A 118,596-nucleotide genomic window follows, 5' to 3' on the forward strand; every position below is an offset into this window, starting at 1 on the left:
TGCTATTTATTGTTTTTCCACACGTAAAATCAATTTATAGATAAAGCATAGAACACTGAAGTATAGTGAAGGAAATTCAAAATATTTTACCCCAAAATATGGCATTTTGACATGCTGGATTGACTGAAGAAGCCTCAGAAGCCTCAAGCTCTCTTTGACCTCTCCACTACAACCATCTGCTCTCGTTGAAGTTTCTTTATCTGCCTAAGATCCAGACCCACATAGAAAACAATTGTTCTTTTATTTCCTTCCCTGCAAGACCAGGAATGTGACCATACCTGAACAAACTCTTTAAGAAGTTAATGTCCTGTATCTCAGACTCATTTAAATTTCAAAGGGAACTATTAAATATTTACCAGTTAATCTTCATTCCCCATCCCGTGATCCTCCCTAGTAATCCTTTATTGTCCCTCTACAGAATTCCTCTTTTCCCGCTTACAGTAACTCATATTACTAGGAAGGCATATGAACTTCTGAACCCCACTGGGGAGCTGAATCTTCATTTTGTAAGGGCTCCCGTGTATACACATTAACATACATTTGACAATTTTTCTCTTATTAATCTGCTTTATTGTGAGTTGATTTTTCAGCGAACCTTCCAAGGGCAAAGGGAAAGTTTTCTCTTTGCCCCAACAAAGTTACAGAAAATCAAATGACAATGTCAAAGGAACATGTTACTTTCAGAAGTTACAGGGTGGAAAAGAAGAGAAGATATAGAAGGAAGGACAGGAGAATTAATGTATTCTCTTATAATGCGGATTTCATACGCATTTACTATAAATAGTTGAACAAGATATTGGAACTTAAAAATATCATTCAATAATTTACAGGCAATGAGAATAAGAGCTGAAGACAATAACATGACTCAAAATTTTGGAGGAAGACAATGGCAAATAGTTTGAGAGCAGTGTAAGTGACACTTAAATACTCATTTTTTACAGTGATGTATCAACGAATTTTATTTATAGATGGGGGAAGAAAAGATACATATGTGTGTGTATGTATTTGGAGTATTTGATTAAATGCCACAAAAACTAAAGCCATAATTGATAGAAATGTTGCTTCTGGAAATGTTAATTGGAGTGAGGCAGGAGATCGTAGTTTTTCACAAAACATCTCTTTCAGCATTCGATTTTTTTGTTGTTGTTGTTGCCAAAAGCCAGTATTACTTTGATAATAATAACCAATTTTGAAGCCACTCTAATTTTACTTCTGTAATTTTGGGGGGGAGATTTAAAAACATAAAATTACTTTTCTTTTTTTTAAGGATTGCCAATGTCATTAAAAAAAGCCATACATGAAAATAAGAGTTACAGTGCTTTTAATAGACAACTTTATACTAATCAGGCCATTTCACAAGAAAATAAAATCTGTCGACATTACCAAAAAATAGTGGAAAGCAATTGTGATGTGTAACATGTACTTCCCAAATTACCTGTTAGCTAAGATGGTTGGGAGCTGCTTGATGAAGAATCTCATCATTTCCCATAAATATTTTCTTCCAGGTGGCTTCTTGATGGCTTTGATGCTCTATTTCCAGCTGCCCTTGGCTATGTTTTGATAGTTGTTGACTTATGTCTTCAGCCCCTGAGAATGATGAGATGGGAAAAGGCATTTACAAAACAGGCCTACCAATTTTCTCAGCATGCATTATATTACTCAAAATCTATTTTGTTAAGGTACAAGGAAGCATGCCATTGCTTTGAATATCAAATACTTTTATTTTCATAAACAACAACAAAATCCTGGTAAGGATCAGATGACAAATAATGATGTTAGTTTAACACACCTGCAGGGCAGTTCACATTTTTCCTTTCAGAATCGTTTCCCTCCTGTCACCCTTTCCACTCTGGGTTGTGAGCCCGCTATCTAGGACATGCTCTGAATAGAATAAAGTGAGCGGTAGCCTCTCTTTCCCGACTTAAGAGTTTTAGGGTTGTTCTTACTTTTTGCTGTTTTGCCTTTATTTATCTCATCTTAGAAGTCCATGGACACGAAAGTTCAGAAGAGTCATTGCATTTTCCTGAAAAGAAAGATAAATAGTGTCTCTATTTCAGAAGTTTCACCTAATTCTTTCCAGATACATAGAAAATAAATATCTCAACAAGAGAGATGATTTTCTGCATTTCAGATTTTCAAGCAGGCACTTGCTAAGTAGACAAAGACCTTACACTGCTAAAAACCTCAGTGAACATTTTTCAGTATAAAAAAATTTTTATCTTAAGTTTAGGAAAAGAAAAGAAATAGGCCAGACGCGGTGGCTCATGCCTGTAATCAATCCTAGCACTTGGGAGGCTGAGGCAGGTGGATTGTTTGAGCTCAGGAGTTTGAGACCAGCCTGAGCAAGAGCAAGACCCCGTCTCTACTAAAAAAAAAAAAAAAAGAAAGAAATTATATGGACAACTAAAAATAAATATATAGAAAAAACTAGCCGGGCATGGTGGCGCATGCCTGTAGTCCCAGCTACTGGGGAGGCTGAGGCAGCAGGATTGCTTGAGCCCAGGAGTTTGAGGTTGCTGTGAGCTAGGCTGACGCCATGGCACTGTAGCCCGGGCAACAGAGTGAGAGTCTGTCTCCAAAAAAAAAAAGAATGATGGGGGCTATTATGTTGAGATAGACATATTTTAACATGTTAAGAAATCATACATTTATTCTTATTTTAGTAAGATTTTTAAAATAATTAAGAATTAATATTGAATTTTATTCTTTTTTCAACATTTATGAACATTCTTATGTGATTCCTCTTAGTATTATTAATATGGAAAATTATATTGGTACATTTTCTAATATTAAACCATCTTTACTTTTATGGAATACACCTGTATTCTGGCTCTGTTTGCTAAGTTTTATTTAGTATTTTTGCATAAATACTGGTAGATAAGGTTGGTTTGCAGTTTTCTGAAAGACAATTTTTGTTAGGTTTTGCTATCTAAATTATATTTACTTCATAAAGCAAATTTTGAAACTTCTTTTGACTTTGATGCTGTGAAACAATTTACATAACCTTGAAATTATCTGCTTTTCAAAAGTTGATAGAATTCCCTTGTGAACAGCTGGTCCTAGAACTTTTTGGGAAATGGCTCTTGACAACTTGCTCTCTAGTTCAACTATGATGATTATTCTGCTTAGATTTTCTGAGAGTCAATTTTAGTAAATTTCATTTTTTCTAGGAACATCTATCTTATCTAGATTTTCAAGCTCATGCATAGAGTTGAATAAAATAGTTTCTTTTTTAAAATTTCTAAGTTTCTAAAATTTTACCTCCATTTCAATTTATATACATAACTTTTTTATTTCAGAGTATTATGGGGGTACAAATGCTTTGGTTACTGCAATTTCTCCAATTTGTGGTTATTTTTCCTTTCCACATGGTTAGCTAATTGTTTTTTATTTTGTGTATTTATGCCTTTTGTCTTTCTTCCCTGATTATATAAGCTAACAATACTAATTTTATTATATTTTTTCAAAGAACTAGTTTTTGTATTCATTTTAACTCTCTTTTTTGATCTTTATTAAATCAATATTTAATGAGTTGTGTTTTCCTTATATTTATTTTCTAATCTTCTAAATTTTTGGTTTAGATTTAGAACTTTTATTTTATTATTTTATTTTAATTAACATGTAATAATTACACATATTTATGGGGTATAGTGTGAAATTTTGATACATATACACAGTGTATAATGATCAAATCAGGGTAATTAGCATATCTATCACCTCAAACATTTATCATTTCTTTGTGTTGGGAACATTCAAAATCCTCTCTTCTAGCTATTTGAAAATATACAATAAGTTATTGCTAACTACAGTCACCCTACAGTGCTATAGAACTCTAGAACTTATTCCTTCCACCTAGATTTCTAATTTTTAAAATGATTTCTTCTTTAACTCTGATTTACTCATCCAGGCCCTTCCTGGTAGGTTGATCTAACACCACCACCATTATGTCCCATTTATCCCAGGTTTTATTATCTGTGCTTTCCCACTAAAGTAGAAGATCTGTGATGATAAGAGCACTGTTCATTGTATACATAGTGCCTAGAATAGTATCTGCCATATATCTGGTGTTCGGCCAATAATTGTTCAATTGATAAATGAATGATCCTCTAATTACACACAATACAAAAAAGAAAAAAAGGGACGAATTAGATAGAAGATAGACCTATAGATGGTTCCAACTGAAAATATTGTGGCACTATTTAACGAATTGGAGAAAACTGAAGGAGAAATGTAGATAGAAGGAAATGTAGCTTTGGGAAAATTAAAAATCTACCTTTGAATGTGCTGCTTTTGAGATGCCTCAAACATAGAGATTTCAGTATAATTTTTATATTCTAAGAGATTTAAAAAATTAATTTTTAACCTGTATAATCAGCTTCTTAGTGCTGACATTCAAGGATCACTAGATATTTAAGGAAAAAGCTTCAATCATGGAAGAGAAGAAACTAAAACAGAGACAAATGGAACTTGGAGGAAAGAGAAATATAGGAGGAGGAGCAAATAGAACATGTCTAATTTTTTTGTCAAGTGACCCTTTCTATTGAAATATTGGGGATGTAGGAGAAAACTGGTGCTTTAGTAGATTCGCTATTGGGACTATATGAAGGAATGTCCTTCTAATGGCATCTGTCAAGGAATTTAAGGGCAGCTTCATCAGTTGAAATGAGACAGGGAAGAGAGAAGTTGGAGGTTTGATGACCAAAAAAAAGATTTGAGATAGTCATTTTAGGTTGTTAGTGAGTGACTTCTCCAGGGAAATACAGGATAGGAATGCTAAATGAAGTTACTCATTTGAGGATGAAGAGCAGGAATTTGTAGGATCATAAGTTCATCTGGTTATGAAGTACTCACAAGTAGCACTCAGCTGCTTAGAAGCAAACAGGGGAGTGTTAAATAATCAGGTTCATCTAAATGTGGGATTATTCCACATTATGAGGTTGAAGAGGGAGATTAGAGTATTGTATGATTCATTTATGTAAAAATTATATTAAGGAAAATTTCAAACATATCTTGAAATAGAAAGAATAGTATAAAGAACCCCATGTATCTGAAACCTTGTCTGAAGAAAAAATCATCAACATATGACTAATACAAACCTCCCCACTCTTCACTCCTTTGCCCTCTGATGGATTATTTTAAAGCAAATCTTAGACATAGCTCATTTCATTCATAAATACTGAAAATATTTTTGAGGGGTAGGTATAACGATTGACTGGTAATCCCAACTGAAAATGAAAGGAAGTGAAGAGAGGAAAGGCCTGGTAGAGGGACAGAGAATGTAGAGGTGTCAAGGGACTGAAAGCCAGTGATGTTTCCATGGCAGCAAATAACATGGAAAAATAAGAGGTAGTGATAAAAGAGTGAAATGCTTAATTTGTGATTTTGAAGTTTGCACTTTTTAAAATAAAAGCCAACAGGGAGAGACTCAATCAACAAGTTAAGGTGCACAATCCTTTTCCTCAATTTTTTTTCTGTTTACCAATTTTCTTTCTAATTAAAAAATACAGACCTTTTAAAATTTTGAAATTAGTGCATACTAACATTCTAAGTAGTTCAAACAATGCAGAAAGTGTAAATACTTCATTTATTCCCCAGATAACTAATGTAACTACTCAGAAGTCCGCTGCTAATTGTTTTTGGTACATCCTTCCAGAAACTTCTTATACACACAAATATATGTATATTCTGTAAAAAAAAAAAGAGATAAATGGAATCATAAAATATCTCCTTTTTGCACTTAACAATGACATAGGAAATTTTTTCATCTCAGGATATATGCATCTATTTCACTTAAAAATGTTAATATTAATACAATATTCATTTCAGACATTCAAGTCCCCTTGTTAATGAACAATGCTGCAATAAAGATCCCCTTGGAATTTTTTTGCATGTATACACACACACACACACACACACACACACACACACACACACACAATAGAACCATATCTATAGAAAAAATTCTTAGACAGTAATAGTTAGGTTGAAAGTTGTTTTATATACTATAATTTTGATAGGTAGTTCCAAATTATTTAGATTATATCTTTGGAGGATGGAGACAAAATGCATTTCCAGCTGCTGCTCAGAAAGCTTCTCGAGTAATCTGAATCCGTTTAAAAGGCATGCAGAGGTGGAAAGAGAGAAGCTGTCAGGAACTCAAGTTTCAGAACCTTCTATTTTGGTGGCTATATCAACCTTTCTGTACATAGGAATCACCTGGAGAACTTGGCAAATTGTCTAAGTTCCAACACCAGAAATTCTGACTTAGTTGATCTGAGGTTGGGCCTGGACGTTGGTGTTTTCAAAAATCAACCCTAGACATTCCAACGCGTAGTCAGTGCCTAGAATCGCTGCTTTAGATAGAGAAAGGGGAGGTAGAAATAGAGGCCTCTGGTAAAGAATATGACAAACATCACTAAGATTGTGTCTATGAAGTAAATGAGAAATGAAGATCAATCTCCTACACAAAAAGTCACATCAGGTGAAAGGGTCAGGTCAGGTTTGGGGAAGAGAAGAGGAGGGAAGGGAGAGATCTAGGGGAGGGAACAGCAGAGCTGGTTGGGTCGGGTTCTGTGGCCACTTTGGGTGCCGGTCGCAGAGATTACTCTGTCACATAACGATGAACTTGAGGCTGAAGCCGTTTCCAGGCTCTTCTCAGCCCAGGATTGTCCTGAATCAGTAGAACTGAGTGGCCAGCAGGGTAGGCAGCTATGATGATTTTGCACAAAATAGTCCAGGAACTGTAGACATCAAAGATGTTGGACATATAGAGAAATAGAGCCACTGCATTGACAATGTAGAGAATGAGGAAATAGCTGGTGGCTCTGATGGCGCCCATGTGAGCCTCCATGCTGGGGTCCCTGGAGCCAGTGGCATTGCTTCCCATGTGTAGGGTGTGTCTCTTGAGAGAGAGGATCAGCAAGGTGGCTGCCAGGATGAACATGATCAGAGGAACCAAGATCCCCAGGTTATAGAAATAAGCCAGGTTGGCCACATTGGTCTCAGAGAAGTATTTTTTCTTGGTGGAGTTGGAGGAGGGGATAGGAAAAGAATTATTACGATACACGGTGTAAATGTCTTTGCAGAAGAGCAGGCTGTGGCTGAGGGAAATGAACATCGATAGCCACAGAAGCCAGGGCATCAGTGCAGAAATTCTCCACTTCAGCTGGAGAAAGAGTGGGTAGGAGAAATTGGCAATCTTCACAAAGTAGAAGAAACTGAGCCAGGCAGCAAACCATAGGCTACAAAAATTTAAGAACATGAAGCTTATTTTGAATGCATCATACACAGCATCTTCATAGTAAAAACTTAGAGAAGTTGAGCTGAGGGTAATTTCTAACATCATGAAGATTTGGAGAGCTATTCTGGATACACTTAGGAAAAACAGGATCCTGCCACTTGTGGAAACTACCTTATTCTGGACCCATTCAGCTGCATTTATAGCCGCGATGAACCCATTTGCAAGGATACCAATGATGCACTCAGTGCCTATAATTGTTAAAAGTAAGATGATGAGAAATGACGACCATTCCTCTTCTGAGGGACTGTAGGCTTCAGTCATCCTGAGCTATTGTCCTGTGGTGTCTGGGGGACAATGCCTCCCTAGCATTTGATGGACAGATCCTTGATAGCTCCCACTATGCATGTCATAGGAGGAAGCTGTTGATGCATCATTTCCAAATTTACTTCATTTGTTTATCTCAGAATTCTTAGCCCTAAATCTAGAGATGCAAATGATGGAAGGATTTGGTTCCTATTCTTCTCCCTATTTTCAGACATGTTGGTATCAGTTCAATATGTCTCTAGGGGGCCTGGAGAAGCACTTGAGTAGAATCCTTTATAAAGCACTAACCTGCCGTTGAGAGCCGTGTTCTTTGGTAGCTTCTATTAATTTGAATATTGGCCCACCGAGTCACCATTTAACTTAGTTTCACTTAATTTGTGACCTCAGGAAATGATTGAAAATAATGATAATAATAACTGCTACATAATACTGATATGTATACACACATATATGTATTTCTTATTTTGTGCTGAGCAGTGTTCAAACAATTTATGAATGTGCATTACCACATTTAAACCTCACAACAACCCTAAGAGGCATGTACTTTTATTATCTCCATTTTGCAGATCAGGAAACTGGGGCATACAGAGGTTAAATAACTTGGCCAAAGTCACACAACTAGAGAGTGATAAAGCTGGGATTCAAGTCCAACTCACCTGGTCCCAGAGCCCACATTCTTACCCACTACGCTGTACTGCCTAGACCTGTGGATTCTTTTGTGTGCTGAAGACTAAATGCAGGGTTGATTCAACTGTGACATTTTTTTCCTGGTATCCTTTTATGATGTCCTCGCCATTTAAGGAAAGAATAATAAAGCAAGGAGACACTAATTTTAAGAGATAGGAACTTCTTTGCAAATAAATTACTTGAGAAGTAATAAATTTCTTTATGCATAAATGATTATACATAAACACATTTACTTTTTATTTTAAGCAAAACACTAGGAAAGTAAGAGTTGAAGGAAAAGCTTTCCAGTTCCTTAGGCTGACCAACCTTAGGGTAAAAACAATGTCCCAATCCACCCGAATTTGGGATATTAAAACCAAAATAGGTAAAAGAAGAATCATGTTTCTCTTGTTTCTGATTTGAAAATGTAAGCATAGGGCACACGATACTAAATCAGACTTTTCATTTCAGAGTAAATTAACTTTTATGAATGTCTATAACTCTAAAAACAACGTTAATGAAGTAATTCTAGTAATGAGAAGGTTGGTGAGTAAGATGTCTCTGAATATCTTTATAACATTTGCTTTTTACTTTACTCAAAGCTTCTTTTAAACAACGCAAAAACTTATGAAGGTTTTCTGGCTTCACTAACTATTTTAGACAAGTTATTATGAATTTTACCATCTCATTTGAAAATCTCTGCGCCTGAGCTCCGAATATTTCCCTAGAACACCGTGTAATAAACTCTCTGGTTGTTCCCACCCGTGTGTACATTTAGGCCTGGAGTATGTTAGGTCCTCTGGTTTGATTTTAAAGAGACTTTTTCTTGCCACTGGCTTTCTCTGACTTCTGCTGATCCAGGCTTCCAAGAGTGTGAGGGGAAATGGGACACACTTGTCGTTATATCCCACTCCCAGCAGCCCAGGGCCTGCCACCCGGAAGGCAGCACATAGACACTTGCTGGGTGAATGAGTAACCTTCCCAATGACCCTCAGCTCAGAGAAACTCTTTATAATGAGAGGCATGAGGAGAGATGGCAGTTCCATCTCCTCCCAAATTTGAACTTAGGCAGGTTCTGTGTCTAAATTAAGTGTGGGATCATGGACAGTGCTTGTGAGTGAGGACATAGGAGACTTTGTGGAAAACACCTATGAAAGAAACACTGGTGGGAGACAGAGAAGACAGAGGAGAGGGTGCAGAGACAGAAAACAGGATGAGAAAGACCTCAGAGATGCCTGAGCTTCACAGTGCAGGGCGCTGCAGAGGGCAGGGGGCAGGAACAGGGACCACAGACATCACCGAAGGCATTTCGGACGAGACTCTGCTTGCCACAGACTATGCCAGAGTTGCTTCCTGCAATGGAAAGAGAAATACTGTGGATGGAAATTTCCAGGGGCAATCTGAGGTGGAATGAAATAACTTTTCTAGGTGAAGAGACAATCTCAAAGTGGAACTTGTGGACCAATACCTGTATGGCATGCCCAACTTCCTAAATTCATCTTGGATGTATTCAAGTGTATTTCCAACCAACGAAAGCTCATGAAGAAGACACTGACCCATAGAGGATATAGGGAATGGCTTTCAAATGTCCAATTTATTTGGTTATATTTTTAACTTATTATTGTGACATAGAGATGAGTTGTAAAGATAGTACAAAAAATTCCCATGTACTCTTCACCCAGCTTCCTTTAATGCTTAACATATAACCATGGTACAATGATCAAACCTACGAAATTAGTATTGTTACAATACTATTAGCTAAACTTTTGGTTTCATTTGGATTTTTCCAGTTTTTCCACTAATGTCCTTTTTCTATTCTAAGATCCAATCCAGGATACTGCATTACATTTAATCATTCTGTTTGTCCTACAAACTGTAACAGATTCTTGGTCTTTTCTTTCATGACCTTGACTGTTTTGTTTGTTTGATTTTTAGAGTCAGGGTCTCACTCTGTTGCCCAGGCTGGGCTCAAGAGATCCTCTCACCTCAGCCTCCCCAGTAGCTAAGACCACAGGTGCTCACCAGCATGCCTGGCTAATTTTTAAAAAAATTTTACTTATTTTTATTTTTTGTAGAGATAGGGTGACCTTGACAGTTTTGAAGAGTTCTGGTCAGAATATTTTGTAGGCTATTCCTAGGTTTGGGTTTGTCTTATATTTTCTTGTGATTAGACTAAGGTTATGGATTTGGGGAAAGAATGCCACAGAAGGGATGTGCCCTTCTCATTGCAGGGGCTCTAGGTATCAGTGTCTTACTGCTGGTGACGGTAATTTGATCACTTATTTCAGATGGTATCTACCAGTTTTCTTCACCATAAAGTTACTCTTTTTTTCCTTTTATACTTTATCCATTGGAAGTGAGTCACTAAGCTCACACTCAAGGGGAAACGAATTAAACTTCACCTCCTAGTGGCAGAACTCTCAAAGAATTTGCAGACATATTTCTGACTTGGGTGGTGCAAAGGCAATATATGTAACCAAAGTGTTTGTACTGCCGTAATATTCTGAAATAAAAAAAAAACCTAGTAATATTCTAGAGGAGATGCTTTGAAACTATGCAAATACCTTGTTTTTCCTAAAACTCTTATCCACTAATTTGAGTATTCATCAGTGGATGGTACCTGCAGCAAGGATTACATTACTCTGGTGTTCTAATGTTTTATTTCTCTCATTCGTTTTACCTTTATTAATTAGAATTACTCTTTAAAAATAATTGTTTCTTCTCTACCATTTACTTATTTAATCAAACATTTATTTCTGTTAGTATGCACTCTCAGATTTTTGTTTTATATGTTATTTTTTTGGTCACATTCCAATAATTTTTTCTTAAGTACTTGTTTACTCTTGGGCATTATAGGATGTTTGTAAGGTAATGATATATTTTTCCTACCCCAACCCTAGAATTAACTTCTTATCCAAGGAGTCTTGATTCTTTTATTGGAGGATGGTATTCAGACACCAAGATTTAAGTATTTAACTTTAGAAGAAACTGCCAAACTATTTTCTAGAGTAGTTCTACTGTTTTTGACAGAATAAAATTTTAAAGTTTAGTTAAGTTCAATTTATCAACTTTTCCTTTATGGATTGTGCTTTTTGTGTGAGATCAAAAAATTGTTTAGCTTTTATATTTAGGTTGATGATCTATTTAGAGTTAATTTTTGTATAAGGTATGAGAAATATGCTGAGGGGTTTTTTTGTTTGTTTGTTTGTTTTGGTATATGGATATTTAATTGTTCTAGAATCATTTGTTGTCAAAAGTATTCTTCCTCCATTGAATTGCCTTAGTACACTTGTCAAAATCAGTTGACTATCTTGTGGGTCTATTTCTTAACTGTCTCTTCTCTTCCATCTATCTATGTGTCTATCCTTTTGAGAATAACACACTGTTTAACAACTGTAACTTTATAATAAATCTTAAAGTCAGATAGTGTGCATCTTACAACTTTGTTCCTGTTTTTCAAAGTTGTTTTGATGTGAGTGGAGGCTCTGTAAAAAGGGTTGAAAAGATTCTTTTCAGTAGTAACTTTGGTTAATTTTAACATTGTCTATTTTTCTTTAATTTTCTGCAGTTTTTCTACCATGTGTCTAGTTTGAACTTTTATTATTGTTATTTTTAATCTGTCTTGCTTGGCATTCAGAAGGGACTCTAGATATGATATCTTATATATTTTTTAAAACTGGGAAACTTTCATCAGTTATATCTTTAGTGATGGCTTCTCAGACTTTTCCTCCATTCTCTTCACCTGGAATTACCATTAGACTCAGTTTCTCTTAACTTTTAATATTTTTGTCTCCTTATTCCATATTGCAAAGGTAACCATGTAATTTATCATGCAAATGAGATGCTTTTGAAAGTGAAAAATGTGCTATAATGATTAAAATTATGTAATCATTTGAAATACAAATTTATTGGCTAAAGCTTTTATATAGAAGAATATAACTTGAAAAAGTAGAAGTCATCCATGTCTTCATTCCTTCATCTCACAACAAACAGATGGTCACAGTAATTAATTCCTCACAAGTCCTTCCAGAATTTCCCATGTATCTTTTTTCTGGTTCTTGGCCATTGACTTTGGAATGAAGGTAATCAATAACTACCTCTTTTTATGAATCTATTTTTATACTATCAGTAATCATAGATATATTCACTATTCCTTGCTTCATCCCTATCATTTTTATATCTTGGATGAATAAAAATTAAAGTTTTCCCTCTCCTAATAAACTTCATATTTCAGTTTTTATTTGTTCTTATTTTCCCCTATATTCTTACATTGGTCTTTGTTGATCTTCAAACCCTCAGTTGACTTCTTTCCAGGCCTCTCAACATCCAAATGCTAGTTCATGTTGCCCACAGCAAATGTAAACATTTTATCACAGGAGTGGCTTTTTATTTTTTAATTTTAATTTATTTTTTATGGCAATATATGAAGGGAGTACAATTTTTTTTTTTTGAGACAGAGTCTCACTCTGTTGCCCTGAGTAGAGTGCCGTGGCATCAGCCTACCTCACAGCAACCTCAGACTCCTGGGCTCAAGCAATCCTTCTGCCTCAGCCTCCTGAGTAGCTGGGACTACAGGTATACACCACCATTCCCGGCTAATTTTTTCTCTATATATTTTTAGTTGTCCAGATAATTTCTTTCTATTTTTAGTAGAGATGGGGTATCGCTCTTGATCAGGCTGGTCTCAAACTCCTGACCTCGAGTGATCCTCCCACTTCGGCCTCCCAGAGTGCTAGGATTACAGGTGTGAGCTACCACACCAGGCCAATGTTTTTGCTACATGGATAGACTATATAATGCTGAAGTCAGGGCTTTCAGTGTGCCTGCAACCAGGACAGTGTTCACTGTACCCGATAGGTAAGTTTTTATCCCCTCCCTCCCTCCCTCCCTCCACTCTTCTTAGTTTCCAATGTCCTTTACATCTTTTTGTGCCTGGATGCACCCGCCATTTAGCTCCCACTTATTAATATTAGTGAGAACATGTGGTATTTGTTTTTTTATTCCTGAGATACTTCACTTAGGATAATGGAACTCCAGTTCCATTTGAGTTGTTGTAACTGACATTATTTCATTTGTTTTTATGGCTGCGTAGTACTCCAAAGCATATATATATACCACATTTTCTTTATCCACTCGTCAATTGATGGGCACTTAGGTTGATTCCATATCTTTGCAATTGTGAATTGTGTTGTGTTAAACCTTCAAGAGCAAGTGACTTTTTGATAAAATGATTTCTATTCCTTTGGGTAGATTGCTGGATTGAATGGTAGGTCTACTTTTAGCTCTTTGAGAAATCTCCATGCTGTTTTTCATAGAGGTTGTATTAGTTTGCAGTCCCACCAACAGTGTGTAAGCTTTCCTTTTTCCATGCATAGACACCAGCATCTCTTGTTTTTTTGCTTTTTAATAATGACCATTTTGACAGGGGTAAGATAGTATCTCATTGTGGTTTTAATTTGCATTTCCCTGATGATTAGTGATAATGAACAATTTTTTTGTATTTTTGCTGGCCATTTGTCTATCTTATTTTGCAAAAATTCTATTCATGTCTTTTGCACACTTTTTGATGGTTTTTTTTCTTGCTGTTTTGTTGAGTTCTTTGTAGATTCTGGATATTAGTCCTTTTTTGGATATATAGTTTGTGAATATTTTTTACTATTCTGTAAGTTGCCTGTATACTCTGTTAATTATTTCCTTTGCTGTGAAGAAGCTTGAGATGTTTTTGGCTTCTTTGTGTTGCTTTTCAACTTTCTCTTCAAGCCCATTCATCTTATTTGCCATCCATATTCTGAATTCCATTTCTGACATTTAGACAATTTCCCTGTGGCTGGGGTCAGTTGCTGTAGATCTATTGTGATCCTTTTGGGGTGTCAAACTTTCTCTCTCTTTTTTTTTTTTGATGTTACCAGAGTGCTTTTGCTGGTTTCTTACCTGAAACCTCTTCTCTCAGCTCAGGGTGGATAGGTTTGTAACGTACCTGTTCTCTGTTGGGAATTCTCCTAATTAGTGAGAAGAAGGAGTGGGCCCTAGATGGTGATTTTGTGTCCTATTCTGGAAGATTGATCTGGCAGGAAAGGGGTGGATGCACTGAGATTCTGTAATGTAGCTGTTCTGCATTGTCCTGTTCTCCTGTGGTTGTCACAGTTGAAGCTGGTGCTGAGGGATCTTTGTGTGGAGTGGTAGATTGGTCCCAGGCCACTATTGGAAACTTGGGTGGGGAGTTGGGTGAGTTTCTCTCCATGGAGGCAGGTGTCTTGGGATATTGCTCTGCCTGGGTCTTCTCACAGCAGTGGCAGTGGCTGCTGGGTGAGGCTATTTAGGCAGTGGCTGTGGGTATCAAGGTTGTGAGTGTTTGCTCCACCCAGGTCCTGGTGTAATGGTGGCATGCAGTGGGGAGTGGTTTGTGCCTAATGGGTCTATAGCAGAGTGCTGGACTCCAGGCATGGCATCATATGATGGCACAGGGGTGCGGCTTACTGGGTAGCACACAGGGCCATGGGGGCATGTTTCAGCAGGTGACATATGGGGCTGCAGGTACTGGGCTGCTGGATGGCTAGGGTTCTTTCTCCACAGAGGTCCCACAGAGGCTGTTACCATGGGAGCTCCTGAGTGGTATCAGTGCTCACTCCATTTGAATTCCCTAGGGTAGGTGCTTGGCTCCCAGTCATGAGGTCTGTGAGAGCATCTACTCTCCCTGTTCCCTCCCTAGCCTGACAGTGCCAGTGTGGAGGCAGTTGCAATGAAGCCAATCCCTGCGTAGACTGGGTGCTCCAGACTCAAGAGCTCAGAATGGCGTCAGTTGCTGTGACTCGGGACTACACTAGGGGTCACTCACTTCCTGTCCTGGAGCCTCTGTGCTGTTGAGGCGTGGTTGTCTATGGGAATGCACTCAGATTCACATGTGTAATTCGGAAGAGCATGGGAGTTAGTGCTTGTAGGGCTACTCTTGACCATTCCTTGGGCAATAAGAGCAAGTGAATGAATGTCTTCCTCTTTCATCCTTTGGGCAAACACTTTTGATACATATTTCATAAGGCATCTCAACCATTGCTTCCTAATTGAGCTACCAGTCTTCTGGAGTAGTAGCCAATTTGGTGAAGCTGACTTATGAATTTCCTCCTTCCCCTTTCTACTTTCTCAGCTTCTCATTCCTACTCCCTGGCATCACGTTGTCAAATAAGCTTCCTACGGTCCTGCCTTTGTCTTAGGTCCCGCTTTTATGGAACCCGTTCTGTGTTGGTTTCTACCCTCATGGCATCTATTTAGGTGACATAGTCCTACCTTTTCTTGAAAGTGTGAAAGACTCAAAGTTTGTCTTCTGATCCCAATTGAGATACAGGTTTTTCTGTGCTGGATTCTTCAGTTTTTCTACAGAGCTCTTGGAGGAGCATGGGGATCCTTGGCTGGCCTTGGCACACTATACTGGGATGTACGGACTCATTCCTTTCATCCATCTAGATGCCCCCTCAGCCATTAGTACTCTGGCCACAAGTAAGTTTTTCTGCAAGTTTTCTGCCCAGAACTGAGCCCTGATAAAGGGTACACAGGTCCCCTCTATTATGAGGGAGGAAAAAACAAGTCCTTTCCTAGAAATCCATATCAATAATCCCAACTCTATTGTTTTACTACTTATTTCTAATTTTCTCCTCTTCTCGTTCTTCCTCCTCCAGTAGTCAGTAGAGTTTATTTTCTCATATGGGCCAATTGGTTCTTACATTATCAGGTGTTTTTCTTGGGTTCTAATGTTTATAGTATTAACTTTATGCTATGAGTTCTTTGGGCTCAGTCTTTTGAAACAAAAAACATTTTCTATTTTCTAAAAAAGGCTTCACTCTTGTTGGCTTTTTGAGACATTTTCTTTGTTATGGAATTCAGGAATGTATTTTGGAAGTCATATGCCAAGTATTCATCTTTTTATGTTTTCTGTATTTGACTTTCTTGTGAAGCTATCAGCTTCAACTTCATCATCCAGTGTTAATAGTGAAAAGGCTTCAGGTTAAAAAAGTAATTACTAAGAATTAAAAGTGTGTTTATATTTCAAAATGTCACTAGGACCATCAACAAAGAGTGTATAGCCCAATGGAATTGATTAGAAAGGGAACAAAGAGCTATAACAAAAAGAATAGTATGGGGTTCCATGCCTTTCACAGCAAAATAAAATGGTGAGAAGATTTGGTTGAGGGAGAATGAAATGATGAGTTGAGTTTTTTGCATGTCAAATTTTGCTGCTTCTTGGACTTCTACAAAATCCAGCTAACAAAGGAAAGGCCATGTTTGCTAGAGGAAGAGATATAGGGGTCAGAAAGCTTGGCTGGTCCTGTACCTTTTTGTTTTTGCCTTGGTTTTGTTTGTTTTTCTTTTATGAGACATTTCATGCTTAAATTATTCCATTTGGAGAGTGAGAAATATGTGGTAACTTGATCTAATTCATCATGAGTGAGCACCTCGAGGCTTAACTTGAACTAGGTACAGCACAGTCAATTGCTTCATTCCCATATTTGTGCAGAAAGGGAAAAATGGACTTACATATTTGTGATATTTTGATGGACATAATGTCCACTTCTCTTAAGAGGAGAAAATCTGCCTGTTCTGACTCCTCCCCAACATTTGTTTTGATACGTATGCACATACATCTGCAATTGTACGAGAAAGTCTGGAAATATTCTAGGTTCTTTCCTGACTTCTGACTCCTGGAGAAGGGGTTAGGATGAGACTTGGCTGCTGCCTCATTCTGTCCTTCCTTCTGCCTGGTGGAACCTGATGTGGCTGCCTTTCGCTATAACTCCACTTTTATTCCTTTAGCATTTAATTCTCTTGTTTCAATAAGTAGTTCATGGAAACCCTAGATATCATGGTTTCAAGGCAAAATGCTATGCTTCTTTCTCTGGGGTTCAAGGACTGGCCCTAAGGGCTGGCATTCTTTAGAGCTAGGGCTAAATGAGGAGATTCTCAGGTACTGAACACATACCGAGGACCACAAATAAAGTGCCTAGATGTGCTTGCTTGATTTTACAGAAGGTTTCTGGATTTATATTCATGTCTGCTGGGCATTTGCTGTCAACCAAACTGCTCTTCCCAGACAGTCTGTCTACTTTTACAATTCTGGTTACTTCCTCTGAGAGACTTCCACAAGTACTCAGCAGGTTGTAAATTACTTTTCTGGGGTAAAATGATGTTTCAGCTAAATATTAAGAAATATCTATCCACAGAAGATAGAGCTAATCAAATCAAGAGCCAGTTTGCTGAAGGAATGGAAAGGAATGAGGCAGTTAGTAGCAAACTTAAGCAGAAAAGCTGTTCTCAGAGAGAGAGAGAGAGAGAGATATCTATCAATTTTTCCATAGTATTAGGATAGCAGTGGTAATTGTGGTTGTAGAGTTTGTGAGCTCCTTTATGATGAGGGTTGGCAGCAAGCCTTCTCTGCTAAGGCTCTAGGCCTGCTCTGTCCAATAGCATTTTTCTGAGATAGTGGGAATGTTTAATATCTGCACCATCTAATATGGCAGCCCCTGGGCACATGTAGCCATTGAGTTCTGGAAATGAGGCTAGTTAGTCCCTGATTCTGCTGCTTGCAGGGTGACTCCCATCCCCTGGGACCTGAGCAGCTCCTGGAGGGCAGTGGGGTGCAGAAGAGCCAAGTGGCAGGGAGGTGTGGGTGCCTGTGCTGGCTCTGCCATCCCTTTGCCATGAATTTTAGGGCCACTGCTTTTCCTCTCTGAGAGAACAGCTCCTTTCTTCCCTATTTCTGCTTATTCTCATACCTGTGGGCAGTGAGAACCCGTAGAATCTCCTTAGTAAGGCCACATATTCTAGAAATTTGGGGCACTCTGGGGCTGTTCAGGAGTAGATTTTGTAGAGAAGACATGACGGAACACGGAGAAAGCTTGCAAGAAGTTTATTTTACAGACCACAAAAGATATTCCAGCCAAGTCTCCTTAGAGGAAACCACCTGGGTGTGGTGAACAGACAAGGACTTCCATTATTGTACAGCTAGATTAGTAGAGTAAAAATACCGGTTTGCTCTGATGGGGATCACCGCTGCATCACCAGGGCAGATATTTAGTTCCCGAATGACGTCAACCACTGCTACAATTGCCATACTTCCTGAAAAAGATGCGGACAAAGATCATTTCTCAGACACTCCAGCCGTGTCCTGTCTTCTCGACTAGTATCAGGAACCTGCCCACAGGGGTTTGGTTTCCCCAATTCCTTTGCAAATCTGTCTCCCATATTAGCTTTTCGCATACAGTGCCTCCCTCTTGGAACCTGGGTACAGTCGCATCTTCCCTCCCACTCTCCTTCCCTCCCCTTCTGGCCACCCTTCCCCCACCGGGGTTCTGCTCTGGTTCTGGTTCCAGAGCCACATTTCTGTTTGTAGCTTTTCCTCCTTGACAGTGCTTCCCTAAGACAACTAACTCTTGCACTTACTGTTAGGCCGAAAGTCCCAGTAATGGTTTTTCTCATTATCTTCACAGAGGCAGGAAGTGTATGCATAGTTAAATGAACCATCTATGGTGACGTTGCTTCTGAGATAACTTTTACACTGATGAGGAAAAGGTGGGAGAAGAGCAAGGACAGGTGTCAGTCTGGGAAATGCGAAGGGAAGGGAGAGAGGAGAGGAAGAAGCTGGAGGGCACAGAGCTGGGACGGAGGTGGGTTGGAGGCCTGGAGGTGTCTGTTTCTGTAGTACCGTTTCAGCAGCTAAGTCTGGGTCACACTGTCAAGCTCCTGCCTTAGCAGTGTGGGCGTAAGGCCCAGGAGAGGAAAGGAAGATGCAAGGGAATCCACAGGGCAAGAGGGCTTGTCCCGTGGTGGCTGTCCATCTGGGAAGCAGGCTGGCCTTAGTCACCAGCCAGAGCTTTAGGCATTGACCTGCATTAACTTTTACTCTGTGAGCTAGTGAGATGGCAGCTTGGCCACTTGAGGGTAGGAGCAAAGGCCAGGCCTTGTAAGAACTGTGACCAAGCCCCAGCCATGCTCCTCAGTACTTTGTGACCTTTTGTGATTAAAGTTACACCTCTCACTGCCATTTTCCTCAATTGTGAGGTGGAAACAATGAGCTACAAAGCCTGGCTGTTAGGTAAGCACACAGAATCTTGAATGTAAATTTCTTTCTTTTTTTTTTTTTTTTTTTATCTTGAGAGAGCTTTGCAATTGAAGACCCCAGATTATTGTATATATAAATTTCAGTGGAGTCAGGAAGATTTTGTCTAGTTAATGTTAACACCGGGGGTTTTATCCTGGGGTCCATGGACCCAGAGGTATCTGTGGATAGAATTCAGTGAGTCTGTGAACTCAGGTGGGAAAAAAAAAATGCATCTTTATTTTATGCAACCTCTAATTGAAATTTAGCATTCTTTCAGTTACGAATGTCATCAAGGAGCCACAGTAGCATTAGCAGTATATGTGATTTTATCACAAGGAGAAACATAGATATGTTCCTACCACTTTACAGGTTTAGATTCTTGACATACTACCTGCACTCGTCACTACCTGGAACATATGGCAGTTATCAGAGAGGCTACGTGTTCATGGCTGAGGCCATCTGGCTGCCTGGCCACCTGCCCGTCTCCTGCAGCTAGCTCGGATACCTGGCAACTCTGCACGGAATAGCCCTTTGGCCCCAAACAGTAAATTCAAGCATTTTCACCATTGGAGTTTTACTCAGAATGCCTTGGAAAATTCTGGTATTTCTTTAGAGAAGCCTACCCTTGCTTTGTTTAGCTTTTTATTACATTCACAATATATCTTCATGAATCACAATTTTCACCACTTGTATAATCAAAACAAAAAATCAGAGACCAGCACACAGTTTAATGTACTTCTTCAAGCTAAGGAACAAAGGCCATCAAACAGATCAATGATGCCTTCATAAAATAAAACTTAACTTGTCTGCATTATCAACGTATTGCCTTTCCAGCTAATGCGTTGATAAAGAAACACATATATTGCTGTATCACATGTTTGTTTTTAATAATTGTATCATTATTATTCAATGTGGTATTTTTCCTATGTAATCCAATGCACTTTATGCATTCAGAAGCAATTTTCTGATAAGCATGCCGTAGACTTCCTGAAACCAGCAAAATTGCCCATAGTACTCAAATGCTAAGCATTGTGGTTTTACCACAAGTTTTCTTCAGCCTTAAAGGGCTGTATAATCTTTACATTCAAATACATGATGGTAGATATAATCTATTCTAATTGTAAAATAAATAAATGTGAGACTAAGACTTCCTTTGTTCAAAACTTCAGTCACAAAAGCATTACTAATAGACAATGAGGATAGGTGGTAGAAATTTTACACTTATATAAATAAACAAATTATATTTTACTAAAATTTTAAATATATAAAAGATATTTTTATAACTATATTTTATAATTGATAACTATAAATAAAAATTGACTGACTAGAACTAACAAATTTTCCTTTCCTATAAATTCTTTCTAGTTTGTAAAGTTACTTAGTCTAAAGAGTTCTTTAGACTTGTACTTGGGTAGTAGACCTGCTTGTACTTGGGTAGGTTTTGAGAAGATCACTTATTTTATTGTACTAGCATGATTCTTAAAAGCATACTTTTATTAATCACAATAGCACAAAATTATATCACATGTCATTCTATAGATTCAAACTCATTTTATTATACCTATCACATTTTCAGGAGTGAAAATGTACTTTCATTACCTATCACCACCAGAAACTACCACTATTCTCAAAATTTTATATACACATTATTTATACATTCTCATTCTCAACTGTAGTGATGATAAACAAAACTGAAAAATTATGATCCAGCCTCCCTTCCACCCCAAATTAGTACACATGGCTCAGATTCTTGAACTGCAAACAGAAACATTTGACAAGGCAGCTGTGGTAAGGAATCTTTCTCTTCCAGATATGGGATATTTCTAGAATGTATTTTAATGAATTGCAATCTTTATGCTCCCAAATATGTTTCCTTTTTAATCATTGTCCCGAAATCTCATTTGAATTAAGAAACTCATGCTGTGGGGAGAAGATACTCAACAGAGGGTGTCCTTCAAGAAGGGTCTGGGGCAGGAGGCAGGGAGAACAGGGGACACATAGGTTGTGGCCCTAGAACAAACATAGTTAACAAGGGGCAGGGGCAGGTTGCATGTCTGTGATGCCTGAGAAGACCACTGGCCAGGAGGAGACACATTGGACAGGCAAGAGTCTCTGTGGGTTAATACCTGCATAGGTGTCTTTTCTTTGTGGCCCCCGGCAGCTAGACAAGGGGAATAATGTTCTAATGCCAAGCTGCTCAAAGTATGGTCCTTTGGGCACAGCTTCAGTGTTCCCTGGGAGTTTGTTAGAAATCTAGAAGCTGTGGCCTCTCGCCAGACCTGCTGAATCAGACTCTGCATTTTAACAAGATCCCCAGGGAAATTTTATGTATATCGTTTGAAAATCTCTGTCTAGTTCAGAGATTGGAGTTCCCTCTAGGACTGAGCTGAACCAAGGGAAAAGGAGAGATGTGTGTGAGCTCCTTGTCAGGGAGAGGAGGCTGTAATAAAAGTCAACTGCTGGTGGCCCAGAGCAAAAGAGCAGAACAAGGGCAGAAAGCACAATCCCTCAGGGCTTATTGGAGAGGAAGAATCATATATTCTGCCCATCCTCTTCTTCTCACCTGCCTCAACCTACTGAATGGGGCTGCATTTTTTTTTTCTTCTGAGAACCTCCCTTCCACTTCCATCCCAAACCCATCATGCTCAAGACCTTGGAGGAACTTTTTCTATTCTCCATCCTTCTCATTTCTCATCTCTTCATTCTCTCTTTCTCTTCCTTCCTAGACCTCTCTGGATCAGGATTTCTTAATCTGTAAAATGAGAAGTCATCTGCCTCACTCCTACAGTTTTTCTGCGGCACAAGTAGCATGACATATAGAAGAATATTTTAAGTATAATGTACAATATTAAAGAGAGAGATTAATTAAACTGTATTCGTAATCAAGGAGCTGGATTTTTTTTGAAGTCATGCCCCCAAGCCTCTACTTACCACCAAACATTCATGCAATTCTGTTCGAAGGTTAAGACGCAAGGTGACCTCGTCATTTGCTCGTGCTTTCTGGGGCACTTGTACATTCATTATTATTGCCCTCCTGGATCTGGGAAGAGAGAAATGCAGACATCAGAGATCAGAGACAAATGCATGAGAGAGGGGCTGCCAAGAGCAGGGCAGGGTGCTCGGGGATCATGCGAGGGAAGGGGACGATGGGGGTCGGATCAATTGCTCAGTGTCAGAATCCCTGGAAGTTTTGTGTGTTGGTTGGTTTGGTTGCCTCATACAGATTTAGTTTTAGGACGCTTCATTGAAAACTGAGCATTTTCTTTCCTTCCGTTGACAAAAAACAAATTTAAAAAAAAGAAAAAAAGTACGATACCGCCTGTCATTTCCTAATAACACCCTGTGGGTTCTGCTGATTGTCTACTGAGTGGGACACTCAAGTCATCATTAGAAGAAAATTTCCTATCAACACAATCACGTTAACTCAGTAAACATCTCAGTGCCGTAAAGGAGTCTGTCGGGCCATCTTTGAAGGTACTCCTCCTTTTGTTCCTGGATAGGGTCTAGGAATTTGTGTCTATTTAGCTCTGTGGGGGATTTGGACACACAGCCCTGTTTGGGAACTTTAGATACCACTGTATGTTTGGACCTCACACCACAGTCTGATAGAAAAAGGAAATGGAGGCAGAGAAAATGGTTCAATATTCCTCTTCCCTCAGTGAGGGCTGGGTTCAGGGCCAGGAAAGTTACTTTCTCTTTCCCAGGAACTTCTGGCTACAGTGCTTTGGGGTTGGGTGGGACAGAGGGAATGTGGTTTCTTAGCCCGAGATGCTCACAGCCCCGTTTTCCTAGGGCAAAACATCTCAGCAATTACTCTAGTGCTCGGTGCACAGAAAAGGGGTGTGAAGACCTAAGCGTCTTCAAAATCTCTCCCCTTTGTGAATGAGTTTAGGACCAGCTGATAGAACTGAAGGATTTCCTGGAATGAGGGGCTTTCAGTGTTCAAACCAGGGAAGTCCTGGGCAAACAGGGATGGTTGGACAGTCTAATTAGCACAGCTTATTTCAACAACTTGCTCTCCTCAGGGATAAGTGGAGTGTCACCCAGGTCTGAACCTGTCTCCATGCAGGGTTTCTCAGGACACTTGTCTCCATGACACCAGCTTGTCAATACCCTGGACGGTTTCCTGCAGGACAGGACATCTGGCCATGCCACAGAGAGCACCTCCAGGGTCACATCCCAGAAACCCCGCACTCCAAATGCGGCTGCTGTAGAGAAAACTCCCTAGGTGTTTTGGGTATCCCTGCTTCTCCTCAGACCCTGGCTCCATTTTCTACTGAAGGAAATTAGAAATATTTTATCCCCAAATATGTTTCTTTGCCATATTTTAAGATGGCCACCAGAAGTCTCACAGATAGAAGTAACACTGCAAAGCTGTCTTTCCTGGGCGTAAATTTACATCTGTACAGAATACAGCCAAGTATATCCTCCCCTGGACCAGAAAAGATTAATTGAGAGTCCTGACACCTTTTAAGGTCTGAAAAGAAACATTTATAGTCTATTCTCTCTGAGGGCTGCTACATGTTTGTCATTTAAATAACAAAACCACCTTTGCAAGCTACTCAAGCCTCTTCCTCTCTCCCTCCCCCAAACTGTTTTTCTACTTCCAAGGCCCCATTCTTTAAAAACCTCTGTACCTCACAGAAGAGATGAATATTCATTTTCTGAGGGGTCCCCAGTACACATGTTAAAATAAATTTGCATAGCTTTTCTCTTATTAATCTGTTTTATTGTGAGTTGATTTTTCACTGAAACTTCCAAGGGTAAAGGGGAAGTTTTCCCTTCACCTTAACATTATTTTACTTGCCGCAATTTCCCTGCTTCTTTTAAATGTATACCCTCAGTAAGTTGGCTCCTGAACCTGTGCTCTCAAGTCCCAGGGCAGGTGGGGGCAAGAGGTGCTAGTGTTCATTGTCAGGCTTCAGGATAGGACAAATGTTGAAGCTGCCAGGCTAGCTCAACCTCATACCACAGGGCAGTGACCAGGGTCTCTCATCTTTCAGTGAATTCTGCCACAGGTGCTCAAAGATACTGTTGGAACTCACAGACCTGTTAACCCTTCTTTTCTAGTGGGCAAAGTATGAGAGGGTAAAGTATACTGAGTAGAAATCTGAATAAAGGTGTAGGTTATGAACAGGATGCAGATCAGAGTGTAGGAGGAAAACTAATTGTTAATTACAGTCCATATGTACACTGGGAGCCTCCGTGCCACAGGCAACCTAGAGAGAGGAGAGAGGTAGAACCTGGCAGGAGGTCTATGGGAGTTCCTGGGGCTAGAGTGCCAGGAAGTTGAAACAAATCTTTAGAGAGGGACAGGCAGATTTGCAGATTAGGAGAGAAGCATGCAAGGCTTTTCTGTGGGGAGGAGAAGGACATTGCTCACGTGTCTTCCTCAGCTTTGCTGGTCCCCAGCTGCAGACAGAGAACCAGGAGCAGGGTGCCGGTGCTGGCCTTGAACAGGAGCTGGAGACAGTACATGCTGGAGGAAACAGAAGGTGGCGTGTCCCAGAGAAGTGGTGTCCCAGGTGCCCAGCACACTTCTTATATGCAGATCCAGGAAGTGCAAGAGCTGCCAGGTAAATCCATGAGGTAGATCACTCTCCCCACTCATGATCTTTCCTTCTTGAGCCAAAGTTTGTTTTTCTATGGGGAAAAAAATCAACATTCAGCTAAAATGTCAGAGTCTAGAAAAGGAGTCAGATTGGCCTTCCTTATTTTCTTAGTGTCAGAGTTTCTCAAAATAGTCAGCACTTCAAAAGACACACCAGTCCTTCCCTAGCTTACAGAGATGGTTTTCTTTTCCCTAATTATACACCTGTCTGTCCTGCTGTATGTAGTCTTAACTCCAGCCACTTCTCCCCTAATCTCTGAAGGCAGAGAACCCCACTGTGGGGGCAGATTTCAGACCACAGCTCTAGAGCACATTTGCCTGATCACCTTATAGTAAGTTTAAGAGGCAATGCCGTTCAAAAAATTTCTTGGATCACTAGGACAATCAAGCCTTCCCAGCGGCCACCACTAGCCATGAGGTGGGAGAACTAGGGAAGAGATGGGCTGCTCTGAGTGATGAGGAAGTGAGGCCAAAGCACTGGTTGATGTGAAGATGTCTGTTATCGTCAACTACACCTTCTGACACCTTCTATAGTAGTGGTACGATACTACAGATGCCCAAGGGCTCCAGGGCCCCCATAGTCCCCAAGGCTAGGGTAGTATTTTAATTCTAGACAATTCCTTTAAATAGCTGACACTCCCAAATCAGACTTCTTGGCACCAAAGAGTCTACTCATTTTCTTATTGACACGGCCACTTTCTCATGTTACTGAAAGCTCGGCACTTCTGCTCTAGGCCACATCAGAAGAACAAGAACAAGTGGTTTGAGGAGAAGGAAAGAAAAGTTTATTACTTTGCTGGCAAAGGAGGAAAAATGGTAGACCTTCTTGTCTCAAAATCCAAATTTCCTGAACAGAAGCAGAAATACAGAGCTTTTAAAAGGAGTGCCCTTCAGTTCTAGGCTATTGTGGTTAAATATTCTATTCATCTCATTTCTGCCAAGGACAAAGCCCCACCTGGGCCTACCTTGGGGACTGGCCCTGGCCTGGGAAGGCTGAGTTATCTCTTGTAACAAAAGACTCAACCTGCCTCAGGGATGCAAGCCAGGCCAAAGTTCCCAAAAAGCGTAGGGGAAGTTTTAAAGAGACAGAAAATATTTTTATCTTTTTTTTTCAGGCCATTCCCTCTGTTACACTCACACTTGTCTTACATCATAAGGCACATGGGAAGACCCTTGAGAGGAAAGACTCCCTCCACTAGCACAGAACCACAGTTGTGTTCAGGAGATGGCCTGGCCCTGGAATTCCTCTTTCTGGGATGATGGGAGACTTGCTCTTGCTGACATTGGCCTTGTGTGTTTCTCTTTACTAAATTAAATCTGTTCCTTAACCTATGACTTATGACACTGTGGAATTTGTTCCTATCCTTTGCATGACAAATTGCAGCCCAGGAAGATCCTCTTTGGCAAGAGAGTGAAAATCAGAGTTCTAGGAGTTACTTACATATGTTGCTATAGCCAGGATTCAGAATTAAAGTCTAGGTGTATACTTCTAGTTTCTGGATGTATCTTTCAAAATTGTTCTACCTGCTTCTTCCACTCCTGTATCTGCCTCCTTGTTCCTTTGGATTGGACATCATTCATGTCATTCCTCACTTAAAACTTCAGCTATTGTTGGGATCACATGCTTTCTTCTCTGTTTTGGTCCCATGGACTCAGGAATAATGCTTTTGCTTTATCTTGCCCAGGTGATAATGATCCTCCTTCATAAGCACTCTCCCACATTTAACTTTTCTTTATAACTGGTCCTTCTCTTATGTACTTACTTGAATAATTTCCATCAGAGGGCCATACTAGCTAGACTGACCAAAGCATAAGGCCAAAGAATTTAGCAAGTGTCCATGTGGGAAAATCTAGGAAGAGCACTTTACTGGGATTTAGCTCCTTTGGAAGGCACAGCCCTGCCCTTGAGGATTTAGCTTTAGCACTCTTGGCAAGACAATGCTCAGTAAGGGGCAGATGACAATGGGTTGAGAGAACCTGTAAAGAGGCTGATTTCCTGAAAGCCAGCAGGACCCTTCAATGTACCTGGCAAATAAATCTTAAGTGCTGTGTAGGCTATGCTGGTGTAATGGTGAATTTTGTGTGTCAGCTTAGCAAGGCATGGTGCCCAGATTTTTGTAAAACAATAGTCTAGATGTTGCTGTGATTTTCTTTTTTAAATGTGAGTCCCATTTACATCTTAAATCAGTAAACTCTGAGTAAAGCAGATTATCTCCATAATATGGGTGAGCCTCATTGAATCAGTTGAAAATCTTAAGAGAAAACTCTGAGGTCCCTTGAGGAAGAAGAAATTAAGGGGAAAACAAACCAAAATTTTCATGCAGTAAATAATGAACAAGTCTAGTAGGTTTAAGAAGCCAAATAGAGGTTGATAAAATCAGATTGTAAACAATTTAGGAGGCTTATAGAAGAGACTGGAAAGGCACAAAGGGAAGGGATTGGGGATTAAGGAGAAGCTTGCCACAGGCTAAATTTGCAAAGAGAAAGGTGACCCTAGACTTCACAAGGCCCATGAAAGAGGAAAATAAGGAATAAACAAAAAAAGGAGTTATAGCAGCCAACACACGTGGAACACATACCATGTGGATAACATTGTTCTAAACACTTTATGTGTATTAACTCAAACTTCATAACAACCTTATGAAGTGGGATGCCATTTTTATTCCATTTTACAAGTGGGGAAACAGAGGAACAGAAGAGATAAAATATCTAGCCCAGGTCATAGAGTAGTAACTGGTAGGGTCCACTTTGGATCCAGGTTTTGTGGAATCTGAAAGTTTTGGTTTACAATATTGAAGAGCCTCTTTCAGAAATGGCATACAGACTTACAAATATAAACTACAGATACAGGACCTTGGAAGAGACACCTGTATGTAAGGAGCCCCAATGCTTCATGTCATTAACTTAATGGACACACCTTTGTATAAAGCCAGAATTTCAACACAGTCAGTCTGACTCTAGTATCTGAGATTTTAACCACTACACTGTCTACTGGTGAGAACAAGTTGCAAAGTTAGTAACAGGAAGAGCTGAGAGTCTATAATCAAGTAGTCTGTTACCAGAGTCTATGTCCTTAAACACTTGCCTTCCTGTTTCTTGATGTAATGTCATCCTAAAGTTGAGAAAAGGAAACTTAACTAAGGTTTTAATAACTTGTTCATGTCATATAGCCAACAAAGAACAAAGGTATTGCAGTTTGGTTTGGCCATATGACTAAGCCAAACCATTAGAACCCAGATAGAAGTGAAACCAAAGTTGACCCTTGGAATTACTGCTCTATTTCCTCTTGCTTAGTAAAAGCATGAGCACTATCTGACTTGTACAAGGACATTTAGTGTATACTCAGGATGTACTAGTTGTTTACTGGAGGAGATTACATCCAAGCAAAATCTCTCAGAGGTGAGAGAGGGGCTGGAGTATGACTCTATTCTTAGAAACTCTGTCCTGTTTAGTGTCATTTCTAAGGTCACTTGGGCATGTAGGGGCCAAGATAAAACTTCCGCTTCACCTTCTGAAGGTGTGCTGAAAAAACAACTTTCAAAAGGTGGATTTACAGGAGAAATGGCATATAAATTTATTAACAAACACGGGGGAGAACTAGAGAGTGATTACCACGAACACCCCAATGGGGTACAGAAGCTTATATACCATCTTGAGGTTACAGAAGGAATGCGGGCTCAGAGCACTGCCAAAACCAGGTTATGGTGGTAGATCAGGGTGTGGTGGCAAGACAGGTTATGGGAGGGAGAGAAGAGGAGGTCTGGCCGACAAAGGTGGTCTTGCTATGTAGACAAAACCTCACAGGTAGCAGCCCTCAGAGAGAACAGATGGTAAATGTTTCTTACGGACCTTTAAAAGTGTCAGACCGGCACTTAATCTTTCCTAGGTCCGGATAAGGGAGGACCTCAGAAAAAGCCTGGCTGCCTCAATGCAGATTCTCCACAGAGGCAAGTCTCGCCTACACAGACAGTTTGCAGAGCTACTTCTGTTGGTAGGACCTCCAAACAGCCATCCCAAAGTATGTCAAAGAAGCATATTTTAGGGCAAAATATTTTGGTTTCCTTCAGGCATTAGTATTCAGCTGTTAAAAGGTGAAAGACAGAATGGAGAATTATGGAGGTTTTTTTTTTTTAATGGGCAAGATTTAGAAATGGCTTCTGTCATTCATTGTGTGTCCCCATGGGCACGACATAGTCATATGGTCAAAGCAAACTACAAGTGAGATTGGGAAATGTAGACTAGTCCTCCCTGCCCAGGAGGAAAGGGAAGCAGATTTGGTGAAGTTGCTGTGTTACCATACACGTATGGTATGTGTATCCTCATTTTTAGTAGAGAATGTCAACAATAATCAAGAAGATGAGGTCTAGTTTAAAGTGTTTATTCAAGCACAAAGGTTGAGGATGGGCCCGCCCAGGGAGCACAGATGTCAAAGAATGGAAGTCAGTGTTCGAAAGTGGAAAAGTTTGGGATCGTTTATATAAACAAAGTTTATGGAAGGTTAACAGAATTTCAACAGCTTTCTAGGTAAGGCTTAGTGTATAGTTACCAACGATCTGATTAGTTTAGGTGGTCTTTTTCTTTCAAGAAAGGTATACTTAATATTCCACACTGACGATGTCCCTGCCATGAGGTCCCTGTTCTGGGTGCCATCTGGTCTGAGGTAGGTGCAGGACAATAGAGGAGGCAGTTAATCTATAACAGAGGCCAGTGCCTGGAAGCGGGTGGCCTGGTCTCTCATCTTTCCTCATCATTTACAGAACAAGAACAATGAGGAAAAAAGTTAAGCTATAATATAAGAAGCAGAACTGCAAACATGCTAGTGACTCAGATCACAGTGACATCTCTCTCAAGATTGACTTTAATAAAGTTAACCCCCGGCCAGCAGACAAAATGGACTCCCGGTGGCTGACTGAGTGCTCAAAGTTCCATAGAAGGAGACAGCATGGCTGGGTGAGGGAGTGGTCACATACTCTGTGTTCTTGGAAAGATGTTGTAAAAGTGTCACAGGACCTCCCTGTCTACAATCAAGCCAAACCAGATCCTGTTTCTGGTGGGGTGACAGACTGTAGCTGGGAATTCCCCTGCTGACCACCAGCCGACCATCCGGAACTAGCCAACTAAGACAGGCTGGTGACTTGGGGCTCAAAGGTCCTTAGTCAAGACCCTGCTCCTCAGTTCCCTGACTCTGCCCCCACCCTGCAGTTTTCACCTTTATTATCTCTGGTTCACACTGGAGGCTGGGACTCCACAATCTGCAGATTGTTTTTTATAGAAAATAAAGATTTCCCCTTTTCCTCCATAGATCTCATGGTCTTTTATTAACAACTTAAAGTGTTTGGGGGGTTCCAATGGCTTTTAAATTTTATTTCACAACAATACCAAAATATTTCTGAAAGTTGTGGTGCCCATTTACATACCATATGATGACTTTGCCAATATTTGATATTGTTAATTCTTTTAATTTTGGCTTTTCTAGTGGATATGTATTGGAGCTTATTGTGATTTTACTTTGAATTTTTGTGATCACTAATGGTCTTTAGCCTTTTCATATGTTTTCGGGATATCATATATTCCCTTTTGTGAAGTGCCTGTTCAAGGCTCTTGCCCATTTTTCAATTGGGTTGCTTGTCTTTTATTATTGATGGTAGGATTTCTGTGTATATTAATATTTCAGATATGAGCTTTTTTGCAGATTGCATCTTCCACCTTATCTTGCTTTGCATATCTTTTGATGAACAGAAGCTCTTAATTTTAATGTTTACATTTAGCAGCCTTTTCCTTTATAGTTAATTCTCTAATCCAGCTGATTTCAGCAGTCCTCTCCCCACCAGTATGCCAGCCTCTTTCTTTGAGCCTATACACCCACTCTCATGTCTGGAACTGCCAAGTATCTGAGAGACAACTGCAGTTATGGAACTCAGACTCAGACACAAAGGCATATGAGGATGGAAAGGCATGACATCTCTCGCTTATTCCTACAGCACCAGCAGCAACAACAAAACCCAGAGATCAATATCTCAGTAAATTATCCTGATGCACACACACACACAGACACACACAAAACAGGTATGATTCACAAATACATCCATAATACACATCTTATTTTGAATATAATTACTGTATTTTATTTATTTATTTACTTTTGGAGACAGAGTCTCGCTCTGTTGCCCGGGCTAGAGTGCCGTGGCATCAGTCTAGCTCATAGAAACCTCAAACTCCTGGGCTTAAGCAATCCTTCTGCCTCAGCCTCCCGAGTAGCTGGGACTACAGGCATGCGCCACCATGCTCGGCTAATATTTTTCTATATATGTTTTTAGTTGTCCCGCTAATTTCTTTGTATTTTTAGTAGAGACAGGGTCTCGCTCTTGCTCAGGCTGTTCTTGAACTCCTGAGCTCAAGCAATTTTCCCAGAGTGCTAGGATTACAGGCATGAGCCACTGCGCCCTGCCTGGCAGATTAATTTTAGTGGCCAACCTCTGCATGTAGAATTTGGGACTAAGCGCCAACACAGCAGCTCCACTAAGTACAAGAGGATGCATGAGTTGGCACTTCCCAGTGGGGTTTCTGGAGGAATCAGGAGGAAGAGGTGGTTTGTGAATCCCTTCAGGCTGGTTGGCTGGGTTTCCAACATGCCCTCTTACCTTTCCAGATGTCCTTTTAGACAGATTCTCCTTCTACAGGAAAAGTCAACAGTAGCTACACAATGGCAAATGTCATGAATATACCCTCAGGACAAGAGACAGGCTGTTCTTCCTGGTTTTGTGGATGAAATAAAGTCCTTGTGTGAGAGGCCAGTTTAATTCTCCTCCTTTCCTTGCTTGCCATTTTGCCCACTTTGATCCTGTGAAACAGTCATTGTTGAATTTTCACTTGCCAGCCTGGCACTGCCCTGAACCAAGTCTTCCACTCTCCCTCTCCAACCCTGTCTTCTGACTTGTAGCATCTGCAGGAGTGTGCCCCAGACACTGCCCTGGTAAGTCTTTGGGGATCCAGTTCAACTGGTGAGTGATTGCTGATAGAAATCCTCACATAAACCCAAACCTTCCTCTGTCTGGGTTGTGCACACAGAGATCTCACCCACACTTTCCTTATAAATGTCTACTTCACAGCCCTGGACACATTTTGAGATAATTTAATGAGATAATTGATATCAGAGCTCTGTCATTTCTGCCCACTTTCTGCATTCCACCCTTTTTAGGGTGATCAGCTCACCCTGGTTTGCCCAGAACTGAAAGGGGAGACTCCTTGATTCTGGACAAATCAAGGTGACAGATCACTCTAATTCCCCATCTCAGCTTCTAACTTGCAAAGTCCTCTAGCATCCAGGTTAATTTCCAGGGGTGTAGGTTGGGCTGAGAATGGGGTGGTGCCAGGGGAGTAATAATTCATTGCAGAACATTCCAGAATTACTCTCTTCCTTTAGATACAGTCCTTTAAATCTCTATCAGAGTCTTTGTTATTGTGGGCTTTCAGCTCAAGATGGGCAAAATTGGCCAACTGTGTGCTTTTCTTCCCTCTGTGAAATAAATGAGTAGAACAACAACAACAAAAAGATCAAAACAACAGTAACAATAACAAAAAAAAACACCACAGCAAAAAAGGAGGGGGATCACTTTATTACAAGGCCCCTCTCTTCTTATCAGTCCTATTTTTCCCAGTCCCATGAACAAAAAAGACTTCTAAAAATGATCATTTAGGGACTTCTCTGTTTATACCTCCCTCTGCTTCAAAGATCACTCTAGTGCTGGAATATCTTAGCGTCCCTTCCAACTGTCATTCACGTCCGTCACTTCTACTCAGTATTTTGCGTTCCTTTTTACAGAACCTGTTTCACTTTATCTCGCGTTGTAGTTACTTGCTTACCTTTGTTCATGCTCTAATGAAACATAAAGTTCCCAGAGGACTAACTTCTGCAGCACCCAACGCTGTTCTGCACATCACGGATCTGCAATAAAAAGTTAATCTGTTGAGTGGGGCAAGATGAGTAGCATTCAGGAAAATGGAGAGAGCAAAAGGATCTGGGTGGGGAGACACTTGGAAATGTGACCAAGTATAGTGAGGGTAGGGCAAATAGAACTTAAATAGAATATAGTGAGAAGACCAGTGTGGCTAGAACTGGGATTCCTGAATGAAGATACTGGGAGACAAATGTTGGAAAGGTACATCAGAGCCTATTGTAAAAGGCTAATTTGGGCTCAGCCCAAATCACTTGGCTCGAAGCCATGTACCATGATGTGCTGCTGGCCATTTCATCTAAACTCTGTAACAGTGTCCTGCTTGAAATGAAGCAAAACTGGATTTCTCAGGCCAATATACTAAGTGAGGAACAGGCAGTCTTTGGGTGTGGTTATTCTACCTTTGTTTTATGCTCTATCACTTGTAGGAGTAAAACACAATTACTGTATTTCCCCTTTCCTTGGTCTAGGGCTCTGTGATCAGGTACTAACGACTGACCAAGTTGCCCAAGCTCAGTATTGATAGCTCAGTTACTGACGCTTCCTACAATATCCTTAATAGAAGGACATTAACAGAATGTTAATTTTATTACTCTTTAATTGAATGTCCAGAGTCAAGCATGGTAAAATCGTAAAATGATTTCCTGAAGGGTAAGATAATTAAAAAAAGTTAAAAAGTAAAGCATACACATGTTTAAGAAAATCAAATAGTACTAAAAGGCCCGTACTGAAAAACAGTAGGCCAACCCCAACCCCTCCCACAAGTCCAGTACTGTTCCATGGAGAACACCACTGTTATCTTCCCCAGTGATTATGTGTCAAAATGTCTGAGCCCTGCGACCGGCCTTCGCTGTGTAGATTCCCTCCGGGCTTCTCCTACACCGGGTGGGGGCTCTCCCTTCCTACCTGGCAGACAGATGGGCTGCCAGAGCTCAGCTCCTAAGAGAAGCACAGTTCCTTCTCCAGGGGCAAAGGCACCACATTTCTGGTGTGCCATCTACAGGGTGGTATCTAAGGCGGGAGAGAAGAGGAGTAGAAAGCTTTAGTTGTGCATCATGGAAGTGAAGGCAGCAACAGGCAGTGGGCATTTATCCCCCTCTGGCACGGATATGTGTAGGTATTGCTAGTGAGTCACGGGGCGGTGGAATGCTGTGTGTCTACACGTGCGTGTGAACTCACGTGTTAACTGGGTGCTAGTGACCACAGTCTGGTGTGCCTGAGCACGTCTCTGTACTGGAGTTTGTAATGTAAGTCAGTGCCTTTCCGTACATGGGCCAGGGAGTTCCAACACGTGGATGCGGAACGTGAGGATCCTTGGAGCTGGTTGTTGGCCTCTTTGCCTCATTTACATATGATGCCTCTGGAAGTCCTGGCCCAGGGTAAATATCCGGCTGCAGGCCCGTGCTTTCAAACATTGAGCTAAATCGCTTATGAAATCAGGCTAGTTTCACAGTGTTGTTTTTGGATGATTCAGGAGACATGGATCTTTGGGACAGAAAATTAACCCTGTACTACTAGTCCTGGAATAGCCTGGGCAGGACTGGGCCACCCTCATGAGCAGCCGAAGAAGGAGCTGTTTCTCTAAACTCCTGCAGGAGCACCCCAAGAAACCCCCCAGTGATTTTCCAACCAGGCAGGTAAGCCAGATGAAGAGGGGACTACCTGTCTATTTCATCTTCTGAACACATTAGGAGCTGGGACAGAGTGAGGTAAAAAGATGCCTCTCACTGAGCATTGAACTGGCTCTGAACCAAAGGGGGAGACATCCCCATGGGGTGAGTGGGGAGGAGGGTGCTCTCCATCAAGGCCAGCTGCCCAGGATCACTGCACAGGCCACACAGCTAATGTCACCACCAGTTAATAGAACCCAGGAATTTCAGTGAGATTTAGCTCGTAATACACCATCCTACCTTCTCCATTTGCTCATTCCCTATTCTATTATCTGAAATGCCTGAATTTCTGAAAGGAGGGATATAGGTATGAAGAAATAAACTTATTACTTCCTTCCCCCCAAAAAAATTCCAAAACACACCTAAGGTATAGGCGGATTAGCTGAGTGTGGTGCCCTAGACTGCCTGGCTACGTGGCCAGTGCTATCGACCAAAGCTAGAAGGATTTCATTAGTCACTGGGCCCTGGTAAGCTGATGTTCTTTTCTCTGGCAATGCACTAAGAGAGAGTCTTCATGGTTCTTGATGTGTCTGTACATTATAATCACCTGGGAAGCCTCATCCTAAACCAATTAATTATATCAGAATCTCTGGGCATACTGCCTGAGTGTTTAAAAACCTACCAGAAGTGGTTATAGTATGCGGCCAGGGTTGCAAAACACTAAATTGAGGAACCCCCTCATCCTGAAAACATGAACCTAGAATATTCAACTGGGCACCTAAGATATTAAAAGTGGAATCGTCACTTTTTCAATGGTCGCTATGTCTCCTCTGTTCTTATGATGGGGTAGTAACTGCTCACCATGTGCAACCTTTCCTGATGTTCAGTGGACATGTCTGGAAACTGTGAGCTGAACCTATTAGGTTTCCTCTTTCAGGAATTTGAAGGGCAACCCAAAGGCAGTGGTGGCCATTTGACCTGAATGTTCAGGGTATGTTGGAGCAAGGCAGTCATAATGAATGCACCTATGACCATGCAGATTTAGCAGGTGGTGGGGACTCGGGGGAATTGGTCAAGAGAGGAGAGAGGAGGAAGGAGCAGCTGGAGAAACAAAGGAGTGACGGGGGTAGGGGGCACAGGTGGGAGGATGGCCAGTCCACACAAATGCTGTGGCCCCTGACCTTTTCCCAGATCACACTGCAACCAGAAAGACCCTGTCCAGAACTCTGATTCAGAACCATGAGTGAGCAAGTCAAAGATCCTTGCAGATACTGTTTCCTCTCACATTTTGAAGCCTAGCGTATACCTGTCTCCTTGTCTCAGATGCACTTCGCTCTCCTCTCTGTCACTCAAATGCCTACTCCTTTTTGAAGAATAGTGTGAATGTCACTCCCTCCTGGCTCCCCCAGAACAAGTGACAACCCACTTACCTTACTCTTTACTTACACAGGATTTTGCTCCATAACTTTATTTATTCTTTTCCATGTTAAATGGTAATTTTCTGTTTACTTGTCTTCTTTATTAGTTTTTGAGCTCCTTGAGGATAGAGATTATGCGTCATTTACATTTTTTTTTACCAGTATCTAATATAGATCCCGGCCTATAGCAGTTGTTGAATAGATGCTTCTTAAATGAATACATTCTTAAAGATCAAATGGGCCTGAGTTTGTTGAACTTTTCTGTTTACTCATATGCCCCCAAAATGTTGATAAACATGATAAAACCTTTCCAGAATTGGATCTGAAGGTTGGAAACAATTTTCCCCAGTAATTCCTTATTTAAAATTTCTACTGAAAATCCTTAGCACAAAATTCTCCTCTTCTATCTTTAAATATAATGCTATGAAAGCAAAAATTAATAGGAGAACTAAAAGACAAAAATAGTAAGACAATTAGTTTATTAGACTGAAATTGTATTGTTATTTGTTGGCAATGTGCCTTTACAAGTTAATTATCCAAATAATTAAAATGAGCCAGTTAGTATAACTGCCCAAAACATGGGATTTTGCAATGTAAACTTAACTGTTACCATAGTGACAGTGTTTTTCATAAACAATGACTCATCAGTGGATGTGTAAATACAGTTGCATCAGTTGATGTGTAAATACAGGACACCAGGACTAAAAATGAAACATATATATATATATATATTTTTTTTTTTTTTGAGACAGAGTCTCACTCTGGTGCCTGGGCTAGAGTGCTGTGGTGTCAGCCTAGCTCACAGCAACCTGAAACTCCTGGGCTCAAGTGATCCTCCTGCCTCAGCCTCCCCAGTAGATGAGACTACAGACACTCGCCACCATGCCCGGCTAATTTTTCTATTTTTAGTAGAGATGGTGTGTCACTCTTGCTCAGGCTGGTCTCAAACTCCTGACCTCAAGTGATCCTCTTGCCTCAGCCTCCCAGAGGGCTAGGATTACAGGTATGAACCACCTCACCTGGCCTGAAACTACATTTTGCGTACCTGAATCAATTATGTGATGCCTATGACTATATCTGGCATTCCATGGACATGATGTAAACTTCATATGATAGAGATGTTTTTTGCTTTTGTTTTTGTTTTGGCTATGACCCCCAATCTATGACTTTGCATCCATTCAGTAGGGAATCCCATTCCACAGTAAGGATCCTGTTCAACAATCTATTGCTGGCTCATTGGATAACCAGTAATGAGCTAAGAGTGAGTCAACTGCAGTGAGAGGGTTTCTTAAAAATAATTTAAGACTCTTTCTTTTTATTGACAACATATATCCTTTATCCTCATCCTCACTCCTGTTCCTCTCACGTTCCCTAACAGTACATAGTCACGCTAATCTGTTTAGTGCCTATTTTCTGCATATGTTCTTGGAAAACACATTTTTTGTGTGAATATTTTTATTTTAAAATAATAGTAAATTCACATGAATTTGTAAGAATGTTACAGAAAGATCCCATGTACCCTTAACACAGTTTCCCTCGATGGTAGCATCTTGAAAAACTGTAGTATGATATCACAACCAGGATATTGAAATTGATAGTTAAGACACTAAGTTCAACACTCATAAACTCTTTTTAACATCTACAGTGATAAGTTGAACAGCCTCTGTAATGACTTTTATTTGTTTGAACATCTGGAACAGGCGAGGATGATGAGAAAATCATCAATATAAACTGCACTGGATGGAGGCACTAGAGGATAGTGGGGAAGTTCAGTACAACAAATTGTTAGCTGGCCCCTTCCACACACCAGGTAACAGGAAAGCTCATAGTCTAGAGGAAATATAAACTAAAAGACACCACTTGGTATGTGGTACGGTAGAAACTTGAAGAGTGCTATGGAAACATTCAATAATTCACTTCCTACAATTGGTGGAGGCAGAGTCAGAGCAGGCTTCTTGGAAAAAGATGATATCTGAGCTGATTCTTTTAGATGTTGATGTAAAAATCTCTGCTACTTTGGTCCTCCCTTCATTGATTACATCCACTTCTCTCCCTGAAATCTATTGATCAATCCTCCTTACTCATTGAAAATTTTGGCATTTGGCTGAAAATTATCTTTTTCATCTTGAATTCTGCCATCATCCTACATAACTTCCACACAACCCTTTCAACTCCTCATCTTCTCTTGATTTTCTCAACTCCATTGACTTTTGCCTGAACTCCATTTCAACGACTTGCATCCTTGGATGTCATTAAGTAATCAGAACCGGTGACGTTCAACTTACTGATTCAAGTCTGTGGAATTTATACTTCTAGTCCTGCTGTCAATCTGCTGGGCCATTTAGATCATGTCTTTCTTTACCTCCACAATTTGTTATTTCCAAGCAGGCCCTTGAGGCACTGAAGGGACAGAAGAGGTTTGTGAGGAAGGCTGAAGCTTGCAGGCATGGCCCCCCCAGTAGATGCACAATTGAGGGACAGCAGCAAGAAAGATAAAGAAGGTGTTGGGAAATTTAGTCTGTGAACTGTAGGCGATGAGGCAGAGTTTTGACTCCACATCCTTATTGCAACACCTTCTAAGCTAGTGGAATAACAACTCTCTTGATCCTATCTTGATGGCCCTACCTTGATGTGTCACTGTGTTATAGAAAAGAAATAGTTCTTACTCTAGCTAAGTGAAATGTCAAAGGAATATGAAATAAATTAGCAAACAATGAGCAATGAGCAATAATATACAGGCAGTCCAAAGCTTAAGATTGGAAGAAGTTTGTTAAATTTCATTTTTTAAATTTATATCACATCTCCCCAAGGAAAATTGTGGTAAAGTTTCCAAAAAAGCTCAGGGCTAAATAAATCTAACTGAATAATAAGCTGATTTAAGAATATTCCACAGTGTATATATATATTAAAACATCACATTGTACCCCATTAGCATATACAGTTATTATTTGCCAGTTAAAAATAAAATTTAAAAAAATATTCTATTTTTTATGCAAGACTTGTAATTAAGCAAACCTGAAAAAGAAAGCATTTAGAAAAAAGTGTTCAATATCAAAAGTCGATGCTTTTTAAAAAGCAGATTACTAAATAGAGAGTAAGGACAGAGATGGAAAGTTTCATGGTTCTTCACAGGGACTTTCCACACATGCCCGAGGGCCATGAGATGATTCCTTGGATTAGTTGTCACTTTTAATTTGATTCAAAACCTATGATTTTCCAGAATGGCAACTTTCATTTTCTTTGAGAAGAGGAATTGTAAGTGACTTTTATTTCTATCTTCTGATCATGAAAAAAAGCACAAATTATTCCTCTTGTTGTTCTTTTTCCTCATTAGACACATTGCTAACACCACTCTTGTACACCTTGATCCTGGCTTGGAAGGTTTTAGACTAACAAACAAAAAGAAGGTAGGGAGAAGGAGTGTTATCTGAGCTGTAAAATTTGAGGTAAAAAAGATGCAGATTGGAGTGTGAGAAAGAATGACTGAGGGCCCGAAGAAGTGAAGGAAAATGTAGTGGGGAGAGGCAGAGGTTTTCGCATAGCTCCTTTGTGGAGCCAGAAAGTAGGTGGCTTTGAAAAGAGTCTGGCGGGATCATTCTTGATGACTTGGCTCCTCCATGGATAGAAGAGAATGTGTTAGGGAGATGCAGACGCCAATCGGCTCTTTATGTTTATAAGACATTTTTAAATTTGGGTCACAATCTCAGTTTGCTTATCCTATAACTTGTACTTTTAGTGTCTGGACCTAAATTTCCTGAAACAAAGCTGCTATTGCCTTAAATTCTTAAAACTTTCATTTATTTCTAAGTGTTTTTTTTCTAAATAATGTCCAATTATTTGCTAGGAGGCTATTTGTCAGACATGCATAATTTTGCTGTAATAAGCGTTTAGCACCCTTCTGGAAAAGCCTATCCCCTCCACAGCAATTTCACTGTCAGAATGTGTGATTCATGGTGATAATGATGCTTCCCTCCGTTAGAAATAGTAGCAGGGATGGGAAGCTGAGAGCTGAGTGGGGACCTGCAAAGGCTGCCTGTTCAGGAGGCGCTGCCGATTGTTTGGGATGAGGAAAATCCATAATGAGCCGTCTGTTCTCATTATGGGTAATTAAATTTTCTGGATATCTAAGAACAATAGTATACTAGCTCCTTTATTAATTCTCATTAATGTGTCATTCCCTGCTAACTGCATTTCTTCTTTGCTCGCAACCTCTGTAAGATGTTAAAGTGGGTTCGACACTTGTGTACTCTAAGTCCCTAAGTGCTAAATAGAAGATCAAAATGAAATGACATTACCAGTTGGGGTTTTTATGATAGTGGAAAGGACTAGTACTTTGTGTGCGTGTGTAGTAGAATAAAGGGTAGGGGAGGGTGCTGTGACACAGCATTCTTAGGGGAAGGAAGTGACTTAGTAGAGTTCCCAGCAGACAGACCAGGTCACGGTGAAGAGAGTAAACTGGTTTACCTGACAGGAGCAGAGGTTCTGTCGATAACATGGAATGGCAGCATGGATGAGACATGTTATTGGATCAGCAGATGGCAAGGAGGCAGTTATAACAGCTTCTGCCAGAGTGAAGTTTGTAAATTTGATTGGAGGGTTAATAAAATCTCACATCAGTTCTGAGTTGTCGATGATTCTTGAGGTTACCTAGAGGTTGTGGAGGAAGGACACCTGATGTCTCAGCCTTGAGGCCAAACCAAACATAGTGGGTAAAAGATCCAGGTCACTTGGGAGAAGATGGAATCAAGTGCGTGTAAGTGGGTGTGTGTGTGTGTGCATGGGCACGCGCACATCTGCAGGTGTGCAGGTATAGATGGAAGGGTGGTTGTTGGGAGAGGATTATTATTTTAGAGTAGGAGAGGATATGCAAAGGTATACTGCATCTCAGAGGAGATGATTGCTTTCCACTCATTTCTTTAGGTTCTACATCCACAAGGAGATAGAATAATTAGCCCCATAAAAGCCAGAGCATAGAAACGACACCCATTCATGGGCCTATCGTCATAGTTCCCCAACTCTCTAAAATTCCTGAGATGGCCCTTAACAATGACATGTACCTACCTATCAAGTTTTCCCCTCCAAGCAGGCCAGTGATGGACCAGACCATCCTTAAGCAGCTCTAAATTCAGGATCCTCTTCCAGTCAGATTTTTACCCCATCGGTTTTGGAAAATTTCTTATTACCTACACAAGAGAAAGGTGGAATACATCAGAAAAGGCATTTTTTTTTTTTTTTCCGAGACAGAGTCTCACTCTGTCACCCTGGGTGGAGTGCAATGGTGGCATCAGAGCTCATTGCAACCTCCAACTCCTGGGCTCAAGGGACCCTCCTGCCTCAGCCTCTACAGTAGCTGGGACTATAGGTATGCACCACCATGACACTTGGCTAAGTTTTGTATTTTTAATAGAAACGTGGTCTTGCTCTTGCTCAGGCTGATCTCGAACTGCTGAGCTCAAGCAATCCTCCAGCTTCAGCCTTCCAGAGTGCTAGGATTACAGGCGTGAGCCACTGTGCCTGGCCAGGAATTTTCTTTTTCTTTAACAATGTCCTGCAATTCCCAGCTTCCTACATTTCTTTTGTCTGCCAACCGCCAGGAAACGCAACAAGCTCAGGATAAGCTCACAGGCAGAACAGCATAAGGAAATGTAGGGAGAGTTTACATACAGTTGAGATAAATTACAGGAGCCTCATCTTTACTAGGTAGGCAGCCACTGGCACGCCTTGATTTCATCCTCCCTTATCATGGTTTGGGGTCATTTAATTAGGACATCTGTCACCCTCACACCAGGAAGAGCTCATTTTCTTGTTCATGTTATTGTTCTCTTTGTTGCCATCACTCTTTTTCTAGCATCCTTGTCCCCCAAATTTATGGGAACAATTTGTTTTTCCTGCTGCAGCTGCAGATCCATCCTCGAGCTCTGCCCTCGGACTCTGGGCACTCAGAACAGTCACTTCCATTCTTTGTGCCCAGCATTCTGCCTTAGGCAGCTTTCAGAATCTCTCTAGTGGTTTTTCTCTGTTTCTTCTCCCCTCCTATCTTCGGTGTCTTTCTCTCAGGTGGATTATCACAGCACTTTAACTTCTTTCAGCTCTTCTAGTGCTCGTTTTGTTTGCTTCCTAAACAATCCCTATGCCCCCAATTTCTCCACCTCACCTCAATCTCTCAACCATCCTTTTTAATCTGAGATAGGTCATTTGCAGCTTCTAGACACATATGAAATATGTTGCAGAACTGCTTAAAAATGATTTGAGGGTTCAAAACCCCTCTCCGTTTTGTTATTCTTGGTCATTTGAACATTAAAGTGGTGGTGGCTGTATTCATCACCAAATCTAACGTGAGCCCAACCAGAGATTTGAAGCTCCAGCAGGACAGACATATTTTCCCCACGTACTTGGGGAAAGGATGAGAAGTTTCGAAGAGGAGAGTGAGAGATATCACACAGAAGCATGACTGCTGTATTTCCTTTAAACTCTGCCTCTGACCCTTTCTTCTGAAACTTAGACACATGTTCATGGAATTCCATCCTGAGATCAATCTTTGAGACAGATGTATTGTGTGTACTTCTTGTTGTAGTTTTGTCAAAATTCTCATGTAAATGCATTATGCAAATAGAAGTTCACCAAGCCCAGTTTCCATTTTCACTTTTTACTATTTCCAATTAAAATAGTTAAATAATTGAACAGACCAAAATGAACCATTAGGGCAGGTGATATTATATGTGATACTGTAATGGAGGGGACAGACTGGAAAGGGGTAAAAATGTCTTACGAGCTGAGCTGTCTCTTTAAAACCTCTCCCACTCTTTTTGAGAATTAAAAGCTGCATCCCTGCCCCAGGCCAGAGGTCAGGAAGGACAGAGGAGTGTCTTTTGTTCTTTGTACCACAGAAGGTGGCTAAACAGAACTGTCCAGGCAAAAGTCACAAGATTGTCTTCACTGGAGATGGGGAGATAGGATTGATCAGAACCCAACTGTAATTAAACAACAATACCCTGGAGCTGAAACCCCCCCCCCCCCCCCCCCCCCCCCCCCCCCCCGCTTTAAAAACTGTATTTCTGCTTGTAGATAGGAAAATTGGTACTTTAAGACTCAGGCCTGCCTTTTCCTCATTTGCTTTCCTCCTCCTCAAACCACTTGTCCTCATTCTGCCAAACTTTCAGTAACAATACTTGAAATATTCACTGATCAGCAAATATATAAAAATCTGAGTCTGGCATGTAAAAGGCGAATGAGGAATGTCAGTATAGAGTGTATGCAAGGTCATACACTCTATGCAAGGTTCCATAAAAGTTCTAGGTACACAAGCCCAAGATCCCCTGAACTCTGCTCTCTGCGGTTCAAACCCAGATACCACTAACTAGGTGTGTGCCCCAGAGCAAAGGCTTCCTTTATGTCATCAGTAGGGAAATGAAGACACCAATTTCAGCTGCTACACAGGGCTATTGAGAGAATCAGATGAGACAATGTCTGTGGGAAGCACGTGATAAAGCTGTTACTACCATGAAATAGAGCAAGGGATAAGGGAGAAGGACTGTGTAATTTCCCGAGTGATGCATCCTTAGGCACTGGAGGTGATACGCATCCTTAGGTTGGTGGAGAAGTCAGAGAAGCCAGTCTTGCCAATAAAGAGATACAAAATCCCTTTGGTTTTGGTATTCACAATAATGGAATTCTACTTTTATTAGTGTTCTATTGCTGCATTTTTTTTCATTTTTCATAACCAGCTATTATACATAAAATTACAAATTAAAAATAATTTTTTCACATATAAACACACATATTTTCTTTCTCTGTGTGTATGCATGGGGATGTGTGTGTGTGTATTCACAAGTGCTGTCCGGAAAGTGTCCATCCATGTAACCATTCTTGTTATAGTAACAATGGCTGGATACTTTCCAGACAGCCCTTGTGTGCATATCTGTGTGTGTGTGTGTGTATATGTGTGCATGTATATATATATATATATATATATGTATGTATGTCTATACGCACACACACATAGATACCTATATATATAATTGCCATTTCATAATTGTAAATAGGTCCCTAATTTCTTATTTTGGTCCACCCAATATCTTGATGTGCAGGCTCTGGTCATTTTCTTTTTCTGAAAAGAGATATTTTTCTTACTTCGGCATTCTTCTTATTCTTAGTTCATGAAAAAAATAACAAGCCAGGGGACCTGGTTTTTTCCTTCAGGTGACCAGAGATAAGGAGAATTCTCACGCATTGTCTTTGCTCCTGGATTGTCTGTGTCTAAAGCAACTGGTGCCAGCTCCCTGCTCCTCCCCTCTCTTCTCCTCACTCCAGCACCAGATCTCAGGGCTGCCAGGGCTGCACTGGGCTCTGTGCCCACAGCAGACGGGAGAGCGTGAGAGAGAACAGTCGCTGTCCCCTCGAGGCTTCTTGTTCCCAGGAGCTCACATTTCCCAAACTGAGGCTGATGCTGGGATATGCCCAAGTCTCCAGTGGAGGCAGCTGTTCCCTGGGAGCCACTGTCATGCTCCTATTCCAGGCTGAGCTTGAGCACACCGTCTGCACTGAGGAGGGGAGGCTTCTACCTTCCTGAGCGTGGTTCAGTTCGAGGTCTCCCACCACCAGGAGCACCTGGATAGTGGGAGGAAGGAGCGAGAGAGAGTGGGGCCCGGGCGGGGTGGTGTGTCTCCATCCTGGCAGTTGTATTGTTTCTCTTTCCTGTCGACTGCCCCAGAGGTCCCAGGTTTGGGACTGCATCTGCAGGGAGTTTGAGGGGGACCTCTTTGTCCCATTCAACCCGTTGCACTGGCCCTGTTGTCCACAGGGTGGGAGCTCCAGGTCCTGCATGTGGACCTGGGTGGCAGAATGTGATCTGGCACTGGTGAGTCCCCTCTTCCCTCTGGCTCTGTCATGAGCCCTTCGTTGCCATCACAACACCTGTCACAATTTACCATTTTAAACTTATTTACTGCCTGTTTTCCCAATTTCCTAGAGAACCCCAGGACTGTTTTGCTGTTCCTGTGCTCCAGAGCAGCAGCAGTACCTGGCACAGGCCAGCTTGTCTTCCTGAGTGAATAGTGAATAGGTGGATGGATGGCTTGAGTTGCCTGTGTCCTACTCACGGTGCTGATGCTGCTGTGGGTTGCAGCAGTGAGTCTCATCATGACAGGACCCCACTCCCTGCCCGATCCCATCTAGCCCTCACTCTGGGGAAGAAGCTAAGGGTCTCTGCCCCCCACCCCACCCTTTCCTGAGACTGGGGTTGGAGAAGCTCAGATTAGGTCTTTCCTGGTGTGTCTCTTTCTTCTCTTTGAGCCTTCCTAGACCCTTGCCTGCTCAGCGCTTGGTCCTCCTGCATCATTCTTTGCCTCTAATTCTTGCTGCCAGTTGATCTGCCTGCCCTAGGGTGCTGACCACCTCTGTGTCCCCCTCCCCTGCTGCTCGCCCATTGCAAGGGCCTGGCATCAGCGAGGGATGCTCAGGTGCTTCCTCTGCCCTCCCCTCTCTCCCATTCCTCTCCTGCTCTCTCCCTCACTGAGGGGCTCGCCGTGTCCAGGACACTGATGATCAAAATGACTGCTACAAAGAGCCAAGAGACAGCACTGCTGCTCTTCTGCACTCCCAATTTGTTAAAAAAAAAAACAAAAAAAAACCAGTCATTTCCTGGGGTGAAAAAGTTGTTTCAGAAGTCAAAAGGCGCAGGGATAATTCAGCCAGGAGGACCGAGAGGGTTGATGAGGGAGAGAGAAAGGTGCACGACCAGGAGGGAACTTTCAAATGGGTGCCATGTCACCGGAGGGTTATTATGCTGTAGGGGGATGGGTGCACTATCTGGCATTTGACATTTTAGCAGAGCCCTGAACTGCAGAGCTGCAGCATGAAGGATCTGGAGAGAGATGAATAGCATCTCTTATCAGCAAGGATTCTTAACAGGAATGAGTTAGGGGACCCTGGGGAATCCAGACTGTCAAGTGCAGTTAGTGTGTGGCCATGTCCAAAGCATGTGCTGAGTGGCCAACCACAGCCTTGACCAGGCTACTCTGTAGCAGCAGAGGCTGTGCTTGGTCTGTTTTGATAGGACAGGAGATTGTCTCCTGGTTAGACAAGTTGGGTTTGCCTGAGTCGTGGGCATGTAGGAGTCCTGGGCCTGAGAGAGGATCTGTTCTGCAGCAAGGACAGGGACTATTCCCAAGGCTGCCACAGAGGCTGCACTGAGAGGAACCTGTTCTGTAGGAGATCCTGATGCAGACAGAGGTCTACTCTACATTCAAGTTAGATTTTACCTATGTTAACTTTGCTTGTACTAAACAGTTGTGTAAAATACAAACTTGGAATATAAAATTATTGAACAAGTACAGAAAGTCCTAAAATGTACTCTGGGAGCCTGTCCTGAGTGGTGGGCTCAAGATTGTGGAGTTGGAGTTGGAGGAGTTGTGGCCCAGAGTCTCGAGGCAGCATGAAGGAGTGGTTGGTATGAATTACAGATGGAGAGGGGAACACCAGTCATCAGCCTGAGAGGGGAGGCAGATCTCAAGTGGGAAGAGGTAAGACTAAGGGTGAAAAGCACAGGAGACTGGAAGGAAATTGGGAAGAAGGTGGCAAGAGATTCTGGGATGAGGGGTTGAGGCTGGGGGCACAATACCAGGGGCTGTGCTGGAGGCCAGTTGGAAAAGGAGGCCTGTTTGAAGAGGAGGCCAGCTGGCCCGGTCTGGAGCTAAGGCTATCTGGGAATTAACTCTTTGACCACTGATTCCAAGGCTTCAATGTTTTAAATTGTAGAACCCCAGGATGCGATGTCATTAAAACCTATCAGATAAGAAAGATGTTGCTTTCTGGGTGGCAGGTGGCCAATAAAACACAAAATAGGCCCATGAGTTGAATTCCTCATCGTGGCTCAGGGATTTATAACACCTGCAGTATATGAGACACATCAACATAGGGCCAACGAAGGTGAGATCACAATCGGGGTGTGACAATTGGAGGAGCAGCTGCTCCCTGGGTGCCTGACTGGTCATGCATTCCCACCGAGAGACAGAGGGCTGAGGGCTGACCCTGTCTGGAGAACCTCCAATTATCTTGCAGTAGCACTTGAGACTCATGTTAGATCTTTCTGCTAGGAAAGGAACATCCCCTCATCTCTCATTCCTCATGCAGAGTCCACAGCTGATCATGGAAATGTAATCTATCTCTTCATTTGCCATTCATTGAGCACCTTTGCTGTTTGTAGATACATGCAACAGGCTTCAAATCCTGCATTCAGAGATTGATAATGCACTGTGCTTGGCTGAATATTTTGCATATTCCACACATTCATAGTTTTGATTAATACAAACAGGTATTGGGGTTAGAAAACCATGGGTTCAAATCCCAGCTCAGCATTTATTAACTATGATTCGGGCTTGAGAGCCTCAAACGTCCTGAGCCCCAGTCTCTATCGCCTATGGTGTGGAGCTGTGCATGGTGGGGCCTGCCATTCCCAGCCCTGATCCATGATTCTGTATTCAAAATGCTTTGAAAACTGAAAGCTCTTTTTAACTTTCATGTCAAGCTAATTAGACAGCGAGACCTGATCCAAAATAATTAACATGAGGCTATTTTGCCTTTATTTATGTCATTTAGTGTGAATATTTGTATACTTTGCTGCAGAAAATAGTGTGCTTGATTACAGAATGCTGCCCAGACCCTTCTGGGATTGGTCGCATCTTAGTTTTCTGGGAAGAAATCGTGGGTCACGATTACCCCATTATCTTCTGTTCAAGTCCACAACCCACATACGCACACACATCATCATTAAAGAAAATAGGAGTTTCCCTTTGGCAACTTTCCTTCTCAGGACTAGGAATGAAAACCCAGCAGATGTGCTCATTCATCTGTTTAACTAAAACTGAGTGGTTACACTGTGTAAACATGTTACAGGGCATTGTGAAAGTTATAAAATGAAAAGAGAGTCCTGCCCCTAAGAAACCAGGACTCTAGGACTGGAGGTGTGACTGGCACACAAGTAATTATAACACAAGGCAGGATGTGTTAACTTTCTCGATTAAGAATCTCAGGCAGGATGACTTGACATCTGGATGAGGGAGGAAGCTTCCTAAAGGAAGGGCACCGTGGGTGATTAAGAATTTGCCAGCCAAAGATGGCAGGACAGGCATCGATCAGGGAAGCGTATGAAAGCAGAGTGGAGAATAGCAAGTGGTCCAGTTTGGTGGTAGCAAGGGGGAGGTGTGGCGAGTAAAGCCAGGGCCGTGGCCGGGGATGAGCAGAGCCCTGGAGGGCAGAGGTTGCAGGGAGGGTTTGCGCCTGATTTGGCTGACAAGGGAAGGATGACGTTATTGTTGGTGTTGTCAATTTTTTTCTTCTGATCCACCAAAGCAATATATGAAGAAAATTCAAACTCAAATGAAGAGGATTTGGAAACAAACAAATATATATAGGAGAACTAGGGTACAAAGTTTTAGTTGTACAGGATGAGTAAATTCTAGAGATCATTGTACAGTACAGCATGGGTACCATAGGTAATGATTGTACTGCATACTTGAAATTTCTCAAGAAGGTAGAGCTTAGGTGTTCTCATGACAAAAGAAGAGGCAACTATGTGAAAAGATGGATGTTTTAATTAACGTGACTGCAGTAATCAGTTCACTATGTGTATGTATATCATAACATCATACTGTGCACCTTAGACACATACGACTTCAATACAAAAATTTTTAAGATGTAAATGCCTAAAACCCAGATATAGCCAATATTAATATTTTAAAATTCATCCTTCCAGGCCTTTTCTGTATGAAATAGATGGCTAGCTAGTTCAATCAATTTTGAGAGTAATGCGTACATGAATCACATTGCTTCAGATTATTAAAAACAGCTGGGGGACATAATAACTTAGAAAAAGAAATATAATAGCAGTACAGTGCATGGATAGTTAGAGATAGGTGAATCTATAAATAAGGAAACCATTAAGAATGTTGTCTTGATGATTAAGAGGAAATAAGCGCTTGAACTAGGATGGTGGCTATGGATAAAAAAAAGGGAGACTGGATGAAAAAAAAATATTCCCAAGGGCAGCAATTCTAGTGGTTTAGGAGAGAGAAGAAAAAATCAGAGATGCCTTCCAGTTTTTCTGAGCCCAGACGACTGGGGAACTGGGAGCCACAAATAGGGTATTTGGGGGAGGGAAGGATTGTGTATGTATCTCTAGACCTGTTCAGAGTATGTGGTGGTCCTCAGGTGGGTAGAGACATGGGCTGGGGCTCAGAGGAAGACACAAATCCAGATTTAAGATTCACTCATATTTTCAAGGTTGCTTTGGTTAAAGAAAGTGGTGATATTTCTGAAGGAGAGAATAGAGAAATTTTTAAAACTATCGGATGAGAAGAGAAATGCCATCAGAAAATGGCAGGAACACAGGGAGCGGGAGCCAGGCAAGGGAAGCCAGAAATGTAGGAGAATTTACAGAGTGCCGTGTCCTTGCATCCAAGGGTGGAAGTGGTTTCAAAAATGGGTTATCTATAGCCTGAAATGTTACTGAGAAGAAAAAGAGGATGAAGATTGAGCACAAAAGATGGAAGGAGGTAACGTATGAGGTGTCCAGCACAGTTCCTGGCACAGGGAAAGAACAGTAAATAGCCCCTGTTATTTGATCAACAGACTATTACTTTTGGCAGTTAAGAAGTGTTTACCACTTTATCCTCAGACGCAGCCAAATGTCTTGCACAGAGCTGGAGCTTAATACATGCGTTAAATAATATAATGAGTTTGTAGAAGACAGATGAGGGAGAGTATAGGAGTGGTGATACTACAGAGGTGACCAACTCATAAACCAGTCCATCCCATCTGGTCTGTTCCTCACCCCAGAGAAACTCCTTTGCTTTGGGAGTGTGTCTTCTGGACGCTGAGATTAACCAGGCACTTAGGCTAGCATGCTTGGCGAGCCAGGCACTTGGCCGAGAGAGGTTGATGGTGATTTTCCACTAAGATTTCCTGACCTCTCACAGGTATCACAGAGATCCAGTGTCAGGTGCAATGAGTAACCACAGCGTTGTCAGGGAATTTGTGCTCCTGGGATTTTCTCATCTCCATGAGTTCCAGGTTCTCCTGTTTGCTCTCATCCTGTTCATATACGTGCTGACAGTGCTGGGCAACCTGGCCATCATCACCCTCACCTGTCTGGACTCCCGCCTGCACTCACCCATGTACTTCTTCCTCTGCAACTTCTCCTTCATGGAGATGCTGGTCACCTCCACGGTGGTGCCTAGGATGCTGGCAGACCTGCTGTCCACTCACAAGACCATGTCCCTGGCTGAATGCCTGACCCAGTCTTTCTTCTACTTCTCCCTGGGCTCTACCACCTTCCTCATCCTCACAGTCATGGCCTTTGATCGCTACGTGGCCATCTGCCACCCTTTGCACTACCCCACCATCATGAGAGGTCCTGTTTGTGTGGAGCTGGTGATGGCTTGCTGGGTGGTGGGGTTCCTCTCCATCATCTCCCCAACTCTACAGAAAATGAGGCTCCAGTTCTGCGGCTCTAAAGTCATTGACCACTACTTCTGTGACTCTGCCCCACTCCTCAAGCTCTCCTGCTCCGACACCCACCACATCGAGCGCTTGGATTTCTTCCTGTCCTTGCTCTTTGTGTTGGCCACCATGCTGCTCATCCTTGTGTCCTATGTCCTCATCGTGGCTGCGGTGCTGCGCATCCCCTCCTCCTCTGGGCGCCACAAGGCCTTCTCCACCTGCGCCTCCCACCTCACTGTGGTGGTTCTGGGCTACGGCAGTGCCATCTTCATCTACGTGAGGCCAGGCAAGGGCCACTCCACACACCTCAACAAGGTGGTGGCCCTGATGACTGCAGTGGTGACCCCTTTCTTCAACCCCTTCATCTTCACCTTCCGGAATGAGAAGGTCAAAGAGGTCATTCAGGATATGACCAAAAGGATCCTCGTCGGAGACCCAGCAGCCCGCAGGTGAGAGGGCTGGAGAGCAGCTGTCCAGCCACGAGGAGTAAGGCCCTGGCTGCTGGTGGACATGCAGGTGCCCAGGCTGCAGCTCCTCAGTCTCCCCTTTCTCAGTCTCCTGTTGCCTCATCTTCATGCAAGTCTGCCCCTGCACTACAGGGAGCTAGAGGACACACGCTGTTATCAATAGACCCCTCAGAGGCAAGTGTCTGTGAGCCTGAGATAGTCAAGGAACGGATATTTTGAGGGAGCCATGGTGTGAATATGGTGGGATGATAGCAACCAAATCAGATAACCCAAATAAAGCTCTTAGTGTAGGGCCTGGTACATAGTGAAAGCTTAGTAAGTTCAGCTATTATTATTAAAATGTCCTATTAAAATCTTTCCTCCCTAGTCTGGCTCTATGGCTTTACTTACATGTTTTTACATGTCTTTGTGTACTGCTTTTACTCTAGGTGTGTCCCTTTCTCAGAAACTAGCTTCAGGGTCTAGGACAGGGTTCTGAACACAGAAAACATGTGCCTCCAGTGGCCCCTCTCTGGGACTTCTCCCAGACAGAAGCACCCTCACACCCAGGCTGCCCCCTTCATCCCTCTGGCCCCAGAGCCTCTTGTCCTTCAGTGGAAATGACTCTCTGGGAACTTCTCTCCCAGCCCTCTTGCAGGGCATCATGGAGGCCTAATCATTTTCATCCACTCAAGAGGGGGAGAAAGCTGGGCTGTCACCCCACTCTCAGACTGGCTGCCTTTGCAGGGCAGAACTTGGATCCAAGTTCCAGAGGGACGACCAGTGGCCTGGGCCCTCTGAGGTTGGGTTTCCTGAGAGCAGCCCCGCCAGGTTCCCAGGGCCCTTGGAGGGTGAAGCAATGGGAGAAGCCAGATAAGGAAATGAAGTGGCATTGGTGTTGTGGGTGACAGGGTGGGAGGCAGAGGAGCAAAGGCATTTGTTGGGAATCTGCAGGTGGTGCAGGAAGTTATGGGAAGATGGTGGGGCTAGGAATAGCTCTGGTATCTGATTTCTTACAGAAGACTGAGTCTGAACTGGGCTGGGGTTAGCAAAGTAGGGCAAAGAATGGGTGCAAACTTCCTCTCTCTTCTGAAGCTCGCTCCATCCACAGATCACCTAGAGGACAGGCCTTGGCCGTAGCTAGCAGTGTGGAGAGTCGCAGTGTGGGGCCACCACACAGAGCCAGGGCTAGTGGCTGTAGGGGAGTGTCCTGGGGCACGCAGCCTGGAGACACTGATCTCTCATTATTGCTGCCTTTAGCTTCATCTCTAAGGGAGGCTTTTTTTTTTTTAAAAACTACCGCAGAACATTTTTACATGTGTGGATCTGGCGTGGAAAGTAGGCAGATACTTCTGACTCTGCTGTAAAGGCCAGCAGGGAAAACGGCTTTTCAACCTGAGAACTTTGTCTCCTCCAGCTCTCAAGGGACTAATTACTTGCCCTCCTTGCAAACTTTGTGAAAAACTGGAGAGCTAGGTGGGAAGTAATTATCTCCTTCTGAGATGCACACACTTTCCTTCAGCTTCTCCTCCTAAAATAATCAGCACACGGATCGCTCAGAGTTTCCTCCAGGGAGCCTCCTTCCTGCTACTCTCTCCTCTCTGCACAGGTCTCTCTTAAAAAATTAAAAATAGGCAACAGCCTGGGGCACTCTGTTACCTGTTTTTCAAAGCGTTTCCTCAGGAGTGGGCTCTCTGACTGGTCAGTGTGGGGAAAGGTGTCACTTGCCCTGGGCCTCCACTGTAACCACCTGTCACATCCACACACCCAGCATCACACGGCATCACATTCTCAGCAGCCTGTGGTCCTTGGCTGTGCGAAGTGTGACCCCTGCAACAGCACGGGGGTCTCCTGGGAGCTCATTGGAATGCAGACTTTCAGGCCCTTCCCGCGAGCCACTGAATCAGCGTCTGCATTTTTACAAGATCCCCGGTAATTCCTGTGCACATTGATTCTTGAGCAGCACTGGTCTAGACAATTTGTTGGCAGAATTTTCAATTGGGAAATCGTATAAGAAAGTCCTTGTCCCAATCTCAGTGATGTGAAAGGTGCTGGAAGAAGTAATTTGGGGACACATTTGCTGTTGTTGAAGCCAACCTTCCTTAGTGACTTTTATCCCAGGTTTTGTTTCTGGAGATAGTAACCAGGATAAACCCCCCCAAGATTTTCACCCTAGTCTGACTTTAAACTTGAGTGATTTGAGCCAAATGCCCCAGCCTCTGACATGCTGCTGGAATCCTCCATGGACATGACTGAGGGCTGTCTGGATGTCTTGGTTCCATACATTTGACCTGACGTGGCAGGGGTCTTTGATGTGCACAATGTCAAATGAGGCCCCTGGAGAGACATCAACTAGGAAATAATTTTAAAAGAGTTTTCCAACTTGCTGGAAGGAATCTTAAGATTACAGTTATGAGTCAAAGTAGCTGTTAAAAAGTCTCCCCGGGTTTATGTCATGATGTAACTAAACCATGGCCTCGTGGAATTGCACGGGAGATTGTAGGTCATGCAGGCCTTCCCGCCTCTGTCTGGGAACAAGCATCCCATGGCCACACGCTGATCAGACTGGCTTAGAGACGCTGCCTGAACAAGGTCTGGGGTGGAGCACTCACAGCTGTGGGGTGCAGCCCCTTTCTGTCCTACACAGTTCGAAATTTTAGAATGAAACCCTTTTGTCAAGCACCGGCATGACTACCTCTACCATTCAACCATTGTCCAAGTTCTGCCTTTTTGAGTTACAAAGGCAGACTGGCAAAGAAGTGAACACATCTGCACATTGCCCTCCAAAATATTCAGATTTACAAGTGGGATGTTGCCCTTGAATAATTTCTAGACCTTTTGTCATCCACATTGCTCCTTCTGGTCCCTCTTATTATGTGGGTCTTGGAACTGGTGGTGATCCTAGTTTAGAGACCCAGTTGAGATAGAGTGCGTGGGAAACCCCTTCCCTTGCTTTGCTTAATGCATTTCTATTACCATCAACTAAGGTGACATTCCATGTTTTAGGTGACAGTGCTAATTCATGTTCCAAATTAATACAAATCTCATGATTAAAGAAATTTATTAAATACCTGCCATATTCTAGGCATAGGAGATACAAAGATATATAAGGCTCATAATTTAGTGTGGGAAGACAAAACGGTGTGTTAATTACTGTAGGTAAAGCGCTCTGGGAGTGCCTCATTCTCTTTGGTAATGTTGAAAGTCAAGTTGAAATGAATTTTTGTCCTTTTAGTTGAGCTTTGAGGTATGAAGAGCAGTTTCATAGGCTGAGAAGATGAAAAGTGAATTCCTGAGAGAGGCAACTGAACATGTAAAATAACATGGACATAAAATGGTATGTTGCGTAGGTGACCAAAGCCCAAGAAGGTGAAATTAGTGAGTGAACTTTATGGAGACTGTCCTTGGGTATTGGCACTAATCAGACCCAAGTTCCTTAGGGGACTTTAAGTGTCTTTGGCAAGATGTTCCACTCAATGAAATAATAGGACATATCTGACTATAACAAACTTCAGAGTGGTTACAGTGGATATCGGTGTGGAAATCTTTGCATGCTAGGGCAATTATATTGTATTCACCAAAAGTACTATTTACCTTAAGTGCTGGAATTGTATCGCCTTCAATTTTGCAAATAACCTAAGTGAGTTCAGAGAGCTTAGCTTTTTTGGAATGCTTGCTTTCCCCTCTGTCAGCAGCTGAGTTGGTCATGGGTTATGGTCCTTTAGGTCGGGTCCTCCGAAGAGAGGGAGGCATGGGGCTGGGGCTGAGTGATGGGGAATCTACCGTCTGGTCTCCTCTCCTGTGTCTGTAGAGGAGGAGGGGAGGGGAATCTGTGGCAGCGCCTCCCCTTAGATCATGCTTATCTTGCTCTGTAACAAAGACGAGGTCCTCACATACAGTCCTGTGGACTCATACTCAGGGGTGGGGAACCCAGGAATTTCTGGGCGAATTTTCCACCCAGTGAAGGAGGTGGCAGGAACACAGGTGTGAGTGGTGCGCTGCCAAACTGCCAGTGGGGAGGGCAGGTCCCCTCACACTCGGAGGGGCCTGCGTCCATCAGAAAGAGGAATTTATAAGTTTCCTTGTAAGGGCAATGCCATGAGGTTTGAACTTGTCCTGTGTCTAACTCAAGGGAAGGAGAAAGACCAAGATGCAGGGCTGAATAGGGAGAAGGATTTAAAGGAAAAAACCCTAGGGTAGAATGCAAGTGATTTTGGGAACAGAACCAATTGTTGAATTGTCAGGAATTGTATACAGCTGTTATTAAAAATTTAATAACAGGCACTTACAATCAAATAAATTATGCCAAAAGCAAAGGTGATAAATATGCAAAACTCCTAATTACTTTGCTACATTTTACTTTTATCCATCTATTGAGGTTGTTCCCGTCACTTGTCTCAGGACAGTGGAAATTCTGCTTGATGCGGTGTTGCTGGGCAGCTTCTCCTAACTCCAAGTTCATGAAGTCAGGCTGGTAGTTTGAAATTGGACTTGAGGGGAATGTTGACCGCCAGGAAGTTGGCAAATGCTAGAAGTCAGCAAGTGGAGAGCCAGGGGTTAAACACTTGCCAGCAGACTGCTGGACCTAGGCTACCATCTTTCCTTGTACCTGTCAGGCCTTGTGGCAAAAACTATGTTTACATCAGAAAATGTAATGCTTAAAGAAAATATAATGCTTAAAATGTAATCAGAAAACATAATGTAAAAACCATATTTACAACAGCAAACAATGCTTAAAGAACTAGATTGATATGGTCCACTATAGGCAACAATGCAATTTTTCAATTTTGACCTAGAGGCCTTTTCACCGGGCCAGGCTCCTAAAGTCCCATCCTTGCAGGGTCTTCAAGCTAACATGAGCCACCACAGGACCCAGGCCTGACTTTCCTCTGAAAAATGATTTGATTTCCCTAACTTCTCTCCTCAAAATTCCGTATCCTTAATTTCTTGCTCACTGATTCTCCCTTCTGGAAGAAATGAACCAATTTTTTGGTTTCCCACTGGGATATACACATGTGACAATAGATTCTTGTCTTAGCCGACTCTGTACTTCTAGTGGTTGCTGACCAGACACTGTCTCTGGGGCTGAGAATTAGACCAATGAAGGGTGGGTGGGAAGACACTTCAGTGTAGGGCAGGCATTTTAGAGTCATAAAATCCTGCCACTGACTCTCTGCCTACTCTTAAATTAGTTCTGGGTATTAAGAACAACCTTGCCCACCTAACACCCTGGAATTAGGTTCTAGTGTAAGCTACTTCTGTGGAGTGGGAAGGCTGTTGCCTTCTGTACAACTGTGTCCAATGACCTTATGTAGAATAATAAGCACGTCCATTGTTCTTGTCTCTCAGGAAAAATGGTGTTATAGCAAAGGGACTGTGACTCCGCAATGCAATTAGCATTGTATGTGAACTGAATAAAAATATTTCTTCCAGTTAAAAATATATTGCATGTGTAGGTATTATTTGCTATCTTTCACATGTTTGTGGATGCTATCGTGATAAATAAAACACAAATCTTTAAAAGTGACACTGAATCTATAGTTGCTTTCTGCCAATATGTGTTTCTTTCAAGTGATGCCACTAAATGTACAAGTACAGCTGGGAAGGCATCACTGGACTTGTGGCCTAGGAACTTGATGGACACACTAAATATGGGTCTAGAAGAAGCAAAACTGAGCAGCTTCAGGTCCTGGAGATTCCAACTTTGAGTTATTCCAACTTTTGATCCAGATGGAAGAAGAAATTCCAAGGACAGGGAGGTGGAAGAGAAGTTTGAAGAACCAGATTCCACTGCCAGTTCCGCCATCTCTTTGACCGACGTATTTATCCCCTCAACCATAGTTCCCTTGTCCGTGAAAGTGTGTCAGAAACACTGCGTGCTGCATCCCAAGAATCAGAATTTCCCTTCTGGGGTCTTTCACAGCACTTTAATATAAGCAGGAAAACCCCTAGTTGAAACGTATTGGAAAACCTTTTTTTTTTTTTTTTTTTGAGACAGTCTCTCTCTGTCTCCCCAGCTAGAGTGCTGTGGCACGATCTTAGCTGACTGCAACCTCAAACTCCTGGGCTCAAGGGATCCTCCTGTCTCAGCCTCCTGAGTAGCTGGGGCTACAGGCACACATAACACTATGCCCAGCTGATTTTTTATTTTTATTAGAGACAGGCAGGGTCTCACTCTTGCTCAGGCTGGTCTTGAACTCTTGAGCTCAAGCGATCCTCTCATCTTGGCCTCCCAGAGTGCTGGGATTACAGGTGTGAGCCACCGCACCCAGCTGAAAACATTTTTTTTAAATGATAATAACTCCCCCCCCAAAAAAAAACCTCAAATGTATTGGAATTAATTGCATTCTCCTCAGTATATGGGGAACCTCTTTCCCTCAGTATATGGGGAACCCCTAGAGGCCAGAATGCACATTTCTTTCATCTTTCACAGCCAGTGCTGAGCAGAGTGTTTTGCTCATGACGGGTGGTCACTGTTAGCAGGGTAACACCAAATGGAAAATGTATGTGAAAGTGGTTTGTCAAGTGATGAAATACACAAAAGCAAGGTGTCATCAGCAGAATTGTTCTTAACTCATTCATCATCCCTTCATTTATTATACAAATACTTTTTGAGGTGGTGAGCAGAGGATAATCAGAGAAAAATAAATCATTTAGTTCAACAGCAAATACCAGAGTCATTGCTCTCACATGTAAGTAAAAAACAAGCAAAATTTTGGACCAGAAACTGAAACTTGGAGCCTAAAGAGACCCTCTGACTTGGGGGAGAGGCATCTCAGCAAGAAAGAAACACACTTGCAGAAATCCAGTGCCTCGTTTAGAAGGGAGTCAGTTTGGGGTGACAGGAAGTATGTAAAGATAACTAACGGACCACTAAGTGAGTCGTGTCTCTACAGCTGGACCGTGTAGCCACCAAAGCAGCCCACGATTACCTACCTTGTTTACTTCCACATAGATTTTTAAAAAGCTTGACATTTGTGATACATTCGTAGTTTTTGTGATCTTCAAGTAAGTGCGGCTAGGAATACACTCTTGATTGTAGTTGCATAGCACAAATTGGGAAATGGAGCTTGGTAAATTAAAGTGTATTTAGAGAAACAATATGGCAGAATAAATTGGGGCTATTTTAGAAAATCCTGGATAGATGAAAGCTAAGGGAACACCATGATTCTGAGGTCCAAGTAAGTAGACGATTTTTAAAATTTCAGGCTATAGTTGGAGAAGAGAAGAGCAGCAAGATGGGACATAGCAGGTTTCCAGGAATTTCATACACACACACACACACACACGTACACATAATACTGAACACATAATACACACAATAGCTGAACAAAGGACCTTACTTAAGATTTATTACCATCCCAGCCTTCAGGCAAATGAATGTTTCTAATCATACTGGAGGAAAGTTTATTTTATCTTTCTAAAACTCTCTGTGAATATTTCCACCCTGAAACCCACATAATTCCTGAAAGATTTGCTCTTATTTCTTATGCCAATGGCGATTTATCTTGTTTTAATTTAAGTTCATTTTTCTCTGTTTTTACTTTTTCTCAGATGCAAGGGCCCCTGATGAATTGCATTCTCACAGTGTCTACCTTATATTCAACATGTCACTCAGGTGTCATCTTATCGGGAAGCTGTCCCTGATCTGATGTCCCTCATCCGCCGTCTGGTCTTAGTGTTGCTGTCTGTCATGTGCTCTTGTCAAGCCTTCTGTGAACCCTTCCTTGCACTTCCCCTCTGTGCCGTAAACAGCTTTGTCATTCTTTCCCATCATCAGGCTAAGAGGATAAGGCCCAGCTATGCCTTCTTTACCTCTTTCCCCTGCACCTGCTGCAGTGCCTGACACACAGAGGCCACTCCGTGGTGGTGAAATGATGATGATGTGACGAACTCCACACACACGCAGACACACTGAAAATCAATCACGTTGTTTGCTAAGTGTTGCTCCTTCCCTCGATCCCATGCAGCCCAAGCGCTCAGGGTGCATGTGCTCAACAATAGGGCGTGCACTGGGGTAGAAAGGCACACCCCGAAAGCACATACCTGCGCGCACATGCACTCACACTGGGGCTGCGTGGTCTCTCTTGAGCAGCGAGCACTTCTTGGCTACTCATCCTTGAATGCAAAGCCCATGTCCTTCCTTTTTGAAAGCCCCACTTCTGGCTCCCCAGGCTCTAGGCTCCTTTCTGAGTTCTTGTAGCTGTCAGTGGGTGTGGGGAGCACACGGTGGCCTGTGAGGGCTTCAGGCCAGACAGGGGCTCACTGTAGTCATCACTCAGAGGCACAGAGGAAGAGACTTAAGGAAACTGGACAGTGGTCTTCCCACCTGTGGGCACTCTGCCTTCTCACGGAACTGCCCGAGCCCGGCCAGGTCCCTCGGGCTCATAACGGTGCCCCGTGAGGGCCTTTCAGCCTCTGCATCTGCCCCCGGAGCACTGTCCTGACTGTCTCGTTGCGGAAGGTGAGGATGAACGGATTGAGGAAGGGGGTGAGGACTGAAGTCACCAAGGCTACGATCTTGTTGACTTCCACCGAGTGTGCTTTGCCAGGCCTGACATACAGGAAGATGGTGCTGCTGTAGCCAATGAAGACCAGCGTGAGGTGAGACCCGCACGTGGAGAAAGCCTTCTGGCGGCTGCTGGCAGAGGGCATCCGCAGCACAGTGGTCACGATGTACCCATAGGAGATGAGGGTCACCAGGAAGGAGCTGAGGACAAAGGCCAAGGCCATCACAAAGTCCCAGAATTCCAGCAGATGAGTGTCAGAGCAGGACAGCTGCAGCAGAGGCGCATTGTCACAGAAGAAGTGGTTAATGACGTTGCCGTGGCAATAGCTGAGATGAGCTCGGGAGAGGACGCTGGGTACCATGGCGAGGAAGGGAGCTGCCCAGGCAGCCCCAGCCAGCCGGAGACACACGGCCCAGCTCATCAAAGTGCCGTAGCGCAGTGGGTGGCAGATGGCCACAAAGCGGTCAAGGGCCATGTCTGCCAGGATGAGGAAGGAGGTGGAACCCAGGGAAAAGTAAAAGTAGAACTGGACCATGCAGCCAGTGAAGGAGATGACTTTGAGGGGGACCAGCAGGTCTGAGAGCATCCTGGGCACTGTAGTCACGGTCACCAAGATCTCCAGCAGGGAGAAATTGCCCAGGAAGAAGTACATGGCCGTATGTAGGTGGGTGTCAGCTATGACCATGACGATGATGATGGTGTTTCCCAGGAAGGCGAGGAGATGGAGCACGAGGAAGGGGCCATACAGAAGGACCTGCAGCTCACCGAAAGAGGAGAAGCCCACGAGGACAAATTCAGAGGGTCGGCTCAGATTTGCCATGATCCGGCGCAGGGTTCCTGCATGTAAGGGAGACCAGAGGCAGAGATGCAGAGGCAGAGACAGAGAGATAAAGACAGAGGACATTGACCATGAAGCAGGGATAGGCAGGGACTGAGACAGAGCACGGGGAGGGCAAGGCAAGCAGGCAAACAGAAGGACAGAGGGAAAGAGCAATAAAGGAAGAACAAAACAAGGAGATGAGAATCACAGAGAAACAGTCGGGGAGTCAGAGGGTGAAAGATGTGGCCAGCCACTGACAGGGAGAGAGAAAGCCAGAGAGAAGCAGACTGAGACAGATCACACAGCACAGCCCTCGACATTAGGGAGAAAGCAAGAAGGAAACAGGAGAGGAACAGGGAAGGGACAGAGGGGAGAGAACCAACAGGGGAGGGGGAGAAATAGGGAAGGAGAGGGAGCGGATTAGTGCCCAACACCCAGACCCCCCATGTGTAGGCCGGCGCTGGGTGTCTGCGTCCTGCCCCACAGGTTGTGCACCAAGACTCCTTTTGAAGGGACCCTGCAAATCTTTCTGGGCTGTCTCTCTGAGGACCCTCACTCATTCACATTTCCTTAGCTATGATCATGAAATTAGCAGCAAGTCAGAGTTGTGAGTCAATAAATTAGCTTCCTTTAGAGCAGCCTTCTGCTTTGGGTTTGCAAACACTGAGAGCAGAAAGGGCACAGGCGGTCAGGGCGATAGGTCTGGGATCCCAGGCGGCAGCTGTGCCAGGCCCACGCGGTCACTAGCGGGCTACCTGAGGGCGCTGCGCTCCCCTCCGCAGTGGCAGGGTGTGAGCGGTGGAGTGGCACTGCCTGTGTTTGCATCTGGCTCGTGCTTGTCACAGGCTATAAATCTGCTCCTTTCTGTCCCCTGCTCTCTCTGAGTCGCAGTTTGCTCAGCTATAAAATGAAGATAATGATAGCACTTCACCTCTACAGGGATTGTAAAATTAAATCAATACACTACTTAGTACAGTGGCTGGCACATACCAGGTCCTCAACAGTTGTGTCATTGTCATCGTTCTCATAGCAGTGGCTGTCCATGAAACCCACATTTTCTTCGTCCATCATCTCCCCACACTTTAATGCCAACTTGCGGGGTGTGTGTGTGCATGTGTGTGAATATCTCAAAAGCATTATACTGGTCCTTAGAATTTTGGCTCACTAAAAGGTTAGTTTAACATATTTTAGACACAATGCAACATAAGTATTACAACACAAACTATTAGGAGTGCAGAGAGTGAAGCTGTGTATAGACATACGCTGGCCCTTTCTCTGGCCCCACAGAAGCTTCACCTGAGGCTGTGTCCTGGCTACCTAGAATGGCATTCCAATTTAGAGAAGCCTCATACCCAGGCCACTGACACACCTTATCAGTAGATCTAAAATCTATGCCAGCACTGACTGAATTCAAACCCAGTCATTATGTCTGTGTTGCACAACAACCTGGTAACAGAAACTTAAGCCACTCACCTTAGCCTCTGAGCACAGGGTCTTCTCCTTAAGCTGCTCTCATTAGGTATCCATGCCCAGACTTCTGCCTCTCAGGTCCTCTCTGTGACATGAGTGACATCAAACATGCAGTCCTTGGCCCTTGGGTGGTGTCTGTCTTGCAGTTGGTAGGGGTGGAGGGGAGCTTTGTGCACATCTGGGAAGTGATGGTACCTGGCACGGATGAGTGAGCTAAAACATCACCAGTTCTCATGCTGATTTCCTAAGTCAAAGACTACCCAGTCTCACAACAGAGCCCGGGGCAGCAGCATCGATGTGGGGCTGCAAGATGGGAAGGAAGGCCTTTCTCTCCCGAGTGTTCTCTGTCCACTATGTCTCCTTGTCCTCTGATTCTTGATGATGTTTGAAGCTGAGCTTGTGCTAGATGAGAAACTTAAGACTCCAGCAAAGCGTTCTCTAAAGAGCCCTCTAGGGACTTCTGAGACACTGACGTTACTCCCTGGAATAATGAGACATCCTCTGTTTCGAGGAAGTAACATTTGAGAAAAAGATCTGAATGAAGAAAGGGATAGAGACCTAGATACACCTAAGCAGCTGGTGTCTTAGGATCAGTTCCTTGGCAGTATTTCCTGGTCCTTCCCTTCCGTTTAGGACCATGAAAGAAAAATGGTATCATGGAAAAAGCACAAATGAATGTCCCCAGTGGGACTACATTTATGGCAGGCTGGGTATGTGGCAAGGGCTGGACCCAGAGTCCCAGAGCTTCTATTTGGAGAGACATTTTGTCTCCCTCCCAGACCCAGGGTTTTGGGATCTAGGGAGGAGGGGAGTGGAGGTCCTGGACCAGGGCACCTTCTTGTCTGAATTCTCCAGAGTGTCATCTAGGAAAGCTTAGGAATCAAAACAGTAAGCCCAAGAGGAGATCTCTGCCTCACAGGGGCAGGGCTCTTGACAGACATATCTTAGGACCTGGCCAGGTTGAAGGCCTTGTCTCCAACTCCTGTGAGAAGATACAAGAGATGCACCCTGGGGACAAGGGTGAAGGGACTATGGTGAGGCCCACTGCAAGGCACAAGCTCCCTAGTAAACTCTAAGTCACAGTTCTGCATCTCAGAGCCATGCAGACCTTAGGGATGACACCCAATTCAACCTTGCCCACATCCACAGACAGAAATAAGGACGCAAAGATGTCAAGCAAAAGCTTTCCAATGAAAATAGAGCAAATGGGCCCCTAGTTTAAGAACAACCAGAGCTGGGGGGTGGGGAGAGTTGGTCAGGTCATCTTTCTGTAGGACCTGAGCCTGGAACTGAGTTTTTAGGGCTGACCCATTGATAGCAAAGAGAAATTTAGGTCATTTAGGATCGGAATAGAGGATGGTATGGAGAGGAGTGTGTTGCCGACAGGCAGACGGGTCCCGGCAGGGCTGGAGGCAGGATGTCCTGAGAATCGAAAGACGAGTGTGTAGGCTGGACTGATGTGGGCCTTCACGACTATCGGTTTTCTATTGCTTCTGCAGCAATTGACCACAAATTTTCTGGCTTACACAATATAGATTCATTACCTGATGAATTCTGCAAGTCAGACATTTGACACAAGTGTCATCAGGGCTGTCTCCCCTTCTGGCGTCTCTATGCATTTTTTCAGCTTCTGGAGGCTACCCACGCTCCCTGGCTCACGGATCCCTTGCTCCGTCTTCACAGCCAGCAGCGTTTCATTTCTCCCATCTTTCCTCTGTCGTCACATCTTCCTTTGACTGAACTCAGAGGGAACTTTTTTCACTTTTACAAATACCTGGGATTAGATTCGGCCCACCTGGATCATCTAAGACGCTCTTCCCACCTCACTGTCCTTAGCTTCATCACATATGCAGAGTCACTTTTGCCATGTAAAGCAACATATTCACAACTGCCAGGGATTAGGGTTTGAACACCGTGGGGGGCCATTATTCTGTCTATCATCATGGCTGTGGTGCAGCTTTGGTGTCTGCTAAACTGCCCATCCAGCCAGGTCCATTCATCGATACACAATTGTGTTCAATCATCAATAAATATGTTGCATCAGTTCTGTTAAATGATCATAACACGGAGCAGCCTCCATAATCCAGGAGCATAATCGTGAATCCGTCCCCATTTCCTTTGAAACCAGGGGCATGTGGAACAGTGTTAATTCCTGTTTCCTCTCTGGCCTTCCCAAAGAGAAAGAGTTAGGACGGAAAGAGCTAGGGGAATTAATCTAGCGCCACTTGGTGCTGTCTCCTGGGCCTCCCTGACCTTGAAGCACCACCCACATCCTTTTTGTTAACTTCTTCTTTTGCTTGTTGAGATTACTTGGAAATACAGTCATTCTTACCGTTGAGTTGATACAGTCTGAAGTACCCTGTGGATATCTACCTTTGCCGCCTTTTCACACAGTTTATTCTCTCCTTAATGGAAATTTTCATTGTTAGTGCTTCTTTGATCCCTAGGATTCATCCCTAGGCCAGTATCCTCTCAGCCTCTGGCTGAAAAATATTCTCCACTTGTGTCTCCCACATCTCCTGGGTTGTGATCGGCTATGGCAGCTGCTTGTTCCTGTATGTGAAACCCAAGCAAACGCAGGCAGCCCAGTAAAACAAGGTAGTTTCCCTGTTGATTTTTATACTGACCTCTTTTCTGATCCTTTTCGGAAGGTGAAAACCCTTTGGGATGACAAAGTCAAAGAAGCCTTTTGGGATGTTGTGAAATGCTGCTGTCAACTAGCTCCATCAGTTTCAGGTGGGACAATCCCTATCATGAATGCTAAGGCAGCCTGGAAAATACTAACAAATATCTAAGCTAAAACGTCTTTATTTTCATCACCAAATAGTATATAATCATCACACTCAGGCCCTTGAAAGTGGGCAAGACACAAAAATGAAACACACTGGCTTATCTGTTACTGATAATCTAAGCTACTTCTTGTTTTAGTTGTTTTGTAATGAAATCATTGTTGTGTTTCTTAAAATCTATGGAAGAAAACACTTAAAGCTGGGGAGGAGCTTGAGGCAGGAGATGTAAATGCTCTCAGGGAGATTTCGATGACACCGTAACCATCTCTGAACCTGCATTTCCAAAAGCGAAAGGAAGACAGTCCAGGGAATGAAATAAAAGTGGCAGCACCTCTGCTCAGACTCTGCCCTTTCATTTTCTGGGATCTCTTGACATTTTGATGTGTATTATCAGGCTCAACCTCACAGTGCTGTGTCTGGCCACTCAGTCAGTCACACGTAATTCTCTGGTGCACTTTTTGTCCTTAGATTTGCAACATTGAATCTTGGTTCTATTGTTACTACAAAGCGTCTCTGTTTTTCTCTATATTTTGCCATAGAACCAACTTGGAGTGCCACGAGGGTGATATCTTTGGAAAGGGGTGGATGGAGAAGATGAGCAGGGGTGGAAGTATCTGATCAGATTTTAGGCCACTACTTGAGTCACCTCCTCTTTTTGTCCTTTGTGAAGGAAGGAGGCAGGTGAGGTTTGAATGACTGACTGCAGGGACCCGAATGTCCTTTCTTTATGTGCTGCAGGAGTCCTCTGTCTTCGTGGTGTTCTCCGGCTCCCAAAGCTCCACACTGCTACTCTGAGTCCTCTTGTTTTTCTGCCCCAATCTGCAGCTGTCTCTTGGCACACCTCTTTAGATGTTCCCTGCTGGTGGAGCTGAGAGTGGGAGTTTCCTCCCCCAGATCTGACTCACTCAAACATCAGGGATGGGTGGCTGCTTGTTATTGCTCAGGAATATGTAACTGATGGATTTGTAGACAGATTGGAGGAAGACATTCTCTCACATGATCATACCTGCAGGCTGCAGGCTGGAGGCAGGCAGGAAATGGATTTTTCCTGAGGGTTGATGCGGGTGACATGGAGAATGAAAGAGTCTAGCAAGAGGGTGCTTGCTTGGTGGTTGATGGAATGGGGATAAGGCAGGGCCGCCGAGTACAGTCATGTGGTTTGTGGGCTGCACAAAGGTGCTGACTGAGTGACTGAGTGACACAGAGGCTGAAGCAGCTGCATCTACTTGACGGAAGAGGCACCTATTTTATGCACAAAGATGACACTTTACTTGTCAAGCCTTGTTCTTCCCAACTACATCAGCTCAGGGGGGAACATTTTCTGAATGTATCCAAGGCTCTGATGTCGAAGGCACTGCCTTGGGCTGGTGAGAAAGAGCTGAGAGTTCACAGGAAGATGCAGAGCAAAACCTCAGCCCTTGGCTCCCCTCTGTGTACTTTCTTCATGTTCCTCCAGCCTGCCCTCCTCGTCACCTGCCACCTTCTCCCTCCCACGTTGACCCTTCATCTTGTCATCTTGCTGCTGACTCCTTTTCTGCTTTGATTTTTTATTTATAGCTCCCTTCTTCCCCCACCCCCTAGATTCCCACAGCTTTTTTCCTAGGGCTCTCCTGCCCTGACTTCTCAAGCCCTTGGCTGCCACTCAGCCCCACAGACCTGTCCTCTCCCACAGGGCCTCAGCCCCACTGTCTCTCTGCCTGTCCCTCCCTGCCACTGTCCACAAACAAACCTGTTTCCTTCCTGCATCTCAAGTGACATAATATTTCAAATTCTCCCTTTAAGTGCTATAGGAATCTGTATTAGTGATGTAGTTTTTTAAAACAAGATTTTGAAACATGAGGGTTGCAATCCTTGCAAATGGACAGTAAACAGAGTTCTGGGTTAAGGGAGAAAAATGGTTTTCCAGTTACCCATTGCCACCCCCAAAACTTAGTGCTTTAAAACAATGATGATTTTATGATGTCTCACAAATGTGTGGGTCTGGAATTCGGGCAGGGCTCGTCTAAGTGATTCTTTGGCTCCGAGTGGCATCACGCAGGATTTCAGTGACTTCACGTGGCAGATGGGCTGGTGTGGAGTTTGCTCACATGTGTGATGCCTCGGAGGAGAGGTGTGGAAGCTGGGGTTAGCTGGGCCTGTTAACTGTGTGGCCTCGCTGGCCTGGTGTTATCCGGAGAACTGGACTCGCTATGTGGCGGCTGAGGGCTCCCAGACCAAACATTCCAGCAAAAGAGGTTGACACGGCATGGCCTTTTATATCCTAGCCTCAGATGTCACATGGGGTCACTTTTGCCATACTGTATCAGTTCAAGCAATACAAGCCTGCCTAGGTTCAAGAGGAGGGGACACAGACCCATGTCTTAATGAGAGGAGTGTCAAAGAATTTGTGGCCCTTTGAGAAACCTGTTACAGATAAGCCAATACAATTTTCCCATTCTAATCCTGAGGCTGTTCCGTGTGATGTCTGCTCCCAAATGCAAGGAACATCACGAACCCCTCTCCCTTTTCACTCCCCTCCTCGGAGAGCCCAGGCTGTAGTCTGTCTTCCTTCCATGTCTGTGTACGAGGGAGGCAGACACATTGCCTGACTGGGAGATCTACATCACCCCAGTGCCGGCATCCACAGAAACACAGAAAGAACAAAATCCCTTTTTGACACCTGCACAACCTTAGGCCTCGGAAACATCTTGCTTTGTCTAGTTTTACTCCCATAACTGACCCCAGAGATAATTTTCTTTGATCTCCAAAGCAAATACTAATCATAGACTTTATCAGATAGACTTGTCACATATTTTAACATGTTTAAAAACCACACAGCACAGCCTTGATTTTGCATATATTGTGATGCATCTCTTAAAATGTGTGATAAATTTTTATTTGTGCAACATATTATTCTGTGTTAATGAATGCTTAGTTTTTAGAGTCATTTATTTACCTCTCAAAAATTTGAGACAGAAATTGATTTCAACAAGAAACAAGACTTCTAAAAAACTTCCTTCATTTGTGAAGTTTTTAACCTGCATTCTAAGAGAATGCAAGTTACCCAATTCATGCTTGTTTTTCTTTCCACAGTTATTCCTCCATATCTGAGCTGAAAGCATGAGTAAATGTTTGTGGGATATAAAAATTGATTTCAAAATATGTCTTCTATTAATATTCCAATTTGTCAAAATAAGGAAGAGACAGAGCAAGACAAATAAATCATAAATGTAATGGGCTCCACCGTTAGTCCTGACAAATATTGATGTCTCCTACACTGACTGGAATGGCTTTCAATTTTCAATTGTATTGATAACAGCTATTAAAACCAACCACTACATGGCAGAGTTTAAATTTGAATCAGGTCTGATCCCAAAGACTCTGTTCCTAATTTTCACGTTATTTTGGCTCCAACCTAAACATAAACCAAACTTGTATACTGTTTAATTGATTGCTAGTGTATGAAATATATTTTGTTCATTGCATGGGAAGAATATAAGAGACATGGGAGAAAGAGCATTCATACATACTGACTACATAACAGTTCTGGAATTAACCTATGAAGGAAGAATTATTGTATTCATTTTTTGGATAAGAATATAGAATCCCACAGAGCTTATGTCGCTCCCAAAGTTGCTGGGTCAATACATGTTGGGGGCTGAGACTGAAGCTCTGATGTTTCCAGATTCACACACTGTGCTTTTCCTCTACATCACACCAAGAATAATAATGCTATGACTGTTTCGAATATTGTGTAGCTCAGCAATGACAGAAACTGCATAACGGATATTATCCTCGCTATTTGGTAAACTAAACCTAAAATTCATGAGGAAGAGAAAAAGTCCAAAAAAAAAAAAAAACCCTTATAACGGATACAAATTGTTTACCCATATATACCCATGTTTACCCATGTCCTTTCTGGAAGTGACCCTCCCGATGGGAATACCACATATTTTTGTTTCATTGAACTCAGATGTGGCCAAGTGACTTGCTGGGGCCAGGGAGATGTGGGTGGAAGCAGCATGAGTCACTTCCTAGCAGAAGCCTTAGGAGCCAGCGTTTGATTCACCATTCTCTCTCTCTTTCTCTCTCTCTCTCTGCCTCTCTCTCTCTCTGTCTCTGTCTCTCTCTGTCTCTCCCTCTCCCTCCCTGCCACCTTTGTGTTCACGGAAGACTGTGTTAAGTGGAGCTTCTATTGGTTTGGGTCCAAGGGCTAATAATGAGCACAGCCTACAAATGATGGACAATGAGGGATGTGTATCGTGAGTGGGTTTTCTAAGTCGTTGAAATATTTGATTTGCTTATCATTTCAGCATGGCCTCGCTCTAGCAGGCGCTGCTGGCGTTCCACCCGATCCCCTCGGTGCCCGTTTATCATTTCTGTGTGAAACTCTGTGTGCCTTTGTGGTCAGAGACAGAGAAAGGCAGCGGCTCGCAGGAGAGAGTTGGAGAGAGGGAGCAAAGAGTGGGTGTGAGAATCATAAAATTGGGGGCAAGGAGTTAGAACAGCAGTAAGGGGGAGAGAGAAACACGGTGGACACAAAGGGAGAGAGAAAGCTGGAAGGAGTAAATGGCAAACAAGAGAAGCAGCAGGAGACAGACGTAGAAAAACCATGAGCAGAAGGCGGGAGAAACGCAGGCAGGAAGAGACAGAATTACGGGTTCACCCAGGAGTCCTCACTGGGGAGACGGCATTTTAGGGACCAGGAGAGGCCAGAAGCTGAATGCAGAAGCCCCCAGCGCATCTCTGCAAGGCTTTCCCGGCGCCCTCGTGCTGGGAACCCTTACTCACCACCTCATCTCCTCCGTAGGCAGCAGGGCCAGTCCATTCACGGAACTGGGGGAGCCAGAGCAGAAAGGCAGTGCCGAGATCCCCTTGGGGTGAGCACCGGCCACCTGTTTCCAGTGCCTGAGGGCATAAAGGGCATCGGGTCTTCCAGGTTCAAGCTCTAGAATCCAGGCAGACCCATCGGATGCTGCTGCTCTAACAACCCCTGAAAGACGTGTAGGATGTGGATGGCCCTGGACCTCCTGGAGCCTCCTGGCGCAAAGGGCTGCGACAGCATCTCATGCACCACCTTTCCCGGCACTACTCGCTCTCGTACGGGCTGATGGCCCATGCCTTGGACCGTCTAGGTTTACATCCTGGCACTGATGATGGCCAGTTGTATGACCTTGTGCTGATACTAATCCTCTCTGAGCAGTAAAATAAAAACAGTAGGCTAACATGGGCATCAGACTGCATAGTGGCTGTCATGTAGCAAGAGTTCATCCGCGGTTTTGCTGTGGTTATTGTTGGCACAGAAACTTCATTCTTGTTTTTTTTTTTTTGTGCGTGTTCAGTTTATCATTCTTTTTTTTTTCTTTTTTTTTTTTTGAGACAGAGTCTCGCTTTTGTTGCCCAGGCTAGAGTGAGTGCCGTGGAGTCAGCCTAGCTCACAGCAACCTCAGACTCCTGGGCTTAAGTGATCCTACTGCCTCAGCCTCCCGAGAAGCTGGGACTACAGGCATGCGCCACCATGCCCGGCTAATTTTTTTTTTTTCTATATATATTTTAGTTGGCCAGATAATTTCTTTTTTTTTTTTTTTTTTTTATTTCAGCTCATCATGGGGGTACATAAGTTTAGGTCATATACATTGTCCATGTCCCGCCCATCCCCCTGAGTCAGAGTCCCAAGCGCGTCCGTTCTCATTCTCCAGACAGTGCGCCTGGCACTCATCATGTAGTCATACCTCCATCCCCTCTCCGCCCCCCCCCACCTCCCCGGGTCTGCACCTTCAAGCATGACCATTCCCCAGAGGGTGTGCAACGCACTCGTCATGTAGGCATACACCCATCCCCTCCCCCGACCCCCCATCCCAGTCTGATATCCAATTGGTATCCTTCCCCGATGTGCATTTAGGTGATGATCAGGGAAACCAGTTTTCTGGTGAGTACATGTGATGCTTGAAACTTCATTCTTGTTGGCACTTCTAACCTAACCACCCCTCCTTACCGTGAAAGTGGGGAGGTGTTCACACAGCCCTGTGTGGGCACACTATCATATTTCTTTCAGGCTGCGCATTTTAACTATAGTTAACTGAACAGATACTTTTAGATATCCCCAAATAACAAAGAAAATCAGAAATGAAAATAGCAAGCTTGAGAGTGGAGCAAATGGAGCCCTAAGGAGACACACTCGAGCTGTCTCTCCAGAACCAGGGACATCTTCCCAGAGCCGGGCCCTGGTCCCCAGCAACGGCATCCATCACAGAAGGGAATCTATATCCCTAAGCAAGAGCATGCGACCTTCTGACAGTCCTTAACAGCGAGTCTGGACTCTACACCCGTTCTCGACTAAATCTAAGCCCGGTCCTTATATTCGTACTGCTCCTGACTCCTTCAGTCTCCAGATGCCCCCAGTGCGTCTCAGCTCATAAACACAGTGCAGGGAGCTTTTCTTACGTGCTCGCATTAGGCCATTCACTGCTGGAGGCCCAGAGTTTGACACAGAGATATGAGACCCTTAGGGTTGGGGCAGATACTTCACAAGTTAAAATGTGTCCAAACCTTCTATTGAATTCCTGTTGAACAGACTCACCATTTCCCTCTCTACAACCCGGGGGAGCAGTGTCCGTGATTGACGTAGGGCTGGAGAGAGGGAATGGGGTCAGCAGGGAAATCAGACGCGAACAGTCCTCTTGCCGTCCTTTGCTCCCAAGGTTGAGTGTCCCTGGCGCTGTTTACTCACTCTGTTTCTAAACCTTTGGAGTCTTGCTGACTTTCAGAACTGAACTGGGCCAGACGGGAAACTTGAGACTCTAGCAGGGTGCTCCTGGTGAGGGTGACAAGGGAAAGCAAGTGGCCCTCTGGGTTTGTATAATGCTGACGTTCTGCTGAAACTAACAGTGGGTACACTGTTCTCAGCACCCAAAGGCAGGTAGAAATCAGCTCCAGCCTCTGTCTCCAGGATGTGTATGAGTGGTGGGGGCTTTAGAGTTAGGTCTGCGTTTGAAATTTAACATTTGCATAGTAGATACTCACTAAGCATTCATTGAATGAATGTATCCTGGGTAAAAATCTGGAATGTTATCCCATAAAAATATCTCCAGTATTATGGGGATAGTAATGCCTCCCTCATAAGGTTATTTTCAGAATTTCAATGTGAGAAATCTTATGTAAAGCACTAGTACTAGTCTTCTTGGAAATGTCTCCTCATTTAACATGCTCTTCTGCACAACAAATGTTAATAAGTTGAGAGGAGCCAGCCAAGGTTTGCTCAATAGAAATGTCCTTCTCCAGCCCTGTCCCTTCTGCTGGTCTCTCTGGGCTGCCTATTCCAGTGCTGCAGGGTGAATGCCACTCTGGAGCTTCAGGATCCCAATTGTGAGGTCCACCCCAGCCACTCGGTCCCAAAGGGCCAAGTCCCCTTGGCAGCCCATCAACCATCCCAGGCACTGAGATTGTCAGAGATTCATTCCCGTGGTATTTATTGAGCATCTATTTTATGCCAGTATGTCATTTATTCAGCTCAAAGCACATGTCTTTGATTATGAGCTACAATAATCTTCAAAATACATTTCTTTGAGCCTTAAAATCTCAGAGCTGGCAGGATCCTTAGAGGTTACTCCAGCCTCCTTTATCCAGTGCTTCAGTCCTTGCCAAAAGCAACTCTCTCCCCTCATAGAAGGCTGAGGTAGGGGTCAGGAATCCCTGGTCACTCATCCCAGCTCAGCCGGTAACTTGCTGCATGACCTTAGCAAGTCACTCAATCTCTCCAAGTTTCAGGTTCATCATGTGTAAAATGAAGTGTTAGAAGACATTATCTTCCATTGCTGATATTGTCTGGCCCTTATTAATGTCATTAGTCATTCTAATCTCTTGTTTCTGCACACCCAAATATGGACACTCTCCTTGCCCCAGCCCAGATAGAGGAGATGTTTTTTTTGCCGTGGCAGGTCTTCAGGTTGGTTTTATGGGGTGTCTCTCTCTCTCCCTCCCTCCCTCCCTCTCTCTCTCTCTCCCTCCCCCTTCCCTGTATTCCAGAAATGTGTCTTGCATTCACAGAATACCTGGAAACACCACAACCCTGGATCTATATTCCATGCTTCCAAAAAAATAAGTTCCAGATGGTTCAAACAGATTTGAATGTAAAAAGTAACAAATGGGAAATTTTATCTTTTCGAATTACCTTAGCGTGTGAACATAGGCTTTTCTAAGGAAAACATGAATCCCAGGAGACTAAAAGACTGTTAAATGTAATTGCATAAGAATGAAATATTTATGCATAATAAAAACAAAATATAAAAACAAACACATGAAATAAAGTTTATTTGATTATACATAAAATCCTCTTATAAACCTATAATTTTATTAAAGAGATACAAATAATTTTTAAAATTATGGAAAGAGCTCAATTTTACTCAAAATTAAAGAACAGAAAATGTAATAAGAATAGTTTTTGAGTAACAGGTTTTCAGACAATGTGCTTAAGATACAGCAGTGAATGGAGTTGACACAGACTGTTCCCTGATGGAGCATATTTGATGAAGATATTACTATATATTATAAAAATACGTATGCACACACAAAAGCACACACGCATGTACCATTACAAATAGTGAATCATTTTGAGAAAGACACTCCCTGGTTATCTCAGCTCTGGGAGTGATCTTTGGAACATTTCGGTAGTGGTGGGAGGGAGAAGTTTGGACAGAGCTGTGAGGAGGCTGCAGCAGAGGCTTAAATCCCACTGGGAGCTGGAGTGCCAGGATGGCTGTCCAGTTGTCCTGAACTGGAACTTGGGGCCTGGGCATTTACAACCTGGCATCAATAGGCCACTGGATGCAGGCTGCCTTAGTGGAAGGGCTATCACCTCGGGAGAGGCATTTCTCTTTGAGTGGGGGCAACTTCTGGGGTGAGCCTCAGCTGTGGGCTGGTGGAATGGGTCTCTTGGTTCTGAATGGGGTGTGGACAATGCCCTGGGGCATCTACTCTAGGGGTGTTTGGAAGGCCCCTGGCAGGGACCCTGAGCGTGTCTGCGGGGTGAGGAGAAGCATCTGCAAGACAGTGATCGCTAACTGGCTCTTTTGCTAACTATACTGAGTTCGGGGGGAAAAGGGAAAGAGTGCTTAAGAGGTGGAGCAGTGTGCACCCTAGCCTGGGAAGGGACCGGAGGAACGCCAGTGTTTGCGGACAGAGGAGTGACGCAAGATGCACATTGATGCCCTGATATTTCAGATGAGAAAACCAAACCCAGAGGGGTGAAAGCTCACACTGAATATCACACAGCTAATAAGTATGAAAAGGAATTGGCATTCAGGTCTCCAGATTCCAATTTAAATGGTTTATGCATGATCTTATACAATCTTGAAATCCTTTCACTTTCACCAGAGATGTTGTATGCCTTAAAATGGTGCTCTCAATGTTATAGGCTCTGTTGGTGGGAAGTATCTGTCTTTGTTTTTACAACAACAACAAAAAAATAAATCTATTCCCTTAAATAGAAGGGAACACTCAAGCAGGTGTTTGAAGAAAGTTGCTCAAAAATGTTTTGATAGAACTTGGCCAAAGAGACATCCGTTTGGGGAAAGATCCAAGAGTTATTTGTCATACTCTGATACCCATTAGGGTCACACAAGCTCTTTACCCGCCTGCTTTCTCTTTCACTCCCCGCCTTCTCCAGCACACCCCACAGCAGATTCTGCTTCCCTCACTTTGTCATCCCTCACGACATATTCTAGTCGCTTTCTGGGTCACTCCCTTGTCATCTTCACCTGCCTTTGCACCTCGTCAGGCCCCAGCGATGAGCTACATCCTCTGTCATATAGTTTGGATTTATTTTTAAAAAAATATTCTCAACTTTATTAAGGTTCAATTGTATGCAATAAATGTGGCCATTTACTTTATTTCACTTTTTATTTTTAATTGATACCTAATAATTGTACTTATTTATGGGGTACATGTGCTATTTCAGTACATGTATATAATGCGTAGTGATCAAATCAGGATAACTGGAATATCCACTACCTCAAGCATTGTTCACTTCTTTGTGTTGGGAACATTCAGATTCCTCTCCTCTAGCTATTTTGGAATGTACAATAAATTGCTACAGTGTGCTACAGAACACTAGAACTTCTTCTTCCTATCTACCTTCCTATCTACCTTCCTATTTTGTTACTCATTAATCCATCTCTTCCTGTCCCCCTCCCCGTCCTACCCTTCCCAAACTCTGGTAATCACTGTTTTACTCTCCATTTCTATGAGATCAACCTTTTTAGCTCCCACATACGAGTGAAAACATGTGATATTTGTCTTTCTGTGCCTGGCGTATTCACTTAGCATAATGCCTATTTTTATGGCCAAATAGTATTCTATTCTATATATATATATAACACATTTTCTTCATCCACTCATCCATTGATGGACACTATTGTTGATTCCATATCTTGGATATTGTGAATGGTGTAGTGCAGACACTCTAAGCCCACATTTCAATGAGGTTTTTTTTCTCTCTTGCCCGGGCTTGAGTGCAGTGTTGTCATCATAGCTCACTGCAACCTCAAATTCCCAGGCTCAATCAGTCCTCCGGCCTCAGCCTTCCAAGTAGCTGATACTACAGGTGCACACCACCGTGCCTGGCTACTATTTGTTTTTGTCTATTTGTTGCCCAGGCTGGTCTCAAACTCCTGGCCTCAAGTGATCCTCCCATCTTGGCTTCCTAAAGTGCTAGGATTACAGGTGTTAGCCACTATGCCTCACCAGAGTTTTTAAATATTTATGCACATATCTAATCTCCACCACAATCAAATTATTAAACATATTCATCATTCAAAAAATTTCTTTGGGCCCCTTCCAAGTCAATTTCCATTCCCAACCCCAGCCTCAGGCAACTATTTTTTTTCTGTTATTGTATATGAGGTTTTTCCATCTCTTGAGTTTATTAATGGAATAATAGAGCATGGACTTTATGTCTGGATTCTTTGGCTTAACATGATCTTTTAAAGAATCACTCATAACCCATGATGATGCATTTATTGATAATTCATTTCTTTTTATTGCCTAGTAGTATTACATTGTACGGATTTACCATAATTTATTTGTTCTTTCACCTATTAATTATTTGGGTTGTTTGCAGTTTGTTATGAATAAAGCTGCTATTAGCATTCATAAACAAACTTTTCTTGTGAACATATATTTTCATTTATCTTGGGAAAATATCTGAGTGAAATTGCAGGAATGTATGGTAAGTGCATGTGTAACTGTTGTTGTTTGTACCATTGTACGTTCCCACCAGCAGTGTGTGAGCATTGCAGTCACTCCACATCTTCACTGACACTTAGTGTGCTTAAAATCAATTGCAGATGTCTGTTTGGTTCTGTGTCTAAATTCTCTATTTTATTTGTCTATTTGTTTATTGATCTACATGATATTATGCCAAAGACCACACTGTCTTAATGACTGTAGCTTTAGAGCCAGTCTCAAAATTAGATATTGTGAGCCCCTCAGATTTCTTTTTCAAAATTGTTTTGGCAATTCTAGGTCCTTCACATTTATTTATAAATTTTAGAGCCAGCTTTTGTATGTTAACAAAAAGCCTCCTGGAACTTTGATTAAAATTACATTGAATCTATAGACTAATTTGGAGAGAATTGACATTCTAACAAAATTGAGTCTTCTGATTTATGATAATAGAATATTTTACCATCTATTTAAGTCTTCCTTAATTTATCTCAGCAATGTTTTATAGTTTTAAGTGTACAGGTCTTACATATAGCTTATTAATATATCACTTAATTTTCTTCATGTTTTCAGATGTTATCAACATTGTATTATTTATTTCCATTTCCAATGTTCATTACCAGTATATAGAAATACCATAAATTTTTGCATATTTATCTTTTATCCCATGACCTTGATAATTACATTTATTTGTTCTAGTGAACTTCTTAGGGTTTTCAACATATAAGACTATGTAATTCGCAAATAAAGGATTTTATTCCTTTATTTCCTAACTGTATGATTTTTATTTCATTTTCTTATTTTATTGAATTGGCTAGCATTTCCAATACAATGTTGAATAGAAATGGTGAGAACAGATATCCTTGCCTTGCTTGCTATCTCAGAAGGAAATCTTAAGTCTTTATCAGTAAGTTTGATGTTAGTACCAGGTTTTATTCTTTTGATAGATTATATTTATCAGTTTGAAGAAAATCCCTTTTGTTCCTAGTTTGCTTAGAATTTTTAATCAAGGGATGTTGATTTTTGTCAAATGCCTTTTATGCCCCTATTAAAATGATCATAATTTTTTCTCTTTCTGTTAACATGGTGAATTATATTGGTTAATCTCCTAATGTTAAACCAACCTTGCATTTCTGGGATAAAATCACTACTTTGTTTTGGTTCACTATCCTGCCTGCATATTACTGGATTGGATTTTTCTAATATTTTGTTAAGGACTTTGCATCTGTATTTATGAGGAATAATGGTTTGTTGATTTATTTTTTTGTGATGTCTTTGATATTAAAATAATTCGGGTCTTATAAAGTGAATTGACCAAAGTGAGAAGTGTTCCCTTCTCCTCAATTTTCTAGTAGATTTTGTGTGGGATTGGTATCATTTCTTCCTTAAATATTTAATAGAATACACCAGTAAAACCACCTGGATCTGCCATTTTCTGTGTGGGGAGGTTTTTAATTGTGAGTTCAATTTATTTAATATATTTGGAAATATTCAGTTGTTTCATTTATTTTTGAGTCAGTTTTGGTCATTTTTATCATTCAAAAGATTTTCTGTTTCATCAAGTTTGTCAATTGATTTCTCTTAAAACTTGTTTTATTTATTTTTGTTATTGTCTTTTTTTGACATAAAAAGAAAATAATATATTTACATAGGACTAGAAAATTTTAGTCATGCCTTTGTCACATAGTAGGCAAGAAAAACCAGAGCTCACCTATTATATAATCTTAATGATTGTGTGAGTCAATCCAAAATCTTCAGAGTATAATTTGGTGGCAATATCTTCAATACGTCTGCATATTGACCTAGAAATTCCAACTCTAGGGATTTATTCCAGAAATATAATTGTGTATGTACTTATAAATATCTAAGAATATTATACCATCATTTTTCATAATAAAAAATAGAAATGACAAAAATTGATCAATACACTGCCAGCTAATAAAGAATAGGGCATTCATACAACGAAGTTAAATGGAAAAAAACAGAGAGGTAGGTTAATATGTGTTAATATGTGAAGGTATCTTTTATATGTTGTTAAGTGAGGGAGAAAAGATTGCAAATAGATTTTCACACCCTTTAAAAAAAAGCATATGGAGATATATGCTTAGAAAATTTCTCTAAAATTATATGGCAACTGGTTGAGTTTGGGCAATTTAAGGAATTGGAAGGAAGATTATTCCCAATTTATACTCATAGGCACCAACTGACATTCTCAGATTTAACAGGTATACTTAAAATGAAACCCAAAATTCAGATGAATGTTTTATAACTCTCACTTTTTCTGTCTTACTCCAGCACCAAGCATATTTCCAATTTACATTTTGTCAGCTCTTCCAGGTTGTGAATATAACTGCCTACACAGGATGTCCTTATGCTCTCTCCACTTTGAGGTGTCCCAGCTGGTAATCAGGGACTTGCTATGGAAGAATCTTGCTCGAATGCATACAAATGCACATATGTTCAGAAGAGTGAAAACCTGAAGCAGTAACACAGAGTGGAGTTAGATTTAGGGGTAGAACCTCCCTACAGCATTCTGTAGGGGCCATGGAACTAGGAGCAGGAGCCTCTGTAAAATGAATGAAGGAGTCATCAGGCTTTGTAGGGGGTTTTTGGTGAAGTTAAGGCTTGACAGAAGTCAATGCACAGGCTTGTGGAGACATTGGTGCATGTTTTAGAGGCCAATTGTGGTATCTCCTGTTGGGGGATGGGGATGATTTTGGCTCCAAATAACTAAGAGAATTTTGGGAAAATCCTGGGATAAAGGCAGAGGGGGTGAACTGCTTAGAGTCTGAGACATCTTCTGGAAATCTAGACTTGAGCTTTGGGGGAAGGCAGCCCTGATATTAAGAAGTCCCTGATAGGCAAGACTTCACATTTTCCCACTAAACAAAAACTTTCAAAAGTTCTAAAACTTAATTGGTCAAAAATTGAACTAAACAAAAAGTTTGTTTTGTTCTCCCCATACTGATTGCCTGGGGACTCCCCAGCTCTGGACTAATTAAAAGAAGTACCTCAGTGACTAAGTCCCCTTGGGAAGGAGGGAAGTGGAAGGGAAGAAAAGAGAGGGAAAGACTCTCAACCCTGCACAACACCACTATTTCTGGACTTTTCTCTAAGCTCCTCTATGAGGATAATTTTCTCCTTCACCATGAATGGGGCCAGCAGTCACTTGCTCTGGCCCCTGTGCATGGCTTAGCACTGGCCCGGCTGGAGTTGGCCTCAGCTGAGCCTGAGAGAACATTGGAAGTGGTGGTGAAGCCTTTCCATAAAGGCGAGTGTCTTCTCAAGGGCTTTTCTCTGTGGAAAAGAGAGTAAAAGAGGATCAGGATGGGAGGTTCTAGGCCTGCCTGCCTTCTAGATCCTGAAGCAGCAGATTGTGTGCAGAGAGCACTTTCAGCTCTTCTCTGACCCACTGCTGGACACACACAGCTCTCTGACATTAGTCAGGGGCCTTCTCTCATTTTTCTTCATCTACTGCTGGTTATCTAGATGTGTAGGAAAGCGGACCTCGGAGCTCTCCCACCAATTCTGTCCTTCAAGGACTGTTTGCCCAACAGTAAAACAGCCACAGAGATATGGAGAGGGTTGCCTCAGGAGGGGAAGGGTGGAAGAGAGAATAGTAACATGATGCAGGAAGGGAAACCAAGTAGAGTTGCATTGAGGGGATATTGCCTCACTAGCCCCGGCCAGGACAAATGTTATTTAATCATATATCATCCATCCATCCATCCATCCATTGTCTACTAAAAATTTTCAGCACTACTTATTTGGCCCAAGAATATTTTGTATGTATAAATTTTATGTGCCAGTCTTGGAACACAGGGTTGAAGAAGATGTGTTCTTGCCCTTATGGAGTTTAAGTTCTAATGTCATAGGTGAACAATAAATGAATAAAATTATATGTCCAACCCCATTTCCTTGCTTTATTTTTTTCTCTGTGGCATGAACAATAAACCAACATCTCACATATTTTACGTACATGTCTTGTGTGTGGTCTAGCCCCCACTCCCTCCCGATATTTAGGCTCCACAGGGCAGGCATTTGTGTTTGTTCTGTTCATGACTACATTTGCTTAATGTTAAATGAAGGAATGAATTGAACAATTAGATATATAATATCAGGTAATAACAAGTGCTGTGAAGAAAACTGAAGTTCTGTTTTGGGTAGGGTGATCAGAAAGAGTCCTTTGAAGTGGTGACATTTGAGTGACGGGATAAATAAAGTGAGAAGCAGAGAGCCCGGCATCCTAAGCAGCCAATGGCCTTAGATCTATTCCTGTCTGTGCCAGCTACCGTCTTTTCTTCCTCCCAGAACTTTGGAGAGAGAATGAATTAAAAAAGCATGGATCTGCTCTGGGAAATTATTCCAAGCTCCAGAGCTCTCGTTTGGAGATCTTTCCACTCTGTAACATGGAGGTTTTAGAATTTGGGAACAGCAAGAATACTGGTCTTAGATCCCCTGCCTATTTTCTGCTGGCCCCAAGGTGGATCTATGGACCACCTTTACAGGTAAGAGCTCAGGTTCAAAGTTCCATCCTTTGAACATCATATGAAATGCCTTTATGTCACCTGGTACAGTTAACCCAAGAGAAAAGTAGGACAATCCCCAAACTGGAGGTGCCTGATTGATTCAGCTTCAAAACTGGCCTATTATAAAGGTCTTAGCCTCTGCCCTCTGAGAGGAGACAAACCCAGTGTCTTCCTCATGCCAGTGAAGAAGCTGGTGTCCTCACCCATTCCAGGGAGCTTGTTCCACAGTGAAGTGGGAGTCTTACTTCTAGGCTTGGGTTGACAACATTTACCTTTGGGTGTGTGCAGAGCACAGTAGCAGGGGCCTGTCACCTGATTATCAGGTTGGAAATAGTTCCTCATCCTAATCTTTCTTCCTTCTCTCTCTGGAGAGCAGGACCATGTGGAGCAATGCTACCTCTCTTTTGATCTCGTGTTTCACAAGAAACAGAAGCTAAGATTAAATGACAGACAATCACTCTAGTGCCACTGAATTCTGCTTTCTTGGCTTCTCTGCGTCCCCAGAGCTACAGCAATTCTTTTTTGCTGTATTCTTCTTCTTCTGTTCAGTGACATTAATGTGAACCACAGTCATCATCATGATTGTCTGTGCTGATAAACAGACAGTAAACGTACTTCTTCCTTGGCCACCTCTCTGTCCTAGAGATCCTGGTCACCACCACAAGTGTCCCCATGATGCTTTGGGGATTGCTGCTCCTGGGATGCAGACAATGTCTTTGACTGCATGCATTGCCCAGCTCTCCCTGTACCTTGCTGTGAGGACCAGAGTTGGCATTACTGGGAGTGACAGTTGTGGACTGTTATGTAGCTGTCTGCAAACCTCTGAGGTACAACATCATTATGAACCTGCATGTGGGTGGTAGTTGTGTCATGGGTGTTTGGGTTCCTTTCTGAAATCTGGCCAGTCTATGCTGCGATGCAGCTCACATTCTGCAAATCAAATCTGTTAGATCATTTTTACTGTGACCGAGGGCAATTACTCAAGCTATCCTGTGATGACACTCTTTTCACAGAGTTTATTCTATTTTTAATGGCTGTTTTTATTATCATTGGTTCTTTGATCCCTACAATTGTCTCCTACACCTACATCATCTCCACCATCCTCAAGATCCCCTCAGCCTCCGGCCGAAGGAAATCTTTCTCCACATGTGCCTCCCACTTCACCTACATCGTGATTGGCTATGGCAGCTGCTTGTTTCTGTATGTGAAACCCAAGCGAATGCAGGCGGCTGAGTACAATAAGACACTTTCCCTGTTGGTTTCTGTGCTAACCCCTTTCCTGAGCCCTTTTATCTTTACTCTCCGGAATGACAAAGTCAAAGAGGTCGTTCGAGATGGAGTGAAAGGCTGTTGTAAACTCCTCAAAGACTAGCTTTTCTTTAGGTCAGTCTCGGGTGGTATGGTCCTCACTGTGCATTATTCACTAACCTAGAAAGTCGTAACTCCAGTCTTCCATTGTCATCATTATAACAATCAAATAGTGTGTACAAATCCCAGTCACACCATGGAATAGATAAGTCAGGTGAAAATAAAATCCATTCTCTGCCCAGCAGAACCTCATAGCCTTAGTTTCTGCATGTTTCCACTATTGAACCTAAGAAAGCATAATCTTATGACCTGAGAGCAATTAGAGAAAGGAAACATATACATTTTTGTAAGAGATTTATTAGCCCAATTAACTTTCATATAATCCATCCCTGAAAATGTATTTTCTGGGGGAAGAGGAAGGGAGAAGGAAGGTCAAGTGACAGAGGGGCCACAGTCAGAGTATAAAGGTGGAAATGCCCACTTGGTCCTTCATTGACTGTTGCTTGGTCTTTTCTTATATTTTTGTGCAATTTCTTGACAAGATAGCCATATGCATTTCAAATATCTTTTTTCCTCTGGTTGCAGGTCATATCAACCTGGCCCTGTTGCTACTGCAAAGTAAGTGTAGTTTTGTTTATATTTTACCACAGAACCAATCTAGAGTGGTGATATGGGGATTAAAATGCTTCTCATTTCAAAAATATTTGTGGTATAAAGAGGATGAAAATATTTGGGGATAGGAATGAGAGGAAAGTTCCTTTTGCTAAACTTCAGAGTATTCTTTTAATTGCTCCTCTCTGTGGTGAGCATAGGGACAGGAACAAATAAGAATTTAAATGACTAATTCTGGTGAGAACATCTTGTGTTTTACAGCTGCTTAAAACAACGATTTCTGTTCAGACTGCACCAGATACAGACTTCAAACTTTATAATGCCTTTTGATTCTTTTTCAAATCCACGTCTGAGTACCCTTCCATATATCTTCTCTGTGGGCAGAATTTAAAAAAAATGAGAGGCTACCTTTTTGACTCCCAGCTCCCTAACAATTCCAGGACTTGGCTGTTTGGCAGTGTAATTGTGGGAATTTCACACAATGGTCAAGGAAATTCTTAGAAGGGAGAATTTTACCTGAATGATGATATGCTGTGTACAATCAGCAGATTCTGCCAGCCCTGAAGTGGGTGAGGAAATTGAGCTGCCCAGCAGTGGGCAATGGGGCTCCTCAGGGTTCCAGACAGTACTGTGTGAGGATGCCTTGTCTGGTAAGGAGAGGCAAAACCATCATGTATGATTGGGTAGTTTGCATTGCATCAAGGCATAAAACAAGTTGGTAAATGGGGAATTAAATCCAATCAGCCCATGCTCTGCAAGCCAACCAATGAAACCTGGAGGGACTACATTGACTGGAGAAAGGAAAGCCTTTTGCTTAAACAAATGTGTCCTGGTCTCCAAGCCCAGTTCATAAGGGTATGTTCTAACCAGAAAGAATGCCATTTCTTCTAATTCATGAACCCACAGGGGGAGCCTTTAACAGATGAGAAAATAGAGGCTCAGAGAAATTATTAATAAATAACTTTCCAAAATTTGCTTAGCCATCAACTATATATCACATCAATCAGATTGGAAAAAAAAACTGTGAAAATACTATGTGTTGACATGAATGCTGTAAAATAGGAGTTCTTAACCATTTCTGATGGTATATAAAAGAGTATCATCCAAATATTAAAATAGTAGCTGTCTATAATTAGATAGTGTAATTATAATTGTATAGGTGGGTCGCGGTAGCTCATGCCTGTAATCCTAGCACTCTGGGAGGCCGAGGTGGGAGGATCACTCGAGGTCAGGAGTTCGAGACCAGCCTGAGCAAGAGCAAGACCCCGTCTCTACTAAAAATAGAAAGAAATGATCTGGACAGCTAAAAATATACAGAAAAAATTAGCCGGGCATGGTGGCTCATGCCTGTAGTCCCAGCTACTCGGGAGGCTGAGGCAGGAGGATCACTTGAGCCCAGGAGTTTGAGGTTGCTGTGAGCTAGGCTGACGCCACGGCACTCTAGCCCGGGCAACAGAGCGGACTTTGTCTCAAAAAAAAAAGAAAGAAAAAGAAAAAAGAATATCTCTGAATTCTTTTGGACTACAGAAATGCTCCACTCTCCTACTGGAAGACGTGGCCCCCTCTCGCACTCTAGGAATATGCAGAGAGAGATAAGGTAGGTGCCTCACAAGACAATGCTTGTCTTTCTCAGGATCGGCCCCCATCTCTTCTCCTTCTACCAGATTCATAAATAGGGTTAAATATCAACATAAACTGGGGAAGGGCTGAGGCTGCTAACAGAGAGGAAACATTGTACACCAAAGCTCCGTCAAGAACAGGCCAACACGCACTCGCAAGCACGGGGAGAGCAAGCCTGCAGTGGAGGCCAAGGGTTGTGGGTCCCGGGAGTGGCTGGAATTAAAGCCGAGTACGGAAGAGCTTGTTGACGTGGAGCCACTTTTCCACCACACACGATTCAATGCTTTGGCAAGCAGCCTGGAAAATGAGTCTAATATATGCTACTTGCTGACTCATGGAAGTTTGGAAAAAGTAACATGCTTCATTAAATTAAATAGAGATGCCAAAAACTGCCTTGAAAGACTATGAAGGGATCAAAGGCTGGGAAAAGTGGAGATGGTTATAATGGGTCTCCTATGTCAGACTGAAAAGCCTACCAGCTGATCACGTTCCCAGGCAAGCCTGGAGGACACTCTGCTAGCAGGGTGATTAAAAAAAGAAATGTGCAGTTAAAGGAAATATCAGCTGAGATGGCTCATGTCAGTTCTGCTGTTACAGAACTGAGGTCCCTAGTAGCAAGGGGACACAGGTAACCACAACAGCAGAGGCCAGGTGGCAGCACTTAACTACCAGGCACCAGGTGTGAACACTCACCCTATTAGGCAGAAAGGTAGAAAGGGCAGCGAAGGGGAGTCTGAATTGCATGGGTCTTTGGAGAGGGCTAACGGAAAATGGTGTTCATGGGGCAAGGTCTACGGGCAACCAACAAGAGTTCTGCTTAACATACGTAATCAAAAGAGATCAAGAATGAACGAGAAAGCGGCTAAAGGCAGTCATCCCAGTGGAAAGTCATGATCCTCTGTCCAGCCTCCAGATTGGAGCCAGTTTCCAGACCTAGAACCTATCAGATGAAAAGGAACCTGGGGCACCAGAAGTAGGACCCTGTGACCCCATGACAAGTATATCTAGTAGTGGTCCTCCCAGTCTTTCTCCAAAAGGCCTACAACCATCCACGTGGGCAGCCATCACTGGAGAAGGTGGATATTCAGGTATTTTGAGGGCTGTGGGATACAGCAGTGTGTGAGCTATGCCTGACACCCAGGGATATGAAGCGCCATCAATGGACCCCTTACTAGAGGAGCCTACAGGAGTCAGGTAGCTATGGAATGCTGATCTAGGTCCATCCCATAGTGGCTCCACTGGATCCCCTGTTTTCACTTTCTCTCTATTTTCTCCTCTGTTTTCTTCTACCTTTCCCTTTTTTCTTCCTTTGTTTTCCTCTTCTCCCCTTGGCTTCCATCCCTCCCCTTTCTCTCTCCTTTCCCTCTCCCTCCCCATTCTCTCTCTTTTCCTCTCTCTCATGCACACACTAAACACACACCCATCCTGCACCAGGCCCCATGCCAGACACTGAGGAGTCAGAGGTGAAACTCAGGCTCCCCCATCAAAGAGCCCCGTCCAGTGGGGAGCAGGACAAGGCAGTGAGCAGCACGTTGTCACGAGGGCCCCACCGAGGCACTCCTTGGGAGGTACGGCAGCACACAGGGGGACCGTCCATTCAGGCAGGGCATGGGGGACGAAGGACAGCTTTTCAGAATCATGGTTTGATTCATGTTTGAGGGAACGTGGGGGTTGTCAGGCAGAAATAGGGGCTCCTCTGGGTCTTGTGCCCACTTTCAACTGGGACTTGGCTTCCCTCAGGGTTACTCTCTTGGCATGTATTTCTAGTCATGTTAAACAGACCTTTCCTAGAAGACCCAGCTGATGTTAAATCAACCATGAGAACATCCGTAAAGCTATCTTACAAGCAGGAACGTTCCCCTCAGGAGTTTGGATTGCAGAAGGTAACTAGCTTCTGCCAGAGTATTTTATTTCCCTCTCATGGATGAGCTGACTTCCTGAAGCCTCCCGGATCACTTTAGCATTTGAGCAGAAAACGACTCTGGTGAGAGAAGCTATAAGTGCAGAAGAGTAGCTTTCCCAGAGGTCCAGATTTTTTCCCCTGAATTTCATCTCGTCATTGGAAAATGATTAGTGGAAGAACATGAACAAGAACTTAGGCTTAAGTCCCATTCCAGTTCTGAGCGGTGTGACCTTAGGTCAGGTATCCAACCCCTCTCAGCATTATAGGCTCCACTTAGGAGTTGGGGAAAATTAAAAACACAGTATTTAAAGGGATAGGAACATATCAGGTTCTCAATAAGTTTCAGAGGTTAAACAGCCATCCCAGATCATTTACACTTTCCTTTCCATAAATCATTGTCCACATTCATATGGTTAGTTAGTGGCCATGCTAGAAATTATGTCTGGATCCACTGAATGACAAAGCAGAAGGTGGGGTGGGGGGGAAGGTGCAAAAGGAGAAAATACATGTTCAGTGGGCGAGTTTACGTGACAAACACTGCAAATTGGTCAGATTGCTCAGGGAACCCATTGAAATCGGGAAAGATTCATGATCAAATCCTAAAAAGAATTTTCCAGAGAGCAGAAGTGTAGCTAAAAAATGAAAAAAAAAAAAAAAAAGGAAAGAAAAAGAAAAAACAAATAAATGAATGATCATAGATGAAGGAGTCTGTTGATTGATCTATAAACAGGACTGCGGACTCAATGTAAGACGACCTCCCCCCACCCCAGTCCTAGGCAGGCCAGACACGGGGGAAACGAGGCTGGAGACAGGCAGGGCCTGTGCAGAGACGCCCGCCTACCTGACCAAGCCTGTCCACGTTGCTCTGCTCCTCTCCCCGTGTGCCCAGACCTGCTTCTTCATAAGCTGGAAGCTTGAGGCCCAAGCCACATGGGGCTCAGACCAAGTGTGTTGCGGCAGTGATGTGGGGGCCTCTCAAGAGAGGGAGGTGGTGTCGATGGTGAGTGATGCTTCAAGGATATCGTGTGTGAAGGGGACAGAGTGCAAGCTACCTGGGTAGACCTCCCTGTGTTATGAGATGGATTATACACCTGTACACATGGAAAGAAGCGGGCATGCAGGATTAACGTGTTCGAAGTGTTGAGATTAAAAAAAAAGAAAATTAGAGAAGATTGATTGTGTCTAATGATATAAATTGGCCAGTCTCTTATTTATATGTGGATTTTATTTATAATTCTTCCCCATGAGTTAAAATACATGTCTGATGTGCTGGTGTAAATTTGAATAAGAAACTGGAGAGATGAGGAAGATGGAGAGATTGGATGGTGAACAGCTATCAGTATAACTTAAGACCATGGAACATGTACAGGGAAAGAGACAGATGAAAGAAGACGTGGAGACTGAGTAAAGAAGAAAGGACTTGATACTAGAAAAGACAGTTCCATTTAGAACAGAACCTGAGATGACTTGAGGAAGCAAAGGGAAGATTCACTGAAGCAAGACTGGGGAACCAGGACCCGGCAGGGACCACTGGAGCCTGGGAGAGTTGCATTATGCATGCAGAATCCAGAGGACACTAGTTCAGCTGGCTGACAATAGGACAGAAAGGCTGGAGTCCACTAGGAAAGGATGTGAGTGTGTTTAAATTCCAGACCCAGCAAAACTGCTTAGGAGTGAAACTTAGCTTTTAGCAATAACGACCGCCATTGCTGACAACACACCCCGAGCACTGCATAAGTTATTTCTGATACCCCTAAATTACCTTGCAAGAGAAGATTATTATCTCCATTTTACAGGTGAAGAGCATGAGGCTCACAGAGGTTAAGACACATCTTGAAATTGCCAGAAATTGTATTTCAACTTGATTTTGACTAATGTCAAAGCATCACACCGGTGCTTCCCAGCCATTGTTAACGGCGAGGTGCTTGCAAATATGTGCACACCAAGCATTGCCAACACACTAGCTAAACAATATGGGCTATGTTTCAATGTGTGTGATTGATGCTCTGATAAATGAAATACCCACCCACTGAAAAATATTGCCGATTTTGCAGTTTTGTATAAGCTTTTTCAACAAAAGATATTAAAAGCATCCATTTTATAATTTTTACTGTCAAGTGGAGGAGTCTCTGAATTTGTTAGGGCTTAAAAGGGAGTCCTGCAACTGAAGTAGTGTCGTAGCCATTGCATGTTGTCTCTCCAAGCCTGCCACGTTCTGCATCATATTAGCCCAGGTCGTGAATAATCCCAGACCAAAAGCATGCACAAAATACACATCCCAGGGACCTTCACAGTGTGCAAAGAGGCACTGTGCACTTTATGCAGATGTATGAAGAGGAGGTGCACAGAGGAACGCACTGTGAAAGGAAAAAGGTGAAGGAGAAATGAGCCTCTGGTGTTAAACTAGAGTCCACACCTGAGGAAGCCTCCTTTTTCCTTATACGCGGCTAACTATAGTGGGCAGAGGTAATATGAAAAGATTTTTGCTTGATATAGTTTCTGCTATCATTATATTTACCTCATTGTTCCCAGTTAATTAACGTTAATAGACAATTATTGTTACCGCCTACCCTCCAAAGTAAGAACAAGAACCTACAGAGGCCACATTGCCGACACGCAGCCTTCTCAGAGGTGTGTCTCCACCCCCACCTAGTGGCCGCTCCGAGTAATGCAGCGCGGGTACCTGGCGCTGGCGGGCAGCCCGCGGCGCCGCGCGTTCCGGCTATGACGTCAGCAGGGCAAGAGCGATCCAGAGCGCATGCTCCTTCCCGGAGTCGGGGGCGGAAGGCGGGGAGGAGTAAAGAAAAAAAAGTTAGAAAATTTGGAGGACTTTTTTTTTTTTTTTTGAAAACTCGAAACAAAAATAGGGGACGTTTCTGAAGCGAATTGAATTTTCAGAAAATTGAGGGAGATCCACGGACAGAGACTGCCTTACTGAGCACAGTAGCAGAGTTTAGTTCCATGATAGGAAAACGCCATTTAGCTAATTTTTAACAGCTGGATTGAACTATGGTCTTAAGAAGAATAACCCAAGGGATCCGGCGCCATCTGATTCCTTCCAGAAGAGCTGAGGAGCCGGGGTTAGAACCGTAGACCGGGTGGTTATGGCTGGGAAAGCGCGTTCCCGGCGTTTCCCTGGGACACCATCAACACGTGTGTCCCTGGGGCTTCCGGGCGCGACGCACTGAGCTGCTTTTCCTGAGAACATTGAGTGCTGCTGGTAGTACGCCCACGGTCTGTGGACTGCATACCAGTATTAGGTCTGTCTGGCACAGAAATCTTATTATGCCTGCCCCGTCTTCACCAAGTATATTAAATATTCGGTCCTACGTTAAGAATAGGAAAACAGGATTCAGCGATGTCAAAGCACTTGCCCAAGTTCTCCTAAATACTCAAAGGCCAAGGTGGGATTCGAATTCAGGTCTGTGATCCCGATCCTGTTCTTTCTACCACATCACCGCCGCTTTTCCTTGAACCACGTGCATTTAGAATTTAATTCTAAAGTTTAAGTTGTATTTATTTGTTGAATTATTAATAAATTCATACGGCACAAAGTTCAAAAAGTACAAAAGGGTAAGAGCAAGTGAAAACAAAAAGAGCAGGTGAAAAGCAGTCTCCCTCCTGGCCCTCCAGCGTCCTTTCTGAGGCAGCCCTGTGTTTCCAGAGTCTCGTCTACTTTCCCAGTGTATATCGTCCATGCACGGGGTTAAGACATGTTAACATCAAAATGATTGAGTCTCCAACATTATAAGAAATTTTATGTTTATAACCAAGGCAGAAAGTCACAACAAGAGGTTAATTACCTTAAAACATCAAAATCAAAATAACTTTGCTTGCTCCAACAGAATGTTAAATTCAATCAAAAGCTAAGCATAAAGGATTTTCAAGATGAAATGTGTTAATTGACCATTCAGTCATTTGAATAGTTTTGACTCATTGCTAATGGAAGGCTTTAAAACGATTGCTTAAATTTCTTTCAGAGATTATATTCATTCCCAAAACCCTGTTGGAAAGCTCCAAATTATCTATTTTTCTTCCTTTTGTTAAAAATGTTGTTCTTATTCCCAGACCTTTTTCTTGGTTATTAGACTGACCCTTAGCCAACCATGTTAATGTTGGCTAGAGACATTCTCATCAAGAGTCTGAGCCAAAATGTCAGTTTGGATTTTAATTCTGGTTATATTATAGGCAAGCTAGATGGTCATTTCTCTAACGAAATGCCTTGAAGTTTTAAAAATTTTCCCAAACTCTATTCCCACATGTTGTTTTGTCAGTATGAGTCCAGTTTTCACATGCAAAGTGAATCAGATCCATCGCGTGCAGTTTTCAGTACATTTTTGCAAGAGGTCCCATTTTTAGCCAAGTCACAGCTGAGCTTTACTTTCAGCTAATTAGTACTTGTTCTTAAATTGGGCAGTTCTAACCCAAGCTAGGAGATGAGATGCAATTTACTTCCTCTCTACTCTCCTAAAATTAACTGAGCTGTAAAATATGAGTGTTCCCTTGTTTTTTCCCTGGGTTTAGTTCCATCATAAAGAATTCAACAGAATTCAGAATATTTCAACAAATCTTGCTGTTCTGATTTGAACGGTAATAGACTACTTCCTTTGAAGACCTCAGCTCTTTGGTTGCCAAGCAACCATTAATTTATTGTAACTAGTTTTAAAATTATACGTGAAGATTAAATATAACAATATGCTTTTTGTGCCCCTAAATGTACACAACATTGGCCAGATCAGAATGAATATGGCAGTCTTCCGGTATCCAAAGGAAAAAAAAATTACAAGGAATACTTTCTGAGAAGAGAAGAGATTGGTCTATTCTCTGGATAAGCTCTGTCAGAGTCAGTGGCCTTAGGAAATACAGGAATCCTATGGGGGTTACACAGTTTGATGTCCACAAAATTGGAAAGGACCCAGGTACTGGAAGACCCTTGTCCTTAAAGAAGTGTGACATGAACTAGGAATAAGATATAGGGTTCCCTTAAAGGGCTCTGAAAACACTTTCATTCACTTTATTAGGCAGAGCCTTCCCTTAGGACATTTAGGGCAGATCCTGTCATTTTCCTCACTTTGCTTAAAAACTGCTTCATATTATTTGTGAAGACTCATTATCAGGTGTTAAACCATGCATTCCAATCTATATAAGAACATCAATATTGCATCTAATTTAAAGAGTTTCTTCTCCCCTGGTCATATCTGACCAGCAACTTAGAGACCTGCGGGTGGAGAGTAGGAATGGTTTGATCTTTTCACTCCTCCTTACTGGGTTGCTCCAATCCCCTGTCTCTGCCCTGGGTTTTCTTGTATTAGAACAGGGAAGAGGAGGTCAGGAGGAAAGGGGCTGCAGTGTTTTTATTTGTCTGGAGCTGTTTGTTTTTGCCTTAGCTGCTGATGCCCTTTGTGGAGCAGGCATTCAAATGGCATCTTTCTCATTGGGTGCATCTGTGGAGTCTATAGATAATCCTGTAAGGACACCAGCATTTCACATTGCTTTGTGATCCCCTTCACTTCCTGCACTGATCGTTCAACTTGCAGCCTCTCGGCTCTTGGATCTCCTCATCTGAGGAAGTAGCCCTATTGGACTAGGAACCTTCAAGATGTTTCATCCTTTCCATGGTTATCCACTTGGCCCCAGAGCATAGCAGCTAGGGCCGCCAGTCAGATATGCTTCCTGCATTTGCAGGGTTCTGCACACTCTAAACAATGAACAAATGAATGAATGCCTTTTTCTTATCCTTGTTTACCTGGTAAGTTATCATCCAATCTTATCTTTCTTTCCTTGCCAGGTTTCCTGAAATATAAATATACATCCACTGTTATTACTTCCATACTTCCCATTCATTTCTTCCCCCACAACAAGATGGATTCTCCTCCCCACTGACCACTGAAGCTGCTCCTGCCAAGATGATCAGTGACTTCCCAATTGCCCTAATACCAAGAATTGTATGAGTCTGGAGCTTAGCAATAAAGTTCATTGGGGAAGATAGTTGTGGATACAGGGATGCGTGAACAGCCAAAAATCTAAGGAAGGGAAAGGGAGATAAAGATTTGAATATTTTATACAAGAGAAGGAAGGAAAGAAGGAGGCAGAGAGCCTGAAGAAAAGTGTGGACTTTAAAAATAACCTCTGGGATGCTGAAAAATCTTTTCAGACAGGTAGTCCAGAAAAACCAGGGACTTCTTTGCTGCATGTAGATTGAAAGGGAAAAATAACCAATCAAATCTGTGGTCTTCTGACTGACTTCAGATTTTCCAGAAGAAGTCAGCAACAACATTAATATCAGTACTTGCTCTCCCTGGAGGCAAGGCATTGGTTAGGCAAGGCATCAGTTTCTGCCTCTCCCCTTGGAGTTCATACAGGTCTTCCCTTATCCAGACTTCTGCCTGCTCAGGCCTTCTTCCCAGTGTTTAGCAGCTGCCTGTGTTCCTGGTGAGGTGATGGATCAATCTATAATGAGTAATCACAGATTATGTGTCTTATGAAATGACAGGTCTTCAACTTAAATTTATGTACTTCCTCTCTAAGTCCAAGTAAATTAATTAAAATTTCTGGCATGTAGGCCAATGTAATTAGACAAGAGACAAGCATGTGGGTTTAAGATAGGGGAAAAGAGAAGATAAAATTAATGTTAGTTTCAAATAATCTGTATATCTGGAAAATTCAAGAAAATGAACCAAAAAAAAAAAAAACCAGTAAGATAACTCATTATTGTGACTAGGTACAAAATCTGTGTTCAGCATCAAAAGACTTCACACATAAAACAAATCCAATTCTAAAATATAATGGAGAGAAAGGAACTCAGTTACAAAAGCAACGACACAGAAATATAACTTTATTAGGAATAAACTTAACAAGTAAAGATTTACATAAAATATTAGCAAGCCAAATCAAACAGCACATCAAAAAGATAATACAGCATGATTAAGTGGGACTTATCCCAGGAATGCAAGGATGTTCAACATATACAAATAAACAAATATCATGCATCACATCAAAGAGAATGGAGGACAAAACCGTATATGAATAGATGCAGAAAAAGCATTTGATAAAATTCAACATCACTTCATGATAAAAAAAAGTCTCAGTAAATTAGGTATAGAAGGAAAATACCTCAACCTAATACAGGCCATATGTAGCAAACTCACAGCTAACATTACTGAATGGGGAAAAGCTGAAAGCTTTCCTTCTAAGAACTGGAACAAGACAGGATGCCCACTCTCACCACTCTTATTCAACGTAGTACTGTAAGTCCTACCCAGAGCAATTGGTCAAGAGAAAAAAATAAAGGGCATCCAAATTAGAAAGGAAGAAGTCAAATTGTTCCTGTCTGCAGATGACATGATCCTATGTATAGAAAAACCTAAACACTCTGTCAAAAAATTCTTGGAACTGATGAGCAAATTTGGTCATGTTGCAGGATACAAAATCACTATACAAAAATCAGTACTGTTTCTATACAAACAATGAACTAGATGAAAAAGGAATCAAGAAGGCAATTTCATTTACACTAGCTACAGAAAACCCATAAAATATCTAGGAATAAATGTAACCAAGAAGGAGAAAGACTTCTCAAGGGAAGCTACAAAACACTGATGAATGAAATTGAAGAAGATACAACCAATGGAAAACAAACCATGCTCCTGGATCAGAAGAATTAATATTGTTAAAATGACAATGCTACCCAAAGTAATCTACAGATTCAGTGCAATCCTTATCAAAATAGCAATGGCATTCTTCACAGAAATAGAAAAAAATGCTAAAATGTGTATAGAACCACAAAAGACCCCAAACAGCCAAAGCAATCCTGAGCAAAAAGAACAAAGCTGTAGGCATCATACTATCAAACTTCAAAATATGGTACAAAGCTATAGTAACCATAGCAGCCTAGTACTGGCACAAAAACAGACACATAGACCAGTGAAACAGAATAGGTAACATAGAAATTAATCCATGTGTCTACAGCCAACTGATTTTTGACAAAGGTGTTGAGAACACTCACTGGGGAGAAAAACAGTCTCTTCGATAAATGGTGCTGGAAAAAATGGAAATTCATATGTAGAAGAAAGAAACTAGACCCTCATCTCTCACCCTATATAAAAATCAACTCAAAATGGATCAAATATTTAAATATAAGACCCAAAACTATAAAACTACTAGAAGAAAACATAGGGGAAACAATTCAGGACATTAGTCTGGGAAAGATTTTGTGAGTAAGACCTCAAAAGCACAGGCTACTAAAGCCAAAATAAACCAATGGGATTATGTCAAACTACAAAGCTCTGTACAGCAAAAGAAACAATCAACAGAGTGAAAAGACAACCTACAGAATGGGAGAAAATATTAGCAAACTACTCATCTGACAGGGAATTAACATCCAGAATATACAAGGAACTCAAACATCTCAACAGCAAAAACTCCAAAGAATATGATTAAAAAATGGGAAAATTATGTGAACAGAAATTTCCCAAAAGACATACAAATGACCAACAAATATATGAAAAATGTTCAATATCACTAATCATCATGAAAATGGAAATCAAAACCACAACGAGATATCATCTCATGCCGGTTAGGATGACTATCATCAAAAAGACAAAAAATAACAAATGCTGGCAAGTATACGGAGAAAAGAACTCTCATTCACTGTTGGTAGGAATGTAAATTAGTATAGTCATTATGGGGAATAGTATGAAAATGCCTTAAAAAACTACAAATAGCACTACCATATGATCCAGCAATCCCCATACTAGGCATTTATCCAAAGGAAAGAAAATCAGTCTGCACCCCATGTTTATTGCAGCACTATTCACAACAGCCAAGACGTTGAATCAACCTAGGTGTCCAAAAATGGATGAATGTATAAGGAAAATGTGGTATAAATACACAGTGGAATACTATTTAGCCATATAAAAGAGTGAAATTCTGTCATTAATGCTTCATGGATGGAACTGGAGGACATTATGTTAAGTAAAATAAGCCAGGAACAGAAAGGTAAACACCACGTGTTTTCACTTATATTTGGAAACTAAGAAAAGTTGATCTTATAGAAATAAAAAGTATAATTAGAACAAAGGATACTAGAAACTGGGAAGGGTAGGGGGAAGTGAGAGATTGGGAGAGATTTGTTAAAGGATACAAAATTATAGCTAGATAGGAGGAATAAATTCTAGTGTTCTAATCCACCGTAGGATGACTATAGTTATATTATATAGTTTCAAATAGCTAGAAGGAGGATATTGAATATTTCCAACACAAAGAAATGATAAATATCTGCAATAATGGAGATGCTAATTACTCTGATCTGACTCTATATATTGTATATATTGAAACATTGTATATATTGAAACATCACAATGTACCCCATGAATGTATGTACAATTATTATTTGTCCATTAAAAAAGTAAAATTAAATTAAGAAAAGAAAATTACAAAATGCTCCTGAGAGACACAAAAGAAGACTTGAACAAACGGAAAGGTAGACTTAATAATACAAAGATATCAATTCCCCCCAAGTGTCTGCATAAACATTAAACAATCACAACAAAAAAATCAAGATTTTTTTTAACTAGACAGTAGATTAAATTTTTATATGGGAAAATAAATAAGCAAAAATTAGCCAAAAACATGCTGAAAAAGAAGCATAATGAGGAGGAATTATATCTGTAAAACAGATCATATAGCTATGGTTAAAACACTCAAGTACTATCACTGGGAAAAGATGGATTATTCAATAGATAGCGAAACAAACTACGTGGCCATGTAGAAAAAAATTAAATTAATTCTATTACTACATATATAGCATCAGGATAAATTTCAAATTGGTCAAAAATTTAAATGTAAAAAAACCCCATAAATTTAATATAAGAAATAAAAAGAATGTATATAGTAATGTATAAGACCTAAGTATGACATAAAACATGGAAGTCATAAACAAAAAGATTGAAAAATCTGAGCTTATTAAGAATTCTTTTAAAAGTCACTATGATTAATCCCACCCCAAGTGAAGCAAATAGATAAATGAAACCTGGGAAACATATTTGTAACCCACATCACAAAAGGTTAATTTGCCTAATGTATAAAGATCTCCTACAAAGCAATAAGAAAGAATATTAAAACTCAAGAGAAAAATGGGCAAAAGATAAGAATGTATGTGAATACCCTTATCTTCACTTGTAAGGAGAATAATGCAAATTAAAAATACATTAAGGTACCATTTCCACTTATTAAATTGGCAAATGTCAAAAAGTTTTATGATACTCCATGGGAAAATAGGTAGTATAAAATGAAATAACCTGCATGAAGGGAAATTTCATAATATCTATCAAAGTTACAAATGGTTATATCCTTTGGCCTAGCAATTCTTCTAGGAATTGTTGTTCAGATATTCCGGTACCAGGAAATAATATATGTGTTTGATTCTTAATCGCATCATTGATTGTAAAGCAACAGATTAAAACAACTTAAATATTGATCAGTGGGAAAACAGTAAAATAAATAATGGCACATTCATATGGTGGAATAATCTGCAGTCATTAGAAAAGGAAAAGGAAAAAGAGAGGTGTTATGTATAAATAAACAATGATCTTCAAGGGGTAGGACATATGTTTAATATGCTACCATATGTACAAAAAGGAAAAATGTGTTTGCCTGCATTTGCTTATGCAGATGTATATGCTTAAAATACCTCTGTAAAGACACATAAAAAATTGACCACATTGGTTGCCTTGGGGGAGGAGAATCAGGTAGAAAAATATTTCGAAGTATTTTTTAAAATTTTGAAAAATGTGAATATATTATGCTTTGATGCTTTAATAATTAAGTATGGTTATATCTTCCTTTGATATTCTGGCACTTTAAAAAATGTCTTGGGGGCCAGGTGCGGTGGCTCAAACCTATATAATCCTAGCACATTGAGAGGCAGAGGTGGGAGGATTGCTTGAGGCCAGGAGTTTGAGACCAGCCTGAGGAAAAGCAAGACCCTGTCACTACAGAAAATAGAAAAATTAGCTTGGTGTGGTGGCATGCACCTGTAGTGCCAGTTTGTCAGGAGGTTGAGCCAGGAGGATCACTTGAGCCCAGGAGTTTGAGGTTGCAGTGAGCTATGATGACACCACTGCACTCTAGCCTGGGTGGCAGAGCAAGACAGTGTCTCTGGGGGGAAAAAAGGCTGAATTTGGGATACTCTGTGATCCTAATTCTGTAGGTATCTGTGGAAGATAAAGCAACTCCATCTTGGATGCTAATCTGTCTTGTTGACCTCCCATTAACCCCTGTTCCGAGAATGCCTCTAAGATCGTACTTATTCTACGGTTACTGTACATTCTGCCCTTAAAGTTAAAACAACCTTGACCATAAATCCTGCCCTTTGGCAGATTCACACAGCATTTTTGCCTTTCCCTCAATTGTCCTTCCTGACGGTATATAGGCCCTGGATCTGGAAGGTAATGGGAATCCACCACCTCCTCTTGCTGCTGCCAGAGACATAGGTTTTGTCTGTAAATCCCTTTAAAACGATTCTTTCTGAGTAACTGGATTTAACAGCCTCTTACTTTGGCCTCCCAGCTTCCTTGGCCTTTGGGGGTAGGTTTGCATAGGCCTGCTCACCACAGAACAGTATGCTAATTAACACACGCACATACACACACATATATCTTACTTATCCAAAATTCACCTATACAGTCTTTCTAGAACATAGCTAAGAATCAGAAAATAGCAAAATAAACCAGCAAGTGGACAAAATAGATGTTCCAAAGTCCATGAACTAAATAAAGTTTAGGTACTTCACTCAAGGAAGTCTATTAGACTTCCTTTAATCTAGTTATTTATTTATTTATTTATTGGAGACAATTAAGCTTGGTAAAATGATTTACTTATAGAAAGTAGATAAGAAAGGGCAAGGCCTCCTGAAAGCAATGAGCAATGTGTTAGCTCACCATCAAGTGGCACGTTGGGGGAAATAAAAAAGCAACACCACAAAGCCGATTCAAAGACTTAAGACATTTCATTCATTCAGTGCAGGGGCAAATCTTCTCTGAGATCATGTTTGTGTGATGGAGACATCCTGATGTTCGTCTTGAGGGACCAAGAGGACATTTGGATATGCTCAATAGAATTGGTTGAAACTGAATTTCATGCCTAATTCTTAAATGAAAATGGAAAACATTTTGATGATTCAAAGTCTAAAACTTAGGCTCTCTGGAAAATAGAACGATACATTTTAGATTGGTGGTATTTTAGAGTATATTTTTAAAATGCTTAACTGATGACATCACCCATGGTGCCAGAGTTAACTGGTCAGAGATTTCTTTCTCTATTGAACACAACAAAATATGAACACAATGACTCAGCAAATGAAAACATCGTTATCAAAAATTTGCAGTAGATATGCAAAACTGAGTGAAGAAAACTATTCTAATGCAACGTAACAATTTCATAATACTTAAGAGCCCAGAAGAACTTCTAGCTTCTCTACGATGGAATGACTCCAAAAATCACAATCAAAATATGAAGAATGGATATCTGTTAGCAAAGAAATGAAAGGAATTATAGCAGTCATTAATCTAGGACAGGTTAGGTTTAAAAAGATGGTAACATACTGATTAACCATAATAGAGCAGTAAAAAATATTGCTGGCATACTCTTTGACCCAGCTATCCATTTCTAGGAATTGTTCTTCTAGGTATACTAACACAAGGGTACAGAGATATATGCACAAGGTTATGCATGTCCTTGTTGTAAACATACATATCCTTTGCTTTGAAATAATGTAACTGGAATCAATTTAAATGTCCAATGAAAGGGAACTGAATAAACAAATTTTGTTATATTCAAACAATGAAATACTATGTACCTATTCAATAGAAGGAGGGAATGCTATATACATGTATATAAAATTGACTACTTTAAAATAAATAAAAAAGAAAGCTGCACTATATCATGCAAAGCATCATATGTTTTCTGTGTATTTGTGTATGTGTTAGGATATGATTAGAAAAAGCGTTAGAAAGATACATACCAAACTGTTATATCAGTTGGCTGAGGATTTGGGGAAATGGGCAACAGGCCAGAAATTTTCACATTACTTTATACATAGCTGTATTATTTGATTTAAATAAAATTAAAAATGTTTAAAAAGAAGAATATTCTTGCTAACCCTGATAAGTTAATTGATGGAGTAGACCAGGAAATCAAACTAAATCTAACTATAATCGGTTTAAAATAAAGCATTATAAATGACAAAACTTGAGAATGGTGTGTAATAATCTGTCTTTGGCTTAAAGAGAATTCCTGAGTAGGTGGTGACAGATGAGTAAAAATTATTATAATGAATAGGGATCATTTTGCCCAACTAGTACCTCCTTCCCTTGGGAAATGCTTCTTTTCCCTCTGCAGACATTTAGCTTAAAGATTGTGCAAGTTTCCTTCTGAGCCTATGCTCCTGACAACAAGTGGGTGCCTGACCCAAGCTGGGCCCATTTTATAGACTCCATCACACCCAGGCATAAGTGATAATGCTGACGTCCACCCGACCCAAGCAAGACCAGTTACAGCTCTTTCCAGCATTTGTCAGACTGGACTTGGAGGAGAAGGAGAGCCATTCCTTCTTTGACGGTGGGACTCTAAGGTACATTCCTGGAGTTGTCACCACCCACATGGAGAAAGCCAGGCTGCAGAAGACAATGGAGCCAACATTAGAAAGAAGCTGTGATGAAAGTTGGAGGGCAAAATAGTCCTGCTATTCCACTGCCTCACTGCCTTTCTGTGGCCACATGAGAAAACAATTCTCTTCTTGACTAAATTAGTTTGGGTTGAGTACCTATCTTTCACAATCAGAAACTGGCTAATAACAGGAGGAAAAAAAAGGTGAATAAGCCAACACAATTATTTGCTTCCACATTCATTTCAAGGGCAATATCAAGATGACACATGAATTTAAAAATGAGCTGATAATATTCAAAAGAGTACGGATTAGGATGACTACAACTTTTAGAACCTACATCATAAAATCCTGGAATAGGGAGTATTTTTAAGTTCTTGAAGAAAAACTATTCCCCCAAAGACAATTTTTTTTTTGTTCAGTGATCATTCATTTGGAAAGAAAACAAAAAGTAAAAAGATTTACAGCTTGAAAGGCCAGAGAGAAATTTGCTGACCACATTTATCATCTCTAAACAACACTTAAAAGTTATTTTTTTAGCAGTTTACTGCATGAAGAAATCATGTTGAAAAGATATTACTGGTAACTCTGACAGATAATGAATTGATGTCCTGATTAGTATTAATGTAATGCTGGATTCAAATCCATACATAGAATCAAAAAAGAGAATGAAAGGGACACATACTTAGGCATGGAACAATTAGTGCAAACTTTTACACTGGAGAAAGGAATCCAACACTTCTATTTCCTGTTTAATATAAATAGAAATATTAATAACAATGTTCTTATTAGCTAACCTCATAGAATTGAATTGAATAACCCATTTTAGAAGAACAAGTACATGTAGTCTATGTATAAAAAGGCATAATTGTTAAAGCAAAGCAGAATAACAAGTATAGGAGGGGGAAAAACAATTCAGTAGAGTGGATTTCAACCATAATGACCATTTATCAAAAAAATAAAATTCACCTCTCAAAAAAAGTCTCATTCTATATTTAAAAGCAAAGCTCAATTTATAAAATCTAAAAAAATAGAAGATGAGCTAATACACTATGAAATTATAGGGAAAACATAAATGATATTCAAAATAGTAGAAATCAATACATAAATTATTAAGCATAGCAGTAACTACACAATATAATGAAAATGCACAATATAAAACAACAGAACTTTATATTCAAGCTATCTATGTAACATTAAAACATATTAATGAACAATTGTTTAAAATGGAGGGGAGGGCAGCAGCCACCAGAACTCTCCCTGCAGACCTCCAGTGCGTGGAGCTAATTGAGGAGAGCTCCAGCTGCCAGCTTTGAAATCCATCTCTGCTGTGAAATCCCACGTGCTGCTCCATGGGCTCTAAGGCACAACCCATTTTGGAGACAAGGGTTGTCTCTGACTGCAACTTTTGGACTCCCCACTGATCTTCCCAAGCCTCCTCAGACTGTGAGGCTGTCTGGAAAGCCCCCTCTCATCTTCTCTCCCTCTGTCCTTCACTCTAGGTCAGACCTGCACTGTGATTTGATGTACCTTCCCAACCCTCTCTGGCTCCCTCTCCATATTCCTTCACGGGTTTTCCCCTAATGAACACTTGCATGGTTCATCTGGTTTTCACATCTGCTTCTCTGAGGACCTGGACTGACCCAGAGAGAGTGACAAAATAATGCATTTGTGGTGAGAGATCTGAGCTGCACAATATTGGAATGTGCGCAATCCCAACACGTTCAGGTAGCTGGCAGGAGAGAACCTCGACATTTCAGGTGTGGCAGGAGAAAAAAGTTAGAATTAGACTTAGCGCTATAATGACCCCCTAAGGTGGATAGAGCCCAGTGGAAAAGTTGGATTTATTTTTGGCAGAATTCAAGGCAAATTGCTTAATTTCTGAATATTAAAAAAATACTTTTTTATAAGTAAAAATTGGCTTAGGAAAGAAATTAAGAATGCAATAAAATTCTTTGCCTATCAGAATGTGTTGGGATGTGGGCCAAAACACTATTTAGAAGAAAAATGTACTCACTTAAAGGTCTTTAATAAGAAGAAATAAAAAAGAGATATTAATAAAAAATGATTATGCTATGAAGGTCTGGAACAGAACAAAGTATTAATCTAAAGCAAAATAGGAAAACAATATAAAAGCATCAATTAATAACCTGGAGAATAAGTGGCATAATTAAACACAAAATTAAGAGCTGGGTGTTTGATCAGAAGACAAAAATTGATGAACCTCTGATATAAATATATTTTAAAAAAATGAAGTAATTCTAGGACATAAAGACATCTGTATGGCTACCCTAAGGTGACATCTCCAATTAAAAAAAGTCAATGTACACATGCACCCACACACACATGCAGATAAAAACCCTGACATTCCCCAAATTAATCTCCTTTGCTGCTTCTCCTTCTGGCTGTCCAGTGTTCAAGTGGCCCATGCTCTGACCTCATCCCTGGTGATCTCCTCTGGTCCCTTGTGTGCAAAAATAGTCTACTTAAATTCAAACTTCCTAGTTGTTATCTCTAGCCTTGACTTCTCCCTTGAGCTCTAGACATTTTATTTAATTTCCTACCCAGCATCTCAACTTCCATGTCTAATACGCATCCCTTAATTTCAACATCTAAGACCAAGCTCTCCACAGTACCTACTCACAACTGGTTCCTACCTCAGTTTTCTTACCTCAGAAGATGGCACCACCATTCTTCCAGCTATTCAAGCATCAACCCTGAGCATTATGTCTGAGAGCCACTCACCCACTTCTCATCTCACATGGAATCCAACTAGCCCTATTGGTACCACCTTTCAGGAATAGATGGATAGACAGATTGATAGATAGATTGATAGATTTCGGCTGCTTCTTGCCATCTCTATTGCTATCACTTTAATCCATACCTTCATCATTTCTTGCCTAGATCTTGCAATGATTCCATTTAACACCACCTCTCCCAAGAGCCTGGGCAATCCTTTAAAAACTGTCCAATGTCTTCCCACCACACATAAAGGAAAGTTCAAAGTCTTCCCTCAGATCATCAGTTGGCTGACACCTTCACTCCTTCTGCTCAAATGCCAGATCACCTTATCAAAAATGACACCTCATAACCAGACCCACCGTTTCTCTCTATTCGCTTTTTTGGCCTTATTTTTCTTTACAGCAGTTATCATGACCTGAATTACAGTATTTCTTTGTGTACTTGTGTATTGTCTGCCTCTCTCTCCCTCTGCCTGCTGCACCCCCACTGCATTTCTTTATTCAAAAACAGCAACTTCCAAAACTACCTAGGCAAGAAGGTGGGGTGGAGACCTGGAGAAGGTAGTGCATTGTCTGAGGTTAGAGAGGCCCCTATGTCAAGGTCAGAGGCAGGTACATTAAGGGCAGTGGTTTCAACACACACCAGGGATTAGAGTTTCACACAGAACTGAGAACCGAGAGCTGAGATCCCAGGAGAGAACAGCTGCACTAAGGAATGCCTACCGGGAACGGAGACAAGGCCTGCCATGTGTAAATATGAGCATGGGAGCAGAAGCTCACTTTAGGTAGACTATCTTTCTACTTCTGAGGTGGAACTAGAATGGATTCTTTATTTCCCTAAGTGTGTCTCAAGGTCTGAACGAAGAATGCTGGCTTTAATTCACTGCTGTTCACAGAGGAGGATCTCAAATCCAAGGAAGTATTAAAGATTTATTGTATGGCTTCTCACTGCTCCAGGCAGAGGGTGTGTGGAAGTGTTGGAGGAGAAGTTGGGAGGGCATCATGACAGCCAACAGGCCCTTAGGGCAACTGGCTGCACTCAGGTTCAGTAAGTGGAGGAACAGCTCTTTTAAGTGGGTTTCAGTAGTCTCAATGATGGTAGCCCGGACAGGGCGCATGTCCTAGAGCTTCAGACATCCACAGACAGACAGCCTCTGGGTCGTCTCTCTCTCTCTGTTTTGTTTTTTTTTTTTTTTTTAAACAGAATGTGGCTCTGACCCTTATCAAAAGTGGTTAGACATTCCAGGCTAAAGTAACCCACCAGTTTTTTAAATATAGATTGTACAAATCCAATAACACTCTTACAACATAGCATTGGCATCAAAACCCAGACGGCTGTACTAAAATCAAGTTACATCCGCCAGTTCTATATTTATGGACCACAGGGTTTCGAAAATTTAGAGGACAATCTGGAAAGCAAAGTAAGAAAATTTTATTGCAAAATAAGATTTGCTTGGGAGACTCCAGGTACGCAAAAGAGAATTATTCTGGAAACCCCTTACCAAGACAGCCTCACAAATAGATAGATCTAGAGTAGGTTTAGACCCAAAATGCACATTTTCCTGTTGTCAAATGGTAAATCTGGGCAAACCTTTGCTTGTTTAATTAAGATGTGAAAACAACAAGCTGGGACTAGACTTCTGAGAACATGATGTTAGAGATACTAATGATGGGGTTAGGATATAGTTTTTGCTATGGTTTGGATATGGCTTCTGTGTCCTCACCAAAACTTATGTTGAAATTTGATTCCCAATGTGGTGGTGTTAGGAGATAGGGCCCAGTGGGAGATGTTTGGGTCATGAGGGCATGTCTCTTACGAGTAGCTTTGTTCTGTTCCTGTGGTAGTGAGTGAATTCTCGCTCCGGCAAAACTGGATTAGTTCCCGAGAGAATGTTGTTACAAAAACAGAACTCCCCTCAGGTTTTGCCTCTTCCCACATGTCCACTTCCTCTTTGACCTTCTACCAGGTTTTGACCCAGCACAGAAGCCCTCATCAAAAGCCAAGCAGATGCTGGCGCCGTGCCCCTTCCCAGCTGCAGAATTGTGAGCTAAGTAAACTTCTTTTTTGTTTTTTTATAAATTACCCAGTCACAGGTATTCTGTTACAGCCACACAAAATGGACTAAGACAGCTTCTATTTTTTACTTCATCTTCTGAATATAGCTCCACTTCCAGATAGGTTTTATGCAGCTCTGGGACTAAATGCTTTCTCCTTTATGGTCGCCAGGCCGGGATGGTAGCAGGGGAGCAGAGGGGAAGAACTTCTCTTATCCTAATAGATGTAAGTCTTGGGCTTCTTTAAAACTGGGCCAACATAGGTCATAATATGGGAAATTCTGAACCCACTTCTAAACTAATCACTATGGCAAGGCGGGTGCCAGACACCGATTGGTTTAGATATGACTCTACCTGAATTAATCATATGGGGCAGGGGAATGAAATCACTTTTGTTGATTCCTGCTAAATAGGGCCCACCCGAGATATGGTAATAGACTGAATCCCACCTAAACCGCATGTCTGTTTTACAACAGAGGGGTATCATAGTTATTACTTGGTCTTGGATTTCTAATGATTTTTTTTTCTGTGTGTTTTTGTGATTTTTCAGGTTTACTATAATGAGCATGTATTTTGTAATAAAAAAGAAAAGGAAAAATTAGAAATAATGAGAATATTTTAATATCGAATTTGAGAGTTTTTTATGTATTCTAGACATCAATCTTTTGTCAGATATGTAGTCTGCAAATATTTTCTCTCAATCTATAGTCTGTCTTTTAATGTTCTTAACACAGTTGATTCCAGAACAAATATTTTGTAGTTTTGATAAAGCCCTATTTATCAATTCTTCCTTTTATTGATTGTGCTTTTGATGTAAAGTCTAAGAAATCTTTGTCTAGCCCTATGTTGTATAGATTTTCTCCTATGTTTTTCTCTTATACGTTTTATATTTTTATGTTTTACATTTAAGTCCATGATCTCTTTGGAGTTATTGTCTATAAAGTGTAAGATTTAGGTCAAAGTTTATTTATTTGCCTGTGAAAGGCCAATTGTTCTAGCCTCATTTGTTGAAAAGGCTATTTTTCTTCCAATGAATTGCTTTTGCACTTTGTCAAAAATTAGCTGGATATATTTATATGAGCCTATTTCTGGGTTTTCTTATCTGTTCTATTTCCTTGATCCCTATGTCCCTCTAACACTACCACATAGTCTTAATTACTGCAGCTACAGAATAACTCCTAATATCAAGTGAACTAATTCTTCTCACTTTATTCTTCTTTTTAAAAATTGTTTTATCTATTCTTGTTCCTTTGCCTTTTCATATCAATTTTAGAATACCCTTGTCTATATCAACAAAAAATCTTATATACCTACACAGTTATATGCTGTATAACCATGTCTTGGTCAACAATGGACCACTTAAGATTATAGTGGAGCTGAAAAATTCTCCTATGTTTAGATACTCAAATCCTTACCATTTTGTTACAGTTGCCTAGTGTTCAGTACAGTAAGATGCTGTGCAGGTTTTGTAGCCTAGGATCAACAGACTATCTCATATAGCCTAAGTGTGTGGTAGACTGCACCATCTAGGTTTGTGTAGGTGTACTCTATGATATTTGCACAATGAATGACATAATTGCTTAATGATGCATTTCTCAGAAGCTATCCAGTTGTTAAGTATGTACATGACTGTATATACACATCCTATTGTTTCTGTTTTTCTGAAGAGCCCTGACTATTACACATGTATTGTTAGATTTGCTAAGTTTGTTTTCTTTTGAGTGAGTGTAAATGGCATTGTAGTTTTAATTTTAGTGTTTCTGTGTTCATGGCTAGTATATGAAAATACGACTGACTTTTTTTTGCATTTATTTTGTATTCTGTGACCTTGATAAACTCAGTCTTTGGTTCTAGGGTTGCTTTTTGTATATTCTTTGAGATTTTCTACGTAGACAGTCATGTTATCTGCAAATAGAAACTATTTTAATTCTTCTTTTTATGATCTGTCTTTCCTTTATTTTCATTGCACTGATCAGAACTTCCAGCGCTGTGGTGAGAGTGAACAAGGCATCTTTGTTTTGTTCCTCATCTTATGAGGAAAACATTGAGTCTCTAGTCAAGTATCCTGTTAGCTACAGGATTTAAGTAGATCTACTTTTTTAAGCTAAGAAAGTTCCCCTCTATACCTATTTTTCTGAGAATTGTTATTATGAATAGGTGTTGAATTTTGTCAAATGCTTTTTCTGAATCAATTGATATGATTATAAAATTTTTCCTTTTTACCTTATTAATATGGTAGATTACCTTGATTGATTTTCAAATATTGAACCAGCCTTGCATTACTAGAATAAGTCCTACTTAGTCACAGAGAATATTTTTATATATTGCTAAATTCTATTAGATAATATTTTGTAAAGGAATTTTTCATCTATTAATATATTCATGACGAATATTGGTCTGTAGTTTTCTTTTTGTCTGGTTTTGGCATAAAATAGCTTCAGTTGGTTTCCCCAAGAAACCATCAGGGGCTAAGGATTTCTTTTTGGGGATTTCTTAAATTATGAACTAAATTTAATAGTTATATAGCTATCCAAATTATTTCATATTAAATGTTGTAAAAGTTTGAGTTTTTTGACAAATTGATTAATTTAAGTTGCCAAATTATGTGTGTAGAGTTGTTCAAGGAGTTTTGATGTTTGATATCCCTTGCTTCATTCCTGATATCAATAATTTGTGGCTTTTCTCTTTTTTTTTTGTCAGTCTTAAAAGAAGTTTGCCAATTTTAATAATCTTTTCAATGATCTAGCTCTTTTTTTCATTGATTCTTCTCCTTTGTTTTCAGTTTTAATTGTATTGATTTCTGTTCTTATGTTTATTATTTTCTTCCTTTTAATTTCTTCAGATTTAATTCATTCCTTCATATCTAGGTTCTCAAGGTGGGAGCTCAAATTGTTGATTTCAGACTTTTCCTCTTTTGTAATGTATGCATTTGGCACCATAAGTTTCCCTCTCAGTACTACTTTAGCTGTGTCCCACAAATTCTGGTATATTGTATTTTCATTTTCATTCAGTTCAGTACATTGAAGATTTCCTCTTTGACCCACAGATTACTAAGAAGTCTGTTGTTTAGTTTACATGTATTTAGATATTTTCCTGTTATCTTTCTGTTATTGATTTCTAGTTTTATTGCATTGAGATTGAAAAACATACCCTGTATGATTACAATTCTTTTAAAATTTTTGAAGTTTTTTTAAATTTAATGACCCAAGATCTTGGTGTATCTTTTATGGGCACTTGGAAAGAATATCTATTTTGCTATGTTGGGTGAAGTGTTCCTTAAGTGTTAATTAGACCTTGTTGAGTTCTTTTATATACTTGCTTACTTTCTGAGTAAATAGTCTATAGTTTGTTGAGAATGGGTGTTAAAGTGTCCAACTACAATTGCAAATTTGCCTACTTCTCCTTATAGTTCTGTCAGTTTTTGCTTCACATATTTTTAGCTCTGTTTTTTTGGTGCACACACTTTTAGGATTGCTGTCTTTTTGGTGGATTGCCCTTTATAACATTATGTAATGTCCCTCTTTGAATCTCTGATAATTGTCTTACCTATTTCTTCTGGTATCAGTATAACTAATCCTATTTTCTTTTGATTAATGTTTACATGGTATATCTTTTCCCAATCCTTTAATTTTAAGCTATCTATATCATTACATTTGAAGGAAATTTCTTGTAGACAGCATATAATTGGGTGATGTGCTTAATCCACTCTGCTAATCTGTCTCTTGGTGTATTAGACTACTTACGTTCAATGTAACTATTGGTGCATTAAAGTGTATTTTTTGTTTTACGTTTATTTTCTTTCATTTATCAGGTTTTTAAAATGGCTTTCTGTGGGTTACTTGAACATTTAAAAATTCTCTTTTGATTTATTGACAATTTTCTTGAGTGTATCTTTTGATATAGTTTTTATTGCTTCCTCTCCTATTATAATACACATACCTCATTAATCACAGTCATCCTGTTTCTTCCCATATTTATAATATAATGGTCTTAAAATATTCTCTCTACATATGTTTAGAACCACATCAGACATGTTATACTTTTATTTCAGCCATCAAACACAATTTCGAAAACTCACACAAAGCAGTTTATTGTATTTACCCACATTTTTGCTTACTATGTTCTGTTTTGTTTTGTTTTTTTCTTTTTGACATTCCTTATTTTATCATTTCCTTTCTATTTAGAGAACTTCCTTCACCCATTCTTTTAGGGTAGTTCTACTGATGAAAAATTCTCTTAGTTTTCCTTCATCTGAGGATGTTTTGACTTCCTCTTCATTCCTGAAATATGTTTTTTTCTGAGTATGGGATTTGGGGTTGGCAGTTCTTTTCTCTTAGCACTTGGAAAATATTATGACACTTCCTTCTGGCCTCCATGGTTTCTGATGAGAAATCTCCTGTCATCTGAATTATTTTTCCCCTATAGATGTCATTTCTTTCTTGCAGCTTTTAAATATCTTTCTTTGTGTCTCATTTTCAGAAGTTTAACTATGATGTGATGGGTGTGGGTCTTTTTGAGTTATCTTGTTTGGGATTTGCTCAGCTTCTTGAATCTGTAGGTGTATGCCTCTTGCCAAATTTGGGAATTTTTCATTTATCATTTCTTTGAGTACCTTTTTACCCCTGCCCATTTCTGATGACATGAATGTTAAATCTTACATTATAACCCCACAGGTCTCTGAAGCTCTGTTCAATGTTTTTCCAGTCTATTTTATTCTCTCTGTTGCTCAGATTGAGTAATTTCTATGGTTCTATGTTCTAGTAAATTGCTTTTGTCCTCTGTCCCCTGTTGAGTCCATCGAGTTTTTAATTTTGGTTATTTATTTATATATTTACTTTTGAGTTCTACTTTTGTATTTTTGAGTTCAGATTTCCATCTGGTTCTTCCTAATATCCTCTATTTCTTTGCTGAGACTGCTGTTTTTTTCATTTGTTACAGCATGTTCATAATTGCTCATTTAAGCAGTTTTATCATGACTACTTTAAAATCTATCAGATAATGCTAATATTTCTGTCATCTCTGTGTTGATATCTATTGATAGTCTTTTTTTTCCCTCTTTCAGTTTCATATCTCTCAGGTTGTTGGCATAATGAGTGATTTTCATAGAAACCTAGACATCTTTGTATTATTTATGTTATGAGGATCTATATCTTATTTAAATCTACATCTTATTTTAGTTGGGTTTTTTAGATAATTCTCCAGTAGAGTGGCAAGGGAGGCCCCATCTTGTTATTGCCATGGGAGGGTAGAAATTCAAGTTTCTCAGTTGGCCTCTGCTCAAAATCCAGTTTAAGGCTCTTCATTATTACTGGGCAACATTAGGATTTCCAGCCCCATATTTGACCTCTGTTGATACCTCTCTGTCTAGAAGGATAGGAGGGCCTCATGGCAGCTCTCCATGTGGCCATCAAGGACATTGTGGCTGGGGCCCTTTGCACTTGTCACCATTGATTGATGGTGAAAGTCCTAACTCTCCACTGGTCTTCCTCTGGCAGAAGGGGTGGGAACCTCTTTCCTACCCCATGGGGATGAGAATCCTGGCTCCCTACTTGACATTCTCTAATACTACCTGTATGTATGTGAAGAGGGAGTGAACATGCCTCATTATGCCTTTCAAAGGTAGAAGTTGAGACTCTCCACTTGGCCTTTGCTGGCATGGATGGAAGTGGAGCCATGGCTTTTTCTGTGTAGTTGGCCTGAGTAGAGTGACTATTGCAAGTTTTCTGTCTTGCTATGCTGCCCTTTTCCTGGTTCTTTGGCTAGGGAGAGCAGGCTTTCCTTGGGGCTTTTATTATCTGTATCCATTGCATTTCTGAGTTGCTTCAGCTGAATTCTTCAGCTTCATGTCTGAGGATGTATGAAGTTAAAAGAATATCCAGAAATCTACCATTTGATTCCTCAAGTCCCAAGGTCATTGCTTTTTCTTCACCTTTTAGAGTCTTCTTATGTTTGTTTTATATATAATTTCCATGGGTTTTAATTGTACAAATGACATTTTAAAAAGAAAAGCCATAGACTATTCTTGCTTATTAACATAGATACTACTCTTACAATAAATATTTGTAGAACTCAAATGGTGCTTTATCCATTCCAGCTTGTGGATATATATGACGTTATCTGGACAATAATGACTCAAATCTCCTGTTCTCACCTCTTCTGAAAAGTTCACTTCAAATGCTTTTTGAATTTCCTGAATGGGAGATATTCACAAGAAATAAAGCAGCCAGTTAGCCATGGTTACTATGCAGCATCTACTGTTTTCTTTCTCTTATTCTCTTATTTTCCTGAGTTAATGTCTGTTATCCATAGAGGTGTTGGAAGTCTTACCATTGTCACTGTTATTGCAGACTCTCATGAGAATAGCCATGTTCATTCCAAGAATTCTGTTTCCAGATGATGAGAACACCAAGATTCTGAGGAGTTCTGCACAAAACAAGGGAGAGTTTTCTGCTCAGCTTTGAGTCACCCTTGGTCACCTGGGCTATGAAGCAGTTCTGCGTGTGCCCAGAGCCTTACAAATGAGCCAAATACTATTATAAATGCCCTGTGCCAGTCATTTGCTTGTTTCCAGATCAGTTTCTTGACCTCTTCTCTCATGCTCTGTATCACAGGGAACTATGTTTCCCAAGGCTCCTTCCTCTTTGACTTCTGTAAATATTCATTCAAGGGGAAGAGGTAGAAGTAGAGATGAAACCAGAATGTTTCTCCTCTCTCTCTGCTTCAGGTAGAACTTTCAGTGACAGGTGTATCTCCTCAGTGGCTCCAGCTCCCACTGGGCAGTTCTTTCTCCTAAGGTCCCCGCTTGCTGAGCACATCCAGTATGGTTTCATCTTCTGTTGGGTGGCCCAGCTTCTGGGCTCTGGAACATCCCCTTGTTTTTGTTCCTCTAGCCTTAAGGTTTATGGTACATTTTTTTCTGTTGATAATTTTGGGGCTGGATCATTGACCCCTCCACTCATTTGACTTCTCAATTCTTCTATCACTTGTTTATCTAATTACATATATTAAATTTCATCTGAAATACCTAGAGTGGTTTCTGTTTTCTTGAGAGGATTCCAACTGTTATAGACTCTAAAAAATAATGCCAAATTGAACAGCTTGAACAAGAACATCCAGGTCTCTGAGTGAACCAGCAAGCAGTATAGGAACAACATAGCAGAATGAAATTAACTTCCTCTTTTCACATCATGCTAGTTGTTAGGTACAAGGTTGCTGTTAGGCTCAACCCTATAGAAAACCATGCACATCCTCATCCATGTAACTGGCAATCCTTAGAGTTGTGTAGTTCACATGGTCATCTGTATCTAACAACCTTGGGTAGGTAGACATTGTCCAAACATTTTTCTTAGGTAGTAACACCCGTCTATTAGTAGTACTAGAGTTAACCCTGAGTGACAGAGAGAAACTATAGTAATGTAAATGAACCAGAAATTTTCTCACATGTAAAAGACTGTAGAGATGTGGTCTGCACAAAGTCCACAGACACCAAACACTGGATTCCTCTTGGCTCACCAGTGTGCTATCCCTCATGTGTGAGCCTCAGTCTTATCATCCATGAAAACATCTGCTTTCCAGGCAGCAGAATAGAGGAAGGAACCAACAAAACAAAACAAATCAAAATAACAACAACAGAAACCACACAGAGGCCACAGGAAAATTCCAAATAGCAACTACATGACACTCTCTTTAGATCCCTTTGGTCAGAACCTTCAGGAGTGGGGTTAGTGGGCTTAGACTGTTCCTTTTCTGATCTATGGTTATCTTTAAGGGAGAGAGAATCCTTTCCCATGCATTGATGCTAATGCTCTGGCCTTAAACTTACAGAGACTTCTAAGGTCTCTATAAGAAAGAAAAGAAATAAAGGCTCAATCAGAAACCTAGACAAGTAGGTAGGTTTTCAGTGCTAGACTGTATTGAGATGGTAAATTAGGTAAAAATCACCCAGTTAGTTTGTTAGAAATGTAGGCCTGAAAACCAAGTTCTCAGGCTTCTAGTTCGGTGATTTCTTTGTGATATTTTACTTCACGAGTAAAGCTGTCTTTCTCCCTGTGGCTTAAGAAACATGACTACAAATTCTTTGCAGTTTCTCCCCTCAAGTGGTACAGTTTATTTTTATGCTTTTTAGATCTTGGCTGGCCTTGGGACTTGCACTGACCGGTAGAATATAGCAGAAGTGATGTGGTATGACTTCCAAGCCTAGGTGTCCATAACCTTGCAGCATCCACTCTTGCTCTCTTGGAATCCAGTTGCCGTGGGAACTAGACCAGGCCAGCCTGCAGGAGGGGCCTCATGGAGGACGACTGAGGCACCTTCAGCAGCCCTGCCAATGACCAAATATGAGTGAGACCATCCTGGACTAGGCAGTCCTGAGCTGGCCTGCCACGTGAAACCAAACACATATATGAGCACAGATGACGTTCCAGCTGTACCCAATTTGACAACCTATAGAATGCAGAGCCAATAAATTGGTTTTTTAAGACACCAAATTTGGGGTTTATTATTAATATGAAGCAATAAATAACTAGTATATTCCCGAACTCTGTAATCATATTTCTTGTGTTCTTTAAGGGCTTCACAGAGGGAGACCACACAACTTACCCCATGCTTTTGTTCCCTGTTGTTCTAAGCGGGAAAATTTTTGTCATAAGTCCTTTATACAACACATAATACTTACTGAACATTAAATAGATTCAGGCAGTGCTAAATGTTTATGACATTTGTATTAATAAAATAGACTTAATTGATATAATGCATAAGTATAATTCTCACATTTTTCACATGATGAAACAAAGAAGCGAAGTCTCGTCTTCAGTCAGGTAGTGAATGTGACTGGTTTAATAACAGAGCTAAACTCAGCAGGGTGCAAGCAGAAATGACTTTATTCTTTCTTGCAACTATTCCTGCAAAACCTCCTGTCAACTTGTTTGTCACCTCTAGGTGAACTCTTGGGCAAGTCCAGTAGCTTTAGTCCTCAAACTCGGCTCAGAATAAAACTAACTTTAAAATTCTTTTTTTTTTTTTTTGTAAGACAAACATTAAAATGAGGTTTATTGAAGAGAGAAAGATAGGATTATAGGGCAAGAGCCAGATTTAGGTTTACAGAGCATGGTATGTACGCCACAGATGACAACCAAACCCATTATCACATGAAGGGGGAGCCAAAGTAAAGGCACACAAAAAGCTAAATTTCTTTAAAAAAATATAAAGAAGTCCAAGTTTTCCAATGTCTTCAATCTTTCAGTGAATTCTGAGTCTCATCTTACATTCCATTGAGATAATAGACAAGCCAAGAGCAGAAAAACCAGGTTCACAATCTCTTATCTTTGAATGCATAGATGGGCTGATACTATTGTATTGCTCTTGGAAACTCCCGAAACAACATAAATAAATGCCTACAAGTGATGATAGCTGCAATATACAAGTGATGTTTCCCTATTATACACAAAGCAATGCACACAACACACATTACTTATTTTAGTTCTTACAACAATCAGGCCAAAGAAGGATGAATATTTTCTCTTAGAGATGAGGGAATTGGGGTTACAGATCTGTCTAGATCTAAAATACCTGCTCTTTACACCAGACCACATTACTAATATTTGCAAAGTGCATGAAATGGATTATATTTACTGACACTGTCAGGTGAAGAACGGGAGAGCCGAGACTGACAGTGGGCACTGTAGGAGGTGAGACCGCAGGGAAGACGTGGCCAGTGGAGACGTGAAGGGGGCTCTGACTTGCCCTGCCATAGGGAAGGGAAGAGGGAATGAAATCTAGAACAGTCTCTCTTATAGTTCCAAGAAAAGGCAAAAATGAGAAAATAAAGGAGATAGTGACAAGCCAGGAGACAATCTTTTCTAGACGAGGCCGTGTGTGTGCACATGTGTGCATGTGTGTGCATATGTTTAGAGATAAGGAAGTTAAAGAACTGAATTTTGGGAGGAAAAAGGAAAAAAAGTTAGAGTAAAGGGAATAGCTTCCAAAGTTGAAGATAAGACTTCGATTCTCAATTTCTTTAAAAGATTTTAAAAAAAAAAAATTTTAATTGTGGTAAAATATATGCCACATAAAATTTAACCATTTTAAGTTTAGTAGTGTTAAGTGCATTCAAACTGTTGTGCAGCCAATCTTCAGAACTCTTTTCATCTTGTAAAACTAAAACTTTTTACCCACTGAACAGCAACTCTCCAGCAACTTACTTTCTCCCCTAGCCCCTGGCGACCACCATTTTACTTTCTGTCTCCACGAATTTGACTACTCTGAGTACCTAATATAATGGAATCATACAATATTTGTCTTTGTGTGACTGGCTTCTTTCACTTATAATTGATATTTTAATATGGTTTTGTGTAGAAATGTTTGAATACACCATTGTTCATTTAACCATTTCCCTGCAGTAGGACAATTAGGAGCTTATATTTTAAAAAATCATCATAAATAACACTGAAATTATTGTCCTTATAAAAAATATGTAGTTTTGAGCCCGGGGCCTCATGAAGCATATGTAACTCACACGTCTCTTCACTTTGGGAGCCGAGAGAACTATTTTTCAAGTTGCATATAACTGATACACAGACAACAATAAAAAATAACAAATTTTTCAGTAAATTAGAAAGTATTGTTTCATTTGCAAAGTTTTCATTCTATTTTTGTAATAAAACACCATGGTCCCAAGGAAAAAAATCTTTTCTTCTAGTGTGGCAGTCAATGTGTTAAAAAGAGAAAAGGTATACAAATTTATTAATGCTTAAGGTGTATGTGTGGGAGCCTTCAGAATGAAGACCCAAAGATACAGGGGAAATTATCCATTTTTATGCTAAGGTTCAACAAAATACGGGCAGCTGTGCAGAAACATGATTGAACAAAAAGGGTGTGATCTAATCCTAACAGACTGAGTGGGGAAACCCCACAAGGCCTGTCTGTCTAGATTCTTCCTGACCTCTCTGACGGGGCCTTATGACCTACAGTCAAACAAGATAGGTCAGATAGTTTCTTTATGGCCAGTTTATAATTTCAGGTTTTATGGCTGTCTTTTGGGAAAAGGGTTTCTGGTTTTTTATGAGCTGCTCTGGGGAAGAAGGACTCTAGTTTCCACCGATAGCTTTAGGGGAGAATGGGACTGATGGGCAGGAGGAGAGAAAGTCAGAGAAAACCTTTTGCTTCTGAGGCCTTCATTTTGGGGCACTGTTTTCTGTGCCCCAACATTTACAAAGTATGATTATGGCAGTAGTTGACTGAGACATTGGTCTTAGCAAGATCTTACACAAATTCTTCAGTTCTTTTTGAGGAAACATAGTTGAATGTACACAACTCATTAGAGTCTCCTGTGTCCAGAGCACTGCCTTGGACACCTGTTGGATCAGGAAGAAGAAAGTGGTGACATGGAGAAAATACCAAGAAAAAAGAACGGAAAAGACAAAGATTTTTCCTTTTGAGATGTATCTACTTGTACATGTTCAAACTTCAGCCATCTGAGTATTACTCCAAGTTTTTGCCGTATGCAAGCACCAATTCAACTACTATATTTGAGATATTTTAATTGATTTAATAATTTAACTAAGCAGTTATTATGTATTCTGGTCTTGTTATAGTCATATATCTATAAAAGAAAATGTATATAGAAGTATATAGAAATTAAAATATTAAAAGAGGTCCATCTACTTATCACTTACATTTTTTTTTTCTTTTAGAGACAGGATCTCCCTCAGGCTGGAGTGAGTGGTGCAATCATAACTCACTGCAGCCTCAGACTCCTGTGCTCAAACGATCCTCCTGCCCCAGCTTCCTGAGTAGCTGGGACTACAGGCACATGCCACCATGTCTGGCTAATGTTTTTAATTTTTTGTAGATATGAGGGTCTCAATATGTTGCTCAGGCTGGTCTCAAACTCCTGGCTTCAAGTGATTGTCCTGCCTCAGCCTCCTGAAGCTCTGGGATCACAGGCATAAGTCATAGCACCTGGCCTTTTAAATTGCTTCAAAAACTACTTTGTGAAATCCTGAACTTAAAATTTCTTCTTTCCCAAAGCTGAATCCAATTCTCAAGTATGGCTTCCTTTGAAAGAGCAAGTAGAACATCCAGAAACCTGTCCCCAGGGATCTCTTTCTCCTTTGTCTTCTTGTCCGAGTCCTCGCGGTTGCTGGCCACATAGGGGCTCTCTCTGGCTCGTTCAGAACTGGGTCTATGGCTCTGTAGGAGGTGGCTTCCTAGTCGTTATCACTGCAATCGAGTGATCTTAGTAGTGAATTGGTGCTGATGTACACATCTCGGAGTGCCACGATATGTAGATAAGTGTCCTGTCCTTGCTGTTGACATTGTAACCACCGTAGATGTAGCTGATTAAGGGTGGACAAAAAGGGCTGTAGTCTTCAGAAGGTGAAAAGGGATATTTGAGAGTTTGAAGAATAGCAGCCCCCAAAACCATCACACCAAGGCCAAGCAGTGGGAGGTAGTTTAAAAACAAGGGTTTAGATACGGGAAGATTTTGACTATGAAGAGATTTCCCCAAACAGAAGCTTACTTGGTTCAATTCCCAGTTATGACAATTATTGATTTTATAACTTTGGGCAAGTTCACTGTACTCTCTTGTATCTAGCTTTCTTATGTGTAAATTGGGGAAAATCATAGCTCTTGTCTCTCTTACAGAATCGCTGTGAAGACTGAAGGGAAAAAAATATACAAGCAAAACAATTTAACACATTCCTGGCACATAGGAAATGTTCAGTAAAGGTAGATATTATTGTTATTGCTAATATTATTATTTTGATATTACGACATCAAACAAAAGATCCTGGAATTAGTTAGGATAGACGGGACAGAACAATTCAGGCGAGCAGGGGAGAAGTGTCCGCAGGGGTAACGTCCTGGTGTCTGCTCCCTGAGCCATGGCTGACTCAGAGTGGGCTGCCGCAGTCCTGCGCTGGGGACGGCTGTGGTGGTGATGACTCCATGACTCGTGGCGGAGTCGGCAGGAGATAAGGGGGAGCTGTACCCCTGGCCGCACCGGAACAGAGGCTGCTGTGCCTGTGGAGGCCGCTGGGTCGGGGTGGTGCCGCGGTCCCTGTGTGACCTGTCTCCTCGGTTGGCTCAGCTTCCCCAGTGGGGAGACAACCTGAATCCAGGCGGCTGTGGCTGTCCACAGGGTAATGTCGCATAGCACCCTCCTTCCTCAGCTTGCTTTTATCTAATTTGAATTGTCCCTATTATCATTTTCCTAGAGAAATATCAGCTCAGGGGATTTGACTGGCAGGAAAACAGTGAGGAAGGGAATGTCTGAGGAAAACTGGACTTTCTGGGAAAGCGAAGGTCATAGAGGAGGCTCGATGGGGACGTCCCAGGCAGACCAAATGCCTCTAAAATCCCCAGTGGTTATTGTACTGTTAAGCCGATACCCCTCGCCCCCCTTTAACCAAAATTCCACTTTTTTCTCTCCCTGGCTTCACTGTTCTCCTAGTCATCCGGCAGTACAACGTGGAGCTCGTCGGTGACTCTACTACAGCCCTCTCTCAACTCAGTCAGTGTCCATGACTTGATTTTCTTCCATAAAATTTTCTTTCTATGTTCTTCCCTCCCCTCTGCCAGCCCCCTGGGCCAGCCCTCCCTCCTCACTCCTACAACACCAAGCTCACCCTCTGCCTCTCGTCTTTTATCCAATCAGTCGAGCTGCCCAGTGCCACACCAGCTTCTCCTAGTAGCGTCCTGTCACATCCTTCCTCAAAGGACTTATTTTCCCCAATGCCTTATTTTCTAACGCATGAAGTTCTGACTTTTCTGTGGCTTTGCCCCTTCCATGCCCAGCCCAACCTGGCAAGCACACCATGGCCCTAGCACAGTGCTGATGTAATCCGGAAATATTGCCAGGGTACCCTAATGAATCCAATTTTCCCTGAGATGGGGACACAAGGGACAGAGGTGAAACACCTTCTTCCAGGAATGTTTTCACTTCACTGAGACTACAGGTGAGGGCTCAATATGATGTGGGAACGTGTGCTTCTGGCTTGGAATGCAGTTCGTACCTACTAACATTTATAATCCACCTTGGGTGGGCGTGAAGGAAAAAGGGACACTGCACCTGCCACAAAATAGCTTTCCATCAATAGGGAGACGCAAGCCCCCCGGTGTAACAGATTGCAGGATGAAAGACAGAGGGCTCAGGAAAGCCTCACTCTTTTGTAGAAGGTATGAGACCCTGTGGGGCAAGCATAGGCAAATATTACCTTCATTTTCCAGATGACAAAACTTGCTTACATGCCTGCGAGTTTAAGTGGCTTGTTTATTGTCACAGAGCTAATAATTAGCAGATTAGGGTCTCCTAGTTGGGTGATCTTTTTAATGCATGACTCTGCCCTCCACCAGCAGGGCTGTGAAACACCTACAGACACAATTAAGCATGCTTGGGAACACTGTGAATGGGCACGGCTGTGGGGGCCCCTGGGAAAGGTGGCGTTTGACCTGGGCATCAAAGAATCCAAGAGATTTCCATCAGAGAAGTGTTAAAGCAAAAAAATGAAGACCAGGCCTGAAAATTT

General features: G+C 41.5%; 5 protein-coding genes and 1 long non-coding RNA gene across 7 annotated transcripts; 3 read left to right on the top strand and 3 right to left on the bottom strand.

Annotated features, from left to right (window-relative positions):
• Window positions 1-6,609: 6,609 nt before the first annotated feature.
• Window positions 6,610-7,609, bottom strand: TAS2R39 (taste 2 receptor member 39). Its single transcript, XM_045564128.1, is given in 2 exon segments — window positions 6,610-6,642; window positions 6,644-7,609. Coding segments are annotated over 2 exon segments (999 nt in total).
• Window positions 7,610-18,209: 10,600 nt separating this feature from the next.
• Window positions 18,210-24,804, bottom strand: LOC123647418 (prolactin induced protein). The gene is made up of 4 exons (XM_045564848.1): window positions 24,700-24,804; window positions 22,248-22,356; window positions 18,659-18,773; window positions 18,210-18,334 (listed from the first exon to the last, which is right to left on the bottom strand). Exons 1-4 carry the CDS (start codon window positions 24,792-24,794, stop codon window positions 18,210-18,212), a joined length of 444 nt encoding a protein of 147 aa, XP_045420804.1. The 5' UTR covers window positions 24,795-24,804.
• A 9,555-nt stretch (window positions 24,805-34,359) lies between these two features.
• Window positions 34,360-116,743, top strand: LOC123646991. 2 transcript variants are annotated; one of them, XR_006738106.1, is made up of 4 exons: window positions 34,360-34,519; window positions 82,063-82,095; window positions 103,981-104,056; window positions 116,714-116,743. It is a non-coding gene; the product is annotated as an uncharacterized LOC123646991 (long non-coding RNA). The 2 variants fall into 2 exon arrangements; XR_006738105.1 differs by lacking the exon at window positions 116,714-116,743 and adding an exon at window positions 112,194-112,223.
• LOC123646989 (olfactory receptor 6V1-like) lies at window positions 49,912-50,859 on the top strand. Its single transcript, XM_045564159.1, has one exon. It carries the CDS (start codon window positions 49,912-49,914, stop codon window positions 50,857-50,859), a length of 948 nt encoding a protein of 315 aa, XP_045420115.1.
• On the bottom strand, window positions 59,198-60,319 carry LOC123646988 (olfactory receptor 6V1). The gene has a single exon (XM_045564158.1). The coding sequence runs from the start codon at window positions 60,264-60,266 to the stop codon at window positions 59,238-59,240; it is 1,029 nt and encodes a 342-aa protein (XP_045420114.1). The 5' UTR covers window positions 60,267-60,319; the 3' UTR covers window positions 59,198-59,237.
• LOC123646990 (olfactory receptor 9A4) lies at window positions 80,613-81,541 on the top strand. The gene is given in 5 exon segments (XM_045564160.1): window positions 80,613-80,779; window positions 80,781-80,860; window positions 80,863-80,932; window positions 80,934-81,014; window positions 81,016-81,541. Coding segments are annotated over 5 exon segments (924 nt in total).
• Window positions 116,744-118,596: the final 1,853 nt, after the last annotated feature.

This window comes from Lemur catta, chromosome 11 (assembly GCF_020740605.2).
Source record: "Lemur catta isolate mLemCat1 chromosome 11, mLemCat1.pri, whole genome shotgun sequence".
Taxonomy (NCBI): Eukaryota; Metazoa; Chordata; class Mammalia; order Primates; family Lemuridae; genus Lemur; species Lemur catta.

Excerpts from the sequence above, each read along its gene's own strand:
- LOC123646989 (XM_045564159.1), top strand. The coding sequence starts at position 49,912 with ATGAGTAACCACAGCGTTGTCAGGGAATTTGTGCTCCTGGGATTTTCT.
- LOC123647418 (XM_045564848.1), bottom strand. The coding sequence starts at position 24,794 with ATGTACTGTCTCCAGCTCCTGTTCAAGGCCAGCACCGGCACCCTGCTC. Across the intron at positions 18,774-22,247 it reads AATTGCATGAATGTTTGGTG|TGTAAAAGTTATCTCAGAAG; the intron begins GTAAGTAGAGGC and ends TTTCCTCATCAG. Across the intron at positions 18,335-18,658 it reads CTGGGACTTTCGGCCTAACA|GAAGTATGGCAATTGTAGCA; the intron begins GTAAGTGCAAGA and ends CATCTTTTTCAG.
- LOC123646988 (XM_045564158.1), bottom strand. The coding sequence starts at position 60,266 with ATGTCCTCTGTCTTTATCTCTCTGTCTCTGCCTCTGCATCTCTGCCTC.